The sequence below is a fragment of the Durio zibethinus genome, chromosome 23 (assembly GCF_047325235.1).
Source record: "Durio zibethinus cultivar Kanyao isolate XHJ-2024 chromosome 23, ASM4732523v1, whole genome shotgun sequence".
Lineage (NCBI taxonomy): Eukaryota > Viridiplantae > Streptophyta > Magnoliopsida > Malvales > Malvaceae > Durio > Durio zibethinus.
The window spans coordinates 8,116,844-8,257,255 of record NC_143184.1 but is presented as its reverse complement, the minus strand read 5'-3'; the positions used below and the strand labels follow the sequence as shown (position 1 = coordinate 8,257,255).

At 32.5% G+C, this 140,412-nt stretch overlaps 12 protein-coding genes and 3 pseudogenes across 35 annotated transcripts; 7 read left to right on the top strand and 8 right to left on the bottom strand.

The window, feature by feature from the left end:
- The first annotated feature begins 31,322 nt into the window (after positions 1-31,322).
- Positions 31,323-45,696, top strand: LOC111314502 (protein ACTIVITY OF BC1 COMPLEX KINASE 7, chloroplastic-like). 3 transcript variants are annotated; one of them, XM_022915924.2, is made up of 18 exons: positions 31,323-31,547; positions 31,663-32,133; positions 32,205-32,348; positions 32,445-32,570; positions 33,407-33,494; positions 33,888-33,975; positions 42,609-42,702; positions 42,818-42,872; positions 42,972-43,063; positions 43,197-43,367; positions 43,457-43,513; positions 43,628-43,711; positions 43,966-44,050; positions 44,211-44,272; positions 44,381-44,455; positions 44,585-44,689; positions 45,203-45,344; positions 45,467-45,696. In XM_022915924.2, the coding sequence occupies exons 2-18, from the start codon at positions 31,732-31,734 to the stop codon at positions 45,541-45,543; spliced, it is 1,947 nt and encodes a 648-aa protein (XP_022771659.2). In that variant the 5' UTR covers positions 31,323-31,547; positions 31,663-31,731; the 3' UTR covers positions 45,544-45,696. The 3 variants fall into 3 exon arrangements, with proteins under 3 accessions (XP_022771659.2, XP_089609131.1, XP_022771660.2); XM_022915925.2 differs by having other exon boundaries at positions 31,444-31,561; XM_089753005.1 differs by lacking the exon at positions 33,407-33,494 and having other exon boundaries at positions 32,445-32,574.
- A 4,499-nt stretch (positions 45,697-50,195) lies between these two features.
- Positions 50,196-56,522, top strand: LOC111314501 (acetyl-CoA acetyltransferase 2-like). Of its 5 annotated transcripts, XM_089752995.1 has the most exons (13): positions 50,196-50,811; positions 51,218-51,316; positions 51,425-51,597; positions 51,704-51,810; positions 51,889-52,027; positions 52,117-52,194; positions 52,273-52,338; positions 52,498-52,580; positions 52,908-53,007; positions 53,134-53,244; positions 53,329-53,370; positions 53,579-53,774; positions 56,349-56,522. In XM_089752995.1, exons 4-12 carry the CDS (start codon positions 51,743-51,745, stop codon positions 53,753-53,755), a joined length of 864 nt encoding a protein of 287 aa, XP_089609121.1. In that variant the 5' UTR covers positions 50,196-50,811; positions 51,218-51,316; positions 51,425-51,597; positions 51,704-51,742; the 3' UTR covers positions 53,756-53,774; positions 56,349-56,522. The 5 variants fall into 5 exon arrangements, with proteins under 5 accessions (XP_089609121.1, XP_089609120.1, XP_089609122.1 ...); XM_089752994.1 differs by lacking the exons at positions 50,196-50,811; positions 51,218-51,316 and having other exon boundaries at positions 51,696-51,810; XM_089752996.1 differs by lacking the exons at positions 50,196-50,811; positions 51,218-51,316; positions 51,425-51,597 and having other exon boundaries at positions 51,613-51,810.
- Positions 54,617-57,727, top strand: LOC111314499 (RPM1-interacting protein 4 (RIN4) family protein). Its single transcript, XM_022915923.2, has 3 exons — positions 54,617-54,816; positions 56,349-56,522; positions 57,356-57,727. The coding sequence occupies exons 1-3, from the start codon at positions 54,811-54,813 to the stop codon at positions 57,395-57,397; spliced, it is 222 nt and encodes a 73-aa protein (XP_022771658.1). The 5' UTR covers positions 54,617-54,810; the 3' UTR covers positions 57,398-57,727.
- Positions 57,728-58,337: 610 nt separating this feature from the next.
- Positions 58,338-59,706, bottom strand: LOC111313120 (transmembrane emp24 domain-containing protein p24beta2-like). Of its 4 annotated transcripts, XM_089753004.1 has the most exons (4): positions 59,573-59,706; positions 59,131-59,409; positions 58,941-59,048; positions 58,338-58,724 (listed from the first exon to the last, which is right to left on the bottom strand). In XM_089753004.1, the coding sequence occupies exons 3-4, from the start codon at positions 59,029-59,031 to the stop codon at positions 58,504-58,506; spliced, it is 312 nt and encodes a 103-aa protein (XP_089609130.1). In that variant the 5' UTR covers positions 59,032-59,048; positions 59,131-59,409; positions 59,573-59,706; the 3' UTR covers positions 58,338-58,503. The 4 variants fall into 4 exon arrangements, with proteins under 4 accessions (XP_089609130.1, XP_089609127.1, XP_089609129.1 ...); XM_089753001.1 differs by having other exon boundaries at positions 58,941-59,409; XM_089753003.1 differs by having other exon boundaries at positions 58,941-59,325; positions 59,573-59,671.
- LOC111314497 (uncharacterized) lies at positions 59,668-63,965 on the bottom strand. Of its 6 annotated transcripts, none has more exons than XR_016332803.1 (7): positions 63,451-63,965; positions 62,452-62,697; positions 62,315-62,360; positions 61,937-62,222; positions 61,406-61,469; positions 60,995-61,233; positions 59,668-59,796 (listed from the first exon to the last, which is right to left on the bottom strand). XR_016332803.1 is itself a non-coding variant. In XM_022915922.2 (6 exons), the coding sequence occupies exons 1-6, from the start codon at positions 63,823-63,825 to the stop codon at positions 61,060-61,062; spliced, it is 1,191 nt and encodes a 396-aa protein (XP_022771657.2). In that variant the 5' UTR covers positions 63,826-63,965; the 3' UTR covers positions 60,790-61,059. The 6 variants fall into 6 exon arrangements, 3 of the variants coding, with proteins under 3 accessions (XP_022771657.2, XP_089609124.1, XP_089609125.1); XR_016332802.1 differs by lacking the exon at positions 59,668-59,796 and adding an exon at positions 60,371-60,621; XR_016332804.1 differs by lacking the exon at positions 59,668-59,796 and adding an exon at positions 60,371-60,568.
- Positions 63,966-64,282: 317 nt separating this feature from the next.
- Positions 64,283-67,674, bottom strand: LOC111314500 (indole-3-glycerol phosphate synthase, chloroplastic-like). Of its 2 annotated transcripts, none has more exons than XR_016332806.1 (10): positions 67,431-67,674; positions 67,112-67,354; positions 66,850-67,026; positions 66,108-66,182; positions 65,968-66,012; positions 65,700-65,864; positions 65,326-65,404; positions 65,060-65,182; positions 64,867-64,935; positions 64,283-64,534 (listed from the first exon to the last, which is right to left on the bottom strand). XR_016332806.1 is itself a non-coding variant. In XM_089753000.1 (10 exons), the coding sequence occupies exons 1-10, from the start codon at positions 67,283-67,285 to the stop codon at positions 64,451-64,453; spliced, it is 951 nt and encodes a 316-aa protein (XP_089609126.1). In that variant the 5' UTR covers positions 67,286-67,354; the 3' UTR covers positions 64,283-64,450. The 2 variants fall into 2 exon arrangements, 1 of the variants encoding a protein (XP_089609126.1); XM_089753000.1 differs by lacking the exon at positions 67,431-67,674 and having other exon boundaries at positions 65,060-65,131; positions 65,172-65,182.
- A 605-nt stretch (positions 67,675-68,279) lies between these two features.
- LOC111314496 (Rubisco methyltransferase family protein) lies at positions 68,280-73,039 on the bottom strand. 2 transcript variants are annotated; one of them, XM_089752992.1, is made up of 12 exons: positions 72,551-73,039; positions 72,154-72,335; positions 71,952-72,035; positions 71,744-71,801; positions 71,239-71,292; positions 70,632-70,703; positions 70,467-70,547; positions 69,673-69,845; positions 69,293-69,395; positions 69,089-69,220; positions 68,803-68,925; positions 68,280-68,693 (listed from the first exon to the last, which is right to left on the bottom strand). In XM_089752992.1, exons 1-12 carry the CDS (start codon positions 72,926-72,928, stop codon positions 68,607-68,609), a joined length of 1,527 nt encoding a protein of 508 aa, XP_089609118.1. In that variant the 5' UTR covers positions 72,929-73,039; the 3' UTR covers positions 68,280-68,606. The 2 variants fall into 2 exon arrangements, with proteins under 2 accessions (XP_089609118.1, XP_022771655.2); XM_022915920.2 differs by having other exon boundaries at positions 72,154-72,317; positions 72,551-73,037.
- A 4,730-nt stretch (positions 73,040-77,769) lies between these two features.
- On the top strand, positions 77,770-80,867 carry LOC111314494 (uncharacterized). The gene is made up of 6 exons (XM_022915919.2): positions 77,770-78,277; positions 78,440-78,585; positions 79,044-79,212; positions 80,029-80,127; positions 80,229-80,311; positions 80,425-80,867. Exons 1-6 carry the CDS (start codon positions 77,900-77,902, stop codon positions 80,555-80,557), a joined length of 1,008 nt encoding a protein of 335 aa, XP_022771654.2. The 5' UTR covers positions 77,770-77,899; the 3' UTR covers positions 80,558-80,867.
- Positions 80,868-81,117: 250 nt separating this feature from the next.
- Positions 81,118-87,231, bottom strand: LOC111314495 (long chain acyl-CoA synthetase 8-like; annotated as a pseudogene). The gene is made up of 11 exons (XR_016332799.1): positions 85,853-87,231; positions 85,671-85,751; positions 85,224-85,496; positions 84,706-84,837; positions 84,442-84,615; positions 84,095-84,324; positions 82,826-82,943; positions 82,455-82,586; positions 82,197-82,330; positions 81,910-82,116; positions 81,118-81,472 (listed from the first exon to the last, which is right to left on the bottom strand). The product of XR_016332799.1 is annotated as a long chain acyl-CoA synthetase 8-like (transcript).
- A 2,303-nt stretch (positions 87,232-89,534) lies between these two features.
- On the bottom strand, positions 89,535-92,198 carry LOC111314492 (uncharacterized). The gene is made up of 6 exons (XM_022915918.2): positions 91,937-92,198; positions 91,812-91,852; positions 91,528-91,691; positions 91,058-91,157; positions 90,751-90,920; positions 89,535-90,438 (listed from the first exon to the last, which is right to left on the bottom strand). The coding sequence occupies exons 1-6, from the start codon at positions 91,978-91,980 to the stop codon at positions 89,929-89,931; spliced, it is 1,029 nt and encodes a 342-aa protein (XP_022771653.1). The 5' UTR covers positions 91,981-92,198; the 3' UTR covers positions 89,535-89,928.
- A 4,322-nt stretch (positions 92,199-96,520) lies between these two features.
- LOC111314491 (GBF-interacting protein 1-like) lies at positions 96,521-111,126 on the top strand. Of its 2 annotated transcripts, none has more exons than XM_022915917.2 (11): positions 96,521-96,827; positions 98,086-98,129; positions 98,539-98,644; positions 99,082-99,211; positions 99,336-99,736; positions 99,828-100,007; positions 100,820-101,210; positions 101,387-101,669; positions 101,944-102,096; positions 104,565-105,065; positions 110,250-111,126. In XM_022915917.2, the coding sequence occupies exons 1-11, from the start codon at positions 96,665-96,667 to the stop codon at positions 110,541-110,543; spliced, it is 2,646 nt and encodes an 881-aa protein (XP_022771652.2). In that variant the 5' UTR covers positions 96,521-96,664; the 3' UTR covers positions 110,544-111,126. The 2 variants fall into 2 exon arrangements, with proteins under 2 accessions (XP_022771652.2, XP_022771651.2); XM_022915916.2 differs by having other exon boundaries at positions 99,825-100,007.
- A 2,240-nt stretch (positions 111,127-113,366) lies between these two features.
- On the top strand, positions 113,367-116,011 carry LOC111313516 (U-box domain-containing protein 17-like). The gene is made up of 2 exons (XM_022914202.2): positions 113,367-113,926; positions 114,911-116,011. The coding sequence occupies exons 1-2, from the start codon at positions 113,598-113,600 to the stop codon at positions 115,731-115,733; spliced, it is 1,152 nt and encodes a 383-aa protein (XP_022769937.1). The 5' UTR covers positions 113,367-113,597; the 3' UTR covers positions 115,734-116,011.
- Positions 116,012-118,166: 2,155 nt separating this feature from the next.
- Positions 118,167-120,464, top strand: LOC111314489 (uncharacterized; annotated as a pseudogene).
- A 527-nt stretch (positions 120,465-120,991) lies between these two features.
- RNEE/G (RNAse E/G-like protein) lies at positions 120,992-129,810 on the bottom strand. Of its 5 annotated transcripts, none has more exons than XM_022915904.2 (14): positions 129,383-129,757; positions 128,443-128,546; positions 127,806-127,987; positions 126,990-127,242; positions 125,808-126,901; positions 125,395-125,712; positions 125,213-125,254; positions 124,802-124,926; positions 123,993-124,140; positions 123,295-123,367; positions 122,692-122,804; positions 122,369-122,488; positions 122,048-122,203; positions 120,992-121,588 (listed from the first exon to the last, which is right to left on the bottom strand). In XM_022915904.2, exons 1-14 carry the CDS (start codon positions 129,562-129,564, stop codon positions 121,409-121,411), a joined length of 3,090 nt encoding a protein of 1,029 aa, XP_022771639.2. In that variant the 5' UTR covers positions 129,565-129,757; the 3' UTR covers positions 120,992-121,408. The 5 variants fall into 5 exon arrangements, 4 of the variants coding, with proteins under 4 accessions (XP_022771639.2, XP_089608272.1, XP_022771642.2 ...); XM_089752146.1 differs by having other exon boundaries at positions 129,414-129,505; XM_022915907.2 differs by lacking the exon at positions 129,383-129,757 and having other exon boundaries at positions 127,806-128,039.
- Positions 129,811-130,163: 353 nt separating this feature from the next.
- LOC111314490 (putative E3 ubiquitin-protein ligase XERICO pseudogene) lies at positions 130,164-132,269 on the bottom strand (annotated as a pseudogene). Its single transcript, XR_016332326.1, has 3 exons — positions 132,208-132,269; positions 131,461-131,526; positions 130,164-130,835 (listed from the first exon to the last, which is right to left on the bottom strand). The product of XR_016332326.1 is annotated as a putative E3 ubiquitin-protein ligase XERICO pseudogene (transcript).
- Positions 132,270-140,412: the final 8,143 nt, after the last annotated feature.

The following is a 140,412-nucleotide window of genomic DNA, read 5'->3' as shown; positions in this document are numbered from 1 at the left end:
AATCAAACTCCCAAACCCCATTCTGGTTGATAAACCCGAACCTATTCTTTTAGGGACCCTTAGTCAAGTTTAGGTGTTCTTTGAAATGATAGATTCCTTAGGTGGTCAATCGCACATAAACAAAAAAGATTGATGGCGACTCTTTAAGTCAATGTCTAGCGATAAATCCTTAGATCTAAACGTTATGATAGTTTGGTGACTCCACTGGCAAAAAGTCGAGAGTCAGGCCAGCAAATAAATTTATGTTATCCAAAAGCCTAATAAATTTAAACCTTTTGTATAGATTTTTTATTCATTTATATTTGTTTACTTTGTTAATTATGTCATTTATATGCATGTGCATAACATGAGCTTTATACCCAAGCTCTGTCCCTCTAGAAGGGAGTAAAGTACCTATTGCTTTCATGAGGTTTTAATGCCTCCATAGTGGCTAAAGAAATACCCCCACTCAAATTGAACATTTTTCGCTTGTAGCTTGTAATGGGTGAGGATTGAGGTGCCTTACTAGTCTGTAATGAACGATGATGTAAGAAGTAATTTGGAAACCTTTAGACTTTAATCTCAAACCACATATAGTGGACCTTAGAAGTGCTTAACCTATAGATAGAGCCATCTCTTTCTTTTTAGAATTGATTAAAAACATAGGATTCATTCCTCTTATTGTGTGTGACGTTTTATTTTTTTTTATTTCTTCTTATGTGATGTACTAACCTCTTCTCTTATTCATGTTTGCATGGTTCATGCTCATATCATAGAGTTGCATAAAGAACATTTGCTTGAAATATGATCTTCAACAAAGAGTTTTTCATGGATTCCACAGAACGACTACTTTGCTCTTCGTCTGTATTAGCTCATTGTGAGTCACCCAACGAAGTAAATGTTCAGTCATAAAAGATTTAACTAAAAAAGGGGGATTGTCTACCGATTGACTATGATTCCACTTTGACTAAAGAAACATCCATCATCCTTAAACAAAATAAACTAAATGATTTGGTTGATATATGAAAGAAGATGAGTCCAGTTAGATAAGAGGAGTTCTGCTAGAGGCATGGACATATAGCACACCTCTTTGCAGTGAATGTCGACAATCAATTAATTAGAGTTGCAATGCAATTTTGGAATCCTGCATACAAGTGTTTCATCTTTAATGAAGTTGATATGACACCCACTATTGAAGAATATTCAACTTTGTTGGGTTTGCACCTCAAGGCTCCTGACAAGATATATGTCAAAAACATAAATAGAGATTTCGTAAGAATTTGGCCAATCTTATGGGGATAGATAAAGAGATCGTGGATTCTCAAACGAAGAAGAAACAAGAATAGGTTTGCCTCATTTGAAAGTTTTTTCATGATTTTCTAGTGCAACATGCCGACGAAGAACGAGGGTTAAATGTATTTGCTTAGCTATATATGGACTGGTGATATTTTCAAAGGTTTTGGGTTATATTGAAATAACAGTGATTGACTTCTTTGAAAGTGTGATCAATGGTTGTAACCTTTCAATGGTAATATTAGCAGAGACTGTTAGATCTTTGAGTTACTATCGTCAAAATGGTAGGCATTTTATAGGCTGTATACAGTTATTGTACTTATGGATGAAAAGCCATTTCGAGTGAAAAAAAAAGGTGCTCTCTCGAAGCTTTATGTTCGCAGTCAAGCTTCGATCAAGGAATTTTACGAAAGTGGATGGTCAGAATAGAAGTCTAAGAAAGAGTGGGTAGCTTTCTTATAAAAACTGACAAGCATTGAAGTAAGATGGTTGGTCCCATGGATGAATCGTGAACCTATGCTATATCAGTGTGAAGATAATACTGTGGTTCCATTACTGGGTTTATGGAAAGCAACAAGTTATGCATCACTTCTGTGAGAAGGCAGTTTGGGGTAGAACAGTTCATTCCCATGACGCATGAGCTTCATCAATCAAAATTTTCTTATAATGAGCCAAAAGTATTTCAGAGGATGAATGATGTGATTAAGGCATGAAAAAACCCTCGTAGAGTGAGTTTTGGATTGTTCATTGATAAAGTCACTCATAGGTACTTGATTTGGAGAGCAAGATGAAAATAGAAAATGGTATTCACTTATGAAAGCTTTCAACCCCTAATAGGAGAAATGCTCGAAGAAACACCATCAGAATTAGAACTTGCAAGGAAAGAATTCAAGGCCGAAAATGATAGGTTAAAGCAAGAGATCAGAAGCTTCGAGAGGAGAAGGATCAATGGAAAGATAGAGCTGAAAAGCATGAAGTCAAAGTTTATAAGATTGCTAGGGAATGTGACACAGCTGTCTAAGACTTATCGGAGTTACACCACGAACATAAGAGGTTATATGTGAGGGTACAAGCCAAAGAGATAGCAATTATTGAGCTAACTGAAGAAAATACGTGATTGAAGCAAGAATATACTGAATTGGAAGAAGAAAGCACTCAAGTACAGACAGAGAATAATATGTTGAATAGCTACCTAAGCAGGTTGAGACAGAAGTTGAATGAAAAATAAAACTACATTATTGCATTAGTTAGAGAGCATAAAAAGTTATCATACCAAGTCTGGTGTGATAAAAGAAAAAACTTAGGAAAACGAAAGTACATTGAGTACCTAACGACCCAAATTTATAAAGGGGTATGTAAGGCATGAGAGATGGTAGAAGAGGCAGAGGCATTGAAATAAGTGGTGGCCCCAGTAAAAGAACATGGGTAGCGCTTGCTAAACTTCATCGAAGAAGCAAAAGACCAGCATGAGCAAATCAAACAATTTTATGGTTATAACTATAGGATGATAAATTATATGTAAATGAAAGTTCTTTGGAATAAATGAAATCTTTTGGTTGAACATTGTCTCAAAGCAAATGTTCTTCGCATACATGCATTTTCATTCATTGCATTCTCATTCAACATATTTAAAATAACCATGATATAGTCATATAAACATGCTAATCTTAAAATATGGTATTCAAGGTTTAAAGATAGCTCCATCCAATAAAAATCCCACCAACCGATATAACACAAGAGCTAAAACCAGATAAATAGAGTAAGAAAACCCTCACTAATTTAAAAAAATTAAAAAAAGCACAGGAAAAGATTGAGAATGAGTTTAGTAGGATTTTTTATGCTCTCAACAAGCTAAATAAAGGAAAAGGTATAAAAAAAAACACAAGCCAACAGGGCTCTTCATCACAAGAAATGGTCGACCCTTTATATCCTTCAAGTTTTGGTCCACAACAAACTCAGTCCACACAGGATATACTGCCACAACAGTTCACATATCCTGTATACCCTGAAATGCCATCAGTTTCAAATCCTGAGTATTATCATAGTTATGTGAATCCTATCTTTACAAAAAAGATAGTAGAATCAATCCAAGTTTCTAATTTTGATGACTTGAAAGAGAAAGAGAAAAAAAATGCAAAGGTGGTGGAATCTCATGAAGATTCAAAGATTAGTATGCTTGAACAAAAGTTAAGACCTATAGAAGGAATTGGGTTTTATGGTTCTGTTGATGCTGCTGGGTTGTGCTTAGTCCCAGATGTGGTTATTTCACCTAAGTTCAAAGTACTAGAATTTGAGAAATATGATGGTATAAAATGTCTAAAAACTCATATTACCATGTACTGTTTAAAAGATGACAGCCCATGCTGATAATGAAAAACTATTAATGCAAGTTTCTCAAGATAGCTTTACAGGCTCCACTGCTAGGTGGTATGTCCAGCTAGACAGAACTCGCATCCGTTCTTGGAGTGACATGACCCATGACTTTATTAGTCAAATCGACATATCATGGATTTAGCTCCTAATCATTTATCTATGTAGAACATGGAGAAAAAAGAAAATGAGTCCTTTAAAGAATATACCCAGAGGTGGAGAGATATGTAGCTTCTCAAGTACAACCACCTCTAACTGAAAAAAAAACTACAGTGCTATTCGTCAGCACTTTGAAATCTCTCCATTATGAAAAGATGATAGGGAATGCAACCAAGAATTTCATTGACATAATGATTTCAGGAGAAATTATTGAGAGTGTCATCAATAATAACAAGTTAGAAGGAGGAGAGGCATCAAGTAAGAGAGCCCCAAAGAAAAAAAGACTGAAGCTCAAGTTGTGAGCTTTGATAGGCAACAATTTAGAGATTATCAACCCTACCCACCACAAGGATATCCTCCATATTATTTTATTGTAAATAACATTTTCTCTTACTCATACCAACTAATCCCACAATCATCTTAACCCCAAACCTATCAACTTTTTTTTAGACCTCAAAATATCGCATACAGCCCTAACACTCAACCTACCCTAAGACCTTAAACTCGTGCAACCAGTTCAATCGGTGGTTTACAGAAGCAACGAACTACTGACGAAAAGCTTGTATTTGACCCAATTCTTATGACCTATACAGAGTTATATCGTGAGCTTTACAATAGTCATTTGATTACTCTTAGCAAATTAGAGCCACTCAAGTCACCTTACCCTAAGTGGTATGATCTCACAGCCCGTTATGACTATCACTACAGGATTGCTGGTCATTTCACTAAAAATTACACTGTCTTGAAACACAAAGTGCAACGACTGATCAAGGATGGAATGATTAACTTCGATACAGAAGGGATAACTGTACCAAATGTTAGTGGCAATCTTTTACCCAATCACGATGTGAATGCTTTGAGTAAAGAACATGAATGTCATTCGAAGAGAAAAGTGATAGATATTAAGACATCTCTTAGTTAGCTGTTTGATGCTTTATGAAAAGCTGACATGATATAACCAGTAAGTTTGCACAGTTATCATAGAGCATATATAGCAGGCACTAGTTGTAAATATCATAATAGGATAATTGGTCATTTATCGAAACTTGTGAGTAGTTTCAGCAAGAGGTGCAAAAGCTTTTGGAGTCATACTAGATGAAAGTCTATGAAGAGGAAAAAGACTTAAAAAGTGTTGAAGTATCCATGACTGATAAGCTTGTAAAATTTTTTCTAAAACCGATGATGATTCGTTGTAGGAACAAGCCAAAGTCAGTCATAGATAAACTCATTCCCAAACTGATAAATTTTAAAGTTTCGACTCCATTTCCATATAAAGATGATAAAGCTATACCCTGAAAATATGGTTGTGATACAGTAGTTCAAGGGTAAGAGGAAAATGCCTCTAAGACTAACGCCTCCAATATAATTGGTGTAAGAGGCATTACCCGAAGTGAAAGATGCTACACTCCAAAAATATTAGAAAAGGCTAGAAGAAAGAAAGTCAAGGTGAGAAAATAGTGAAATAATCCCGAAATGGAACCTAAAGAGGATCATCCGAAGTTGGTGTCAGAAAAAAAAAGCTTGTGAATTTCTAAAGCTGGTAAAACATAGTGAATATTCAGTTGTTGAATAGTTAAATAAAATACCAGCACAAATCTCATTATTATCATTATTGTTAAACTCAGAACCACACCAAAATGCTCTATTGAAGGTGTTAAACTAGGCACATGTGGCACATAATATGTCTGTTGAATATGTGAACCACCTGGCTAAAAATTTAGTCATGCTGAATTATATTTCATTTAGTGATGATGAGATTCCCTCGAAGGGAAAGAGAGGTGCCAAGGCTCTGCATATCACAGTCAAGTGTAAGAGCCATATCATAGTCAAGGTCTTTATTGATAATGGCTCCGTTATTAATGTCATGCCTATGTCAACTTTGGCAATACTACCTATCGATTACTCCCATATAAAGAATAGTCAAATGGTCGTGCGAGCTTTTGATGAGACTAAAAAGGAAGTATTGAGAGATATCAAAATGCTTTTACAAATTAGGTCATGCACTTTTAATGTAAAGTTTCAAGTGATGGATATCTTTCTATGTTATAGTTGTTTGTTAGGAAGGCTATAGATTCACATGATAGGTTTTGTACCTTTTACCCTACACCAAAAGATCAAGTTTAATGTAGAAGATTAATTGATAGTGGTATTTAGGGAAGAAGACATATTGGTGACTCAACCCTTGAATACTCTATATATGAAAGCTGCTGAGGAAGTAATGGAATGCTCCTATCGATCCTTCGAGTTAGTCAGTGGGTGAAGCATATAAAAATCAACCCTTTTCAAAGATAGTAATGTGTCAAGTCATCAATAAAAGTTGGTATCCAAGAGTAGGGCTGGGTAAAAACTTACAGGGAATAAGAGAACCCCCAACAGTGGTGGACAACAGTGAAATGCTAGGCCTAGGTTATGAAACAGAAGGATAGAAGACCAAGAGGAGAGCAGCAGGTAAAATAGCAAGACTAATACACTTGTACGAGACTTTTAGGCCTGAAGGATTCATGTACCCAAATGAAAAAGAAAATTGTGAACAAAGTATGGAAGAGGCATTCGCCCAGTTAACCATCCATGCTATTAAAGATGAAAAGAGGTTTGAACAAGAATGGTGGGTTCGCCCTTGTCCGCCAGATTACGAGTTGAACAATTAGAATATCATTGAAACACCTTTTACCCTTGAGACTAATTCGATGTAATTATACATCCCAATAGCTATTGCCCAGAGCATTGGGGGTGCCTTTGGGAACGTGGACACAAGTGGTGCATGGTTGTCGTCAGCTTGTGCCGTAAGGTGTTGGGTTAAGTCACGCAACAAGTGCAACCCTCGTCTTTAGTTGCCACTATTGAGTTTGGAACCCTAAGCAGACTGCCGGTGATAAGTCGGAGAAAGGTGAGGATGACATCAAGTTATCATGCCTCTTATGCCCTAGGCGACACACGTGCTTAGGTCATTTATTTTTTATTATTTTAATAAAGATTAAGAATGATGCATTTTCATTCATTTCTTCTTGTGCCTTCATTATTGCCATTTTTCTATTTTCAAAACACATCTTGCCAACATATCCCATTTTATTCAATTTCAGGTCTTTAAATGAACAAGAAGATAATTATGATAACAATCAAGAGGATAATTTTGAGAATTCAATTAACACTTATGAATTTGACAATGAAGATGATTCTGAAGAATATGTTGTGGACATCAAATTTATCTGATAAAAAATAATAATAGTAAAATAATATTATTAAATACAATAATAAAAATTAAACAAAAATATAAAAATATATATAAAAAAATAAAACAAAAAAAAGGGAAGGATGGTAGTGGTGCATTCTTCGACACCATTACCACCACGCCCTACCCACCATACTTTACCCTACCACCCATACTCTGATCACCCTATCTCGCTGGTTCCTAGCCTTACCACTGTTAGATCAGATAAAAATAATAAAAAGGGCATGGGGCTCATGCTTGCACCTTATATTGAGCCCTATGCTACGCATAGTCGGAGCTCTATAAATAGAGCTTTTGGTCGAACATAGGGAAACGAAGAAGGAAACCCTACGAAAAAAAAAACATATTTTACCAAAAAATGTAAAAAAAAAAAAAACAAAAGCTTAGTCCTTCCCGCATAGAGGAACCCAGCCTCGAGAGCCCCTGCACAAAGAAAAACAATCAAGTCAAAATACGTAAAAAAAAAGAGAGAAAAGGTTTTAACCAAAACTTTAAGAGCATATCTAGGTCGTTTGGTTTGCTTTTTGGTAAAACGGAGGCCATATTTAGGTTCAAGAAGTTGAGAAGAATATTTTGACAGTTCTTAAAAGTTTTTGGCGATCGACGATCGACGGTCGAAGCGACGGTTAGTGACCAGTCGATCATCTTTGAGAGAGAGGCTTTGAGAGTGTAGAGAAAGAAGAGAAGATAAAATGAGAAAAAAAAATTTTTTGGCTTTTATAGAAACTGTCATGGCCAAAACGACACCGTTTTAAACCCTAAGATCTGTGCGTCAACCCGCCAACATGACTCGGGATCCGTACAATCGACCTGCGACTCGACTCACCTTTAGACCCAGATCGATCCAGTCGAACCGACCCAGACTAAGTCGAACCGCACTCAAACAATCGAACCAACTAGACCGCACCTGAATAGACCGAACCTGCATTGATCGGTCTAGTTTAGGTAAAAAAAAATTTTTTTCTTTTCTTTTCTTTATGAAATTTTTTATTTTATATATATTATTTTACTAATATTTTACATATTAAAACATTTATATTTTTTAAATTAAATGATGAAATATGTAGTTAAAATTTTTATAATTTTGTTAATTTTTAAAATAAACTTTAAAAAAAAAAATAATAATAATAAATTTAATAATAATAAATTAATAAATAAGAAAAAAAAAATTTTTTTTATCCGACGATGAGATTTAAAAGTATTCCGAGTAGTGATATCTACGAAATCTCTAAGTGAGAAGATTTTTTAAAATACTACCAATGTATTGAAGTATTTATAAAAATTTTTTCAATACAATAAAAAAAATTTTTTTCTTATAAAATAATAATAAAATTAACTAATAAATTAAAAATAAGTAATAAAAAATGAGAAAAAAAGAAATTTTATCCGATGATGGGATTCCAAAAGTATTTCGAGTAGAGATGCTTTAAGAAATTCCTAGGTGAGAAGATTTTTTCTTAAATATTACCAGTGTATTGAAATATTTACAGTAAATTTTTAATATAATAAAAATTTCTCTGTTCTTTATTTCTTTTAAATAAGAATAATAATAAAAATTAATAAATTTTTAAAAATAAAAAAATAAAATGTGTGCATCATGTTATTATTTGCATTGCATGCATGATATAATTTTTACGAAAAGTAAATTTAGACCTCAAAGAATGAGATTCTTAGATATTCCGAGAAGCGATGCCTAAGAAATCTCTAGGTGAGAAAGAGTTCTTCTAATATTACCAACGTACTGGAGTATTTTGAGAATTATTTCAATAAAAAGATTCTAATTTATTTTTCTCGAATAAAATTTAAATAATAATTTTTTTAAAATAAAACCAAACAAACCAATTTCCAAAAAAAATCAAGAAACTTATTTTTTCAAACACCAAGAATGAGACTATTTTTAATCAAAATCAAAGGATAATATGTAGTTAAGTGGTACCATTTTTAAACGGGCGTCGTAAGGGTGCTAATCATGCCTCACGCGTAACCGACTCTTGAACTCAGATTGTTTCGTAGACCGTAAAATTATCTTTTTAATAAATTTTAATTAATTTTAAAATCTTATTAGAAAGATAAATTTTAATAGGTGACCAATCGTACCTAGCCAAAAAAGATTGGTGGCGACTCCATTTTTTGTTCATTTCTTTTCGTTTTCAAATTCGTCGGACGGCTCCAAAATCGTTACGACAGCTTGGCGACTCCACTGGGGACTGCCTTTTATTTTCGAGAGTCAGGCCAAAATTAAGTACTTGTTATTCTCAAATTTTGATTTAAACAGTCTTAATCAATTTCTTAGATTTTTATTTTTCATTTTCAATAAAAAAGGTAAAAAAAATAAATCAAAAATAAAAAGCAAAAAATTCATAATCATTTCTTTTACTATGCCTCTTATGTTTTATTTTTCTGTATATATTACTCTCAATAAATTAGGATATATTTGCACACAATAGCACGATGCATCTCATGCATGAGCTTTATACCCAGGCTCCATCTTTTATAAGAGAAAGTAAAGTACCTATACCCTCATGAGGTGATAACCTCCGTAATGACAAGTGAAATACTTTCACTCGAATTGAACCTTTTTCGTTCGTAGCTTGTAATGGGTGAGGATCGGGGTACCTTACTAGTCCAACATGGACGACAATGAAGAACAATTTGGGAATCTTTAGACACTGTCAATCCAAACTCAGTATATAATAAGCCTAAGAAACCAGCCTTATGTAGAGCTTTATCCACCTTCTTGTAAAAAATACCTAAGAATAAAAGTTGTGTATAATACAAAATAAAATAAAATAAAAAATCTCAAAACTAAAAAATAAAAAATGTTTTTTTTTCTTAAACCACATCCTCACACTAACTCAATTTTATTTCATTTTTTTTCTTTTTTGCATTAATCATATCATACAGTTCTGCATCGAGATATTTGCTCTAGGACATATTTCTTTCAAGAAGTTTTCATGGATCTCGTAGAACTACAAATTTGCTCATCCTCAGACATGTGCCATGTGAGCCGTATAATGAAGTACATGTTTGGTCGAAAAAAGCTCAACAAAAAAATAGAGATTGTTGGCCTACCGATTATATGTTTGAATTACCAGAGAAAGTGCATTTAGATCTCACACAGAATGATTTAAAAGAGTTAACTGCTGTCTGGGGTCAGTTAAATGAAAAAAAAAGCTTTTGTAAAAAGTACAGATAGATTACATCTCTCATTTCAATACTGATCGATAAACAGCTGGTTAAGGTAGCTATACAATTTTGGAATCCATCCTATAGATGCTTCACTTTTAATCAGGAAGATTTGGTGCCAACTATAAAAGAGTATTCAATTTTTTTTGGAATAAAACTACAATGTCCAGATAAAGTATTTACTCGAAAGTCAAAATCAGGTTATCGTAAAAAGTTAGCCAAGCTTATGGGGGTTAAAGTAGAAACCATTGATTCCTTTGTAAAGCCTAAAGGTGAACATCTTGGCGTTTGTTGGGATTTTCTTCAAAACTTCATTCAAAGGCATTTAAATAATGATCAAGGTATGGCTGTATTTGCTCTAGCATTGTATGGCATGGTAATCTTTTCGAAAACTTTAGGTTACATTAAGATAACTGTGATAGATTTTTTTGAGCAAATTAAAACCCAAGTAATTAATCTCGCTTCAGCAATCCTAGTTGAAACCATCAGGTCATTGAATTTCTGTCGATGAAATGGAAAAAGACGATTCATAGGATATGTATCTCTATTATATGTATGGGTTAAAAGTGATTTCAAGTATGAAAAGAGTGTATTTTTGATGCCATATCTACAAAATAAAGCATCAATTGAAGAGTTTTGCAAAAGTCAAAGGCCAACATTGAAGACTAAAGAAGAATGGGTCTTTTTCTTACGAAGGCTTACCGGGGATGAAATTGAATGGATGGCGCCTTGGATGCCTCGAGTGCCTTTGTTGTATCGTGGAGAAATTCAGTCGTGGATATTATTGTTAGGATTATGGGGTATTGTAAGTTACACTTCATTGATGGTATTTAGGTAAATTGGTGCAAAGCAATTTGTTCCTGCCATTCATGGTTTGGCCCAAATAAAATTCATTTACGGAGAATCGAATCCACTAAGAACCTCAGAGCAGTTGAATTAAGCATGAAAGAAAACACGAATAATGAGATTGGGGCCTCTCATCGATAAAGTCACTTTTGATTACCAGATTTAAAAAGCAAAGTGGCTTAGAGACATAATACTCAATCTTGATGACAGCTCATATCAATTGGTTAAGGTATGGGAGGTCATTACAAAAAGCTAACTTTAAAGTAAAAAATTTACAAAGTTAAAAAATAAAAATTACAAAATTAATTCACCAGCAGTAGTAGCGATGGAGAAAGCACTCTTATCAGTAAGAGTAGGAGGGATGACCTCACTTTCGATGACTTTCACTTTTTTTTTGTGCCCATGATAGCCTTTAGCTCATCATTTAGGGCCATCTTTATCCTCTTCTTCCTTTTTCTAATCTTCCTCAGGTTGATTCGCACAAGGCCTCAATCTAATATTGTTGATGTCAATATCAAAGAGGTCAAAGTTTAGAGAGAAAATTTTAAATTATACCTTATTCTTGGCTAGCTAGAAGGCACCAAGTACTTTTTTTCTTGAGAACTCTATTTTTACCCAGAAATACTCATCAGAGGTCTTATACTCTTCTACAGTCTTCACCTACAAATTTTTTTCCCTCTTATTTTGAGCTTTCAGCTTGGACCTCAGCCTTGCGATTTTGGCCTAAGCATCATTAAGCTTCAGCTCGACCTATTATTTCATAGATTCAGCTGAGGCCTTATCAACTCGGATAGCCTCCGGCTTTGCTGTTAGCTTGTCCACCTTTTTTTTAGCTCAGTTTTCTTTTTGTAAGACACGTTAAAGCTTGATCTGACATTATCCAATGCCTCTAAGCTCTTCTTGTGCTCCTTGATAAGGGTGTCATATCTTTTTCAACCTTGAGCATATGTCCCATGACAAGATAAGCATGATGGAGGGCTTGATTATTGTTTTTCATAGGCTGAGATGGAAATTTCTTTTAGACTACATGAAAAACACCTTAGATTTAGAAAAATAAAAATTAAAACAATAATAAAAAATCGAGCTAAGCTCATGAGATACTCACCAAGAAGAGAAACTATGACCTTACAAAATCTACTAGCAATGTCAAAATTGAAGATGGGGTCATCTGTTAGAGCATACTCAACCTCATAGATATTTTTTTTTAACTAGGCCTTAGCATCCTAGCTTTAGGGTTCTCAGGAGCAAAGGACAAGATCTTCACCAAAAGTTTTTTGGTTGGAAGTGGTGGTGTAGACACCAATGTGAAGGATAGGTCCTGATCTGTCTTAGCTTTTGACTTCGACTTGGGAGAGTACAGGGCATAAAGGTGCTGACCACTTTGTCTCCCCCATGAGACAGGGCCCTGAGTTGGATCTTTTTTTTTTTTACCTCAAGACATGTTGGTATAACGAGACGTTGAAGTCATTGCTATCATTTACCTCTACAAAATTTAGTTAACAGTTAGATAAAAAATTAACTTAAAACAAAATCTTATGATGTTGCCTCAAACTTACCTTAATACTTTATCTTGTTTATCATCTTCGAAGAGGTTCGCTCATGAGTATCGATGATGAGTTCCCTTTTACATGTAAAATCCAAAATTCTATCTCAATCTAATAGATCAGAGATGGAGAGGGCCACCAGTACGTCTACAAAAGAGTCGAGTGTATTCTTTATTTCTTATGCCTCAACCTCAAGCTCACCATCTTTATTTGCCTTTTATTTTTTAAGGCATAGAAATAATAATTTTCAATTTTTTATTGAGCTCGAATAATCAATGAGAAGTTTTTTATTTAACCAAGCTACGATATAGAACCACCTACTGTCATTAGGAATTTTTTAAAACAGAAAAACTTCTTAAATAGAGGGAGAGAAGAAAGAATATTTAGTTGTCAACAAATAATAATAAAAGTAACTATGTATCAAACAGAATTTTGTGTGAGCTGATGAAATGAAAACCTCAGACCAGCCACTAATAAATCCCAATATAAGTAGAGTCGATGTGACTCTAGTCTATCAGTGACCCGATCTGAGGAGTTTAGCATTATTATATTATACTTTTTTTTAAAAAAAAAATGTGGTACCCAAAGCACGAGCATAATAAGTCGAGCATATTTTAGAATAGTCTTCTGGATTTACTTTGCCCTTTAGCTCATTTATCACATATTTGAAAATCACATCGAGGTTACGCGAAGTATATATAGAGACCACGGTGAGTTCATCTAGCTCTACAAAATTTTTTCTCTCATCATCACTTTTTTTGGTCGAAGTGCTCCTTCTTCTTGTTCCTCCTTGAAACCTTTTTTATTAGAAAAATTTGATTGTTGGGTGGAAGACAAATCTTAAGAAAGAGTAATGGATGAAAGTAGCTCAATCTCGAAGAAAGAATGACAAGGTAAAGATCCCTTAGGAGAGGATGAGATGTTTAAAAAAAATTGATTGAGAGAAGATAGTAGAAATAACAGGAGGTGGAAAAGTTCGAACCCCAGAAAGATCAATAACTGAAGAGGAAGAAAGGTCAGCCATAGAAGATGGATTAACCTGAGAGATGAAAAAAGCAAGTAGATTTTGAAGTTCAAAGTCGATCTGATTATATAGCTCTTATGTGTTCAAAACTTGCTCACTTCTTGCTCGAGCATTCTCTTTATTACACTGCTATATTTCTCAGACATTGAGTTAAACCAATTAGTCGTCTTGGCATAGTTACGGCCCCTAATAATATGGAGATCAGGACGTCATCCTGCTATTTTTGTTGACCTCCCATTGGCTTTACCCTATAACTCTCAGCTTCTCTAAAACCCACACTAGAGAACATGGTTAAAAATATGTACTGAAATGGGTGTAGAAAAAACTTTGAAGGCTGAAAAGGTATTGAGATCATAAATTTTAGGTTAGATTGAGAGCAAAGAAAGCAAAAAGTGAAAAGCTGAAGCCTTACCAGTCTTTTATATAGATGCATTGTAGATCAAATTGATGACACGTTTCATACTATGTGTCAGAGCACGGGTGGGTAGATATTTTTTCATCTTTTTGCTTTAAACTTTCCCCTCAAACCTTCTCTCTTTTTATTTAATATTGTTAAACCAACCTAATTGGATGAATTTCAGATCGGACCAATTGAACCGAACAACTATCAAGAATAAACCAAGAGCTTAATTCACTTCTAAGGTCCAAAATAAAGGCTTAAATTTAATTTTTCAAAAAAAAAAATACAAATCTCACCATGGCCAGACGAACTCCAGCACTAATTTCAAATTACCTCAGACAATTATTACCCCGGTAACCTTTAAATTGATTATGCACTCAATCCAAAATCCATGCACAAGATCAATTAACCGTCAGGTCAAACTATTTCTTAAAACTAGTCGTCGTCCAAAATCGACCTCCTCTTGCAACATCGGCCTTCGACAAACCATGCAGTCAATCCGTCCCACACCAAGAATGTTGGTAATAAATTTGGCAATCTGATGCTCAAATCGCTTGATGGGGAGACAGAGTGTTAGAGGCATTTGATGGTCAAAGGGTATAGTGATATTTTTCCCTCTCAAAGCTTTCAGCAGACAACTAGAAGTATCTTTGTAATTTGTACCAACCTAACATGATCAGTACCATCTCAGCTCAATCTTGTCCTAATTATTCCCTTATAATCTCTCTCAGTTTACATATAAATATGAAAACTCAAGCACAATGAAGCCCGATTCATCCCACTTACTTCTTTCTCTCATTCCTACATTCCTATTTTCTTACTTTCTTTTCGATCTAATCTTTAATGAGTTACACTTTAGAGTGCAAACGCAAGGAATAACCCCTGCATTTGCTTTAATCATCCTTTTCTTCTACATTGATAGGAATATCCTTATATCGAAGCTCGACACCATTAACTTTCATTTGTGATTTTTTTAAAAGATGCCCTTCATATTAAGATATTTGATGAATCACTCATTAGCGAAGTATTGGTTGTATTAATTCTAAAGATTGACCATCATAACTCACAAGTGGGTTTTTCATTTCCGCCCCATTAGCGTCTGCAATGTAATAGTCAATTTGATTTCTAAGATTATTGTTGTTACTCAACTTCGTCCTTTTCTAAAGGATGTAATTGCACCTACTCAGTGTATTGTGGTGGTATTGGAAGCAATTCATTCATTTTCTAGGATGCGTGATTATGAAAATTAATTTGGAGAAAGCATATAAACGCATCAGTTGGGACTTTTTGAGGTGGGTTTTGGGCGATTTAGGCTTGCCATCTACGCTCGTTTCCCTCATCATGTTCATATGAAGTCCACTAACACGAGATTTTTGTGAAATGGTGAAACCACTTTTTACTTAAACCCTTCACGACGGCTAAGACAAAAAAAATTCGTAGTCGCCATATCTCTGTGTTATGCTAACAGAAACCATAAGGTATGATTGATGGTGCAGTGATTGATATTATATAATAAAATCTGATTGATGGTGCAGTGAGTGGCGGTTTTTAGAAGCCTTATCATTTTGTGGTGTGGGGTGTCTCTCTCTCGTATATTTTTTTGTGGACGATTTGATGGCGTATTTAAATAATTTTTGTTATTTTTTCATTCACAAAGTGAACTTCTAGAAACCCAAATTCTTCACTTCAAACAGAGAAAAGTGCAAACATACTGCCGACTATTTTTGTGCGAAGGAAAATAATGCGAAAATCACATCAAATGGAGATTACATCGTACTATTCTATCATGGAAACAAGAAGCCATTGAAGAGGACATGTGGGTTGATCCTGAATGCAGCTCAATTATGGTCAATCATTTATTGTAGTAATAAATAAAAACCTTACAACATTGAAACTAGCTATAGTGACAAAAGTCTTGGGATTAAAAGTCTGTAATATTAAATTTCTACCACATTGCCAAGTCATAGTTGGTTGAACTAATACTCAATATTTGAAAAGTATATTTTTTGTATTATTAATATATAAATTTTATATTAAATTATATAATATTACTTTATTAATAAAAAAATTAAAAAAATTAATTTTTTTGTGTATTTAATTTAAAAGTTTGTAAAATTTTATATTTACTTATTAATAAGGTGATATCATATGATTTATCAATAATTTATAAAATTTATATACTTATAATATATTCAATATAAACTTATATTTATAATAAAATTTTAAAATTAGAGATATGGTGATCACCCAAATTTCTATTCTATGCCTTCATTTTTCTAACACTCCGATATAAATAATTACATGTATGCTTTTAATTTGGCTACTTTATTAATTATATCTCTTTATTATTTATTATTTATTATTTTTTAACTTATTAATGCCCTTTTTTAATTCTTTTTTATTTTTAATTAATATTAATTTTTTTATATTTATCACCACCATCAACATTTTATTTTTTATTTAACGTCAAAAGGTTTTTAAACTTTACCTAATATATTTACTCTCTTTATCGATTAAAATAAATTTATTTACATTAAATTGAATAAATTCATAACAAATTCGAACATAAATAACATTTTCAAAATTTGTACCGGTATCAATTCGACCTTTAATGTGGATGTAATTTTTTTAATAAGATTTTATATTATTATATATTACTCTTTTCTTTGTTACGTTTGGCGAAAGAGATTTGTCGTCGTCATATGCTTGCAGAAATCATAAGATATGGTTGATGATGATGCAATGAGTGGTGGTTTTTGGAAGCCGATCATTTTGCGACGCGAGTGTCCTCTCTCTCACATGATTTTCTGGATGGCTTGATTTTTAATTTTTTTTTAGTAAAACGCGAAGTTTTATAGTTTGTTCACTTCAAGTAGAGAGAGAGGATACAATAATGCGTTCCATTTTTGTTCGGACAAAGGAAAAACAATAACGTGACATCCAATGCACCCAAAGACATGAAAATAGTAAAAATAACAGCTGCCATGAAAGAGAATTATAAGCTAGGCATCCAAAAAAGAGCTCCCAACCTCCAAAACTATGATAGCAATGGAGAAAATCAAGAAAACCAAGTGAAACGATCCAATAATATTTCATTATACTAATTAAATTGTTAATGTCATACTTGAATTTTAAAATTTTTTACTTTGATATCTCATTTATGAATTTATTAACTAGTTTGATATTTAAAGTATTATTTGTATGTCTCGTGTTATTATTCGAAATTATTATATTAAAAATATCTTATTAGTTAATAAACTTGTAATTTAAATATTATATTAAAAATTTTTTAAATTTAATCATCACATTAATATTTTATTTATTTTCTTATTTTTTACATTTTTAAAAAACATATTTTATTTTCATTAACCAAATACATTTTTAAAAATAAAAAAAATAAAAATAAAAACAAAAAACGTTTTTTCGAACCAAATCGTAATCTAATTTCTTGAAATAAGATACTTTTGGCATGTAAGCATTTAATTGACTTCTCTCCTGACTTTGTTTTTCCTTCTATCCTCTTCTTCTTTGCTCGCCTGCTTCTTTGCTGGATGAAGCCCAAAAAATGCAGTCCTTCGATTGCATTGCCAAATCCTTCGCAAAGCCAACCATCAAATCAATTCACTGAAAAGTGGTTAAATCCTTAGAATGATGGTTGGGAAACAGCTTGGCTCTGTCATATTTCTCCTAAGAACAAAGCTCCTCGGGAAGCTGATGTTAAATTCCTTTCTAAAATGGTGCTTTCATCGGACGTTGATGCAAAAACCAAGTCGTTCGACATGAACGAGAATTAAAACAAGAAAGGAAAATCACCTAAATAGAAGTAAAAAGAGGAAGCAAAAAGGAGAGGAAAAAAGAGGGTGGTGGTTTGTATAGTTTGAAGAAATTGAAGAAAGAATATAAGTTGAAAAAACAGACTAAGCTTTGGTTTAGTCTGTAAACACTTACCAGTATTTGTAAATGAGATCAAAGTTTAATAGATAAGGCCATCGGGAAGAAACTCTTAATTATAGATATGATTGATGAGGATGTAGTGTCTGATGGCTTTTGGAAGTCTTACCATTTTGAGACATGAGGGTCCTTTCTTTTGGATGATTTGATGGCTTATTTAAACATTTTTTGTTCTTTTTTTTCTTTCGGGAACTTTTGGAAATCTAAATTATTCATTCCAAACAGGGAAAAAAGGATACAATAATGTGGGATCTAACTTTATGTTTGGACGAATGAAAACAATGGAACATCACATCACATAGAGATTACCTAATACTCTTCTATCATGCAAACGACAAGCCATTGAAGAGGAAACGAGGGACTTTGATCCTGAATGCGACAGTGACTCACCATTTTGAAGAGCCTCACCTTATTGTCAACACTTTTAAGAGTCACCCCACATTGATGATTTATACTTTGGTTTAGATTAGTGGTTAGATACATAATTTTGATTATAATCCCATTTAGGTGAACATTAGGATTTTTTTTTTCTGACATAACAATTTGAATATCTACATGTATAAATGCTTTTAGTTTGACTACTTTGTTTGATTATCTTTTTTTTTTCTTAATTTCTTCTACCCTTTTGGCTTATTAATGCCCATTTTGATTCTTTATTATTTTTATTTAATATTAATTTTTATATTTACCACCATTGTCAACATTTTCAAGATTTATACTAGTAAATATTCATGATTTGATGTGGATGTAAATTTTTTTTAATAAGGTTAGATATATGTTACTCTTTTATCACATTATACAAAGGAGTTATAATTTTTGTGAAGAATATTAAAAAAAAAAAGTAAATTCATTGACCAAAAATAAATCTATATTCTTTTTTTTCTTTTATGTTTTATAAAAATAATAATTTATTTAAATAATTAAAAAAGAAAAGAAAAAAAATAAAGGTTAGAGGAAAATGAGAAAAAAGGAAAAATCAATGCAAATCTTGCTTTTGCTGGAATTTTCCTTTTACCTTCAAGACAATATTTTTAGTTTTTACTTTTTGTTGTCCATTTTATATTTTTTTTTCTTTCTCCTACAGCCATCTTTCTATAGCTATTCTCTCTTCTGTCTCCTCATTTATCTCTCTTCATTTTTCAAGTAAAGAAAATTATAGAATGAATCATATATATAATTTTTTTTAGTAATTTACGAAAATTACATAAAAAGTGAGAAAAAAACTTGTTAAAGCCTAATTTTCTTTTACTAATTTATCAAAAATTTTATAATCGATACATGTATAAATTATATATTATTAGTTAATTATATATATGATGTCACTTTTACTAATAAACAAATATAAATTTTTAACATAAATAAAATAAATGCATAAAAATTTAATTTTTAAAAATTTTTATTAATGACATATCATCATTTAATTTATTAATTATAAATAAAATTTATACATTAATACTAAATTAAAGATAAATTCTTTATTGAATGAAAAAACACGAGGCTTTGTCTTTGCTTTTGTAAATTTATGAATTGTGGATCACGAGCATACACGTTAAAAAGCAATGACCGTGAATTAATTCACTTTCACGCGTCGAACTACCGCACGGAATCTACCCAAGTATTCCAATATGTTTTTGTCTTATTCAATTATGTCTCCGGCTATTTAATTTGCAGTTACCTAGGAACCCATGAAACTATGAATATAATTATTTTTAAAAAGATATTTAATAAATTTAAATTTTAAAATTGAATATTTTTAATTTTTTTAAAAAAATAAAAATATTTTTTTCCTTCTAAATAGCACATAAATTCCACCTCATAATCCAAACAAAGAAATTCAAATTTACCCTTTTAATAGAGGATTTGTAAAATTCATCAATGATAAAGATGAAGAGTGACATACCATGTATAATTAAACAGGAAATACAAATAAATGAAAACCACATATATAATACGCAAAATTGTCGTCAACCATGATGCATGTTCAGTAGAGAGTGAAAAAGTTGGGGAACCATTATTCTTCTTGAAAATGATTTTTCACTTGTCATTCATGGAAATAATAAACAATTTTTTGTGAAGGTAAACCAATGAAGTCAATTGATGCAGCTAATTAGATCGATTTTCAGCATGAAACCATGAGTTATTAAAAAATAACGGCTTCACATTTTTAATCAGTGGTGTAAAAGTCTAAATTTGAAGTATATGTCTACACATCATAGAAAAAAAAAAAAAAAAAAACCTAAATATTTCAATTGGAGTAGAAAAAAAAAAAAAACTCATTCAAAGACTACTATTCATATTCTTATGTCACTTGTGATTTCAGAAAATGATAATTGCACTTCTGAAAATACAAAGAAAGCAAGATGATAATGTCAGTAATTAGTAGTTTATGACTACCATTTGGAGCTTTGTCGAATTTTTTGGTGCTTTGAATTGCAGCAATTATATTCTAATAACTAGATTGTTGTTAGTAGTATTCTCGTTAAGGGTGGCCATGAAATTGATCATTGTTTCTTTGCTATCGTTCCCTTGGTACATTTGATTTTAGAATATAGTATCTAGCTGTTATGGGTTCGTACTTTATCTTTTATTTAGGTGAATTGTTCTTTTATTTTCAAGTAGGTGTTTCGTATTGCTTCTATTAGTTGTACCGAAACTTTGTTCGCTAGATTTATAATCTTTTGATTTCTTTAATAAAGTTGACTTAACAAAATATATATATGTACATATTTATGTATATATTACTTAAATTTATAAAAAAAATAATCATGCAAAACACAAGTCAATATTGATGAGTAACAGCTTTTAATGCCAAAACATGTACTCACTTTGGAAAAAACTAAGAAGAAGATGAGATTTCATCATATTGAATAAAATTTCAAAGTTGTGACCAATCAAAGAATACTAACGTGGTCAAACTCTCTACCAGACAGGTTTATAGCTGTGTAATTTCTTAAGTTTTTCCAATGCAAAGTTATTTTTCCTGAAAAATATTTATTTTATTTTATAATTTAATTATATCTAATTCAAGAAAAGATAACATATTAAATAAAAAATTGTTTGTATAAATTCACTTATTGGTACTAATTAATAGTATTTTTTGTTTGTGTTGAGTTTCGATCTCAGGATATTCTTTAAAAAATAAAAAAAAAAACAAAAAAATAGAGAAAAGTAATTAGAGGCAAAGACAAGAAGTTTTCCTTGCATTTACATTTCGATGCATAAGTTAGAAAGAATAAAGTCAAAAGGAGAGTAATAGGGAAAAGATGAAGTAGTGTGTGTTACCTTCATAGTGCCTGACCTTCATATTTATAAAAAAGTGATAAGAGATCATTATAGGATAATAAGGACATTGTCGAGCTAACGTGGCACCAAGAATGTCAGATCAACCTAACTTGTCAGGTCGACACAAATGTCAAAATTATCCTTAGTTGTCAGCTAAAGACTTTTAACATGAAAAAAAGGCTGCTATGCCCTTTTGACCACTAAATGCTCCAAACATTCTGTCCCCTAATCAAGCAATCTAAGTGTCAGACTACTTGACGTATGATCAGTATGTTCTACATAGATCAAGTAGGTAAAGGAAGATGACGTGAAACATGGTTCTTCGGAGCTGACATTATAGAAGAGATCGGTATTATGGGATAAATAGCCTAGAGTCGTGGTCCAATCTAGTGAGGGTATGATCTTGTGCATAGTCTTGAGTTGAGTGCATGGCCGACTTAAAGGTCACTTAAGTGTTAATCATTCAAAATGATCCAAGGTTAGTAATGGAGTTCGTTTAGTCGATGTGAAACTTGTATTTTATTCCAGAAGTTTGAATTTAAATCTTTACTTTGAACTATGATGATGAGCTTGGCATTTGATCCATTCGAGAGAGTTGTCCGATTTGGCCAGTTTGAGTTAGGGTACTTTTGGTCTAATCGGTCTGACTTGAGATTTGTCTAGTTTGATCGATCTAACAGCATTAAATGAGAAAAAAAGTAGTTTGAGCAGGAAAATTTAGACAGAGAAGATGAAAGATGTTTGTTTGTCTTTAATTTGACGCATGATCTATACCGTTCATCTTATCTGTCATACAACTATATAAAAGGTTGTTGAGGCTTCGATTTTCTACCTTTTTCTTTTTTTGCTTTCAATCCAATATAAATTTTTTGACCTTAAAAGCTTTCCAGCCTTTAAGTTTTTCTACACTTTTTTTGGTATGTATTTTTAACTATATCTTTTAGTATAAGTTCTGGGGAGGCCAAGAATTATAAGATAGAACCTAAAGGGTCAACTTGAGCAAGATCATGATCTGATCCACTAGTTATCATGGGGCATAATTATAAAAAGATGTCCTACTGGTTTAACCTGATATCCAAGGAAAATTAGAGATAAAATGAAAAAAAATGCTCAGGTAAAGAGAAAATGGATTCTGAGCACAGAGAAATTATGTGCTAAATAATTTTGACTTACAGAATCCACCACTTTTCCTTATCTCTCAGATCGATCTATCTTCTATGGTCGACCTTTTTTCATCTTCAGTTGTTCCCTCTTCTGGGGTTCAGTCTTATCAATTTTATTCTACTTCTATTATTTCCCCTATTGATGCTTTCGTTGTCACTTTCATTCCATGTTGGTCAATTCTTGTTAAGATCTCTTTCTCTTCTGAAGGGTTTCCACCTTATTCTTCTTCCTTTAAATTTGAGTTTCTCTTAACCATAGTTTGACCTCAGAATCCTAGTTCTTTTCACTAGTCAGAGTCTTCTGACGATGAAGATTCTGATGAGAAAAATTTTGATGAGGAATAAAAACAAGAGAGTACCTTAACTGGAAAAAGTGACAACGATGAGGAAAATCCTATTGAGCAAGATAAACTAATTGAGGTCCTTGTATATACTCCATGTGACCTTGGCATGATCTCCAAAGACATGATGAACAAACTAAAAGGTAAGGTAAATCTTAAAGACTGTCCTAACATGTATTCAGCTCATCACGTCTATGCTTTGGCAATGACTTTTCTTTTTTTCAGAGAGGGATACGTATAATAATATTGAACTCCTTAGACCAGGTCACTGATAAATTGGAGCCACATTAGCTTTATGTGTATTGGGATTTCTTTATGGTCGATATGAGGCTTTCATTTAATTTTTTATTTATTTTAATTTTAATTATTACAATTTAACTATCACCCAATTCACCCATAACTCTATATGATACGTAGTTATTTTCGTCATTCTTTGTCAATATTTGTACATCTTTCATTCTCTCTCTATTTAGAAAGGTTTTTTTTTCATTAAAACATACTCCAGTGATAGAGGGTGGTATTATGTAACAGCTTGACCCAATAAAAAAACTATTTGTTGATTGTTTAAGCTTAATAAAAAATTGAAAGTTAATTTTTTTCATCTTCAAAAATAAAAAATAAATAAAGATGGCCAACTCGAGGTCGAAGTCAGTGTTGACATTAAGGCCTAGGAAATAAAAAGTGTGTTCGATGCTTTTGTGGATTTATTGGTGGTTCTCTTTGTTTTAGATCTATTAGATCACCTCGACTTTGATTTCAACCTGTACTAGTACACCCCGAGGCCTAAGAAAAGTCAAAAGAAAATTCAACTTGCAGCTTTATTTTGCAAGGGGACAAGGTTGTCAACCCCCATTGCACCATTATCCCATAACCCTTAAGACAAAGGCTAAGGCTAGTCGAGATCTCTCATCAACATAGTAATAGCACCAGTACCTTTTCTTGCCAAAAAATTAATGGTGGATATCTCCTCTTCTACTCTAGAGAATCTCGAGATTATGATGTTAAGGCCCAACTTCGAGAAGATCTGTACAAGCTTGAAGTACACTCTCATTGATTATCTTACCACCAATCTGGTAAGGAGGTTTTACAAAATCGTGACCACTTCTTTTAGTATGCACTAATTGATTTTAGCTTGATTTTCTTATTGTTTTTCATTTTGCTAAGTCTAAGCTTGTTCTAAGTAGTTCAATAAAAATTTCCACCTCAATCCCTAGAGAACACTAGATAGGCCCTCCACCATGCCTATCTTGCTATGACCTATCTGCTTAAAATCGAGAAAGATATGGTTATTTTGGTTGAAGAGCATAAGAAAAGCTCAGACACTCTGGGTAAAGTTAGGTCCAGCCTCAGTACATTTTAAAAAAAAAGAGGTCGAGCTAAAAAAAAAGAATGATGAGCTAACAATAAAGCTGAAGGCCATCATGGTTAATAAAGCCTTAGCTGAGTTAATAAGGGAGTAAGCTTAGCATAAGCTTAACGATGTTTAGGCCAAGATAACAAGGCAGAAGTCTAAGTTGAAGGCCAAGGAGAAAAAAAAAAGAATATCTAAAAAAGAAGGCTATGGAAGAGTTCAAGGCCTCCAACGAATGCCTTCAGATGAAAGTAGAGTTTTCCCAAAAAAATATGTTGGGTGCCTTTTAATTAGCCAAACATAAAGTACAATTTAAAATTTTCACCCTCAATCTCGACCTTTCTGATATTAATATTAATAATATCAAATTGAGATCTCTTATAAATTAACCTAAAAGAGAGAAAAAAGAGGAAAAAATAATGATAAGGCCATCGACTCTAAGCTCAAGGCCATTTTGGGTACTGACCATGAGATGAAAGAGGCTGCGAAAAGTAAGGTTGTTACTATTATTTCTACTGAAGAGGGTGATATTATTGTCAATGTCACTAACATGTGATTTTTTTTTGTAACTTTCGTAAATTTTTAATTGATGTATGAGGTTGATTTTTGTAACGACCTCAGATTTTACTAACTTGCTTGACAAACAACTTTTGTACTTGATAGAAAATGAAATAGAAATTTTTATTCGGTTTAGTCTAAGCTTTAGCTTAGTTTTATTATAATTTTTTTCCTTTATTTATACAAGTTTAAACAAAGATAATTAAAAAAATTTGAGCCTGGTTAACTGAATTGAAGATTTACAAATCATTTGGATTAAATTAAATTAATAATCTATCTAAGTTCTAAGTTAGATTTTGTTAGATCGATTAGGCATAAGCTCATTGAGCATAATTTGATTTCTGTATAATTTAAAGGTCTACTTTCAATAGCTTGGTCGAGGGAAAGATACTGCACGTGAGTAAATCTCTAACATTTATCATATTTCTTTACTAATGCAGTTATGTCCCTTCTGATAGTGGGTTAATAATAATCTTACCTAAGCACTTTGTAAGCTAATAGTCGAGGTCTAAGGTGAGTTTCTTATATTTCTTCATGGATTTCTTGTAAGACGTACTATATTTCTTCTTTATCAATACATCTTAAATAAAGCAGACTAAATGATCTTTTATATATTTTTTTCTTAATCATCATGTATCGAAGAGCTTTCCTCATCAATGCTTTAGCTCGAATTCCTTTTTCGGGTAGTGTTCCCACAGTTAGGTATGCCTTAATTGGCTTCATCTAAGTTTTTTTTTCTGTAATATGTCCTATCAGTTTATCTTCGGTGCTTTTGTGTGTCAGCTTTTCTACCAAGACTTGGTTTAAACTTTCTATTGTTATTCTTAAAGTCAACTTAAATAAAGAGTTTTTTAGTAAATTTTTTTACTTTAATATTTTCTTTACCTTAGCTTTTTTAAAGCCAGCCATTAAGGCCAGTATTTTATCCAAATATTTTTAAATTCTATCTTCTTAAGCTCTGAATTCTTCATTTATTTGATCGATCATTAGCTGAAAATCACTATATATAGTTATATATTGATGTTGAGCTTGGTTGCCAATTTCAAGTCAGCTATTAGTGTCTCATATTTCACTTCATTATTGGATGCCTTGAACATAAATTTCAAAGCATATGGGTATTACAATCTTTTTAAGCTGATCAAAATAAATCCAGTCTATTCACTATAGTTTGTGGTCGGACCATTAACATAAAGCTTCTAATTTTTGAATTTTGGGATTTTTTTTCTTGGGTTATCTTTTAGTTTATATTGAGGTGAGCTTTACGATGAAATATACTAGCACTTGAAATTTTAAAGTCAACCTAGGTAGAATGTACAGGTTGAATTCATTAAGCTTTACTATCCATTTGATTAATCTCTTTGACATTTTTAACTTCTATAAGACCTATCTCAATGATTGGTCAGTCAATACATGGATCACATGGGCTTAGAAATATGGCCCAAGTTTTTTTATCTAAGTGATAACTATGTAAGCTAACTTTTCTATACTGTTGTAGTTAACTTTTGGCCTTGTTAATACTTTACTCACAAAATACATTGATTTTTGCTTTTTCTCCTTCTCTCAAACCAAAACTGAGTTGATAGCTTAGTATGTGATGACCAAGTATAGGTATAAGGTTTTATCGGTTCTTGACTTAGACAAAATAGGTAGAAAGGATAAGAACACTTTGAGTATATCAAAAGCTTTTTGACATTAAAGGGTCTACCTAAAGTCAAAGATATTTTGAAAATTTTGAAAAATGACAGACATCATTCTGTCGACCTGGATATGAATTAAATCAGGGTGGCTATTCTATCAGTTAACCTTTGTACTTTTTTTATTAAAGTCAGTGCCTTCATGTTTAAGATTAGTTAAATTTTTTTAGGTTTGTCACTATCCCCCTTTTGTTGATCATGTAATCGAAAAACTTATCTGATGCGACCACAAAGGCACATTTGCTCAGGTTGAGCCTCATATTATATTTTTTCAAGGTGCTGAACATCTCTTTAAGGTTTTTCATGTGCTCAATCAAGCTTTTACTTTTGACTATCATGTTGTTCATATATACTTCAATAATATGATTGATCTGATTTTTAAACAACTTATTTACTAACCTTTGAAGGTCGCTTCTGCATTCTTTAGTCCAAAAAGTATCACTTTGTAACAATAAAAGCTTTTTTCAGTAAAGAAAGTAATCTTTTCCTTGTTGTTTTTTGGCATTTTGATTTGGTTGTAACCAGAATAGGCATCCATAAAATTGAAGAGGCCATGCTCAGCACTGTTATCCACTAGTTGATCTGTGTTAGAAAGAGAAAAGTTATCTTTTGGACATGCTTTATTCAAGTCAGTAAAGTTTATGCACATTTTTTATTTTTTACTGTGCTTTTTAACCATGACCATGTTGGCTATCCATTTAAAATAGTAGACTTTCCTGATAAAATCGACATGCAGTAATATATCGACCTCTTTCTAAATGGCCCTTTGTCTTTCTATGGTAAAGATTCTTTTTTTTTTACCGAACTGATTTTATGTTGGAGTTAGTATACAGCCTATGGACCATCATTTTGATATCAATACCAGGCATATTGGACAATGTTCAAGCGAATAGGTCGTATTATCTTTTAATAATTGAATTAACTAATCTTTATGTTAAAGTTTAGTTTCGATTTGCATCATTTTTCAGAGATGTTATCCTAAAATGAAATTGTTATAAAATCTTAGGGCAGCTTAGGTCACCTTTTATCTGAGTTCGATCTTTAATCAATTATCTCTTTTTGTTCAATTAGGTCAAGATCATTTTTTACGAAAACAGATTCCTATGTAATAATTAGTGTATTATGGATAACTTGCTAAATATGTATGTAGTGAAATTGGTATGTATTTTTCATTTCAAAATGTATTTTGACTTACTTGTTAGCTCAATCTAAATGACATATAATTATTCACGTCGACTTAAAAACTCGATTATCTTTAGAGTTACCTCAATAAATTTAAAAAATAAAACAAAAGTTTTTTTTGTTAGAACTTAAGAGCTCGAAACGACTTAAGAACACGCTTCTGTCAGGTTGGTCTTATGTTCTTTGTTCTTGCTTATGGTTTATTGCTTCTTGTCAATTTCTGTTGTTTATCTTTCTTTAGTGCTTTTATTCTTAACCAAACCGCCAATCAGCTTTCTAGTCTTTCTTTTCATTATTATGACATAACACTGATGTGTCATAGATTGGTCTCCCTTAACCTCTCTAACCCCATTGGGTGTTAAAAATTTTACTTTCAGATAGGGAGCTGAGCCTATAAGCTACATAACAAATTGACTAGGTCGACCCAATATCATATTGTAGGCTGATGGGATGTCCACCATCATAAATTTTATAACCAAAGTGGTTGTCCTTAGTTCTATCTCCAAAGAGATTGGTAGTTTGATTGCTTTTTTTTCAAGCATCTGTTCATTCTTAAATCCTACTAATGTTGTGGTAATCGACTGTAATTGATCTTCACCAATTCTCATTTTGTTTATCGTGCTATAGTTCATGACATCGATCGAGCTCTTATTCTCAAACAAGGTTCTCTTGACTATATAACTATACACTACGATCGTGATCACTATGGCATCATCATTTGATACTGGATTCTTTCAAAAAATTTTAAGCTGAATTAGATTGACTCATCTTTTTAATTTTTTTTTTTTAGTCAAGGTGCCTATTACCATAACCATGCTTAGATTGAATTTCTTTTTGGCCAAGGTGGAATGATTTCAAGTGATCATATCAATCACTCTGATGATCGACTTATTATTATCAGTTCAACCTTCTTATTGCCTCGGCTCATCTTTATAATTTTTTCTTCTTCTATTTTTTTACCTTATTTCTCTACCTCGAGTGGGCTTTTTTCGATACTGTCTATAGTTCGCTCTAGATTGGCCTTATCTTCATTGTTCTACAAACTTCTTCAATTGACTTTTCTTTATCAGAGCTTCAATTTCATTTTTTAGGTTAATGTAGTCTTCGATATTATAACCTATATCTCTATAAAAGGTAAATCTTTTAGTCAGATCCCTTTTCATGTTCTGTCTCAATGGCTTCGGTAATTAAAGGTAAAAATTTTGCTCAATTTATATTAGAATCCTCTCTCAAAAGGTATTTAATATAGTGTGGTTCCTTTCTCCACTAAAGCTTCTAACCTTATATCATATCTCTTTTGGGGGAGACTCATAGAAATCATTGCTTTTCTTATGACCGATGAGGAGAGATGAGCCTCTATCACCTCAGCAGCCTATTAGAGAACATAAACATCTCTCACATAGATTGTTTTTCATTGTAGCTTTAGCATTTATATATTTTTTAGCATCAACAAAATGTCAGCAAGAGTTTAAAGTGGTTTTAGAGATAATGTTAGCTTCATGTGGTACTATTTGTTATTGAGTCCACTTATTAGGGAGGCTACAATGGTCGTTTGTTCCAAGTCTTTAACCTATAAAGCTTTCGCATTAAAACGAATGACATAACTCTTCAAAGTTTCATTCCGACCTTGGTGGATTGACATCAAACGTAGAGTCATATTATTCACTCTTCAGCTACTTACAAACCTAGATAAGAAAAAGTGGCTGAGCTATTTGAATGTCATAATTAACCTTAGTTCTAAGCTATTGTACTAGAATCGAACTGCGCCCTTTAGTATAGTAGCCAAGCATTTGCACATTAGAGCCTCATTTGCCTCTTACATCATCATGTTAGTTCTATAAAGTTCTAAATGATCGAAAGGGTCAAAAGTACCATAATAGGTTTCCAAGGTTGCATTTTGAACCCCTTGAGGGGCATGGCCCTATCGATTTCTTTGGTTAAGGGTAAGGTCTCCAATAACTTAAGTCATCTTCAAATGCCACTGTTTTCATTTTTAGCTCTTTTTTCATAGCTTGCATCCGAGCTTCTAGGTCTTTATTTGGTTGTCAAGATTTGTTTGTTTGGATTTTTAGGTAGTAACATGTGTTGAATTGTGGTTGGGATGTTGTGCTCTTCTTTTCTGAAGGCGAAGGAGGCTTTCACCTTTTCATAGCTTGATTGTTTGATAGCGCCTCTTTGGCCAAAGGTGATTAAGTTAGGCACTTTTGAAACTTGTGGTGGGTTTATGATTTGTAACATCTGCTTAAAAGCCTGTATCTATTCAATCAATGCTTGGAATTGTTCCATGGTGATCCACCTGTGGTTGGACAAGTCGGACAAAATGTTGGCTATAATAGGTTTCTATGCCAACCAAGACAATCGTCTCTCTTTCCTCTGAGGTTCTTTTTCTTGATAGCATTGCTTTGTACTCGACTAATGAATGAAAAAAAAGACCCTTACTTGGCATGCCAAAATATTTGTGCCAAGCTTCTGTCTTAAGGTATTACTAGAAAGACAAAAAAGAAAGGCGATTAGAGGTAAAAGCAAGGAATGTTTCTAGTGTTTGCACTCCAACCTGTAAGCCAAAAAAAATGAGGTCAGAAAGAAGTAATAAGGAAAAGATTGAGTGATGTGTGTTACTTTCATGGTGCCTAGACCTTCATATTTATAGATACATGATGGGGGACCATTAGAGGACAATAAAGACACTATCGAACTAACATGACACTGAGAATGTCAGACTGACCTGACATGTCAAATTGACACAAATGTTAAAATTACCTTTGGTTATCTACTGAAGGCTTTTAACATAGAAAAAATATTAGTATGCCCTCTTGATCACTAAATGCCCCCAACATTTCCTTCCAATGTTTATATTGTTTGAATAAAAAAATTGACTCCAGCCTAAGTTGTCCACAATGAAGGCAAAAAAATAATGCAGCTGGAATTCTCTTATTAACAAAAGAAGAAAAAATTAACTCGAAAATATATAAAAGTAAATCACTATAGCAATTAAACTCTAGACATGATAATTCATATATTTTTTATATTTATTTAGTATAAAACATACGCAAAATACAAAAAATTTTATATTATAATTTATGTTAATATACCAAATACAATTCTTTTTATTTTTATTATATTTATATATTATTTTTATTAATATTTAAACTATATCAATTTAAAATTTTAAAATATAAAATCTCATCGCTAAAACCTCTTGAAAACCATGTTTTATTTTTATTTTGTTTTTTTTAAATTAAGAAAGAGTTCTCTCTACTGCTTAAAAAAGTAAAAGTTCTCACAACTTTATCCAATAATAATAAAAAATTTTTTTGCAACTAAATTTAAAATTAAAACCTAATGATTTGAAATTAAATATAAAAATAAATAGATAAATTAAAAAACAAAATTAATTTGAATAAATTTTAACTTTAAATTTAATTAAAAATGTATATATTGCTTTAAATAAAACAATAAAAATTTTCGTTATTTTTTAAGCAACCAACAGATCCTCTCTCGAATTGAATTCTCTATTTTCTTCGCTTTTCTCGTCGGTTGTTGAATCCGTCATAAAAATCTGATGTTGACATAACGATTTTTTTTCCTTACCAACTGCACACGTTTTAAAGACGCGAGTTGGAATAAAGAGCCCGAGTTTTTAGTTTTTCTTTTTTTTTTGGTTAGAATAAAACATATTTTTATGTGAAAAAATGTTATGAGATTCGGAGAAAAGTCAAAAAATAATAATAATAATAATAATAATGAATGATGAAATCTTTCAAAGCGTCGGGGGACGGTAAATGCAATTTTTTAAGCTACGAACGAAGATAAATATTAATAAAGGTCGTGAATGAAAATAATATATTAGCAAAGATAGTAATGCTAAATATAAATTTTAAAGATTAAAAATGAAAATAAAACATTAAAAAAAATCACGATTGTTAATTTTACACAACCCCTATATATTGATCTCTTTGTTCTTCCTTCTTCCTCAGTCGGTCAGCCTGATCTCAGTATGTTAATTTCGGTTGTCTCTGCAATTGATTGTTTTTTTCTTATTAAAAAGTCTATTAATTTGTTAGAAATTCGTGGTCTGTTCACTAATTCTTTGTAAGTTTTATTTTACAGGTGTTTCTGTCCTCTGCTATTCTGGATGCAACAGTAGATTTTCGAGTAGCTGAATAAAGGAAGAGAGCCATGAATTTATCAAGCTCAATTTCAAGTCCATTTGCAAAGTTTGAGAGGCAAACTTCTTGTCTGCCTGTGGTAGGTAAAGATAAAGCAATCAGGCTTCAAGTGAAAATGCAGCAGCAGAACAAGTCACCCTCAGGGTTAGCTACAAAACGACAAGCTATTCAAATGGTACCTGTGAGTGAGGTACTGACAAAAACTAAACTCAGACAGCGTAAAGAACATCCACTTTCAGAAAAAGAGCTTAAGGTTCTGGGTTCAGATGAAAATTTCAGTTGGGCCAATGATAATTATAACATTTGGCTAAGGACTATAGATGTTTGGTTTTTTGTTATTTCCCTGCGTACTCGAATTCTCTTTGACAACGCAAAATGGACTTACTTAGGAGGTTTCTCAGAAGATGAACAGGTGAGTTTTTCAGCTGTCTGATCACATATCATCTTGCTGTCTGATCACATATATACATGATTTGTTAACAGAAAAAGAGAAGGAAAAGAACTGGCTCATGGCTACGGGAGCAAGTCTTACAACTTGGTCCAACTTTCATTAAAATTGGACAATTGTTTTCGACAAGATCAGATTTATTTCCCCGTGAGTTTGTCAATGAGCTTGCCAAATTGCAGGTAACCCTTTGTCTGTCTGTGCTGGTTGTGAACAATGTTTTTACATATAATTTCTCGTTTATAAAAACTTTATGCAATTTTTTTTCCTGAATGTAGGATAGGGTCCCTGCATTCTCACCAGAGAAAGCACGACGATTCATTGAGAGCGAACTAGGAGCTCCCATCGAAGAGCTATTCAAGGAGTTTGACGACCAACCAATTGCTGCAGCTAGTCTTGGTCAGGCAAGTACGTCGGATCTCTATGCTTGAGGGAAAGTTGGGATCCAAATTGCCCCAACTCAAACTCCTCAAATAAGTTTGAGATCATTGAGAAAATATTAAAGCTCAAGAAATAATTAAAACATACAGAGCTGGGTTCAAATTAATTTGATAGAAAAAAAAAAAAAAGAAGATTTTTTCTCTTAAAGTTGCAATGGTTGAACAAAAATATCCGTATCATTCAACCTTTACTTTTTTTTTTCATTCTTTTTTTCATTGAAATTTTTTTATTTAAAAATTTTAAGGTGATTTTTTAATTGAATATAATAAATAAAATTTATCATTATATAATAAACTAATAAATAAATAAATTTTATTATTATATAATAAATTAATCAATAATATGTATTAATATTTTGATTGAATAAAAATTTTAAGATTTTAAATGTCATAAATAATATTAAAATATATATAAATAATTTACCAATACATTTTTAAAATAAATAAAGTTTTAGATGGTTATTTTTCATTCTCTCTTTAACAAAAAAATTTTAAACTAAAATTAAATAATTATTTCAGTTTCCATTATTTTATTGCAATTAATTAAACTTTAATCTAATTAACCCATAAATTGAATGAAAATTAATCAATTTTTATCTAATATGAATTTAATTAAATAAAAATAAATATTTAAAAATATAATTAATTATAATAAAATGATAAAAATCAAATGTTGATTTAAATTTAATTAAAAGATTTTCTCTACGTCAGCCTAAAATTTTTTTTTTTTAAAGAATTTTCTAGTCAACAATAGACAATATCTGTAAATTTATTATGCCAAACTTCGCCTAATTTGATAGGTACATCGAGCTATACTGCACAATGGGGAGAAAGCTGTTGTAAAAGTTCAAAGGCCTGGGCTGCAGAAGCTTTTTGATATTGATTTCAGTACGTAACGCCTTTTTTCTTTTAGTGTGCACGTAATTTAATAAGATTAGATAAGATTGATGACTCAACTATCTATCTTTAATATTTTATTTAATAATAATAATAATAATAATAATAATAGAGAGCGTTGTGTTGTCTCAAAACAAACAAAAAGTCTGGTCATCAAGTTTGGTTCGACTACTATATTCGTTTGTGATTTTTTTTTATATATTTATTTGAATAATTATTGTTATTATATAAAAGAGTTGAGCCGGCCTTTTTCTATTTAATACAACAAGTGGTTGTGGTTGTCGACTCGACAATTCTTCATTTGACTCTGGAAAGTTTTATATTGCTAGTGGCTGTTAAATAGTTTCCTTGTCTTAATCAAGTAACTTCCTTTTCCTTCCGCAGGAAATTTAAAGCTAATTGCGGAGTATTTTCAGAGGAATGAGACTTTTGGCACAAGGGATTGGATTGGTATATACAAAGAGTGTGAAAAGTAAGTGGGTAATTAATAAATTTAAAGATACTCTTCCTTCATTTAATGATATTAATTACTACAATTTATAAGGCCTTGATTAATCATAAAACTTAGTGCTAATATTTTTTATTCAGATTTAACATATTAAGTTTTGTTAGGTTGTTAAATTTATTATTTTTAGTTTAAATTTTAAATTTTATTGATTGATCATTTTTTGGGGGTCGATTTATGCTAGAGATACTCGTATTCTGTTAAAATTCAAATTTTAGTTTATTTATTATAATTTATATAAATTTAAAGTTCATACTATTTTGATTTAATAAATTTAATCTAATCATAAATTTTATCAATTTTTTTATAATTAAAAATGTTGATATGACCATTGACTTGATAATTGGGTATTAACTTTGTTAATATGATATTGTCTTTGTTGATGTGATAATTTGAATTTATAAAATCAATTGTTAAATTCTTTAAATGATTTTTATACGCATATGAAATTAAAATTTAATCTTTCTAATATAATTTCATAAAAATTTTATTTTTGTACAAAATAAATTTAATAATATTGGTCTAATTACTAATAAAAGTCCTTTTTTTTTACTTTTTTTAAAATAGGTTTTATTTTTAAATAAAATTCATATTTCTATTTTTTTTAGAAACTATTTGTATTTTTAAAATATTAAATTTACACATTTATTAAATACTTAATTTTTAAAAATCATAATTTTTGAATTTTTGTAAAATCAGATTTTATTTTCTAAAACATTTAATATTTTAAATTTTTTAGATATTTTTAAAATATTAAGTTTACTTTTTTCAATATTATAATTTTTTTAAAATAAAATTCATTTTTTGAAAATTTAACATTTTATTTCATCAATATATTTAAATATTTTGGAATTTTTATTAAATTTTTATGTTTTCTAAATATATTAATATTTAAATGAATAAATAAATAAATTACAAAGAAGGCATGAGATTTTAGAATTTGTTCTATTTTGATTTATTTGAGCTGAAAAAGTATAAAAATCTAAAGTAAAATAAAGTAATGTCAAAGTAGGAAGAGTTTTTTTATTTCAATTTATTCTTCATTGAAAAACATAAAAAAAAACGTGTAAAAAATTTTTAAAACTTATAAACTTCTTTTAGAAACACCAAAAATTTAAAAAATATATATAAATATTTATAAAAAATATATAATTTTTTAAAATTTTCAAAAAAAATAAAAAAATTAAAATTAAATATTTTTAAAATAAAATGTTAAAATTTGAAAAATATAAAAAAATTTAAAAAATTAAATATTGCAAATTTTATATAATTAATTTCAAAAAATAAGAAAATTTTTAAAAATTTAATTTAATTTTTAAGAAAAAAAATTCCGATTTTTTAAAATTAAAAAAAATATGATTTAAAAATTAAAACATTTTTAAATATTAAATTTAATATTTTAAAATTTTGAAAAAATTTCTAAAAAATTAAAATATGATTTAAAAAAAAAGGTAAAAAAATATATCTTTTTTTTTATTAATAATTGAACCAATATTATCAAATTCATCTTGTACAAGAATGAAATTTTTATAAAATTATACTAGATAGACTAAAGTTTAAATTTCATGTAAATACATGAATTATTTGCATAAATTGATAACTAATTTTACTTATCTAAATTACCACATCAATAAAGTCATCATGTCAGTAAAAAGAACATTCATGTCAGTCAACGGTATGTCAGCATTTTTAACAATAAAAAATTAATGAAATTAATTATTGAATTAAAATTATCAAATTAAAATAATATAAAAAAAATAAATTTATATGAATTTTAATAGAATAACTAACTTTCAAATTTTGACAAAATGTAGAGATTTTTGGCGTAATTTCACTTTTGTTTTAAGGTTTGGGTGACTCCTATAATAAAATACGGGCTCCATTAATTAATAAAAAATATTTTAATCAAAATAGAATAATGTTAAATATTGATGAAATTTAATCTAAAATAAAAGGTAATATATACAATATTTGAAAAAAAGTTTCACGTCCTGAATTACAAGTGAGCTGATGTAGGATGGATTTGGTTTCAATCTCACCTCTAGTTAGATGTGTTGCGCCAGAAGCAATAATCACAACAATACATAAGCAATAGACAACAATCAATAATCAAATGCACAGGAAAAATAAAGCACACCAAGATTTACGTGGAAAACCCTCCAGTGTAGAGGGAAAAAACCACGGGTCACCAGAAAAATCTTCACTATCAAATAATAATTATACAAAGTTCTTCTCTAGCTAAAACTAGAGCTAATCAACAACTAGAGAAACAATTGGAGAAATCTCACCAAATAAGTGACTCAACAAATACACCCTGGATTTGTTCCTAGAGAGCTTCAAACCCGATCTTCACCGTTCAGAATGTATAACTATGAATCATAAACCTCCTGACAAGGTTCCAACTCAATCGGACCACGGATCGACTTCCGTTTAACCAACTCTCCCTTCTCCTTTTTCTCTCTCTGCTTTTCCTGGCTTTTCTTCTTTCTCTGCTTGGTTGTCGACACACACCTTAAACAACCCCACCTCTTTTTTATTAAGTAGCTAGGGCTCTGTGTAAAATAAAAGATCAAGGCCCATTGCCTTTACTTGGTCCAAAACCATTTACATGGGACTGGACCCCATTTTCCTAACAATCTCCCCCTCCAGCCCCATTAGGAGGAGATTCATCACTATAGCAGTTTCATTTGGAACTTACCTTGGCCAGAGAACTCATTCCGGCCAAGTTACTGCAAAGCTCAAGCTTTTTCTTGGGAAGTATCTTAGTCAACATATCTGGCACATTTTTATCAGTATGGACTTTCTTCAATAGCATCTGCTGTTCTTCAATCACTGAACGTAACCAATGATATCTAACATCAATGTGCTTTGTTCTAGCATGGTACATGGTATTCTTACTCAAATCTAAAGCACTCTGGCTATCACAAAATACCACATACTCTTTCTGATTCAACCCTAATTCAAGAAGAAAACGTTTCATCCAAAGCATTTCTTTACATGCTTCAGTTGCTGCAATATACTCAGCCTCTGTAGTTGACAAAGCAACACACTTCTGTAACTTAGACTGCCAAGATACAGCTCCTCCTGTAAAAGTGAACAAATACCCTGAAGTAGATTTCCTACCATCAAGATCGCCTGTCATGTCAGCATCAGTAAACCCTTCTAGAACTGGTTGTGAAACTCCATAAGTCAAGCACATTTTTGAGGTACCCCTCAAATATCTAAAAATCTATTTCACTGCTTCCCAGTGAACCTTTCCTGGATTAGAAAGAAATCTGCTCACTACACCAACTGCATGAGCAATGTCAGGCCTTGTACAAACCATAAGATACATTAAAGAACCGACTGCAGAAGAATAAGGAATACTAGACATAGTTAGTTGCTCTTCCTTAGACACTGGACAAGATTTCTTACTTAGATGAAAATGGTTGGCAAGTGAACTGCTAACTGATTTAGCATGTTGTATGTTGAATCTACCAAGCACTCGTTCAACATACTTTTCCTGTGACAACCACAGCTTTCCAGCTCTCCTATCTCGGATAATGTCCATACCAAGAATCTGTTTTGCTGGACCTAAATCCTTCATATCAAAGGACTTAGACAATTGTTCTTTCAACCTGCAAACCATACTAGCATCTTGTCCTACAATCAACATATCATCAACATATAATAATAGGATAATGAAGTTACCATTAGGGAATTGTTTAATATACACACAAGAATCTGCTGCTATTCTTTTATAGCTATGACTCACCATAAAAGAATCAAACTTTGTGTACCACTGTCGCGGAGCTTGTTTCAAGCCATACAAGCTTTTCTTCAATTTGCAAACTAAGTGCTCTTTCCCTTTCACTTCAAAACCCTCAGGCTGATTCATATAAATGTCCTCCTACAAATCACCATGCAAAAATGCAGTTTTAACATCAAGTTGCTCAAGCTCAAGATTCAAACTAGCTGCCAATCCCAGTACCACTCGAATAGAACTCATTTTTACAACTGGAGCAAAAATCTCATCAAAATCGATGTCTGGTTTCTGAGAAAAACCTTTTACTACCAATCGAGCTTTGTACTTCACTAGTTTGTCACCATCTTTTTTCAACTTAAACACCCATTTATTCTTTAATGGCCTCTTTCCTGTTGGAAGTTTAACAAGATCATAAGTACCATTCTTTCGCAATGACTCCATCTCTTCTTTCATTGCTTTTAACCAATGCTCTCTATCCGGAGTAGCCTGCACATCTTGAAAGTTTTCTGGCTCCCCTTTACTGGTAACTAAAATAAAATCTGAACTTGGATACCTGGTAGATGGCCTGCGCTCTCTAGTAGATCTCCTAGGCTGAGACTCTACATCACTTGATGCCGAAGGTAACTCTCCCTGCTCAACACTCTCAGGTAGAAAGGATTGCTCCCCCTGCTCAAAACTAATAGCATCTGGCTCATCACCAACTGTAGCTGGCTCATCCATATCCCCAAGTTCTGTTTCTGGCTCATTTTCACCATCTGTGGCTCTTTCCTGTGAAATTCCTATCGGTGTTGAAACATCACACTCAATAGTAACTCGTGTAGTCTTCTCATTTTTCTCAAGGTCTGCTATGGTTTCTTTTTCATGAAAGATCACATCTCTGCTTCTGACTGTCTTTCTCTTTACTGGATCCCATACCCTGTAGCCAAATTCCTCATCACCATATCCTACAAACACACACTGTGTAGCTTTACTGTCAAGCTTTGATCTCTGCTTTTTCGGCACATGCATGAATGCTTTACACCCAAAAATTTTCAAGTGAGAGTATGAAGCATCTTTTCCTGTCCACACTCTTTCTGGAATGTCAAAGCCCAAAGGAACTGATGGTGACCTGTTAAGTAAATAACAAGCTGTGTTGACTGCTTCACCCTAGAATGGCTTTGGTAATTTTGCCATCCTCAACATACATCTGACTTTTTCCACAATGGTGCGATTCATTCTTTCAGCTATACCATTATGCTGCGGTGTTCCAGGTTCTGTCCTCTCATGCCTGATCCCATGCTTTGAGCAATACTCTTCAAAGCTTTTATATGTGTATTCCCCACCATTATCAGTTCGAATACACTTCAAGGGTAACCCTGTCATCCTTTCAACCATGGCATGAAATTTTTGAAAATACTGCAGTACCTGACTTTTATATTTCAACATATACACCCAAGTCTTACGTGAAGCATCATCAATAAAAGTAACAAAATATCTGCTACCACCTAATGACTCAACCTCAATAGGACCACATACGTCAGAATAAATTAATTCCAATCTATTTTCTTTTCTCTGAGAACTTTTACGAAAAGAAACTCTATGATGCTTACCAAACAAACAATAATCACATGAATCGAGATACATACCTTTGGTCAAGGGAATGAGAGAGTGCCTTGCCAAAACCTGTAACCCTTTTTCACTCATGTGTGCCAGCCTCCTGTGCCACAAGTTTGCTGAAGCATCATTTTCAACGGTATTTACCTGGTTACCGTTCAATTGCATCCATGTCTTATACATTGTGCAGCATAGTTTTCCCCTTGCAACTACCATAGATCCTTTGAGAAGCTTCCACTGTCCATTCTTTTGTCGGCTTTCATATCCCTCCTTATCAAGGACATTAATAGCAAGCAAGTTCATTCTCATATCTGAAATGTGTCTGACATCCCTCAAAGTCAACATGCAGCCTGTACTAGTTTGTACAACAATATCACCAATCCCAACAATCTGTGACACACTCTTGTTTCCCATCTTGGTACAACCAAAGTCTCCTGCTTTGTAAGTTGTAAACAACTCTCTCTTAGGAACACAATGATATGCCGCTCCTGTGTCAACTATCCACTCAATGCCGGGATCACTAACATGATTACAATCACCATGTGTACAAATCAAAGTAACTGAATCACTATCTGAATTCACTGCTGCAACATTGCCATTATCTGAACTCTTGTCTTTCTCATCTTTTCGCTCTTGCTTTAAGATTCTACAGTTTCGTTTTATATGACCCGTCTTACCACAATAGAAACACTTCACTTTACCTCTAGACTTGGATTTATGTTTAGATTTATCACGACCTTTTGAGTCTTGACCTCTGTCGATGTTTCTACCCCTGTTCTCTGTGACCAGAGCTTGATTCTCAGGGTCTACATCTTTTCGCCTCGCTTCTTCATTAAGCATACTGTCATTTACCATCTCCAATGTCACCTTATAATCAGGAGCTGAATTAAGAACAGTCACAACTAGAGTATTTCAGCTGTCTGATAATGAACCCAAAAGAAATAATGCCTTCATTTTATCATCCATCTTAAGTTCCATAGTAGTCATCCGATTAAATATATCTTGAAAATTACTCAAGTGCTCTGTAACAGATCGTCCATCCCTGTACTGTAAAGTTGCAATCTTCTTAACAAGCATAACTTTATTCATACCTGTTTTTCTCTCATACAATGCTGCCAATTTTTCTCAAACAATGTGAGCATCTGACTCCTGCGCTACATGATGAAACACGCTGATATCAACCCATTTTCTGATTGTAGCCAGCGTCTTTCTACCTAGCTTCTTCCAGCTTTCATCTTTCATATCTGCTGGTTTAGCCGAATCACCCAATACTGGCTCATACAAATCTTTGCAGTATAGATGATCCTCCATCATAGGCTTCCAAATTGAATAATTTGATGCTGTCAATTTTAGCATGGAACCTGTATCACCTTTCATGATCTCAAACAGAATTTACTTCTATCCTGGGTTACTTCTGTATCGATGTCTCAAAATAACTCTCGCTCTGATACCACTTGTTGCGCCTGAAGCAATAATCACAACAATACAGAAGCAATAGACAACAATCAATAATCAAATGCGCAGGAAAAATAAAGCACACCAAGATTTACGTGAAAAACCCTCCAGTGTAGAGGAAAAAAACCACGGGCCACCAGAAAAATCTTCACTATCAAATAATAGTTATACAAAGTTCTTCTCTAGCTAAAACTAGAGCTAATCAACAACTAGAGAAACAATTGGAGAAATCTCACCAAATAAGTGACTCAACAAATACACCCTGGATTTGTTCCTAGATAGCTTCAAACCCGATCTTCACCGTTCAGAATGTATAACTCTAAATCATAAACCTCCTGACAAGGTTTCAACTCAATCGGACCACGGATCGACTTCCGTTTAACCAACTCTCCCTTCTCTTTTTTCTCTCTCTGCTTTTCCTGGCTTTTCTTCTTTCTCTGCTTGGTTGTCGACACACACCTTAAACAACCCCACCTCTTTTTTATTAAGTAGCTAGGGCTCTGTGTAAAATAAAAGATCAAGGCCCATGGCCTTTACTTGGTCCAAAACCACTTACATGGGACTGGACCCCATTTTCCTAACAAGATGCAATATAACCCAAAAGTCACCGTCTAGGTTCAAATGAATGTTCAGTGAGGCACGATTAGTCGTAGTTTTATTTTTTCATTCTAAAAGGTCAGATCGATTGGTTTGAGAAAATATTTTTTGTTTTTATTTTTTATTTTTTAAAAATGTATTTGAAAAATAAAAATAAAAATTATTTTTTTAAAATACAAAAAAAAAGCAAATAAATAAAATATTTAATGATATTATTATTAATGTCATCTAATAATAAATATAATATATATTTAGTAATTAATGATATTAAAAAGTGTTCAAATATGATAACTTTTAAAATATATATAAAAAAGCAATGTATATCCCTTATTTTCATAATTAAAAATATTTTTTTATTTTAATATTTCAATCTATTTTCATTTTTATTTTTTAAAAATTTATTTTCATTTTCAATTATTAAACACATTTTCAGTCATATTTTTTATTTTTTAAGAAAATGAAAACAAAAAATGACTTTATTTTTTAAAACCAAACACTATTTTATTTTTCTAAACGCGGTTATTTCTTTCAAGTTTGTCAATTTTTTTTTTTGGACCTTTGAAGATATAAAGTAGGGATAAAAATATCCCTATGTTCAATCTTTTTCTTTTTCTCTTTGCATTTTACTTTTTTATTTAAAAAAATTAAATAACTTTACCAATTCAATGTAATCAATAAATTTTGTTATAACAAAATAACAAATAAATAAACATCTTCATAATTAAATAAATAACTATATAAATTATAAAGTAAATAAACATTTTTAATTTAATATGAATAAATAACTTTAATCTAATAATCACTAAAGATATTAATCTAATGTATTTAAAAGTATTTTTTATTACAAATGATTTTATCATCACCATTGGTTTTACATCTAAACAAATATTTCACAACTAATTTTAATTTTACCATTATAATAATCAATTTCACTTTCATCATTATTTTAATTTCATTAAAATCAATCTTATTATCCATCTAAATGGATTTTTAGATGTTAAAATATGGATTACACGGCTTGCATTATGAATAGATATTCATCAAATTTTTTGTGGAATTTTTAACATCTCCAATTGTTTGGCCAAAAAAAAAATCTCCCATTTAGTTTGACGGTTTTTTTTTTTTTTTGTGTACACGTAAATACAAAAAAAAAGAAAAAAGAAGTGTACAATAAAAGAGCATGACGGCACTTAATTTTGTTTGATTTCAGGATTGTGTATGAAGAACTCGATTATATAAACGAAGGAAAAAATGCTGATTGGTTTCGTCGAGACTTTCGGAATGTAAAATGGGTTCGAGTTCCTGTATGTTTCTTGCCTTATATATCTTTCACTAACTTCGAATCCTGTACGTTTTAGTTACTTTCTTGTTTTCTTCAATCACATTTTTACTTGGAAGGAAATTCCTCCCTCTCTGTAGATGGTGTTTTGGGATTACACTGCCACAAAGGTGTTGACGTTGGAGTATATTCCAGGTTAACTTCCTTGTAATTTAACTATATAATTTAATTTCTTTCGTTCATTGACAGGATGAAAGTGTTCGCAATAAGTTCAATTATGCTGGTTAATTGCAGGCATTAAGATAAATGAGTTGGATGCATTGGATTCAAGGGGATTTAATCGTTCTCGGATTTCTTCGCTTGCCATTCAAGCATACTTGATTCAGGTCATCAAGTAGATTTTTGCCTCTCACAGTACAATCCCAAATGCAACAGGAATTATAATTTGCCTTTTTTTCTTTTTTTTTTTTTTTTGGGGGGGGGGGGGGGGGGGTGGTTTGTCTGGTTGATATTTTACAGATACTGAAAAATGGCTTCTTTCATGCTGACCCGCATCCTGGAAATCTTGCTATTGATGACAATGAAGCACTCATTTATTACGATTTTGGTATGATGGGGGAGATCAAATCTCTTACACGTGACAAACTTGTTCAACTTTTTTATAGGGTGTATGAGAAGGACACAAGAAAGGTTTGGTTTCTATAATTGATACTACTGCATGTAACATTCCCGATCTCATATTGAGAATTCGTGATGCATCCCCGATAACAACCATGCAGGTTATCCACAGCCTCATAGATCTTGGTGTACTTGAGCCCAAAGGAGATATGTCATCGGTACATTTCCGATCAATACATACAATTATCAAATGCAAGTAAAAAATGGGTCAAAGGGATACTCTTGTTTTATCCTTCTTTAACTAATTTGTCCAATTAATTCTACTCCTGTAGGTGAGAAGATCGGTACAATTCGTTTTGGATAATTTAATGAACCAGAAGCCTGATCAAGAGACTACTGTGGCAGCTATCGGAGAGGTGGGGGTGGAAAACTGTACATAAATTGGTCATTTTTTAACATTCTATACCAGAAAAGTGTCCAGTCAATTAAGCATCTAGAAATAACAACCTATACAAAATAAAAGTAACTTGCCAACAGCTGTATGATCTGTTGATAAAATATTGGAATCATAATTTCGGTGATCAAGCTTCAAATTTTATTAACCTCAATTATCAAAAAAAAACCAATAGAAGTAGATTTATTTTCAACTAATTGCTTGGATCTCCTGCAGGATTTGTTTGCAATAGCTCAGGATCAACCAGTGCGGTTACCATCCACCCTTATCTTTGTTTTGAAGGCATTTTCTACACTAGAAGGTTCTGTCCAACTCGAATCTGTCTCTCCCCAAATTCATCCAGAATTATATTTGAAGTTGGTCAACTAGGCAAATCAAACTTTGCTGTAGATATACATAAATCAAAATTTTCATTTTGGTCATTGCTTTGCAGCTTTGAGCATGTCATAATTCCCTTGCAGGAATAGGATACATGCTGGATCCAGATTTTTCCATTGCAAGGATTGCTGCACCATACGCACAGGTTCTCAACTATATCCCCCTGGATGATCAGGATTTTCTCCCCCGTTCATGATGACTTTTTGAGATGTTAAATCCACAACATTAATTGTTTATGCTTTGATTTAAACAGGAGCTTCTAGATATCAGACAAGAGCAGCAAACTGGGACGGATTTCGTGGACCAAATCAGGAAACAAGCTAATGATGTAATGTCCATGTTCGATCCAATTGCTTCAGCTTTTTGTTCTTCGTTCTAGATATTCTATACCAACTAGTAGAAATTTTATATGTTTGATCTGACAATATTGTTATGTTGAGATTGATTTATATTTCAGGCTAGGTTTTACACCATGTCAATGCCATACAGAATTCAAAGAATAGAAGAAATTGTGGAACAACTTGAATCAGGAGATTTAAAACTCCATGTCCGGGTACCAGAGGTATATATTGTATGTTATGTTTATTTGAAAATTACATTCCATTTCTGCTAGGAATTAATGCAAGATCGATCTGTTTGAGTTTCTGATTTTTAGTATAAAAAGGAAAAATTGCAATTGAAGTAGCATTAAAATGTTTTATAAAAGTTTTTAAAGTTAATTACTTGAAAACTCGATTAGTTGCTTCTTGATTGCATGGATAAAGAAATGATATATATATATATATATATATATTTAAAAGATTAAAAAATTGATTTTCCAGTTTCTTAATTTTTGGGGAGGAAATGAAAGATTTGAATCCAATTCTTTGAGCAGATATACATGCACTGAGCCAAATGTTCAGGTGCATGATTTTTCAATTCTTAATTGCATTATTCTAATGTTTTTAGAAGAAAATCTATTTCAAATTAATTTAGGTCAATCAAACAAAAAGTTTGAGCATACTATATGACATCTAACCAATTGAATTCATTTTATTTGTGCTAAGTTCTGATATGAAATTACTTAATTTACCAGTCAGAGAGAGCAGCAAGAAAAGCAAGAATACTGCAAATGGCAGCCATGTTCACAGTACTGGGAGGTTCTTTACTAAACCTAGGGGCCATTCTTAGTATCGAAGGATGCCAACTTATTGCAGAAGTATCATTCATTGGAGCAGGTGAGCATGACATGCATGTTCCCTCCTTCCCCTGTAACCTTGAAATCAATATATGTTATTTATTTCATCTCCCTCCCTCCAGGCTGATACTTGGTTTATCTTTAATTGGTGAAAAATTGCAGGGGTTTTCATGACTCTGGTTCTTATGTCAATGCAAAGGGTGAAGGGACTCGATCAATTTGAGAAGATGTTAGGTTGACTTTTAACCCCACAAGCAAATTTAATTAGCACTCTTCTACATGCACGAAACATGATTTATTCTTTTTTACAGTTGAGATTGCTAGAATTTGAACCATAATTATTAAAATTAAAATTCGAATATTTTATTTATAAATCACATGATTATTGCCTACCCTATTTAATTATACAAAATTTTTTCTCAACCATTAGCAGATAATTTCATTATGTTGGAAATGACTATTCAATGTGGAACAAACAAGAAGATATTTTTTGCCCGTTGAATATAATTTCAAAATCTCGATCATTGGAAAAAAAAATTGAGCAGAGAAAAAGTAAATTCCAATTGGCAGTAATGTAAGCACGTAAATAAAATTAAAAAACCCTTTAATTATTATTAATTGATTCTAAGTTGAATATTTATCTTAAATTTTAATAAAAATAAACTAAAATTTAACAAAAAATACTTACTTTAGACATTTTTCTCATGAATATAGATAATTATATAGTCGAACCAATCATTCATGATTTAACTAAATTTATTCGTTCCATCATTCACTATTAAAAATTCGTATTCGTGCCATTGAAGTGGCAAATTTCATAATATTTTAATAATAATAAACGAAAATAAATGAATTTAAAATATTTTTTAAAAATCATGAATTTAAAATTGAATTATAAAGATTTTACATAAAAACAAAATAATGCACAAAAATCATAAACGTACGCGTGATATAGTTTGCTTCTTATCTTTGTCACATCTGTATTTTACTTTTCCTTCTGTTACAGCCAAATAAAGCAATATGTTGCCCTACTTTCTCTAGGGTTCTGCCCTTGTATATATACGATTAAATACAACTGTATTAATCCACCTGGGGTTCTAAGCAGTGACTAATATGGTATTTATCTAATTACATCCTGCTAATAAATAGATTATTTTTTGAAAGTTTTAATTTATTTTTAAATTCTCTAATTATCTTTATATTTGTTTAATTAAAAAAATAATATGTACATAAACATTTTTAAATTTATAACCTTCAAACGTCATTTTTAAATTTATTTTTAACTATAATGTCATTTTAGACTAGATATATGGCTTGGATGAAAAAAATCAAATAGCTAGAGAGTGTGTATCCACTGGAGTTAGGATTATTAATCAATTATTAAATTTATAAATAATTAGATTCATTTAATTTGGATTTGATTCATAATTACTTAATTAAATTATACAAAACATTAAGTACATTCATTCATAATTAAATGAGTTTAGGAATACCATAAATCCATAAATGCCTAAATTCATAAATAATTAAATAATTAAATTACATTCATTCAAAGTTAATTAGATTCATTGATACCATAAATTAATAAATGATTAAGTTCATGAATAATTAAATATAATATATATGAATGGAATCTTTTTCCAAACCAAGGTACTTTTTAATCTTAATTTCTTAACTAGAACACTTGTAAATTTTATTTCAAAATATAAATATTTTCACTCAATTGAATTTCATGTCAGTATTTTATTACATGTAAGCTTCTCCTTCTTTTACTTCTCTATCCTGTCTCTCCTTACAAGGTCGTGCTTGCAAGCTAAAATATTCAGAAAATACCTGAATCAAATTGAAATACAACTTTCATGAAATGTTCAAAATGTAAATTGTTAATTCTTCTAAATCCATCAAATCTCTGCTCCATATCTCAACTCCAAAATGCAACTTAAAAATCTTTTAAAAAATCAAATTTTGTAGAGCTTTTTTAAACTCGAAGAAGCCTAAACAAATGGATATAAGAAATGGCACACGTTACTTCCCTTTTCAAATCCTTCTCTTTATCTTTTCCACGACCTACAACCCTAACCAAAACCCATTTCAGAAACCCTAAACACTGCCCCAAATCCGTCATGAATGACAAGCACCTTATCGTCTTATCTCATTTCAACCAAAACCCATACAAGTTTAGAACTTTAATAGTAACTTTCTGTTCATATTCCCATTACCACCAAAGTCACTGCCACCAATAAAGTTTGAAAGTGTTTTAGTTAAGGAATTAAGATTAAAAAGTATTAGGGCATGAGAAAAACCTCAATACGAATTAGTCTTGAAATTTAAATGACAGGAAATATAAAATTTATTCTTTCACAATTAATTTAATTCATTAATATTATAGATTTATTAATGTCTAAACTCATGAATAAATAGATTTATGTAATTTAAAATTAAAAAATTTAATGAAAAATTTTTAAATTTTTTTTTTAAAAGTCACGTGTCACTAATATTAAAGTTTATAGAGAAAAATTGTTTCATGTTAGATTTTAAAACATGGATTTAAGCTCAAAAGTTCTAATAAATTTGCATAATAATCTATTTATTATCTTGTCTTTACTATTTTTCATAAGTTAAAAAATATTTAATTAAATGAAAAATCTAAAGATTTAAAATAAGGATTGTTATACCTATAAATAAATTATGGATGAGGATGATTTCTTAAAATAAATAAAATCATATATATATATATATATATATTACAATATACAAAGTTATCAAATAGCAATTACTAACGTGGACGCTTATGTGGATATTTTATTTTTTTGACACATAAGATAATTTCTAAAATTTTTTATTATGATGATATATAAGATATTTATTAATTTTAAATTATATAAAAAATATATTTTAAAAATTATTAAATTATCTAAAATTTTAAATTTTAATCAAAAACCAATTTAAATTTTAATGAAATTTCTTTTTCCTATACATCACTTCATCTCAATTTAAAATCAGTTTTAAAGTTATTTATCTTTTCTAATTTATTTAATGTTAACATGAGTATTTACATTTATTACAACTTTTAAAAATATTATTTAATATCTTTAATATTTTTTATAAATAAATCTTGTATTATTTTCAGCTTTTAAATATATTTCACCCAAAAAAATGAAAAAAATATAAACACTATAACAACTTCAGGAAAGTTTCTCCTATACATTACCTCGTCTTAATTTATAATCAGTTTTAAAGTAATTTATTTTTTTTAATTTATCTATAATTAACATGAGTATTTAAATTTATCACAACTTTTAAAAATATTATTTAATAGCTTTAATATTTTTTATAAATAATCTTTACATTATCTTCAATGTTTAAATATATTTCACAAAGGAAATATAAAAAATATATATATAAATACTAAAACAACTTCATAAAATTTTTTCCTGTACATCAAGTTTCTCTTAGTACATAATATCATCTCAATTTAAAATTAATTTTAAAGTAATTACTTATCTTTTCTAATTTATCTGTAATTAATATGAGTATTTAAATTTATCATAACTTTTAAATTTATTATTTAACATCTTTAATATATTTTATAAATAATTATTATATTATCTTCGATTTTTAAATTATATTTCACAAAAACAAATATGAAATATATATATATATAAATATCACAACAACTTCAAAAAAGTCCTTATTATTGGTAATTCTTAGTTATATAGTTTTCCTAATATCTCATTGAGCTAAACAAATTTTCTCTACTATTAATTTAGTCTCTCTTTTTATTAGTCTATTCTTGTTATAGGAACTAACATGTTTTTTCTTATGATAAGTATTATTTCGCTAAACATACCATTTATTTCCTCGAGTAAGAGGTATTATTTCACTAAACATACTATTCGCTTCATCATGTAAGATTTTTTTTTTTTCAAATTAACTATAATATTTAAAAAAAAACTACAAAAACATATATTTTTATATTTTTATTGGTATTATTTGCAGATCTTTTATTTTTTTGTGTATTTTTCACTCAATTAGGTAATATATTTTATATTTTAACTAATTATTTATTCAATATTCTCCATTCGTATAAAATAAAAATGATGCTCTGATTAATTGATATGATAAAGTTATATACCTTAAACAAAAACTTATATGCCAATTATACATTCAAATAGTAAATAATTTCTCAACTCATATTCTCGTTGTGAAACATGTAACATAATTTCAAATCATAAGATTATTTTTCATAAAAAAATAAAATTGAAAAAAATAATTCAAAGATAATATCATTAGTAGTATTAATTTTAAGTTCATTTATATCTTAGTTTAAAAAAATTTAGAACCTTAAAAGATTTTATCAAGATTTTTGAAAAAAAATATATAAATCTTATAAGAACTCTACAATTATAGAACAAAAAATTCTTTATAGCGTTCAATAGAATTTAAAATAAAAAACTTTATTTTTATTAGGATTTAATATTTTAATTATATTACTTATATGTTATATATATTTTAAATATATAAATAATTTAATTATTTTTATTTTTATTTTTATTCAAATTTAAATAAAATAAAAATAATCCGTGCATAGCTGATGCAAGTTGGTAAAGTAATAACTTGAAAGGATAATGGACACAATTGTCAATAAATAGTTTGTATTAGGTTGATTCGTAAATGAACATTCTTTCGTGAGGCACGTGCTCGGGTCGTGCTTCTCCCTTCTATAAATACGTTAACTTCAAGGATATTACTCTCTCGTTTTTCTGCATCATCTTCTAACGAAAGTCCCCACAGGTATTTTTCCAATTTTCTATTTTCTCCTAATAATTTTCGGTTACACTTCTTTTGTGTGTGTGTGTGTGTGTGTGTGTGTTTTTTTTTTCTCTATTTAAAACACGATTTCCCGCACATTCTTCCCCGTTTTTCCGGCGCATTTTCTTGCTCCACGCAAAACGTTTTATTCCTTTGATTCTGCTTTTTTTTTTCTTACTCGGGAACTTTGATCTTTTCAATCTTTAATCGAATTTCTTGCTCAAATCAGATCTGTTTCTATCTTGCGATTTTCTTGTTTATACTTTTTTTAAAAAAATTTTCTCGTGTTTTCAAGTTTATCCAGTCAAGTAGTACAGTGGAATTTTCGCCTTTTGTTTTTTTTTTAAATTGAACGTATCTAAGAAGCGAAAACAAGTTCTTTTAGATCAACTTTTTGGGTTGCTAGAAAGAAAGTGACAAAGGTTTTTTTTTTCTTTCATTTTAATGCAAAGTTACTTCATGCTTTTGCCGTGAAGTTTGATAAGAAGAAAAGAGCAAAATTTTCTCTAATGATGCCCCACATAAAGTTTGTGGTTTGATTCACAAGGATTATGACTATCCCTTTAACTATAATTGCTAGTATTATGTTTCTGTTAAGCAATAGCTTATACTAATTTGTACTTGCTGCAGATCCATTTTAGATTCACCTATGGCTCCACTAGCTGCAACAGCTTCGGATTCAATAAAGCCTAGAGGTGTTAAATTCTCTATGTTTTGATGCATGATCTAGAAAGTTTTGCATAGTTGATAACTCTTACCTTTGGATTATTACTTTATATATTGGAGGTTGAGTTTAAAAACTCCACAAGCAGATTTATACACTTTATATATATCAATTATCAACTTAACTAACTATGTTATAGTAGTAATTGAATAATGATTTCTTTATTTATAGGTAGAGAGATGTGTGCCAAGTGCATAAATCAGCTTTTTTGTCAACTTGCACAGATAATAATCCTTTACCATAAACGCTTTAGCATATAAAACTATAGAGATTATTTGAGGACAATAGATTGGTTTTTTCATTTCCCTTAAGATAACTAAAACTTCAAATTTGGGCTGCTGATGGTTTGTTCAATCATTGTTGTATATTTTGCACAGATGTTTGTGTTGTTGGTGTTGCACGTACTCCAATGGGTGGATTCCTTGGCTCCCTGTCATCTTTATCTGCCACCAAGCTTGGATCAATAGCTATAGAAGGTTTGATTGTAAAAACCTTGGTTGACCTGTCTGATAATTGGGCTCATTTCTATACTCTTAGGATGCTCTTCCAATTTTCTTAATTTCTATATATAAATCAACTTGCAGCGGCTCTTAAGAGGGTAAATGTTGATCCATCACTTGTGCAAGAAGTTTTCTTTGGAAATGTAGTCAGTCAAATCTGGGGCAGGCTCCAGCTAGACAGGCTGCATTAGGTGCAGGAATTCCTAACTCAGTTATCTGTAACACTGTGAACAAAGTTTGTGCATCTGGGATGAAAGGTGTGAACTTTATAATTTAGAAGTTATTGTTTTAAAAACCTTAAAAGGAGATTTTTTAAATGAATTTTCTTTTCTTTTCTCTTCTTTTTGGTTGGGAGTATTGCAGCAACAATGCTTGCAGCACAGAGCATTCAGTTGGGCATCAATGATGTTGTTGTGGCTGGTGGCATGGAGAGCATGTCTAATGCACCTAAATATTTGGCAGAAGCAAAGGTTAATACCTTTCTCTCATTCACGGTTCCCTTGTTGTTGTATTCAAGTTGTGATTTCTGATTCAATATTAGCATGCAGGAAAGGATCTCGGCTTGGGCATGATACTCTTGTCGATGGAATGATGAAAGATGGACTATGGGATGTTTATAATGATTGTGGAATGGGCAGCTGTGCTGAATTATGTGCTGAGAAACATCTTATTACAAGGGAGGACCAGGTACGGTGTTCTCTACAAGGGTCACTTGCCGAAACAAAATTTCTTGCCTGGCTAGGAATTTGTACTTAATATCTTCACGATTTCTGCAGGATAATTTTTCTATTCAGAGCTTTGAGCGTGGTATTGCTGCCCAACAGGGTGGAGCCTTTGCATGGGAAATTATTCCGGTTAGACATGTTCTTCATATTAAGTTTCTGCATTGTTATGTATATACTTCTATATAAAACTAAATTGGTACTGTGCAGGTTGAAGTTTCTGTGGGGAGAGGAAAGCCATCCACCATAGTTGACAAGGATGAAGGTTTAGGAAAGGTAAACATACTTTAGAACTGTATGCCATTTTTCACATTTCACTGCTTCTTGTTCTTTTCTTCTTTCTTTTCATCTCATAAATTGCCTAAATAAATCACATAGAATCATTGATATTAGATCTGCTAGTAATGGGCATTTTAAATATTGCTTTCTTTTTAGTTTGATGCTGCAAAATTGAGGAAGCTACGACCAAGTTTCAAGGAGAATGGCAGTGTTACTGCCGGCAACGCCTCCAGCAAAAGGTCAATTACTTAACATCTTTATTCACTTATATACATAGGCCAGAATTTCGTTTATGTTAAACCATTACCAAATTGGAATGCTTAAGTAAAAGGCTCACCTTTTGACTGGTTTCTTCAGTAAACCAATTTGGTTGTCCTATATCTATAACTTATATTCCACTTTGACAAATGTTTTTCTATAGGCCTCTTATTGAGTGTTGTGCAATCATGCAGTTGCCTGTTTGGTCATGGGTTTAAAATTAAGGAATGATTTCAATTTGACCTCATAAGTCTTTTAAGGACATGATCTGGAGTTTGTAATTAAAGTGAAGTTGGTCTTATTGACAGTGATGGTGCTGCAGCTTTAGTCCTAGTGAGTGGAGAACAGGCACTTAAGCTAGGACTGCAGGTGATTGCAAAGATTACAGGATATGCAGATGCTGCTCAGGTACTTTGCGCAACTATGTTTAAATATGATGAAATGTGTTAGAGAAACTTCCAAATCAGAAACCTCAAACTTTACTTTTGACATTAATTGTCATACAACTTGATACTTATGCGAGAATGATTCTAGGCACCAGAGTTTTTCACAACAGCTCCAGCCCTTGCAATACCAAAAGCCATCTCCAATGCTGGCTTGGATGCTTCTCAAATTGATTACTATGAAATCAATGAAGCATTTGCTGTTAGATTCCGTTCCTTTTTCTAAATGTATTATTTTCTTATTGATGAAGTCGGCAGTTTTGAAATAATGCACCATTCTCTGCAGGTTGTGGCTCTTGCAAACCAGAAACTGCTGGAGCTTAATCCAGTGAGTTCTCTTTCTCTTTCAAAAGCATCTGCTTTTGCATTTCAAGTTTTAAACATGTGAATTGATAGGATGAACTGCTACAAGGGAGTTACATAAGTATGTCATATTGTGAAGTAGTTCTCTTTTTCCCTTTCCCCAGTCAGGCTTTGTCAGCAAGAATATTACCTATTTCATTCTTGTTAATCTCTTCCTCCTTAAATGGTTACAGGAGAAGGTGAATGTGAATGGTGGAGCCCTATCGTTGGGACATCCTTTGGGTTGCAGTGGAGCCCGTATCTTGGTCACACTTTTGGGGGTATTGAAGCAGAGAAATGGGAAATACGGAGTAGGTGGTGTTTGCAATGGAGGTGGAGGTGCATCTGCACTTGTTGTAGAGCTTCTGTAAGCATTTTTTTTAATGTTTGGTAAGTCTCATACATATCAAACTTTTATTGATTTTCCATTTAAAGCAGTAACAATGCAACATTATTATTGGATTAGACGCTCTTAATTGACATTGTGGGATGTAATGTATATCACTAAGGATTCAATTTTATCTTATTAAATAAATAAATGTAATGAATTTAAAATATACTAATATCAACAATAATAAGAACTCAATAAACAAGCTGTCAATAATATTATTATGATCCTCTACACTGCAACGACCTCATCAAAACCAGCATCAAGTATCTGCAGACAACAAAACAAGGCTGAAAGGTGACTCTCATCATGTCAGAAATTGTTAATAAGAAAGACAAAGTGCATGAAACGAAAACAACAAATGATTATGAATTAGAGTGTACCTGGCCCTAATACTTGGGAATCTTGTCATACTTTTTTCGAAGATTATTTGAGGCATTGATGAATGCCATGCATAAGATCTCAATACAGCAGTTGTAAAATTCGCGTATCCGAATTTTATTTTATTAAGATCTTAGTATGGTAAATATATGATTCATGTATTCTTATTTTATTTTATGATATATATTATGTAAATGAATACGTTCAATATAAAATATTTTTTTATTTTATTAAATTTATATAAATTTTCAATAATATTTATTTTCATATTTTTATATCACATTAAAGTGTTGTATTTAAAATTATACTGTCTATTGTACAAATGATTTTTTAGAAAAAAAAAAAAAGGAATAACCCTATCTTATCTAATCTAATTGGTGGGCGTGCCTGCAATTGCGTAGCTGCCAGCCAAAATAGTAATTAAATACTATTTGAAGTTAATAAAACACGAACGCCCAAAAGAGTTGTGGGTCCCCACCGATCCCAGTCCCTATTCATATCTCTCTTTCCGTTCCATTTGCTCCACCTTCCTTCTCTCTCCTTTGTCCGAAATCCAAAAACAATCAAAATTATCAAACAAAACAAAGCGGAGAGCAGAGGAGAAGGCAAAAATACTAGAGCGACTCTCTGCATTCCAATCTGTCCCCTAACAAAATCATGGCGGTAACTTTCCTCTTTCCTTTTTCCCTTTAATATTCCATTTTTTATATCATTTTTTTTAAAATTTTTTTACGTTTCACTTAAGGTTTTGATTAATCTTTCGTTTTTTTTTTCTTTTCTATGTCTTCTCTTGGATTCTGCTTCTTGTAATTAATATTTTCCGATTATTTATTCATTTTTTAAATGAATTCGTCAGCCTTCTTGTTATATTCTTTGTTTTCCTTAATTAAATTCTCTGTTTTATTTCCCTTTTTGAGATATACCTGTGAATTTGATTTTTTATTTCGATAATATTAAATAAAGATTATTATTTCCTTTCTCAGCTGTTAATTTTACGGATTTCGCTTCAAATTTATCTATAATTTTTTTTTTAATTTATAAATACGAATTCGTTTTCGAATTCTCAAATCGCAGACATTCAGTGGTATTTCATAGATCATGTTATCAAATTTTCTTGTTTGATCTTTTTCGCCAATCTGCAACAAATTTGGTTTCACTCATTGCGCGTAATTTAGATTATGCTATCTAGTTTCACCTAAACAAAAGGATGCAACTTGTTGCAATGTGCAAATACAATTTTATAAGAATCGAAATTCATGGAATGGGTGTGGTGCTAGTGCCTTTATGGTTTTTTGGTATGGCAGATTGTTGTCTGTCTAAATATTGTTAATTACAATGTCTTTTTCAGATTTAGTAACTTTTTTTTTTATTAAGCAATGATTATTCAGACTTGGGTAAATTTATTATTATTCCTTACGTTATTGACAAATTATTGCATTTAGATATGAAAGTTATGCTTATTGGTTTGTTGTCATCATTTTTCCTTTTCATTTGTCTAGGTATTTCCTAAAAATCCTAATAATGTTGGAGGTTTAGCTAAGGGCAAACCTGAAATGGTAGTCAGTGAGGGCTTTGATTTTATTTATTTATGTTGCATATATAGACTCATTGAGTTTTGGAACATAACAGAGAGTAGCTCTATTCAACCCCATTTGTCAGATCCCCTTATTTTCGGGATTCAAATCTGGGACCTCTCAGTTGGAGTCTTAAGCTCTAACCACCCAATGTCCTCTTACAGACATCAGTAGGGACTTTGATATGTTTATTTAAAAGTGTAAATTTAAGGATGTTCTGTTTTTCACTCTGTATGCCTGTATTAGGACTATAAAGAATAGTTATATGCGGGGATAAAATAATAGATAATAACTGTTGTTGAAAAATATTAAACTATATTGGATAAAGGATATTATGTCTGTTTATCCGGGATTCATTTCTACAATGCGGTTTTGATTATAGGAATAAGTGGTATGTTCATTGCTTGCAATAGTTATTTGAAATTTTATGTCTATTTTGTTACATGTCAAGTTCATCTTCATGAACCAGCCTATTTTATCATATTCCTTTCCTGAATGGACAAACATCATGATCTGGGGTTCTAGCATTTAAGATGGTTGAATCATTTTCATGAATGCATCAATTTGTGACAAATTTCTTTGAGATGATGGATCCCTTAACTGAGCTGTTATGGCATACAGGATAAGGGTCGACCATTGCCAAAGTTTGGTGAATGGGATGTCAATGACCCTTCATCAGCTGAGGGATTTACTGTTATCTTCAACAAAGCTAGAAATGAGAAAAAGACAGGTGGCAAGGTTGAGTCGCCAGGGAAAAATGAACAGCAAGGGGCTGTTCTTGAAAAGCCCCAATCTGTAAGTAGTAATCCTGCTTATGCCTTATTTTTATTCCATTCATATGGAAATTCCTCTATTTTTTTTTTGGCTTTGAGCACTTTGTTCACCCCTAAAACACAATTAAATTTATTGTTTTGATTTTTTTTTATTCTAACCTTTTTATGTTTGTTATTTGGCAATACATAGAAATTCTTTTTTAGTCATTCAAAACAAAAAGGGGATTTTTTTTAAGTTTTATTTTTTTTTAGTACCATGAACATGTCCCCATTAGACACTTCCTTTTCCCATTTATCAAACAGACAAGGGTCCTACTAGGAGTGGATTAGTAATGGTTCTATCATCTAGCACTTTGCATAGATTAGCTGCTCTTATAACTTGGATCTGCTTACTTGTCCTTGTCAGTTTTGGTATATGTCAAACATTGTAAAAGAAATGGAAATAGAAGGATGGAAAGCAAACATCTCCTTTAATGGTGCATTCATTTGTTTTGTATGGCCATCTATAGTTGACTTTTGCTCCATTGATGTCATTTCCTGATTCGGACAAATGCCATCATGTGACAGTCCGTCCTTTTTTCATGTATGTTTTCATTTAGTGAAAAGAAAAGAAAGTTAGCACCTTGAAGGCTAACATACTTTGATTGTTCTTTGATCATTTCTTTGAGGCTGATTAGAAGTATCTAGCTTGTTACTCCAATAATGTATTGTTTTGGCAACTTATTGTTCTCAATTCCTGGAACCCCTTGAGCAAGGGTTTGAATTTTATCTCTTTCAGTGGGGCTGCTATTGTTTCACGATATTTTGGGATTCAAAATATTGATTTTTATTTTTTGATGGTCTGAAATGGAGCAGAAAAAATGGTTTTGCTGTATAAAAGCTGCTGATGCAGAGTAAAGAGTTGGCTCTTACAGTATTTAAGAGCTTCCAAAAGAAAGCATTAGTTATCTAAACCGAGCCCTTACGAATGATCCAGATGACTGGAGCTGTGTCAGAAGCTATGATAGGTCGTGCTGGAATCTGTTTGTTTGCTAGTTTGAGCTTCGGTGATGATCTGGGCTTGGGATGAGAGAACAATGTTAGTTTTATGTTTATGTTCACTCGTGGGTTGTTACTGCATTTTTTGCTCCCCTTCCTTTATTCAAATATGTTATGGGTTGACACTATTGTTTGTGTATGACATTTGTATTCTGTATTGCTTTTAAGTTAATGTGATTTTCTTGTGTATACCTTCATATGTATAATAATGTATACGAAATGAAGCTCACTCGTATCTTCAGTCAGTTCCGATCTTAGCTCGTAAGACCAGTTAAAGATTTTATTCCACCTCTCCCAATACTTGTTGCAAAAGTTGCTAAACTGGCATACAAACTATTCTGATGCAATTCATTCTACTGCAAATTTCAAGCATAAGCTAGACTTCAAGCTTCTCAGACAGATGCTAATAAGATCGTGCATTAACATATTCAAAACACTGTGAATCTCATGACAACCGTGAGTGTTCATTTTTCCATTTAGTGATAAGGGGCCTTTGGGTTTTATACAATACATTCTTTTTGGAGCCGATTTAAACAGATTTATTTATGTTGGGTTTAATTAATGAATTCAGGAAAATTATCTTCCCGTACTTTCAATATATTATTTATGTCGGGTTTAACACATTCATTATATTATTGATTCTCTCTGCTGCAGTTGTGAAATAAGTGTGTTAGAGAAGGCCTTGGCAACGCATTCGTGCAGCATTCCTAGATTCCATTTAGCAGATAAAGCCGCTGTGGATTTTACATTTGTAAAGGAAAGATAATGAACAAATTAATGGAACGAATGAGCATAACTATGCTGAAAAATCAATACTGAATTATTGATGTTTACACAAAGAATGAATACAATAGTTTATCATTCAGGAACAACTTTTGCCTCTAATGCCAGATCCTTGAATTACTCTCTGTAAACCATTTCTACACAACATCATAGTCGCAGTAAAGTTAGGTACAAAACAACTGCTAGTTAAACCACAGATGCGATAAACTTGGAGCTTTGTGTTCCAAAATCAACAAACACCACATGGGAGCTATTAGGTCTAAACAGTTTAAACTCTGGATGTTCCAAAGTTTCCGTTCGAATAAGCGTTTCAAAAGGTAAACCTGAAGGCTGCTAGCCTCAATAAGTGCTGCTGATTCAAACATTGCCTCGTGAATTGCTCGTCGGCCCATGCTATCAGTCACTGGAAGCAAATTATACCAAAAGTTGAATAAGTTTTGCATGGTTTCTTACTTGGGACAAGATAAAACAACTAAATGTATGGCCATTTAAAAGAAAAAAAAAGAAAGGAAAAGAAAAGCAAAAATAATGGCCATGGAAAAGAGGTCCAAGTTCTTCACTGGTGCAAGAAGTACAAAAAAATTTGAAACAGAGAGAAAAATAAGTTCTTCAAAGCTACCTGTTGCCTGTCGATCAGTCTGAGCCTCTATCCAATGCTGTTCGAATTGGATGTTGTAAAGCGCTTCCTCCAAATTTGATACCTGCTCCATCAAGGGACCAAAATGCTCTGCATACATCATTGGAAAGGAAGTAATCATATTTCCCCTTTTAAAAGGGAACAAAGGGAAGCAACGGAACATTTAACTCACCATCTTTTGCATGCTGATTGTTGTATGCAAAATGCCCAACTTGTATATCAAAGTCAAGGGTTTCATGATAAGGGGATTTGTTGTAGAAGCAGAAATGGTAAATCCCTTTCTTGTGGACAACAAACTCGTATTTTTCACTTATCTTGTCACGGAAATCATGAATCTGATCTCCGAAAGGTCCCTTAATCCGACACTCTCAACATAGTTGACAAATTAGTACTTAATCTGATCGCTGGAAGAAGGTCCCTTATTCTGATAACATTGTCTATTTTTAACTTCCTACAGATAGTTGCACTTTCATTTGATATTTCAACACAATGAACATTGAACAACAGACACTAAAACCAATCTATCTGATAAAACAAATGTCAAATCCCATAGTTTCAAAACTGATAAAAGCTCACAATTTGACAAGGCAAAAAGTAAAAAAAAGAAACGTTACCACAAGATCGACGCCTTCGTCCCTAAAATGCCAAGGAGAATCAGCCTTAATGACGACGAAAGAGACATGAACAGTGTCCCCTTCGAACTTGACGTCATGAGATAAGCATTCTTCTCTGTCAATCACGAATCTCATGCCTTCTGCTTCTTTTAAACTCCATAGAAACAAACACATTGCTATGCATGCAATCACAACGCTTCTCTTCCACCCGTTTTCCCCCATCTCTAAGAAATAAAAAAAAGAACCCACGGTTTAGATCCATGCAGGTTCTTTATAACAAACAAGATCAAACCATAAGAGTAAGAAAATTTTAATAAAATGAATTATACATAGGAGTTCTTTTCTGTTAAAAATGTGATATAGTTTTAACAAATTTGAACAAAAATAAATGTAATTAAATCGAAGAGTTCTGTTTAGTTTTATTTTTATTATTTATTTATTTATTTTTGTTGCTGTTTTAGAAATTGGAAGAACAGAACAGAAGAGATCAACTCTCACCAACGTTAAAAAGGGTGTTTTGGAGGAAAATAAAAAAGTCTGTCCGGGGATATCGTGTCACTTCTCATTGGTTGAGGCTTTTTCCATTTTTATAAAACTTAATTATTCAAATTTATTGATCTTTTAATTGCATCATTTCAAAAGAATCGAAATATCCATTGAAGGAAACCGAAATTTTGCTATTGTCCACCGATACCATGAAAATTACTGATTTACTATCTCAAATTAAAGGCTAGATGAGAAAACAATAAATAAAGCTAAGATACTACACGATGTAATAGCTTGTGGTAGAAAAAAAAATTATAAATATTAAAATTTAAACTTTAAATTTATTGAATATCTCCTGATTACATGAATCAAATAAATTAAAACTTATATATCGAGTTTAAAGCTTAAATAAATTTAACATATATACAAGATGATTAAATTCAAATTAGCTAGTAAATAAGTTTGAACCACCCTGGCTCATGATCTGAAAGCGTTGTGCTTGAGTGTCAACTGCAGGAATTGGGTTTGATCATAACAAAATTTCAGTGGTGTTGTGATTGTACCTAATGAATTTGCCAAGTGAGAAAGGAACAAAAACAGGGACATGAAAAGATAAAGAAAAAGAGCAAAGTAATCCATCCTGCTTAGAAGAGACTCAACTGTTCTTTGTGAAATTGCCCAAAGAAAACTTTTGTATGATGACCGATGCCCAACTTTAAAACTAGACAGAATAGCTACAAAAGCAACTGCCATTAAATTCATAGGTTTCAGCTTTCCAAATGAAATCGGTTTAAGTGTAGTCAGCCGCACAACTTGAATGACCCAAGGATGGCTATAAAACCAATATTTTCTTTGTTCAGTCACATTTAGTGCTAATTGACTATGTTTTCTTCTTTCCTATACAACATATGAACATTGTATGACAGAGTTAATGACCTTCATGCGGAGATACTCAATATGCACAGTATCTTAAGGCTGCAGTAGTTGACTGCTAGACAAGGCTATGAGATACTTCTCTCTTCCATGCGTAGCTTCATGTAAAGCCCCTTTACATGATCAATAAACTGCAAAAATAAATCCCTTAGCTCCTTGGCTTTCTTGTATTCCTCAGTCCCAGAACAAACAACCTTCAATTCATTGCTAAATCCACCACCTCTTCTGTTGAGTAATTTGTTCTGTAAAATGTAAATATGCTTGAATCAAATATTCGTACGTTTGAAACTGGATAGTTTGAAAGGCATTGAGGTTTAAATGCTAGTAAGATTCCAGTTTTATGGGGCATGCATGACTGTCTTTGAACCTTTCATTCTGATAAAAATAGAATTAATACACATGTATAGGACTTACAGGAGATTCAAGCATTGAGGTCCAATGATCATTCATTGACATTTTTTCAGTCGCTACCCATGGCCTGCAGTGATATGAAGGGATGATCTGAGAAAAATCTAAAGTATAACAATTCAGAAAAACTGAAACAGAGTTTGGCTTAATGTAAAGCTAAATTGACATTATTGTATCACTTCCCAAGGCATGCAACTAAAAAGAGATCTTGACAAAAAACCAACTTGAGTAAAATTATTTCCGAAGAAGACAAACTTGGAAAAAAGGTAGCCAGAGAATGAAAAAAAAGAAAAAAAAAAGTCAATAAGCTAATTACCATCAGAATGGATTATGCAAATCCAATTTAGGAAAATTAGAAAAGAGAAAATGAAAGTGCAAGCTCAATAAATGTGCCAATAACCAACAAGAAAATGTTGATGAGTTTAATAATAGCACAAACAAGATGATAGAATCACTGGTTAATGAAACTATATTTCTGTCTAGTATAAAGTCATAATGCTACAAAGGCAACACAACCATACATATGTTATCACTTACCTCCCATTCAAGGATACAATCAAATGATTAGGATTATGCAAAAAACCAAACAACTGTTCGAGATCTTTTTTGCAATCCAACATAATGACACCATTGGTGTATGGCTCCCATGGTAAACTTGGGAAAATATATACTTGCACTGCAATGGAAGTTTGTTTATGGATGAACTCAGAAACTGCTGCTGAGGACAATTCCTTTTCAAGATTCTGAACTAATATTATGTAAAAGTTTTTATCCCCTCCTACATCAGTATCCTGTCTATTTTCACAATGAACTTCTGTCCCTCCTATAACAGTCGCAAGCAAAACCCGCAATTACAACAAAGAATATTTATTGATTTAAATTGAATATTTGTTGCAATATAAAATAAGGACAAACCTTCAGATGGCCACAGTTTACTTATAGACTGCCAAGCACACTTTCCCTACAAAAAGGCAGACACAGCAGCAGTTATCTCCTACTGCAATAGGCTTAGATAAAAGAAACTCTAAAAGATCACAAACAAAAGAAGTTACCTGTCTCAATCCCCCAGTAAAACTAGTGCCAGAAACAGATTTATGTGAGGCTTTCTCTATTTTCTGCAATGCTATCTCCATGAAAGATGCAAGTATTGGTTGTAACTTTGAATCCTGGAGAAGGCATATATTTGCAACCCCCTTGTTTGTTACATTCCCAACATTAGGACCATGTAGCCAAAAGAGTAGGAAGGGGCACTCACACTCTTCTTGTCCATTTACAATAGAATGCTTCTTATGCAGCACCTGAAAATATAGCCCACTTTCTCAATAAAAATAAGCACTCAGCATAGATCTTTATACATAATAAAGTATATGAGCATGAACCTACTCTTCAATGCATCGAGAAGGGAGTCTGCCAAATGCCAAAACAAAAGCAACAAGATTTCCAAGAATAAACAATAACAAATTTAACCTCTTTCAACAGTAAAATGAATGATTTTACTCTTTTAACATTGAATAACTAAATTTTACTCTTTTAACTAATTTCTGCTAAATGCCAATAAAAAAGCAACAACATTTCCAAGAATAAACAATAACAAATTTAACCTTTATCAACAGAAAAATGAATGATTTTACTCTTTTAATATTAAATAACTAAATTTCCTACTTTATAGGAGTAAAAAGCAAATAAATAAGTAAAAAAAAAAAAAAAACCAAAAAAAAAAAATGAAGCCTTTTAATAGTTTCATCACAATGAAGTAATATCAGAGGCAAAAATGCAACCATGCAAGATCTTTATTTCAAATCACAACTTAGAACAACTAAAATGTGTTACATAATAGTTTTTACGGTTTTACCTGTTAATAATGAAAATTAAATAAACTCTAACTATCTTAGTTACCTTTATTTCCCATCAAATCTAAGAACAAAATACAAGATAATAATAACAATGTAGCAGAATTTTTTATAAGAATAAAAACAAAAAAAAAAAAAAAATGAAAACCCATATCAATAAACGCATGAGAAGTTTGAAAAGGTCTAAGCAATGAGTTGTACGGGCAAATGAGGTGTACGGACATCATCGACAATGCCGTCGTAAAAGAGAGTTTCGTCGTTGCCGAAAGAATCGGAAGCACAAACGCGCATGCCTTTGACGACCTTGTGGCATTCCGCATCCTGGAGCTGGTCCGAGACCTTACGAAACCTTCCTATGAAGTCGTAAAGCTCGTCCTCGGACTTGAAGCTTTCGGCGAGGAAAACGTTGTCGTGGTCGTCGGGGAAATTGTCGTACTTGACTCTCAGCTTGTCACCAAACTCTCCCTCTAACAACACTCGAACACTATACCAGGCGTCGTCTGGGTACGATCGGAACTCCATGTCGTAGCCTTTCTCCGCCTCGTCCGAAGAGTTGTCGTAGCCGGAACGCGACATTGGTGTACAGAAAACGCTTCTGTTTTTCCTTTCCCTTTTTGTCGTCGTGGGCCTCCCCCTTTTGTTGGGTTTTTGAATTCTTGCAGGAAAAGGATTCCAAAGGTTTCTTATTTGAGATTTGGAGCCTTAAAAAACCAAGTTTTTAATATCTGTCTCAAAACCGAAAAACAGCCTCGATTTAGTAAAAGAGATTTATTGATTCAGACTCTAGAATCTTCCTCAAATTTATATAAAATAGAAGGGTATCCCTCTTTTTTTATTTATTTATTTAAAAAAAATGCTTTTGCTTTCAATTTTTAGGAAGCAAAACAAAAAAATAAAAAAATAAAAAGTAAATATGCTTAGAATTACATTTTAAATTTTGATAGTTAAATTTTGAAGTACAGATATGCTGCATATGGGTGCTTGTTAAATGTACGTATCTCCGATTCAAATAATTTTTCTATTCAAAATCGAATTACAAAAATGTATTATAAATTTTCCATTGATGAGTATGTAAATGCCTTAAAGTGCATGTTAAATCTCGTTTCCAAATCATATCTTACATAATAATAATAATAAGGGAATGATGCCGGAAAGTAAATGATACAACACCAGCATGAATGCATCCGTCCCCAGAGTCTACTTAGGAAGAAATGTCTTTACCAAAAAGTCCAGTTATTCCTTTTCCTGCGTCGCTTTGCTTCACTATCGACTCCCCAACCAAAACCTGTCATGGAACAACAGTGCTCTCTATAAGTGTCCAATATGCACAGAGGATGCATTTCATAGACGTTGATACAATTCTTCAACTTCCTTTGGATGACATATTGTCTTCACCTGGTTGGTTATACTTCTATTTGTAAAAAGTAACTCAGTATTACTCCCAAGTCCCACCCCATACCAAAAGGATCTTATATGTAATTACTTCTACACTTATCTAACATAACATACAACAGAAAAAAAAATTACTCTCTTGCTGTATTAAAACTCGCCAAGAAAGAAAAACAGCCTTTAATATCAAACAAAGAATGCAATATGCTCAGAACTTGTGTAACTTACTGCTTTAACACCAGCTTCTTGCACATAAGCAACATCATCTGGAGTAAACAGCCCAGATTCCCCGAAAACCTGATGTGTTAAAGTTAACAATAGAGTATTTGAACAATTTATTATGATATATATATATAAGTTGCATGGACATGCACACTGACTTTATCTTACATAGAAATGAATATCGTGAAGGCTCACTTACAATTATATATTTCTGATGGATCATTTGGCCACGCTTTCCTTCAAAAAGCTTCTTTGTGCTATTGATATCTACCTCATCCTTCGAGAAGCTTCTTTGTGTTACTGATATCTACCTCAAACGTTTCTGAAAACAAGCAAAGGGGGAAATTATTAATGCCTCATACATATTGAATGCAGTCTATAAGGTGGAGATAAGGTTACCTACAAGGATCAGAAATTTCATGGAGGCAACTCAATTAGCAATTGCAAAAACATGCAAAACCTTACCAAGGTTACGATTATTGATACCAATAAGTTCAATCCCCTCTATACCAAGAACACGATCCATTTCCCTCTCATCATGCACCTAAAGAAATTGGAAGCAACAATAAAGCATATGAATATTGGAAAGAAATATCCACATATGAAAATTTAATAATACCAATTGATAGAAGATTGTTATGAAGCCATGGATTCAATTATATAACTCATAAAAGACTCAAATATGCTCTCCCAATTGAAACAAAAAAAAAATGGCATCAAAATGCTCAATAATCATGGAAATTCTACTCCCAAGTGAAATAAGTTTCATGATCCTAAAAACACCTCGACAATTCAAGAGTAATGGAACAATAATAATAACGAAGAAGGCTCTGTCTAGCCTCTACAAGTGCTGCCAAACCAAGCATCTTGCAGATTTTAATCATGTATCTGATGTCAAGATCAGGCAAAACAGCAGCAATTAAAAGTATTGCATCTGCTCCTTTGATTTGAACATAATAGATCTGCCATGCATCTATCACAAATTCTTTGCACGGTAGAGGGCACTGCATTCATTATGAAGGCAAGATTTGTACCGATTTACCATGTATATATACAAGAGTAAAATCAAGATTATAGATGAGTAACAAAATGAATTATATAACTGACCTTTACTCCAGCATTTCTTATTGCCTCCAAATTTTCAAAGCTTCCCTGGGAGGATAAAAAGCAAGTCAGAGCATTAATATACAGACCAAAAAATTGAACACAAAATCTTCAAAAACAAAAGTAAAAACGATCATGTTTACCATAAAATACTTTTCATCAGTCAAAACACTGAGACAAGCGGCTCCACCCTTCTCATAAGCTTTTGCAACCTCAACCTATCGTGAGTTATTTTTATATGACAAATTACTTAGTAATAAATAAATAAAAATTATAGATAAAAAAGACATTGTTCTTTTAGTTCACTCTTTCTTGAAGGTTTTACCTGGATAGAAACATAATCTAAAATTTGAAATTTTCCTCCTTGCCATAATTTTAAGAAGAAAATCTTAATCTTTTAGGATATATTACTTGAATTACTATTCTATGAAAGGCGGTGGAGGTAGAAAGTTAACACATGTTAATTTAATAATTTATTTATTTATTAATTTTCATAAACATACGTAATGGGGCATTAAGCAATCCTCTTACCTTGCTTGTGGATCTTCATAATGATACCTAATGGGACATTTATCAACCCTATAACTTTATTTGTGGAAGAATCTCAATTTCATGACAAATCCAGTCCGACTTTTTGTATTAAAATTTTTTGTGAGAATTTCATCAGTTAGAGAATTGATATCGTCTTATTGGATATATTTATGAAAATTAATAAATAAATAAATTATTAAATAAATACATGTTAACGTTCTAACTACGTAACTGTTTATAGAACAAAAAGGAAGCTAACTTTTTAACACTCATAATAGGATAATTTCCTTTCAATCATGAGTAAAATAATTGCTTTTCAATTCTTATTTACTAAAAGAAAAAAAAATCCTTAACTGGATAAAAATTCTCTCTGAGAATTCCTCTGCTAGGCGAAGCCTTCTTAACTTCAGCAATTAAACCAGGCAATCCAGTTCGCGAATGCGCCGCCTTAAGAGCCCCAACGAAATCTCTAGCCGGGGGCGCATTCTCGATAACCTTCTTCAACGCAGCCAAAGGCTTCTTATCCTTCATCTGCAAAACCAAAAAATCATTATCATCAAATAGTCATATAAGAAAAAAAAGGAAAAAAGGAAATAAATTAAAATTGTAAAATTACTTGGGAAACTTCCATATCTTTGTGCCAAATGATTTCTTTAAGAATGTTACGAGAAGTGTTACCCTCGCTCTGCAAACGGAACTCGAAGGGACCCACGTTATGCAACGGCGTACCCGTCGGTGGCCGTCGCCGTATTCTAATCCCTTGACTCGCTGCGACTTCGTTTTGGAACATTCCAACTTCCCATTCCTTTACTTTCAAGGCATCTTCCTTCTCTTCCTTTTTCGGAGATATAGTTTCCGACTACACAAAATTTTGAAAAAAAAATCAATTAAAAATATAAAATTTAATATCTGTTATTTATATGATTATTGACAACCTGCTGGGCTCCAATGGCCGGAAAATTGGAGCGAGGGAGAGGAAGGTCCAATAAGGAGTGTCTGAGGAAGAAATTAGGTCAGTTATTAAAGGAAGGAATTGATCGAAAGGAAATTCTTGGGGTTGTTTTCAGAGAAACCAATCCCTCTATTTTCGTAAATGGAAAAGCCTTAGCTTTGCCTTTCGGCCTAGTATTTTTAAACGGTAGGTTTTGGACTTGGGAAGTGGCGGTGATATGGTGCGGTGGATTGTAGTGTGAGAAAATTGGAATTTTTTTCCTTGTTCTATTTTTTTTTTTATGGATTTTTTTTACTAATTTTGAAATTTTTGAATTTTTTATATAGGCAAAGAGAGTGAAAACCCGACGCCTTGCTCAATTAATTGGAATGATGTGAATATATAATAATAAAAAATTTGTTAATCCAATAATTAAGTTTCAATAATTAATTTCTGTAATTTAACCAACAAATTAACAAAATTTTTAATATGTAAATAATAAAATTAGTGAAAGTATTCAATTGTAATGTATTATTATAATGGATGATGGATTTTTTAATGATTCATTTTGAGATTTCGATTTGAAAGATTTTTATCATATCAGAAGAAATGCTTTATGATTAGATGTTTACTTCTGAGTCAGCAAAAGATGAAATTTTTTATTAGTTCATATAAGTTATCTGATTATATAGGAGAGATAATTCTTTCTTATCTCATAAATCTTAATTCTCTATTCCCAAAAATTCGATCCTGTCATTTTCTTAACTGTTATAGATACTCTCTGCTTGACTCGACACCAACTTTGATTAAACAGATTGGCTACACATTTTCGGTCCTATGAAACACTTAGAAGTCACAAACAAAGGCCCTTTTACTGTGGTAATAGGCTTTACCTAATCAACCAGTGAAATTGAGGATCAAGCTGTAATGCACCATGCTGCTGCTGTGTTTTCATACATAGTAAACGTTACAAGGAAAATTTGCTGATAAAATAAGTAACTCAAGAATAGTTGCCTAAATGGGCTTTTTTTTCTTTTTTTTTACATTGAACATGACAGAATTTCTGTTAAGTACCTAGGCTCACTGGAATTTCTCAAGGGTTGACTTTAGAAACAACTCCACCAGAAATATACTCAGTGCATCCCAAAAACCAAGAACAGGAGGCCACATGAAGAAAATTTTATTTAAAAATGTTTCGCAATCCATTGAAGATTCTTAAAGCTCTCAATTCACCACTCCTCATATCCCTCAATCTCCTCCTCAGTATCTGGAACCATTCACATATGCAGAATGAAGCAGAAGCATTAGGTCGATTGGGAAGCCTAGGTAAACACCTTAAAAAGAAATTTGAAAAAGCAACGGAGGTGTAGTCTTACATATTGAGAGCGGAATAGAATTCTCTGCTCACTCGTACATAAATCTACTGCTAGCTGTTTCAGAAACACTCTTCGATTCAGTTGCTTTGGAGATGTCACGTCCAAATCCATGGAGCCACTTACCTATAAGAAAAATTAAAAAGATTTACACACTGACTTGGAAGTTTTTTAAAGACCAGGCCTAATTCAGACTTCAGTCCTATCTAATAAAGAGTTTTTCGGTGTTATCGTAATTTCTTCCAATTACAGTTTTTCAAGGTGTCAAAAAATATGGTTCCTTCTTCACCTGCAAGAATTTGGAGTACTTTGATATGCTTGATTCACAACTATCGAGAATAAATTGCAGTGTTTTTTCTTCAATTTCAGGGTATCTTAAGTCCTTCTTGGTAGCAGAGTTATTTGATGCTGCAGCAGCCATCTGAAGAAGCAACCTTTAAGAATTCAATAATGCAAATTTTAGTCTGTGATTTAGAAGGTAAAGTTCTCAAACCTCTTCAAACTGCCGGCTCATGCTTGGAGGGCTGACTGCCAAGTAAGCATATGCCATTAACTCCAATGGCCAACCAGTGATTTGTATAGGATAACATTGAGAACTGCCAGAAAAGATTCACATGTTGAAAAATAAGAAATTAAAATGTAAGAAAAAAAATTAAATATAGATAACGAAGGAAGCACAAATCATAACTAATGTTTGGGCATTAAGCTTCTTCAGAAGATAAACATATGATTACCAAGATATTTAACTATTTAGATAAGACATGGAATAATATTAACTCCTCAATGAATCAAACCCAAAAATCTAGGACAATTAAATCAAAACAAAATAAAATAAAATAAAAAGATGAGGTAAAAAACATTTATCCAGCTTACGCAGACAATCCATGCTTCCTCAAAGCTTCCAATTTCTCCTTATAACATTTGTCAGATTTTTTAAGGGTTAGAGGTAGCTCTACTGAATCACTAGGATTTGTACCCTCCTTTGGAACAAATCCATAAGATAACAACAGCTCTCCATTAGATTTTTTTCCATATGATATGAAAACCTGCATAAAATGATATAAGCCATCTGTAAGACATTTCAAACTTTGCAATTAACATGATATTGTTAGTCCAAACTCCAAATTTGAAGTTGTCAATGCTTACAACAGGTTAGAACTGACAGTCTGATCATTAAGAAGCTGATTTATATAATTTATAAAGTATCCAAGTATAGACGAATATAGGTATGGATACACATATATTGTGCGTTCGTGCAAACCATCATGTGCATGTGCACAGAAGTGGCTACATGCATTTATGCTTATACATAACAGGAACATATATCATGCATATGCATTTATAGGCAAGTATTTTCTTCCTGTTAAAGACATTAATTGTACATTCCCCTGAATAAATCTCATGAAGCTCCAAATCTGAAATACTTTAGCAGCCTGCTTTCTTGGAAAAAATGATTAATCTTTTAAAGAAAATCATTAGTCACAAAAGCAAATAAGAATCTAAGTTCCATGTACTGGGTACATTTCTCTCCCTTCACCTATATAGTCATAGAAGAAAAGCTTTAAACATAAAAGCTTTCAGCGATTTATTATTGCTCCAATCCTCTATGATCTTTGTGATCAAAGAATATATAATATATTTATATATTATAGCAGAATCTCATTTACCTGCTCACCTGGCTGATATGCACGATCTGTTGTAAAGAAAACCCCCTGTGATGATTTGTCATAATCCAAAAATGTTTCCACCTTAACCAGAGAAAGAGAAGTGAAGGTAATTAGATTAATTACATATCTTGTATGCATCCTTAATAGAGAAAGATCTCTCTATACCTCACAGCTATGGTTAAGCATATCAGCCCAAGGAACCAAGGCAACCTTTCCATCCATTGAAGGTAGCCTTACCTGTGTTTAACAGCAAAATGAAGATTTTAACTTTTCCATTCTTCTAAATCAACCATCCTCTTTTGTACTTAGTGCTAAACCTTACAGAACATTTACTACACAAAATTGTACAAAATAAAGTCACATATATAAGTGGTATCAAAGGAAACTTGAAAAGTACAGCAATTTATTTCCCTCTTTGGTTAAATTTCGTGGGAGAGATATATAATTTCATGTAATTTATTCTATTCAAAAATTCGAGGCCACTCAATCTTTTTAACATTGCTACTTGCATAAGTAATTATTTTCCAAGTGACCAGATCAAGGATTTATAAAAGTTGAGAGTGATAAGAAAAACACAAAATAAAAAATAAAAAACTTTCTTACTTTGAGAAATGACTTAATTCCTAGAATGCATTGTGGGATCAATTTATACTTCAAACAAATTATTGAAATTTTCTGGAAAATAACTTGTCCAAAAACCCAGCTATGTTTTGAATTGATAAACACAGTCAATCAGGTCAACATCCATTATAAAATTTCTAGGTAAGCTTACCAATCGAGAGAAAAGAATGCCAAAGGACCATCTGAATGTCTCGATATTAAATACCTGCAAATCATTTATAGTGCAAAATAAGAAGAAGGCCCTTTCATGATCTAACAGCCACAGGATGTAAACACAATATTGGAAATTCAGATGCAATGCATCAGAGTTGAATGCCAACATCTTTCCTTCTTGGTCTAAAATCTAAATTTAAAGAATGCAGGATATTTGCAAAGAAAGGTTCGTAATACTATATAAATACAAATAAATTTGAAACTTACTGAAAACATACGTTTCCCTTACTAATTTTGATTGTGTACAAAATGTTGGATAATGCAAACTAATATTTCCCTACTGGTCGAACTTAAAACAAATGCTATCATCTACACATAAAGATGTTCCATGTGTCTTATTACGGAAGCTTTATAGGGTGGTAGCATCAGAAGCAGATCATTAGATGAATGCTTCAAACTACGCTAACATAGCAGAAAAGTACTTATGCATTAAAGAAAAGTACCTTTTCAGGGAATAAATTAGGATACTTGGAAAATATCCTGAGTCTTAAATCATTGTATCTACATGGAACATGACAACAAATGATCAAATGCAAATTAAAACATTGTATAGTCAAAAATATGTCAGCAGTAATATGAGAATATAAACCAATAACCTAATATGAAACAGGAATTAAGCTTGGAAACAAGAGTAATGGTAGAGAGCCATACGTTCCAATAACGTCAGTAACTCTTTCAATAGCCCGCTGCCTTATCTGTGATGCTTCTAGATACCTGTCTAGTTCTGCACGTGTCCTGAAACGATACAGAGAGGCTGTAGAGGGAAAATTTGAGAGTAGACCCCTTTCTGCGACAAGGTAAAATTCTTAAGAGCTCTACCATGTGAAAAAGTAACGAAGGAACACCAACTCACCAGTACAAAAGTGAATAGGGCTGTTGGGGAAGGGCGGATATGTAATTGCTCCATCTCGAAGATTTCTGGAGACTTGCTTCACTAATAAGATAGGTCGCTAGCAATGGCCAATCTGGGACAGAATACTGTTTTAATACTTGACCAGCCTCAGGGGAACTCCACTCCTGCATACACAGCAGCACCTAGTAGCTAAAATTAAAGAAGAATTATAATGTTCAAACCAATTAAAGTGCTCCTATGTTTAAATTTAAACCAATTGAAGTCCTTATCAAACGATCCATGTTTCAAACTTCAAAGCATAGATCTTGATTGCATATTTAACTCAAAAACTACCAAACCCAGATATAATAACATTAAAAATGATCAGGGAAAAACAACAATAGTACTAATAACTTACTGAATCTGCAGTGATGAAAAGCGAGGGAGGCACAAAGAGAAGCTTCTCACCCTTCCTGATATTCTTCAAAGCAACCAATCCTCTCTCCCCTACTTCTACTTTGTCTATCGCCATCTTCTGCGGAGGCAAGCCTGAATCCGACAGCCATTTTTGAAGAGCCTCAGCGTTCTCCAAGGAATCGATATCGCAACCCCAAGGCACTTCCTGGGTCGCATTCGACGACGTGGGTTTGGTTTCGCTCGTAGAAACTGAGCATTGAATTGGACGTACTTTCTTTAGACAAAGTGAAGGGTAACTGTGAGAGTAAGGTGGCTTGCTGAGTTGTGGAGAGAACGTTGGGAGGAACGTAGCGTGGAAGATTCTAAAAGCTTCCGCCATGGCTAGGAACTGAGAAGGAGATTACCTTATCTGATAAAAGAAGGCGAAGGAAAGAAGAGAATCCCAAGCGAGAGGCTATGATTGGACTTTGCCCGTTTTTGACAGTTGATCAATTTTAGGGCGGTTTTAAGTTTTAACTTTCTCCAAACGATGACGTTTCCCTAGTTTTTGCACTTTAATTTTCTTTATTTTCCTTTGCTTTCCTTCCAAATTCCACTTGTCTAAAGTGTCAAACATCCTTTGCTACTCTTTACAGAAACTCTTTTTCTGGTTTTCAAACAAACTGTAAAACCAGTACTCAAATTCCTATTTTTTCATGAGATAATCGATCACAATCATCAAATTATCAAACTGCTAATTCTGTTCTGAATTCTGTAACTTCTTCTAAAAAAACTAGAATAAAAGAAACAAAATCTTTAGTCTTGAAAATTGATTTTATCAGTTTCAGCGATAAAAAAGCAACCAGCTTTTTCACTTTAATTGATGGAAATTTTTTATTTCAAAACTATAAACCATATTCTCTTTATATTCTATTAGACATAAGAGCAACAATCTCCAATTACCAAGCAATGCATTACCATTAAACAAATGAAAACCAATGAAACATCCAATCATAGTAGTTGGAATAAAGGATAAAGAAACCTTATAGGTTACAAGGCAAAAACTACTCTAGTTTATTTTAACAATATTAAATTTATTATTCCCAATATATTATATTTTGCATGTTATTAAAAAATAACTTTTTTATAAAATATTTATCTTTTTATATTTATCCTGATAATATTTTTCTTACAATGAATGATCAGTCCATTAAAATAGATTTGTTAAAAGAACCACAAAATATTTGTGATAAAAATTTTTAACCAGAATCTTTACAATCACAAATCAAAGTAATCAATGAAAAACACTAGTTATATACTATTTTAAAAGAAAATTTTTCAAAAGAACCTTTAAAACTATAGGAAAAAAGTCCTCGTTTTTATTCTCTTAAACTTATTGATCTTTTAAAGGTTAAGAGAACAAAAACGAGGGCTTTTTTCCCATAATTTTAAAGGTTTTTCTGAGAATTTTTTTTTTTAAATAGTGTATAACCAGTGTTTTCATTGATTATTTTGATTTGTGATTGTAAAGATTTTGGTTGAAAATTTTTATCACAAATATTTTGTGGTTCTTTTACCAAATCTATTTTAATAGATTGATTATCCATTGTAAGAAAATAATATCAAGATAAATATAGAAAGGTAAATATTTTACAAAAAAGTTGTTTCCTAATAACATATCTTCATGCATATGGGGAAAGCATAATATTTTAGGAATAATAAATTTAGTATTGTTGAAATAAATTGGAATATTTTTTGCTTTGTAACCTATAAGAGTTTTTTTACCCTCTATTCCAACTACTATAATTGGATGTTTCATTGGTTCCCATTTATTTTATGGTAGCGCATTGCTTTGGCAACTAGAGATTGTTGCTCTTGCTTCTAATGGGATATGAAGGGAATATGGTTTTATAGTTTTGAAATCGAAAATTTCCTTCAATAAAAGTAAAAAAGCTTGTTGTTTTTTTATTGCTGAAACTGATAAAATCAATTTTCAAGATTAAAGATTTTATTTCTTCTATTCTAGTTTTTCTAGAAGAAGTTACAGAATTAACGGTTTGATAATTTGATGGTTAAGATTGATTATCTCTTAAACAAATAAGAATTTGAGTACTGATTGTACAATTTGTTTGAAAACTAAAAAAAGAGTTTCTGTAAGAAGTAGCAAAGGATGTCTGACTATTTAGACTTTTTATATCATTTTCTTCATTATAAGATAATGATGGAGGTAATACTAATCCATGATTTGGATTGTAACTGCTGGTGTTTTTAAAATATAGATTTTTGCCTAATGAAAATAATTTTATAGAACTAGATTGGTTTTTAATTTCTTCATCATCTTTCAGGTTGGGTAATAAGCAGCTAGTAGGGATGGATAAGTCTTATATATCCATAAATTTTGGTTTGATTTTGGATTCGAATTTTTGTGGTTTAAAAATTTTGATCAGTTTTAGATCTATCTTTTTGATAGATACAGAAGTGGTATTTGTAAATTCATATATTACTGTCCAATTTATGGAAAGCTCATGAGATCTATCATTTATATCAAAATTTTGTGTTTTGATATGTAGACAAAGACTCTGCTCTATTAAAGGATAAAAAATTGATAAAAAATAATTTGGTTTTACTTTAAAAGCAACTATACTATATGCTAAATTGGATTGGATTCTTCCAATTACTGTATTGACTGGATTTGAAAATCTTTAATCCATTAAAACTGCAAAATGGATATATCCTTGCCAGAAATATGAAGAGGTTTTATTGTAATCATAATAAGTCCAAGATGAACATATTTGATTTTGAGATATTTTTGTGAAAAATGATTTATTTTTTGTTGAGAAAACAAAGATTTTTATTGATCCTTATTTAGAATCATTAGCAATTGTATCATCAGATATTTTTTCACTATATATCTAATGTGCATGTTGTATAATATATTACGAGATCTTGTGTAACTTAAGTGTAAGTTTCTCTGAACTCTACTTTATTTCCTACATTTCTTTCATATTTTAAAGCTCATACTTTGGATTTTGTGATTTTGTTGCTGATATTTATAGGCTTTGTTTACCTTTGGTTAATTGGCTTTAAAGAAACCTTTAAAAGTCTAAACCCAAGTTTTAAGTACCTAAAATATGGAAAAACATGAAGAAAATACTTGTATTGTTTTAGAAAAACCTTATAATCACGTCTTACATATAGACCCATCTTATGAATCTCATAATATAGCTATAAGTAGAACTTTAAATGGTTTAGTTGATCTTTCTACCTCATTTTTTAAAATTATTACTAAAAGTTGAAAATATTGAAGAAAAATTAGAAAAAATAGATTTGGAAGCCTAAATAGTTCATACAAACAACTCATATCATGAGTTAGGACTTTTGTATTATCGAAATACCATAATGACATTGCAAAACAAACCCTTATCTTCAAGGACCTCTGTAAAAAGCAAAATGGACTTCAAATCTTATAAATATTTTATTGAAAATTTCAAAATGAAGATGAATGACCCAAAATAAAGGACAAAATATTTACAAGAAATAGAAAAATTTTATGAAGAACATAAATTTCTTTTTTAATAATATAATTATCATTACATGCTTAACTATGATACAATTAGTGAAAGAAGTGAAAAAGAAGCTGTAGTTGATAACTTGAAAATTTAGCTACTAACTCAATAACTGAAATTTCTTCATATTCATCTAATAAGGAAACATCTTATGAAGAAACAAAACCTTTACCATAACCAATGGATAGAGGAAAAAGAAAACTAAGAAAAATTTCTAACCCAAAAACTGATGATCTTTTAAGATTCCCTAATTTTACAAAAAACCTAGAAAAATATCAACCAATTGAAACACATCCGGTTGATCCCAATTATTTCCCTAAAAAAAAGGAAATAAAACAAACTTCAACAGTTGAACAAGGTCAAACAAGCCAAACTCAACAACAACCTTCTTCCACAAATATAAATTTGTTAAATAAACGAACTGTAGCCTAATGAAGAACTTATTTAGATCTGTCAACAATCCCACTTTTCAGAATATGAAAAAACCATTAATGAATGGGCACAATCAATATCTATTGTAGTAACCGACTATAAAGACATATGGAATAAAGAAAGATTTTTAAACTATTTTTATGGTACTTGGCAAGGTGATGCTATTAAGTTTTTCAAAAAATAGGAAACTACAAAATTAGAAAAATCTTAAAAAGCAAAACTTTTTAATTCTACTACTATTTCAGGTCATTTAAAACTTCTTACACAAATCATAAAAAATGAAATGTGTGGGATGATGGAAGAAATTGATGCTATAGACGAAGCTCAATATATTCTTTCAAAACTCAAACTTTGTAATATCCTAAACCTAGATGAATTTTTTAAAAAATATCTTTCTGAATACCAACAATTGGATAAAGAACATTTAAAGTTTTGGTTAGAATAATATTTTCATAAACTTCCCTCACCATAGGATGAATTATATGCTCAAAATTATTATATTTTTCTAAAATCAAAGCTTAATAAATCTTCTCTTACAAATCCTAGCATACAACTATATGATACTCTAAGAAGTAGAATGATGAATTAAATTTTGGTTGTAATCAACAATCAAAATTTAGGAAATGTTTTAAAAAAAAATGTTATTTCATGAGAAAATGGAGACCATATAAACAACATATTCAACCAAAAAGGAAATATGTTGTAAAAATGAAAAAAGGCCAAAATAAATGACAGCAAAAAGACAAAACAAAATATAAATGCTTCATTTGTGATAAAAAAGGCCGTGTAGCACCTAATTGTTTTAATAGAAGACGAATGCTAAAAATATGATCAAAACTCTTGAACAACAAGAGCTTTGTGTAGTCTATGCAGAAGAATTATTAAATCTTGAATATATCCTTTATGAAATCTTTTCAGAAATTGATTCAAATATTTTTGATAATGAATATATTTTTATGATTAATGAAGCTTCATCTAATTAAGATTAAGCTTCTATAAAATCTGAATTTTATTCAACAAAACTTGTTCTAAAAGAAATGATTTTTCTTAAAAATATTATGAGAAAAACTTATATTATTTAAAAAAAAAAGCTCAAACAACTTCGACTCATAGAACATGATGAAATTTATAAAACTAGCTATTTTAAAATTTTTAAACCTTGGTTTAAACGCCACATAAAAAACGCCAAACGCAGTCTAAACCGCAACGTTTTTGATCCACTTGTCTTTTTCTAAGCCGCATCAAAGTGCTAGCCTGAGACAGTTCCCGTCTGCTCTTTATTCCATGTGATTTGACATGTCCAAGCTCACTTTTTAAGGCTTGTAAAAGCATCATCTTTCAGTTTTATGTAATATCCTTAAAAGAATTTCACGATGTTGGCAAGCACCAATCTCATCTGTTGCAACTTCTCTTACTTGCGTCAAAACTCTTCAACAAAGTTCAGAACTTCAATCCAGGCTAGAAACCTTAGCCAACAAAGTCTTTTACTTTCCAAAAGAACCTCTAAATGCTCAGTATTCCTTACACCCCACAATCAAAACGCCTTAACTTTCTCATTTCAGCAAAAGGGCGTTCTTCAAATATGTCAAAGTACCTTAAACACCCAGAATTCGGAGGAAGAAACAGGTCAGAATAAGGAGTCTTCTGTTAAGGGTAAAGAAGGAAGAGACTGGACAACCTCGATTTTGCTTTTCGTGTTGTGGAGTGCTCTCATGTACTATGTTTTCAATCTCGCACCTAACCAGACCCCGGTAATTTCTAAATCCAACTTTGGTTTTTCCCTTTTTTTTTTTTTTGAATGCCTTTGTTGGTTTTTTTTTTTTTTTTTGGTTAATTTGATTTCAAATTAGAAATTCTTAATCAATTTAACATCGGAATTATGTAACTTAATATGGATTATGAACTATTTGCAGTCAAGAGACTTGTATTTTTTAAAAAAGCTCCTGAATTTCAAGGGAGATGATGGCTTTAGGATGAATGACGTTCTTGTATCCCTTTGGTATATAATGGGATTGTGGCCTTTGGTGTACAGCATGCTACTTCTTCCAACAGGCAGAAGGTACCTTGCATTTCTCTTATTGAGTTCTTTAAACCCTGAACCTCTGATCTTCATCATGTTCTTTTCTTTTCCTCTTTCTCCTTACGAACACAAAGATTGTTGAAATGGATGTAACTGATTACACCTTGAAAAGGGAACATGCAAAAGGACTGAGGGACTTGGTAGGATAATTATAATGGACGATGATTTAGTTTTCTTGCATTTATTTCTTAAGCAAATGCAATGGGTGGAGGTGTTACAGTTTGAAGTAGCACACTATCTTCTATGCCTAAACCTTTATGCTACTAGTAGGGAGCGTATGTACAGGGATGTACGCTGCCTTACACTTTTTTTTTCCCAAAAGAGGCTGTTAGTAAGACTTGAACCCATGACCTCTAGGTCGCAAGAGAACATTCTTATGGTTGTGTCAAGACATACAGGTTAGAGTTAATTAGTTCAGTCTTATATATTATCTGCAGCTCAAAAAAAAGCATTCCCACCTGGCCATTTCTGGTACTTTCATGCTTTCTGGGTGCATATGCTCTTTTACCTTATTTTGTCCTTTGGAGCCCTCCACCACCGCCTGTTGAAGAAAATGAGCTCAAAAAATGGCCTTTGAATTTTCTGGAATCAAAATTAACTGCCGGGGTAAGTAACTTCCATTTCTCCCTTCAATACAATATCCTCTTATTATTACTTTTGTTCAAATTTATATAAACTGCTGAATATTGACAAGACTATGGTGTTGTTGTATAAGACTGACATGACCACATCAATATCTGATTTAAAAATCCACAACCAAGTTGCTTATTTCCATAAAATCTTCTGGTAAATCCTAATATTTGTTGGCATGTGAAATCTTTTGTTCTCCAGTCAGTGTCTGGTACCAAACTTATAATTCATGCACTGCATCAACCATATAGCAGTTCTTTGGTTTTAGTCCCTGATAAGTGATATGCCCTAGCATTTTATCATCTCCTTGGATGAGAGCATAGGTGGACATTATTCATCCTGTTTAAAAGTCCCAAGTAGAGAAAGGTTTAACATGGTAGTCTGATTTCAACTGATTTACCATCTCACATCTAGCTGATCAGTTATTTATTTACTGATGAGCGATGATTGCTTTGAGGAAGACTCAATGTTATTTGAGATCAAGAACAGGACATTCTATGGAACCTACACACCCTGACGCTGTGTTTCTTTGGTTTACCCACCCTTCCTTTTATCAATAAAAGAGAAAAATTATCGACTATCCAAACTCATCCTAGTTGTATTCAGAACCTATTTTTCGGCTTTCCTATAAAAAAGAAAGCTATTTTTCTGCATGAAATGAGTACCTTGGCTAGCAACTTTACAAACAATCTCTTTGTCAGTCCTTGAACAACTTTCCTTTCATTGATGGAATTAGAAAATTTTGTGTGTTCCTTTGTGCAAAAACTGCAAATTAACTTCATTATACTTCAGATATCACTTGCTGCAGGAATAGGTTTAATCATTTACGCAGGTTTAGCAAACGGTGATGTTTGGACGGAGTTTTACCGGTACTTCAGGGAAAGCAAGTTTGTAAGATTGTCAATCTTTTGAGCTTGATTACCAGTTTGTTGTTATAATCTCATGGAGCTTAAATTATATTCATGTTGCGGGTCAAATCTCATGTGTTGCAGATTCACATCACAAGCCTTGATTTTACTCTACTATCTGCCTTTGCCCCTTTTTGGGTTTATAATGATATGACTGCCCGCAAATGGTAAGACAATAGTGAAACTACATTGCTCTTGTGTGAATTTAAGCTTCAAAACCTTTATAAGAAGAGTTTATGTGGCACAACATAAGTTATTGGAATGGTTTTCCTATTTGCAGGTATGACAAGGGTTTTTGGCTTCTTCCTTTGTCATTAGTGCCATTCTTAGGTCCTGCTCTATATCTCTTCTTGCGGCCATCACTATCAGATTTGCCTGTTGCAGTTAGCCCAACTACATCCGAGCAAAAGTAGAATTTCAGCTCCTTTCTTCTGTTGAACATATTTATTGCACGACCAGAGAAAGGGGAAAGCTCAGAGTCCTAGAAGAAGACTTAATTAGATAATGAATACTAGCATCCCACTGAGAAATGCAACCAGTGCCACATGATGTAGAGTTTATTCATCTTGCAGATGCATCAGAAAATCATCACCCATTTTCTTCTTTACAGTCAGATTCAGTTCATGTATGGTGTACTGGTGTATTAACTATTGATGATGAGTGTTGCTTGCTTATTTCTTCTTTGCTCCTTGCAATCTATAAGAACTTGATTTTACTGCTGTCTGTACTGTGAGTTTATTATTATTATCTTTCATGGCTTACTCGAAGAACAATTAACATAGTCACTGCGTCATGTAGACGCCTTACTTTTCATCTGAAACAGTCTGCATCAACAATAGAGCTTCACTTATAGGCGCTACAGCCACAATCATGGCTATGAAAACCCTCCAACAAATGGTACTGAAATACATTGATTTCGTAGTTGGGGGACAAGCATTTTAGTTTTGAGATTAAAGTATTGTACCTTCTCGTGTCAATGCCAAGCAGATTTTCTTTAGACAACCAGGTTAACTATAAATTTCAGATACAATAATTTATATGAAACTCAATTAAAATCTTGTTTTGTCTGAAAATATAGAAAACTTGATAGAGTAGCAGACTACAGATGTCACAAAGAATAATAGCAGATGATTGTGAAATGCCGTTTATCATGCATTATGTTCTTACTCGTACAACTTTTGGAGTTCATCTTTGAACCTGGCCTTCAGATGTTCCCTCTTTATTTTGAGAGCTGCAGTGACTAGTCCAGACTCAGGTGTCCATGGATCTGGTAGCAATTTAATCTTTGCAGGTATTTCAAATTTGTCCAGTTTTGCATCCTTTGCCACCTGCACATGCAAAACACTATTTAGTAATCACCATTCTGATTTCCCTTTTTTCCCTTACGCATGAGTCCAATAGCATCAATGGAGCTTGGTACACTCAAGCATATGTGAAATATTTATTAACTGTTTTATATGCTGCAGAAAGGAAAAATAAAGAAATCCTCCAATGCATGCTAACTCAAATACGCTTATAAATTGCATCCAATTTTCCTTTTCCTTATAACAAGCAGAAATTACACCTGTGCAACAATGTTACAAAGTAGTGATGAAATCATCATTTGTAGATTAGGATAGTTGTGTATAATGATAATGACTTCTACAACAACAACAAAAAACTAAGCCCTATATCCCATGACTTCTAAACGTGTTTAATTTCTGATTGGAAACTTATCTCAGTTGCTCCGATAAAGGTCACAGTATGTAAAAAGAAATAAACCAACCTTGGAAAGAAACCTTTGGACCTCACTAACAGTTTCAGCTTTGCCACACAGCTCGGGAAAATCTTTGTACTTTATGCCAGCTTCTTGGGCCCACTTCTCAAGAACCTGGTGTGATGGAACAATCAAAGCTACACAATAGTTATGAAATGGATCTGCATATACCATCAAATTGTCAACAACATTACTCGATATTAGTGCTGCCTCAACCTGCAATCAGCATTTAAACGAAATGGGCATCCCATCCAGCATTTGCAAAGAGGTATTGGACAAAGCTTCTTTATAAACACCTTTCCAAGAGATATATACTCTCTATGTTGAAGTTTGACAATATCCTTTTTCCTATCAATAATCTCAAGGCATCCATCAGGATGAAATCGTCAATGTCTCCAGTGTAAAACCAGCGTATGCCCCTCTCATCAACCTGCAGGCGCAGGAGGAGAAAAGTTCATATTAGCTGGTGCTCACATGCTATGAGACCTACTTGCAAATACATTTAAAACCACTTACACATTACAAATACAATGCATGGACTCTTTAGTCTTTACCTTGTACACCTCATTAGTTTTCCCAGGATTGTTGAAATAGCCAGTAGTTATACTAAATCCCCCAACAACAACCTCTCCTCGAGGCATCGTTTTGTCAGATGTTGTATACCCACCTTCTTCCCAAGTGACAAGCTGCAAAATTAACCCGATTCTTAAATATTTTACATTATGCACCTTGAACAATTACCAGTCAATTTAAAAGTCATTGAAGTGTTTTCATCATTATTGTTCATTAAAAATACTCCCAAGGACCCAAGGGCATAAGCCACAAGCTGAAATGTGCCAGCAGAAATAAAAACTTACATAACCTTTCTTCAGAGAGCAAACAAATCTGTAATTCAAAACTAACTTGATTCTTTTATGTAGAATACCTTAATGTAACAACAAGGAAGAGGCAGCCCAACTCGGCCCACAGTTGTGTCATCCCACTCAGTAGAAGTGGTTCCAGCACATGTTTCCGTCAAGCCATATGCTTGACCTATGGAAGCCCTGACGAAGAAAATTGGGTATGGAAATTCAATTTTTTCTGAGAAAACTAACCATGATATTATTTAAGCAATTTACAAGAGCAACGTTGTCATTATATTAGTAAATATTAATCCAGGGCAGAACTGAAGTTGAACTTCCTAGGATGCTTCAATCCTCATAGCCCTATTGATTCATGTCTTTCTTTGATATACCAACATTTCACCTTTCTTTGATATACCAACATTTCACTTACTTTAACTTTGATACCAACTCATAACCAGAGTAATACTTGAAACTCTCTTTCAGAGCAATTGATTATATATTACAACATGTTTCCAGTAACTTTTGCAATCCAAAAGTGCTCGATGCATAACATGTCTGAAGCCAAGAATGTGGCAATCCACTTTTAACATTAATCACATAACTTTTCACTAGGTAAACCAATGTGAAAGAAAGCAATGTTTTCTTCTTGTCATTGCTAATTCAAAGGCTTCATTATTTTTGGTCCTAAAGGCAAAACACATATACAGAGAAGAAAAGAAGAGATTTGTTTGCCTGGTTCAAAAAGGTAAATTGCATATAATGATCAGCAAAAGGAAAAAGAAATGAAATATTATAAAAACATATTTCCATGAAAATAAGAATTTCAAAACAGCATAATTCACGATTGTCTACTTTATTTTCACCACCTCATAATAAGAACTTGACATGCACTGATCTGTAGGTAAACTTCTCCAACCATCTGGTCATTCAATGCAAATAATTCCTCCAAAACTTGGTCATGTTATTCATGACCCACTTAAACGCAAGCAATGCTATGACTGGAAAGGCAATTCCTACAAACCTATAACTAACTAGAGACACTCTTACAGGCCAGTTAACAACTAGCAATAGGTCTAAAATGATATGTGGTAAATACAAACACAGAAAAATAGTTGATGTAATGATACCTATATGGTTATATCTAAGCAACAAAATGAACACTACACTTCCAGATTGTCACACTAGCACTCTAAGAATCTACTGTTACATAAATGATTTGACTGGAAAGGTGAAACTGATACCCATTAATATTTACAAGCCAACCATTTAGCATCAATTTTGATATAAATAAGAGAAACAAATTTTTCATGGAACTATATTTTGGTATCTCAGGATGAGAAAATCATTACCCCATGCAAATGTTGACGAAGCATTGGGAATTCCCAGATAAAGGAGCCCCACCACAGATCATAAATCGGATGCGACCTCCTAGTGCAGCACGTACCCTTTCAAAAACAATAACATCCCACAACCATCTCTCCAGTCCCCAAGCACCAAACCAGCTTCCTTCTATAGCTGCCAGTCAGCGTTTATAAGCAATATCAAAAAGTTTCTTTGCTAATCCTCCCTTTTCCTCAACCTACATTAAATAGAATTAATTAGTAAAGAGAGCAGCTTGTCATTACCCCATATATTAAAACTCATCGTAGTGCAAATGCCTGCTCCATATATACAAGAGAGTCAAACCAGTTCACACCTTTTTCAGAACTCCTTCTCGAACACGATCTAGTATAGCTGGAACGGCTGCCATGAGAGTGGGTTTCAATGCAGAAGCATCTCCTTTGGTTCCTTTCATAATTTTATTAGAAGTATCTGTTAATGTCAAAGGTGAACCATAGCCAATTGCACAACCTGCACACAGCATCAGCGACTGGAGAACAAACAATTGTGAGAATCACACAATTGTAAGAATAATCTCGATGGCATTGATAGGCAACAAAAAAACTGGATATGAACTTACCTCAGCTGCCAGTTCAAAAACATGAGCTAAGGGCAAATATGCCAAGTATACATCATTTCTTCCCAGTCTTGGGATCACAGTCATAACTGCTGCAGCAGTGGCTACAATGTTTCCATGAGTTATCATTACTCCCTAACTCATTAAAAAGTACATCATGTTAGCATATATAAACAAATAGAACTCTGAAATTGAGGAAATAGCAATCAGGGCACAAGTAGTTGCTTGGTTGCATGAACGATTTATCATGAAAATATAATTTATCAGTCTTCAATTCAATTAATAGTATGCAGACATGTACACTACATCTTGAAATTTTGAATTTGACTTAGAACAAGGTATACCGTATACAGAACCTACATTGTTTTTCAGCATGTAATCAGTAAAGATAAATCCACCAGTTCCTGCCATTCCACTAAGGCTAATTGACAATGCAAGCATTGTTCTAGGTGGGTCCCTAAGCTTGCACATATACAAATATACTTAAGGTGAAACATAAGGAACTAAATTCAGTAGCAAACCTTTAGCAGACCAGTGCTGCCGCTTGTATACATTATAACTGCTACATCATCCTTGGAGGGCAGATTAGGAGGAACAGGAGCTTTTTCTCCAAGCTTCTCAACTTCAAGAAAAGAAGAAACCTTCCAGTCACTCATACCTCCAGATAAGCCAGAAACATTTGCAGTCTCATCATCTCCAAAGTAAATGATATTCGTGATAGTTTTCAGGCTTGAGCTTATTGCAGCCAACTTTTTTAACTGATTGGAATCGCAGATCAAGGTTGATACCTGTGTCTGTCATAATTTTAAAACTTTGAATGAGGACAACAAGTATTGGGAAATGAGAAACGAGAAGTAAGGAAGATAAACAATATTATTTAACAATAGAATCACACAATACATTCAATAAGCCATTTATGTCCTGACTATTTCAGCCTCAGAAAATAAACATACGCAATAAATTCTCACCTCATTGAGAGAATGAATCAAGGCATCTTCACCTAGGGAAGCATAAATAGTGACAACTGTTAAATTCTGCCTAAAGCATCCCTGGAAATCAAAAAGAAAGATATCTGTACATTAAAACTTGAATTGGAAAAATAGTTAAAATTAACAAAAAAAAGTGTTAAACTAAAGGATCATAGCAATACCTGAAAGGCAATTTGCCACTCTGCTCGAGTTTCAGAAAAAATTGCGGCACGAGTATCGACATTATAACCAAAATTAATAAGCCCAGATGCAAAGTTGCAAACACGGTGATAAACCTGTCCATAAGTTTGCCATTCATAATCCCCTAGGTGTAGCTTCTCGAATTTCCTGCCATCACTAGAAGTAACAAAGTCCTTCTTAATTAGTTGTCTTGTTCCAATAAATCGATCTCGTGAATACTTTTTGCAACATTGCTCAAAATGTGCAGCCATTGTTGTGGCCCCTGCCCAAGGAACCTGAATCAACTCAGTAATTCGAGCATTGCGCACAGCATAACCTGCTTCACCACCCACTTCTACAGGAACTCCTCTTTTTTTCCCTTTTTTCTTTCCCATGAAAATGGAGGAAAGCAATAGGGGCATAATCATGGCAATAATAGCAGCATCCACAACCCCATATGTTCCATAGCTTTTCCCAAATGATGACAAGTAATCATTGACATCTAATGTTTCTGTCACGGGTGTGTTAAAAGTCGTTGTTCCTTCAGTATTGTCCATTCTGAATGTTTATATCGAAAACCTACACCATTCTTTACAAGGGAGAATTATTAATGAGCTAAAATACATGGAAAAGGTAAGCAACTAGATCAACATTCAACTGGCAGTGAATTAAATTTTAGAAACAGAAGTTCGGGCCAAAATAAAAGGTCTTGGGTATTCAACTAATCATGACTAAGTTAAAGGTATAATGTTCTTGACAGTCCTCTAAAGACCTTAATACCTGATTATAATTTGCCAAAGTAAACAGAAAAATTAGCTTATACTTCTACAGTTAGAATAACTAGTGAAGAAGACATACAGCTCATCCACACTTGACAGGAAATTTTAGAACTTTTTTTTTCTTTCTTTTACTTCTTTTGTTGCTTATAATTTGACCACGGTTAAAAAAACAACAAACATGCATGTATACCTGTACAAAACAATGTGCCTCAAGCCGAGAACATACAAACATACATGGTAAAATAAAGAGAGAGATTACAGAAACGATAAGGCATAATATAGAGAAGAATTGAACTTCTTTTTATTTTCCACTAAAATTTTGAATGTATTAACTATCATGCATGATGAGACAATAAGAAAAAAAACTGGTTAACAAAACCCAAATATGCAAAAGAACAAATCATGATCATATGATCTTTCTAATAATTGCCTGATCAACAAGTGAAATTTCATAAATCCAAAATAAATAAACAAATAAATAAAAGACAAAAACCAAGACAGAAGCAAACCAACTTGGCTCTATATTGAAACAGAAGTTTAAGATAAAGCCTTGATAAAATCACAGCTTGTTAAATTAGCAAACCACAAATATGATTGAAACAATCAAGCAAATCAAAACCCACATTCAGAAATCATCCAAAAGAAAAAGTTGTCACATTGCTATGACTAACAGCAAACCAAATCAATCCCAAAAAATTTATAGCAAAAAGACTAGAAATGACACTACAAAAAGAGAATATTGATGAACAAAACATATAGCTTGAGATTTACCTTAGTGCTTTAAGATGCTTTAGAGAAGTTGTGATAACTGAGAAGCATATGGCAGTGTCAATGCATTTTAGCTTTTGTAAGAATGAAGATTGAAGGGTATAAATACTTACAAGAATAAATATTAAAAATAATATATATATATATATATGTGGTTCCGATAAGGGCATTAAAATTGACAACTCAGGTTTTAATGCACTTTGAAATGGTGACCCGGATTGCGTTGGAGGGCAGTTTTGGTAGTCAAAGAGTAACGACGTCTGGGTAGTAGAGTGTATTTCCGCCACGTACACTGCAGCCCAATTGGTTAACACGTGGCGCAAGGGTGACGTCCTATAAATTGCCGCGTGTATTTTTTAATTTTTTAATTTCCTTGTATTTATATATTTATTATTTTATTATTATACTCTTTTCGTTTCATATTATTTGTGATATATTAATTTTCACAGAATTTTTAAAAAATTATAATTTTAATATATTTAACATTAAAATTTAAATTTTTTTGTAAAATTAAAATTTTATAATTTTTAATGTCAAATATATAAATAATTTTAAATATAAAAAAATAAAAATTTTAGATATTTAAAAAATAAAATATAATTTTTAGACATCTTTTAAAAAATAAAAAATTATTGAAATAGAGGGAGTAGTTATCGAAATTGTGAGATGGTTGATACTTCACATTCTAAGCTTAAGCTCACCTCTTAATAGTTTGTAAATAAATGCGGAATTTTTTTTTAAGTTGTAATAAATGATTTTTGGATGTTATGCTGAATTGATTAAGATCAAATTGAAAATAACAATACTAGCGACATTAAAATTTATTAAATACCTCAAAAAAAATCAAAATATCTTATATTATAATTTTATAATATTGCCTAAAATCCAGTAGCCCAATCGTACCGCAGAATGCTATCCAAATATACCTTACCAGCTTGCAGGGCTGATGAAATCGAAATGAATCCTTAATAAAGATAAAACATTCTATTGTATTAACTAGATATTTAATTTAGTTAATTAAATAATTGCTTATCTATATCTATAATAATTTATACTTTATATGATATGTATGACTGTGAATGTGAAAAAATTAAAAAAAAAAAAAGACATTAATCAAATATAAATAATGACTTTGTTCATTAAAATTTTAAATTAATTTTTAGTTATTAATTATTTCAAATTTTGATAATAAGTTTAATAATAAGGTTTAAAAACTCTTGCTACAAAAATATAAATGGAAACATTAAATGAATCAATAAAGAAGGTAAGGACGTTTCGTTAGATTTAAATAAAAGCCTAATAAAATAAGAATATAACGTTAAGATTTAGACATGTAAAGGAGAAAAAAATGTGTTTGTGATAATATAAGACATCACAAGATTAGTGTCCAGATATATATTAAAAGCTACAGTCATCCTCATGAGAGCTTTTATCCAATTTTAAATAAATATATTGTTGTTAATTAGATTAACAAGATTTAATCCCCCAAATAACACTTAGTTTTAGTACGTTATGCTACCTTGATATCAAAACTCATACCATCAAAGCTTAGGCAACACTTTCCTTGAAACAATAAACAAGAAATTCACAACTTGTATCCATGAATGATCTTTATATTATATTCATTCATTGGAAAACCCATCGTATCTGCAACAGCAACAACAATACCAACAGTATATAATTTGCATTTCAAGCACATCCACCACCTTTGATTAGCACAAGGAAACTTGGTACATGGAAAACTCGTTTCATCTCCCCCCCCCCCCGGGGTGGTGCTTTACAATTCTTTCATTTTTATCTCCCTACTTCCTCGAAATGGTAAATGCTCAACAAACATTACCAAATCCTTGAGCTGAAGAAATGCACCACACCATGCAAGTTCGAAACATTTTACATGCACTACTGTATGCATCCCCAAGATATGTACCCACACTATTAAAAGCCATCTCACTAGTTAATTAATATCTACAAGCATTTCAAACTGTCTAAGCCGAATCGCTGTTTAGTTCAACATAAACTAGAAACTTAAATTGAATAGTGCTCTTACCTGTGTAGCTACAGAACCACATAAATGCATATGCTACCTGTGAAAAGTTACCTAGGCCTTGAGATTTGCATACCAGGAAAAACTAGAAAGTTAAAAAGCAACAAGCTCTCTATGTCAACAACAATCCAGTGTGTAATTACTAATTACCTAAATGTTACATCCACACCTCAAAAGTGGTTCTAACTAAGCTCAAAACAGGATAGAAGTCTTTAACCACAATAAACTGACAATAATAAACTTAGAGAAAAAGATAGCAGCTCAACTAAAATTCAAGTTTGCTCTTTGATGAGAAGATCTAGGTTGATGCTGATCTAACTTGGGTTCTCTAAGCAATAGACTGAAGACGGGCAAATCTAATAGTTCCTCTGATCTTCTAGATAGTGCCCACTTGCAAAAGTGCACAGTGCCTACCGAACCATGTGGTGACAAATGCTGAGATTTTGAAAACCTGGGGCAACTTCTATGGAAGATCTTAAACACACCTCTACCTTGCGTAAGGATGATAGCGACTACTGCCTCCATATCCTGTTCTACTACCATATAATCCACCTGATCCACCAAAACCAGCACCTGGGCCTGAATCATAACTACCACTTGAGCCTGAACCACCATAACTTCCATAGCCACCACCTCCACGTCCATATGCACCTATACCACTCCCACTAAGCCCACCAGCATAGGAACCGAATCGGCTAGAATAACCAAATGATGAATCTCCACGATAACCAGAAAAACCACCACCACCACCAAACCCCCCATAACTACCACCAAAATCAGCAGCAGCACCACCATAACCACCATAATCTCCAAATCTGCTGCCAAAACCTCCAAAAGACCTATAAGGAGCAGGACCAAAACCACCACCACCAAAACCACCATAGTCACCAAATCCACCAAAACCATCATTGTATGAGCGTGCCCTAGATTCACTACCATATGCAGGACCAGGTGCTGGGTTTGAGGCTTTCTTTGGTTCAGCCTTCTTGATTTCAACCTACAACAAAGAAGTAAGTTAACCTAGGTTTCCTTCACCAGTAAATTATCTTGACAGCCTGCCTTGAGAAGAAAAGAATCATAATAACAAAAATAAACCTGCAATGAGCTCAGCTAAATTGAAAGTTGAAAAATACAACTTTGAAAACCAAAAGAAGCACATGATGATATTTAACTCAAAAGAATAACAATAATGGTTATTTCCATCACTGGAAGTGTTTGACATGCCTCTTCGCACTGTTTCTATGCAAAGAGAATATACATATCTGTCTACATCAGATTGTATAGGGTACCATTGAACAAAAGTACTCACCTGAGTGCCCTCCATATCTATCATGTTTCCATCAGCCAGCAAATTGTCAACAACTTTATCACTGTCAAACACAATAAAACCAAAACCCCGAGAGCGCTTGGTTGCATGGTCACGTATTATCTCATGTTCCACCACCTTTCCATACTTTGAGAAGAAATTCTTGAACTCATCTAAGGTTCAAACAGCAACGAAAAGGAAAAATAATAAATAAACAATATCCTCCAGTTAAAAGAATCAACAGTAACAATTAGTACAATATAATATAGCACTCAATGTTATAAAAAACTGTATATATCAAATATCACACCTTCGGTAACTGATGTTGGAATCCCACCAACAAAAATTTTCTTTGTCTTAAAGTCATTTGACTGTGAAGAACCTTTTGGAATAGTTCTTTTAATCTCAACCTGTGCCAATCAATTCATCATACAAGATCACTTAATAAATCTCACAACAAAATCAATCCAACTTTTCCATACAACACAAAAACCACATTACAGCTAAATCCACCCCAACAACATGATGCTCATTTGTTAAGCATCACATTACAAAGGACAAAGTGTTTTTTTTTTTTTGCTCCTTTAATTAATCCAACATTAACACTAAGAAGCTTAGCTCTGCACAACTCAAATGCAAAGAAAGTGACTAAACACTGAGAAAACCAAAAACCAAGTTCTAAAATTAATCAGACCCAACACGGTTAAAGCTAAATTTTTTTCCAACTAGTAACCAAGAGCAGAATCTTCAAATACAAAAAAGGCTGAAACTTTAACTTACCTGTTTACCATTAATAATATGATCCTCTTGCATAACAGTGTCAACAACAGAAGGATCCGCAAAGGTAATAAACCCGAAACCACGGGGCCGACCCGTATGTCGATCTTTCATTATCACAAAATCTGTTATCTCCCCATACTTTTCAAAGTATTTGGTAAAAGTCTCTGAAAAAACCCACCAAATATACCAAAACCCAAAAAAAAGTTTAAAAAGTCAGTACTTCGAAGAATATCCATCGAAGAAAAACACATGGAAACTTCAAAGAGAAAAAAAGCTCAAGTCACCTAGAGTTGTGTCCTTAGCTAATCCTCCAATAAAGATTTTCCTGCACAGAAGAATGAAAAAAAAATTAAATATTGAGAATGTTTGGAAATAGAAAGAAAGCGCAAAAGGGTATAAATCTATGTACCCAGGGCTAGCACCATCATTGTCGCTACCCTTTCTGGAACCCATGAAAGCTTGGGTTTTGAAATCTATGGAGGTCGAAGAAAGAGATTGGGGCGGAGGCTAGGGTTTGAAGATATGCTGGACTTCAGGTAGCGTTAGAAATAGAAGGTACAAATTAGAATAACTGGAAAATCAGAAAAAAAAAAATTTTCGTGATTTCTTTTCTTTTTAATAATAATAATAAAAAAAAAAACTGTAAATAAAGTGAAGTTTCTGGCTGCCTTGATTCCTTTCCTTCAAAGTGGGGATGAGTCGAGGAGGTAAATTTTTTTTATGGGGGAAATATCTAATGGCAAAATCTTCGTTTAATTTATGTTTTATTTAATTTTTTTATTTTTCATTTTTATTAAAAACAACAAATAAATAACAGAATCTAAATAACATGGTAAATTTAAATTTTATTTATTTTTAATTAAAATCAATCTAATTTTATAAAACAAAAAGGCTTAGATTTAGCAATTTTGCTAAACTTTTTTCTTCAATTATTTCCCTAATTTATTAATATTCTAATAAACTCATTATTCATTATCAAAAAGGTTAATCAATCCTATGGAATATGGATTACAAATCACTCTTTAACTTTTTTTTAATAAAATCACTTTTATTAACTTTTAATCACATGCTTAAAAAATTTATGATGAAAAAGTAGCAAAAAATCAATATTAAATCATTAAAGCATTGGGCCAAAATAAATATTCCCTCCTTTGTAAATTATTTGGGCGGCGGTAGTAATTTTTATGAAATTTAAGAAAAAATTTTTAATTTTAAAGTTTTAACATTAAAATTAAAATTTTGTGATTTTTAATGTTAAAAATTAAAAAAAAATCATTAAAAAATAAATTTTAAATGTTCAAAAAATGAAAATTGACATAATTTTAGGATAAAAAATAAATAAATGAATAAATGAGATAGAAGGACCATTGTTTAATTAATTAATCATCAACTAGTAATTTTTAAAAAGTAAGAATATTTGGATAATTGGTTTTGAAATTATCAAATTTATCTCAAATGTGATACTTAAATTTTTGGTTTTGTATATAAAAGTTATGCATTTTTTTATAAATAAGATCGTAATATGAGAATCTCATATTATATTGTAAATTTTAAATTTTAAATTTTAAATATGTAAATTTTTATTTTTTTAAAATGATTATATAAATTAATTAAATTTTTAAAAAAATTTAAGTTAAGTTTGAATACTTTAAAAAATAATAATAGTTTATTAAAATGTTTGTATCATGAAATATTTGGCTGATTATATTTTTAAAAAGTTTTCATAAACTCATACAAATTGAGTGATAAAATAATTTGCATTTTAAAGGTTTTATTGCAAGGTTTTGTTTGCTCACACACTCTTTGGGCAAATGATACATGGCTTTGTTGTAGCATATTTCTTGTTAATGATAAATAATGATTTATCTGATTGGCTTGTGAGTTTTTCTCTTATGATAAAATGACAAAATATGAATGAATAACTAAAAACTCGCAATATTTATTTTAATTAATAACAATTAATTAATTAAATTAATGAAAAATTTTTCAAAATCAAACTTATATTTAAATCATAACTTTTCTCAAATGCCAAAATAAAATTCAAATTAAATCCTCACGTTATTTTTTATTATATATAAGCTATCTATATAATTATAAAACATATAAATTTTATAATTTATAAATGTGATTGCAAATATAATTTTATAAACCTTTTATTTAATTTTTGTGATTACATAATTGTTATATTTGAATGGAGATATTAGTAGAGTATGGGGAGGATAAGACATTTTTCATCATTGTCATCAGATTTTTATATTATACCTATATCATATTTATATCTAACTAATATTTTAAATTTATCTCAATTTTTATATTTACGGGTATTTAATGAGTATGGGTAATCTCTATACTCATAATTAAAAAAATAAAAATAAATAATTTTTTTATTTTTTTATTTTATATATTTAGATAATTTTTTATAATTATATTGATATATAATTTTTAATAAAAATATATTAATTATAATTAATCTAAAATAATAATTTATATTATTTAATAAAAATATATATTGCTAAATATATATATGTAGGGTATGAGTTTATGTGCATGACAAGTGCCATATTATCCATCTCTCTTTATGCCTAATAAAAATTTTAAAACAATACATCCCTATATCTAATAATGTAAATAATACACTTATACTCGTAAGTTATTTGGGTTCAGTTAAAAAAAAAAACTTAAATTTGACCTATCATTATTGAGTTAAACTTGAATAACTCAATTTATCGAATGAGTTGAGTTTAAATATTTTAATACTTTATTAAGTATTTGTGAAATTATTCAAGTTTTTTTATTTTAATATATATTTTATTAGTTTAATTATAATTTTACCCTTAAAATATAAAAACCTAAAACTAAAAGCCTTAGATCTATTATTTTCCTCGTTCACTCTCACACTCTCCCTTCATTCAAAAACAGCATTACCTCTTTCATACATTCTCCCTCCCCAAACAATGCTGCCTCTTTCACTATTTCTCTTGCTCCCATTTCTCTAAATCTACTTTATCATATTTCAACTCCAATTATTGTAAGAAAGGCCCTCCCTATTACAAACTATGCTTGAAAATGTTGGTGATAATTTATAAAAGGTAAAGACATAAAATAATCACATGCTAAGTCAAAATCCTATCCTGACAAAAGCAACCATAATTTCCAGCATTTTTACTATTTGTTATTTTTGTTCATAGCTTTTTGAAAAATTTTCTAGGTATTTGTGGTATTTTTAGTTTTTTTTTTTTGGATATTTATAGATTTGAATCTATTTTTGTGTCAAATTATGTAAAAAAGAGTGTTAAATTATTGATATCATAGTTGTGATTGTGATTGGTGGGTTATTTAAAAATATGGCATGTAATTTGATTTTTTTATTTGATTATATTATTTTTTAAATTTATTTTTATATTATGTTTCAACTCTAATTCTTACAAGAAAGGCCCTCCTGATTACAAACTATGCTAAAAAAAAGTTAGTGATAATTTGCAAAAAATGAAGACACAAATCAATCGGATATACTAAGTTAAAATCCTATCCTGATAGGAACAGCCATTCCTTCCGGCATTTCTACTATTTGTTATTTTTTTCTAGGTATTTGTGGTATTTTTAGTTTTTTTTTTTTATATATATTTGTAATATTTGAATATATTGTGTTAAAACACGTAAAAAAATTATTAAATTATTGATATCATCGTATGATTTGTTAGTTATTTAAAAAGATGGCATGTAATTTGAATTTTATTTTATTTTATTTTTTTAAATTGTTTTTATTTTTTTAAAATTTATATATATTTTTTATATATTCAAAATGATTCACATAAGATTTTACGGTTCTTATTTTATTATTTTGATTTTTGTTTCATGGATAACGAATATGAATTATAAATTTTTTATTAGAATTCGAGCTGAGTGAGTTTAAGGTCGACTCGAGTTTTACCTTGAGTCGAATTCGATCTTGAAAAATATAATTTAAGTAATTTTGAATCGAGTTTCGAGTTTTAATTTTTAAATCAAACTCAAATATTTTAATATATTGATTTAGTTCGATTCGATTATATTTATATCAATATTTGTATTTATAATATAATATTTATTTATATTTTCATTAAAATAAAAAATAAAAATAATACTCCTATATTTTAGTAGTTACATTAATAATATTATGACTCTAAAGTTATCATCGTCCGATTTCAAGACACGTAAACCATTTGTCTTGTAAAAAAAAAAATCATCAGACGTACAATTGTCTCAACTCTTAACACTTTCTCTGTGCTCTTTTGGAGCATTCTTTTCTCATTTTCTTTTTTTTTTTTTAAAATTTGACTGACTTGAGTCTTTAATTACATTTCGGAATATTACCCTTATTGCCCATTGATTATAGATGTTTTACAACTCAATCTCTAAATTACACAAAAATAGTAGATCATACGCTTTTTTTTTTTCTTAAAATATATTTATTATTAAAATTTGTTGAAATTGCCGAAGGAAAATTGAGTCTCGAAAGTTAGAAAATAAAGTCACGTGGTTTGTGGTTTAGAGGAAAAAGAAACCCCAAAACACACGCGCACAAAAAGAAATCAAAGCAAGAATTGAGCATGAATTTCCCACGGACCACGTGGCTTCTACTCAGCCAATAACAATGACTCACTCAAACAATCGGAACGCATTACATCTTCTTCGACATGCAAAGTAAAAGAAAACAAAAAAATTTTGTTACCAAAATGTTATACACATCACCACCCAACTCACCAACGTTAAAAAGTAAACCCAAAAATAAAAAGAAAAAGCCATACACTATACATTTTGCTCCCTCCTTAAACTTTCCTCTTGCCTTTCATTTTTAGATCAAATAAAAAAAAAAAAAAAAACCCATAAAAAGCAATTCACAATTTCATTTTCCAAGTTCAGATTTCTTTCTTGCATTAATCAAGTAGCTCTGTTCAGTCTCCAGCTCTCCATTTCTCTCCTCTCTGTGTACACTAAAAATAGCAAAAAAAAAGAAAATATTATTATATTTATTATATTATATACTAATAATATAGAAAAATATAGTTGATAGTGGTAAACAAGGGAGAAAGGAGGAGAGAGGGTTTTGTTTGAAGGGAAGTGGGAAAAAAGGGGAAAAATCGATTTTTGAGAGAAGATGAGCGGTGGGGGGTTTAGGGTTTCAATCCCAAGCAGCGTGAGCAAAACGGTCCAAAACATAAAAGAGATCACGGGTAATCATAGTGAAGATGAGATTTATGCAATGCTTAAAGAATGTTCTATGGATCCCAATGAAACCGCTCAGAGGCTCCTCCTTCAGGGTACTTTTTTCTCTCTCTTCTCCTTTAAGTCTCTTTCTAGCTAAGTTTCCAATTTCTTCTTGGATATTTTGGATGGGGTAGTTTTTTTCTTTGAGGAGGGGGTTGCTGAAATGGGGTTGATCTTATTGTTTTTGGGGTTTTGATGTTTTCTTGTGATCTGTCGAATTTGTCTTTGATCTTAATTACATTTTGGTGATTTGGATTTTGTTGCTGGCGACTGTAGTAGGTTATTTTTGGGTGTGATGACTTTGCGCTGTTCATGGATTTATTAGATTTTAATTTGATGTGTATTTCTTTTTTTCTTTTCAAAATTTTTTGATATCTTTAAATATATCTGTAAATGTCAAGCTTTGGTTTTTGATTTTTTCTTTGCAATTTACGTAATTGTTGGTATTCAGATTTTTTTTTGTATTTTTTTTCTGAGAGTTAGCTAAGGATTTAATCTGTCTATGTTATATTTACAAGGAAACGAACTTAGCTCTTCAAATGGGCTTTTGATTAAATTGCTTCTTCAATGGTCGTGTATCTCTTGAAGCTCATTGTTTACTTATTCCCACCTTCAGTTCATTAGTAAGGACATTATGATTCTGTTGGGTTTTTAAAAAGCTACCTTATTTTATTAGATTAGAAAAGGTTTTCATTTTTAATATTCTCGTTTTCTTGTTTTCCTTCACATATTTTTTCTTAGGCACATAGCTACTAAATGTGCCATTTACTGTTATAACACTAATTCACATTCTAATGAATTGTGAAATTGTATGCCTGTTAAGTGAAGCTTTTGGTTAGCATTCAATGCCACATTAAGCGTTTTGAGGAAGTTTAATGTGGTGATAGGCATCTGCTAAAGACTGTGGCTTATTAGCCCTGAGGAATTTTACTGTTTTGTTTGTTGGTTAATTTTTCCCTTGTTTTTGTTATTGTCTGTTATTTATTCCAATCTTGTCGATATTTTGATGTTTGTAGTTGCTTCTGTTTGATATCAAGTTGAGCATTGATATCATGCTATGGCCTTTAATGTGCTGTAAGCTTATCAGTTTTCCTTACTTCATATGAGTTATGGCATGGTTTGGAGCAAACAGCTGTCAGATATATGTGTTCTTAGCCTATGTTACTCTCTTGTTTATATCTGACTGCTTGCTTCTGATACATTACCATTTTAATTGGTGCATTCTTTGTAAACACTGTACTATCATGTGTTTATCAGGGTTTAATTCATTTTGCTTCCAAATATATGACAAATTTGTATGTTATCTCTCAGGTCCTTTTCATGAAGTCAAAAGAAAGCGTGACAGGAAAAAAGAGGTAAGAGATTCTACTGCAAAATTTGCAAGTGTTTACCTTTTGTTTTTTTTTGAATTTCGGTAAGTTTTACATTTTCCTGTTTTGGCAATGTTGAAACTTTTTAGTGATATTGGTTCGAAAAGTTGCAATGGTATTACATGATGAGTAAGCAAAGCATAAATTTGAGTAGGTCATAGAGGGGAGGAGGCTTAGGTAACTGGCACCTAGTTTTGTTTTACCCATAGCCAATTGCTTGTTTTTTCATTTTGAGATGGGGGTGTTGGGGGCAGAGGCTACTTGGTAGTAGTTTGCCAAGCATTCCTTATATTTCACATAGAGAGTTTGATAAAGAATTTGTTTTCCTTTTTGCTTGCTTCAGACTTGGATTTATCCTTTGTGGTTAATGTTTGTTTATTACTCATTGTTGCAGAGTTTGAACAACAAAGAGTCTGCAGAGCCTCGGTGGAGATCTGGTCCACAGGGAAGGGGGACTAGGGGTGGCCGGGGGAATTTCTCTCCTCCTTATATGGCACATGGTAAACAGAAATTTCAGAACAAAAATGTGTTTAAGATTATTGTTTGTTGTGTACCGTCAGTCTTCTGAAATAATGAGTTATTTTTGCTGCATGAACTTGTGTTTGTTTCATCCATGTGACTGGTTTACTTCCAGGTCAATGAACAAATTGTTAAGTTTTGTATTGAACATGTTTTATTTTGTTGAATTTTGTGTCAGATGTGGTTTCTATTACTAACCTGTGTGGTGCTGATGCGGTGGTTGCTGACTTGCCGTTGTTATTATATCTTTGCAATTGTTTCAGTTTGATATATGAAATGACCATGAATCTGAATTAGATTTGAATATAAATATTTAATGAATGAAATTTCCATGAATCTTGTTCTAGATTTTAATATAAATTTTGAATCATTGTCAGCAATTTTGCTTACTGTAATTGTCGTCTGCTTATCTTATTAGAGGCTGGTGGTTCCAAGAGTTCTGGTCCTGGGAGAGATAATGGAACGAATCAAGTTGCAGAGAAAGGCAGTGGCCAATCCTTGTTAACCTTGCAGGAGGCAAAAACTAAAGAATATACTCTCATTGCCAGGTGGCTACAATTTACTTATCTGCTATCTTTTCTAATTTTCAAATTTTTTTTGTCTATTGATGAAAATATGCCTTCATTTCAGTACAGTTTGTTTGAATTACGCTTTTATTATTATGTTTTATAGCCCTTTACCTGTCATGGCCAATGGTCCTACTGGTGTAGTGGCTGAAACCTCTTCTGCACCTCCAAGAAATGTTGCCAATCAACCTCAAGAAAATTCAACTATTGGTAACAATGAGTTTGTGAGTGCACCATCCCCTGTTGATGCAATAAACATACCAACCATTGCATTCGGAAGAGGGAACATGAATGGGCAACCTGCAGCAAGCTCTAGTGACTGCTTCATGTCAAGTGCTCCAGCATCTTCATCAGCAATCTGCTTCTCATCTTCAGACCCTGTACTAGTTCCATCCAATGATTCTCGGCTCCTCGGGACTTTGGGCACAATCAAACGTGAAGTGGGAAGCAACCGGGCTTCTACAGAACCAAATGCAGTTATTCCTACTGAAAACAAATCCGCTTCTGGTCAGGATTTTGAAAAACTTAATCAGTTTTGGATAACTTTTATTCTGTGTTGTGATCAATCTGATTCGGTTCTTTCTATGACTTATAGCAGCTACCGAAATTAGTAGCTCTTTCTTGCAAGAAAATATGCCAAGCAAATCCTCCGGAGTAGTGAAAAATCCGCTGAGTGAGTCTGCCCAACCTTTGTCTACAGCAACCCATGGTTCCTCTACGAGTAAGCCTTCATCCAATTATGGTGGCCGCCCACAACAAATAATTTTTCCTCAGAAAGGTAATTGGAATATTCTATTGATCAATGCTGTTTTGGAACTTTTTTATGTAGTGATCATAGTTGATGAAGTTGAGGTGAGCTTCTCTTTGATTTATGAAACTTAATTGGATAAAAACAGAGAAATATTGCAGATTTTGTGCTGTCATCCTTCCTCACTATATAAAGAGAAAAAGAGAAAGAAGTTACTGATTTAACTCAAGTGTTTTTACTAGATTCTACATGGATGCCTGTGTTTTCTAGATCTAGCCTAGGTATCAAGATATATTGGTTTGCCCTGGAGTTGGCATTTATGTAACTTCATTTATACTTGGAAAACTTACTTGAATGTAGCCTCAAGTTTGCTTAAAAAATGATGTTCAGACTTGCTATGTTGGCCCTTATTATGGTTGGAATCTATAACTATCTTTGAATTTGGTAAATGGGTATCAGCATACTTTTTTCCTTTGAGTAAGACTGAATTTGGTTGTATGTTGTAATTTTTGCATAAAATTTATCATTATAATTCGGAAGGATATGTAAAGAGTTCTTATGTAAACAACAGTAGCCCCTTAAATAACAGTGTAACTGTGAGGAGGGAAGAAAAGGAAAGCATTTTAAGCTTAAGATAGTATCTTTAACACGAGTTTGCTTGGTTTTTCATTGTTTTCATATTAGTTACGGTTGGTTGACTTTCAATGAAATGTTTGCACTTGGAACATATTTTGGCTGATACTGACAAGTGTTTGGGCCACTTTATGTTCTTACCCAAAGATAGTTGAAAGGCTTGCTAAAGATATGCAAATAAGTATTAATTCCCTGTATGTCATTAACAGTTGGTTCTAACAAGGAGTGGAAACCAAAGCCAACCATCTCTAATGTTGGGCAAGGTTCTGGAGCAGCTGGTGCATCTGAAGTTCCTACTGTTTCACTTGATGCCAATGCTCAGTTGCAGCCTGTTTCAAGTGTTCTTGACTCAGAAAAAGCAACTTCAAAATTGCAGAAGAAGCTGGAGGAGTTACGTCTCCCTCAATGTCAACATGTTATAATTCCAAAACATATCCATGTCCCTGAATCTGAAAGAACCAAGCTGAGTTTTGGAAGTTTTGATGCTAGTTTTGGAGTAACATTGAGCTATGTTGGTGATCAGGAGAGTGATAAGAGTTCTACACCTTTGTCTGAGTCTTCTCAGGGTGTTGATGAAACTGCAGAGGAACAGGCTTCGAGGTTTGTTAAGAGTTTCCAATGGATGTAACTTTTGACTTCTCTTCTAAGCAATGTTGCCCTCTTTTTTTCTACAGAAAAAGCAATGCTAACGTTTGTAGGGATCATAATCTTGCTGCTATTTGGTGTGTTTTGTGTGTTTGGCTCATGTTATTTTCTTGTTATGTTACTGATTCCAGCAATAAAAATGCATTGGCAACTGCCGAGGAAGGTGATTACATTGATCATCCACAATCACCTGCACATGCACCTGAAAATTTGTCTGGTGATGGTGATGTCTCTAGTTCCATTCCCGAGTATAATGAAAACAAGCAGGAGACTGCATTACTCTCTGGAGGCCAGCAATACTCTGTGGTCCATACATCTCCTAACTACAGTTTTGGATTTGTGCCTCCTATGTTAGTGCCATTTGAAAACACCGAATCTCAAGCACATGAAGTTTCTCGCCTTTCAAGCTTTGTCGTAAGCATCCACTTCCACCCCTTCTTGTCTTTAATATATGCTTCTCTATTGATGTCTACGTCTTATTCAAACTTAAGTTTCTTTTAGCATGGTTTTTATGTAAAAAGTAGTAGAAAATTGTATATGTTATATTCTCAGTTTGAGTTTGGCTTATGGTCATTCTGCTGATTGCTATAATCTAAAGTATTGTTTCAATAAAGTGAATTGCAGTTGTGCAATCTTTTGCTCTAATACTACTTCTGTTATTGAATGCTTCAATCTTTTGGTTTAACAGCCATTGGATCCAGCAACTTATTATGGCCAATTCTACCGTTCAAGTTCTGATAATGATGGTCGTGTTTCTCCCTTTCCTTCTTCTGGAGTTGCCACAAAATATAATGGGAATGTTGCAGTACTTCCTCCACAGACTTCTCAGTCTCCTCAAGAGGTTTGCAGAGATTAAGATTAATCACCTTGCATAATTTTAGATTGAAAAATGACTATTTTGCTAGAGAAATATTTACTTGTTGAATATGTTATGGAATTTGTTATCAGTTGAATTAGCATGTTGCTTTTCCTTCTCTAATCTACTAATTTGTTTGAGGTATGCAAATTATATGATACTATATACCGAAGTTCTGTTGTTGTCACTATTCTGGTAACATTGTCTACAACACTTATTTTCTTTGCTTTAGACATTTGGCTGCTTCCAGTTGGTCCTGGGATACTTCTTGAAACTTTCATGGTTAATGAGTAGGATTAGACTCATTAGATGGATAATTTGGGGGAAAATACTCGGTAAAAGGATAAAACAACTGAAGCGACCCTGATTTTGTGTGGGGAAAAGTAGGATTGAGTGACAAAAACTACTTGAAACTATACCTTTATAATGAGCATAATTTGACCTTTACCTTATTGTTGATCTTTAAACCAAGTAGTATGGTTCATTTCCAAGCACTTAATTAAGTTATATTTAGTATGAAAATAAACCAAATATATATAAATTTATTTTTCATAAACCAAAATTAAAAATGTATCCAGACACATAGAATTTAAAATACAAAAACGATTTATTCAAATTTAAATTCATCTGTGCTAATTTCCATTAACCACATAAATTAGGAGATTGCCTGCACCTCTTGCAAGGGAAATAAAAGTGTAAATTTGTAACTTCAAACAAAAACAAACCATTTCTTTACAATGATTCTCTTTAGAGTCATAAAAAAATTGATTATCTGCCTCTAATTTTATTTATATTTTAATTTTTGGTATTAATGATATTCTAAGTTGTTTTCCATCATCACAACATCACAGCAGCAAGTGGGGTAATACTGCTCGTGTTACTCTACTGTTGCAGAAAATATTGTCTGGTCTAATTGAATATTGCTTGAATTTTTTAACCATTTCGCTGGCTGGACAAGGACTAAGTCCTTCACAAAATAATATGGTAAATGGGACCATAGGTTGGCTGCATTTCTGTTGGACTGTGATCTGTTGCCTAGAATTTTTAGTTGCTGTAAGTATATGGTTACTCAACCTGTGAACATTCTAGATGGATGAATCTGTGCTCTCCTACTTGGCTAGCAGAAAAATAAGAATCCATGTTTAGGTGTTTGTTATTGAGAAGGTAGATAGTTTGCCTAGAACAACAATAACCTGCTACATGTTTATTTTTTGGAACTCCCTTGGGAGAGTTGAAGTAGGACTTAGTGAAACCTATTATTGGTGTCAAGACATGATTGTCAGACAAGGCAGTTGATTACTTACATACTTCATCTTGCTTTGTGGCATTACGTGCTTTTATGGAATTTGGAGCTGCCTTTTCCACTTGACACATCCAAACTCTTATCACATGCATAGGGCATATATTTTAATTTATTTTTTTCTTCTTGTTTCTTTCCCTCATTTATTTTAATAAATTTCTTTATCACTAAAACTTTTTTTAAGTAATGTTAATTAATTTATTTAAATAAGGATAATTTAATAAATTCATTTCAAAGTAAATATATAATTGAATTAAAGATAAATTTAAAACATTTACATCTACTAGAATTAGAATATAATTTGATAGAAATTAAATATAGTTTTAAAACTAATTAAATTATCATTATTTTGTAGTTAAAAATTCTTGAGTAAAAGAAAGAATGAAAAAAAATTAATAGAGAAATAAATGATTAATAATTAATCATTAATAAAGGGTATATTTTCCTTTTCATTTAAAATTAACTTAGAAAATTATATCTCAGTGGGGTTAGTGTATATTTTACGAAACCTTTAGGGGTAAGAGGGTGTTTTTTAACTAAAAGGGTTATCAAACCTCAAGGGGTTAAATATGCTTTTTCCTTTATTTTTTTCTTCTCCTTTATTTTTTTCCTTTTTTTTAAAATTTCGTTTGTTTTAGTCAATTTTTTTATCACTAAATTTGTTTTATAATAGTAATTAACTTATTTAAATAAGGATAATTTAATAAATTCATCTCAAAGTTGATATATAATTGAATTAAAGATAAGTTTAAAATATTTAACAGATAGTAGAATTAGACTATAGCTTAATTAAAATTTAATTTGATAGTAATTAAAGATAATTTTAAAATTAATTAAATTCTCATTATTTTACAGTTAAAAAAAAGTCTTAAGTAAAAGAAAGCCTGAAAAGGAAAAAAAAACTAAATTAAATAAAGATATAAATGATTAATAAATATTAATTAATAAAGGGTACATTTTTCTTTTCATTTAAAATTAACTTGGTAAATTACATCTCAGGGGGGTTTGTGTATTTTTTTTACCAAATCTTAAGGATGTAAGAGGGTGTTTTTTAAACTAAAGGGGATGTGTATTTTCTACCAAACCTCAAGGGGTAAATATTCTTTTCCCTTTATACCGTTGGAAGTTGGAGCTGATTTGCATCTGTTGGCAGGGTGGAAACTCTTTGGTACTGACTACAGCAAGTCCAACTCCGCTAGTGACTCAAGCTGCTGGGCTGATGCAAAGTTCAATAGCTGTGACCCAGCAACCAGTCCCCGTCTACCGCTCAGCGGCTGGGGTGCATTTACCGCATTATCCTCCAAACTACATTCAATATGCACCCTTTTACTCTCCTTTCTATGTTCCTTCTCCTGCAATCCACCAATTTATAAACAATGGAGTGTTTCCTCAACAACCACAAGCTGGTACTGTTTATCCTTCAGCACCAGCAGCGCCTACTACAGGAGTCAAATTTCCACTTCCTCAATTTAAACCTGGAACTAATACAGCGACTTCTACTCATATTGGAATGCCAAGTGGTTATGGGCCATATGGCTCCTCCCCAGCTGGTTATAATCTAAGTTCTGCTGCGACAACTGGGAACTCAACCACAAATGAGGATCTCGGTGCATCTCAGTTCAAGGAAAGCAATGTCTACATCACTGGGCAGCAGGTTGTTACAACATATTCCCATTTATATCTCTTGCTATGATTTGATTTATCTTTTTATTTCTTACAGAGGTGTTTATGACATAAGATGAGAATGTATGAAACAGCAATTTTGATGGTGTCCCAATTTCTTCTAGTTTACTTTTATTAGTAATTGTGGAAAAACTAAGAAATAAATCAGTGTGGAAACTGAATGTATGTTGGAAAACTGCTTATTAAGAATTGTACAAGAATCTTAGGTTTATATACAACTAATTAGGGGTTAAACTAGGAAATTAAATCTTCCTAAAAAACTAATCCTATAATTGAGGGATTGTCTATCCTAATTTTAGGGATACAAATACTTAATTCTAGAGATACAAATATAAATATACAGATTACAAGATTACAACCAGTTGTAAATAAGTGTTTTCCCACACTCTCCCTCAAGTTGATGAATAGGTGTTTTCCATTCCCAGCTTGGAAATAATTTCTTGAAATGTTGTACTGCTGAGACCTTTAGTCAACACATCTGCAAGTTGACCCTTGGTTGATACATAAGGTGTACAAATTAACCCACTATCTAGTTTCTCCTTTATGAAATGCCGGTCTACTTCAATGTGTTTTGTTCTGTCATGTTGCACAGGATTGTGTGCAATGCTTATTGCAGACTTGTTATCACAGTAGAGTCTCATTGGTCCATCCCACTTGATCTTCAAGTCTTCTAGGATAATCTTTAACCATAGTAGTTCACAAATTCCTTGAGCCATTGCTCTGAACTCTGCTTCAGCACTTGTTCTTGCCACCACATTCTGTTTTTTACCACTCCAAGTCACAAGATTACCACCTAAGAAAGTGCAGTAGCCTGAGGTGGATCTTCTATAAGTTATTGAACTTGCATAATCAGCATCTATATATGCTTCTAGAACTAACCCCGAATTTCTTTTGAATAAGATACCTCTCCCAGGATTGACCTTCAAATAGTGCAATATACGGTAGACAGCCTGTAGGTGCACTTCTTTATCACACTCACAGCATATGCTATATTAGGTCTAGTATGTGAGAGATAAATGAGTCTTCCAACTAATCTTTGGTACATCTCTCTATTTACAGCAGTATCTTCATTAGCTTCTCCAATTTTATGATTAGGATCTATAGGGGTATTTGCAGGTTTACATGCAAGCTTCCCAGTTTCCTTCAAAAGATCTATCACATATTTCTGTTGTGAGATGAAAATACCATGCCGTGAGTGAGCTACTTCAATTCCTAGGAAGTACTTCAATCTCCCTAGCTCTTTTATCTCAAATTCTCTAGCCAAACACTGTTTTAGAGATTCTCTCTCTTTTTCATCATCTCCAGTTACAATTATATCATCAACATACACTAATAGAACTGTGACTCTCCCTGAATCAGAGTTCTTGATAAACAATGTGTGATCTCTTTGACTCTGTTTATATCCCATTGCTAGCATCACTTTGGCAAATCTCCCGAATCAAGCTCTAGGAGACTGTTTAAGGCCATATAAAGCTTTTTCAGCCTGCATACTTTGTTTGCTTCTAGATGACCTCCAAATCCCGGTGGAACCTTCATATATATTTCTTCTTCCAAATCACCATGTAGAAAAGCATTATTTACATCAAATTGTTGAAGTTGCCAATTGTAATTTGCAGCCATTGATAACAAAATCCTAACTGTATTCATCTTGGCAACGGGAGCAAAGGTTTCCTGGTAATCCATTCCATAGGTTTGAGTGTAGCCTTTAGCCACTAACCTGGCTTTATACCTTTCAACAGTACCATCTGCCTTTTATTTTACAGTGAAAATCCATTTACACCCCACTGGATTTTTTCCTTTAAACAACTCTACCAGTTCCCATGTCTGATTTTTCTCTAAGGCCTTCATTTTTCACTGGATAATGCCTTGGATAATGTTGTTGGAACAGAAATAGTGTTTAGGCTCACAAGAAAATTTTTGTGGGATGGTGAGAATTTTTCAAATGACACAAAATTAAAGATTGGGTATAGTGGATGCTTGGTACATTCTCTGGTTCCTTTCCTAATGGCAATAGGTAGATCATAATCACTAGTTATAGTTTTAGGAAATTCATGCTCATTTTGAGAAACAGAGTCAAAAATTGTAGTTACCTCATTTCCAGAGTTAGGATCAGGTTTTTGGACTGGCACTGGTTCAGGATCTGCAACTTTCCTTCTTGAGTACACCTGTAATTCCTTCATAGAATCAAGAACAATATTATCCTTTGTCACATATTCCGTATTTGGAATGGGTTCAGACTCAAATTCAGTGTTTGACTTGGGCTCAGCAGAAACAGGTTTCGACTCAAAAGAATTAATGGGTGTAAATGTTGAAGAAAGGGGCAAATCAAGCAAAAAGAAGTCTTTATCTTTATCTTCCATGAATGAAGTCTCCCCCTGAAGATAAGGTTGAGTAAAAAATGGTTTATTTTCTTCAAAAGTGACATCTGCAGACACATAAAATTTTTTGGTAAGAGGATGATAGCACTTATATCCTTTTTGAGTTGAAGAATACCCCACAAAAATACACTTAATCGCTCTTGGATCCAACTTTTTCCTGTTATGACTGTGAACATGAACAAATGATGTACAACCAAATATCCTAGGTGTGAGATTGTTTATGGTATTGAGGTCGGGATAAAATTGTGAGAGTAGTTCCATAGGAGTTTTAAATCCCAAAACCCTTGAAGGTAACCTATTTATAATATGTGTGGCAGTGAGAACAGCTTCCCCCCAGTAAAATTTAGGTATATTTGCTTGAAAAAGAAAGGCTCGGGTTGTGGCTAGTAAATGACTATTTTTCCTCTCTGCCACTCCATTTTGCTGTGGAGTATTAACACAAGATGGCTCATGGATAATCCCCTCTTTTTGGAAATAGGTAGATAGATTCTGGTTGAAGTAGTCTCTTGCATTATCAGACCTAAATCTCTTAATTCTCACTCCAAATTGATTTTGGATCATGTTTTGGAAGCTTAAAAACACATTATTCACATCTGATTTGGATTTAAGTAAAAAAACCCAAGAGACCCTGGTACAATCATCTATGAATGAAACAAACCATCTCGCACCAGAAATATTAGGAATTGTAGAGGGATCCCAAATGTCACTATGAATCAAGTAAAAGGGAGTAGAACTTCTTTTGTTACTGATTGGAAAAGACACACGTCTATGCTTTGCAAGTTCGCAAACATCACAATAAAAATCTTCGACATTTAATCCTTTGAACAAAGAAGGAAACATGTTTCTCAAGGTTCCAAAAGAAGGATGTCCAAGATGAAAATGATAAAGCCAGATTTTGTCTTTATTGGAAGATTTTTCAGAAAGAAATGACAAAGGTAAACTATTCTTGATACTACTTGTGTTATTTAATGTCTCAAGATAGTATAGTCCATCCTTCTCCTTAGCAAGTCCAATCATCTTTCCCGAACTCTGGTCTTGAAATTCACAATAAGAGGGATAAAAAGTTACTTTGCAATTCATATCTCTGGTAAGTTTTTGTATAGATATCAGATTAGTAGACAATCCAGGAACATGAAGAATATTTTTTAGAACAAACGAGGGATTAACTTGAACATCTCCTAATCCTGCCACTGTAGTAAGTGAACCATCTGCAACAACAATTTTCTTATTACTAGGACACAGGTTATATGTACTAAACTTTTATGAGGATGTGTCATATGGTATGTGGCTCTTGAGTCAATGACTCAAGAACTCGTAATAGGCTTAGCCGAGACATTTAATCCATGAGAACCGGAAGCTTTACTTGAACTAGAAACCTTACCCAAAGAACATACCACAATAGGCTTTTCAAGGATTTTCAATAAGTTTCTCAGCTTTTCAATCTCTTCCCTGTCGAACTCTCCTTGTTTCTGAGACATCTGTAGTACTCCAATGATTTTCCCAGTTAACATTTCTTCAAATTGGGTGGTAGTGATATCTTTCTTTGAAATGGTTCGGCAATGAAGGCCTAAACAGGATTCGGCAATGAAGGCCTAGAAAAGTCAGCAATGAAGGCTGAAAATTTTGCTTCCCAAGAAGAGCCTAAAGTTCTGATACCATGTGAAAAAATTAAGAAATAAATCAGTGTGGAAACTGAATGTATGTTGGAAAACTGCTTATTAAGAATTATACAAGAATCTTAGGTTTATATACAACTAATTAGGGGTTAATCTAGGAAACTAAATCTTCCTAAAAAACTAATCCTATAATTGAGGGATTGTCTGTCCTAATTTTAGGGATACAAATACTTAATTCTATAGATACAAATATAAATATACAGATTACAATATTACAACCAGCTGTAAATAAGTGTTTTCTCACAGTAATGAATCTAATGATTACATGTATCTTGAAACACAATCTTTATATTATAGGATATACTGGCAAACTAGCCTTAGAGTATGGACTAAATTTATAAAATAAGACAAGAATGTAAGACAGTAGCTTTGATCTTGGCTTGTAGGTTACTGTCTCAATTCCTTGTTGTGTTTATTTTTATTTTTTGTTAATATAATCTAGTTTCTTTTCCCTAGTAATGGTTATATGTATCTTAAAAGGCTATCTTTTATATTCTGCAAGTATTTACTGGCAAACTAGCTTTTGTATAAGTGTTTGTCAACGCAGACAGAGGATGGCTTTTATTTTAGTGTTGGGATTTTTAGGGGCCAGTTGTTCTTTGCAATGGGGAAATGTCGTTGGTGTTTGAATTGTGCCGATGTCATTGATTGACTTTTCTTCCCTTTTTCCATCTCCTTGCATTTGAGTTTTGAGAAGCCTGCAAATGTCAATGGACTTCTTGTTTTTCTGTTTGTTCAAGCATAGGAGATCTCTGTGGAGAAGTGGATACTTAGTTTCTGCTTCATAATCAAGATAAATCCCTATCCTTTTTTGACCAAAGACAATGCCACATTGATGCACTGAATTCATTTTAATTGAATGCCTTACGATGGTGATCATGTTCTCATCATTTGATTTGATTGTTTGTTATGGTTCTACACAATACAGTTGCCTGCTTCTTTCTTCTTTAAGCATTCTCTGTTCTGATATGAATAAACATAGGTTTCGGAAAGAATGTTGTCGAGCATTTACCAGTCTTGACTAGTTTGTTAGGTGTCTTCTTTTTTATTAATTTTCTTTTCCTTCTAGGATGATTGTTTTACATATTTACTTTCTTGCAGAGTGAAGGTTCAGCTGTATGGATTGCTCCTCCTGGTAGAGACATATCCAGCCTGCCAGCAAGTTCGTTCTATAACCTTCACCCTCAGGGTCAGAATGTAACTTTTGCTCCAACACAGGTTGCTCCTGGCTCTTTTGCTGGTATCTATCATCCACAAGCAGTAACAGCAGCAGCTGTTCATCCTCTTCTACAACAGGCTCAGACTATGGCTGGAGCTGTTGATATGGGGGGACCTGCTGCCAGTGTTTATCAGCAGCCTCAACATGCACAGATGAACTGGCCCAGTAACTACTGAAACAGGGATAGATTTGTTCTTTTTTGTAAACCATCGAAACAAGATATTCAATGTCCAATATTGGGGTATTTTTGGGAACTCCAACAGGTTTGAATGGAGGGGAGCATCAATAAGATACATCAATGGCCAGAGTTGAGAATGTAAATCTGTTTGAGGAGGCCGGGAAAAAATTTACCAATAGTATCCTCTGTTTACTTGGGTTGAGGGCATAAAAGATCCGGCTCGCCTGTAACTGATATCGACTGTTAAAAGTTAGTGAAGGTAGGCATGTGCAGGTCTCTTGCTATATGGTGTTACCAATTTTCCTTTTCATAGTTTAAAGCTTTTGCCCCTCATTTTTCCTTGTCAAGTTTTTGAACTCTTAGAATTTACTATTGAGTGGTGATAATCTTTTCCATTCTTTTTTCCCTTTATTTGAGGTTTTGGGGGTTTTGGAAGGTAAGATTAGGTTGGTGGAGAATTCTTTCCATTCCTTTCTTATCTTTCCTCTGTCTTACCTGTAAAGTGAATTTTGATAGCACGAAAGGGATGTACTGAACTGTTGTAATTGGTATAAGCAAAGGCCAACATTTTCATTGTTTCACTTGAGACCTTTACTAGTTTGTCCTATATGCTTCTTTTCTTTAGTTATAAGCTCTGAGTGAAAGGCATATGCAAGTTGATTTATCTGTTTTCTTGGCTTGTGCAATTCCAAAAGTATTTGTTGTCAAAAAGGTGGTCTTTTCTGCAATTTCCTTGCTGTTTATCTGTGGAAGGGAATTGTTGTTTAATCTCAAGCTTCACTTGTATACACTCCTAAGCTCTAACTATTGACTCACAAGTTTCTCTTATTCGTGCCTAGTGATTATATTATTAGTTATTTGTGCCCTCTTCTTTTTGTTATGGAAATTTCCCCTTTGTATTTTATTGATAGTAATATTTGAAACATCAACCATTCGCAATATATGAACATTGATAATGGATATATTTTTAATCTAGTATCGGATGATGCTACAAAGCAGATTGATGTTATCTTTTTAAGAGTAAGCTGGTAGGATATCTCAAGCATCTTTAAATGTCTCGATGATGCAAGCTAAACAAGAAAATAGCTGGCCATGGACTCTTCATGGTGATTATGCATGGTTGTTATCTTTCCATTGTTAGAATCCCCCATTAAACTTAAAGAAATGAAATTTGTATTCTTGTACTTGTCATTGTTTTAAGAGATTTAAGGAAGTGCAAGTGTTTCTGTACAAGCTTTACTCTAGCAGAAATTACATTATTATAACTGCTATTGTGGCTGGCGTGCTCAACAAGTTCCTTAATGTCCATAGACTTGCCCTTTCTCTAGCCGTGGTCGGACTAAACCAGTGGGTTGACCCCAACAGGAGCCAGTGGAGACCTCAGCTCTGAAGATTGTCCAGGCTGATGGGATTGTCGAGCACTACTACATGGCAATACCAGCAGTTAATATCATGAAGAAGTATCCCTCTTCCGTATTGGCTAGGCCAGAAGGTTTTCAGGAGGCCATGGGATTCAATGGTCAGATGAGATCCTCACCCCAGGTGAAAAATTCTATGTTGTCTATGTTGTCCCACGCCGTATTGTAAGAAAGCTTCGGCGCTGATCAAAAAACCCAATGGAGAAGTTTCTGTAAACTATTTTGTATCACAGTCTAATTCCATTGATGTCTCTAAGGATAATTTATCAGGCAAGTCCTTTCTCCGAGGCAATGAAGTTAGTGATTCGAGTGAGGTAAGTGGCTCGTTTAGTGCTAGCAGAAAGAAAAATGGAACAAAGAAACATATCAGATTTGTAGGCATTGATGCCAAGCAAAAGCCTGGTTTGCCTGCCACTGAAAAGAGCAAGGATGAAGGCATTGCAGAGAGTTCCAAGGAGAAATCCAAACTTCAAACCCGGGGAAAAAGGAAGTCGAGAAATGGTGTTTTGTGGCAGCCAAGTCTTACAGCGATTAGTGAAAGTCATGGGCCTGGCGAATGATATGATACGTTTCTCTTTAATTCATTCAGAAAAGTTGAAGATTATTCTAATAATAATAATAATAATATCTCACCTAAGTTTACATGAAAATTCCATCTGATTTTAAAATTTCAGTTTGCCGATTAATCTAACCAAGGCAACCTTGTTTCAATGTGTTTGGCAGCATAAGCTACTTTTGTTCTTCGATGTATTGTAAACAGCACATGATGCCTTGTTCAATTAAAATATTATTATTACTTCATTTCAATTTCTATATCTTTATAGTTATATATATATATATATCTTTTTAAATAAAGTTTTTTTCTTGTGTTAAACAGAAATATTTTTTTTAGATACAAATGAAATTGTAATTTAAAAAAGAAGAAAAAAATTATTAATATTAAAATTTAAATCTCAATTCTATTGAATATGATATCTTAAAAATAATTATATAAATAATAAATTAATTAAATTAAAATTTGAATGTAACCTAATAGTATTTCGGATAAAAAAATTAGCTGAAACCCTAACTTTCACTATGGGATAGGATAATTATTGAACTCAAAGGGAATGATTAGTAAATGACAAATAACAAAAAAGAAACCACAAGGCAAGAAAAAGGATTGTAATCAGTCATAAAATTTTTGTTGAAAATAATTTAATTTTAATTTTTTGTTCAATTCACCATCGGGTAGAAAAATACAATAGTTTCTATTTTATCATAATTAGAAAAAAAAAAGGAAAAAAGGCGAGTTTATTTCTTTTTCCTCTTTCTTTCCTTAAAGAAAACAACAATCAAATCTCTTCTCCTAACTTTCAAACTCTTTCTCCCAAGTTAAGTAATTAACTAATTATGAAAAAGACAGAAAAACAAAAACAAAAAAACATACAAATATGTAATTAGTGGTATATACTTCTGGTTTTATGTTTCGATTTTTGTTTTTGGAGTTTTGCTTTTGTCTTTGTTGGGTTTTAGGACAGAGACCCAAAAACGCAATCCAAAGATAAAAGGGCAGAAAACCACTGACAGGAAACACTCTATTAAGAACAGCAGCTGCAGCTTTACAGCTTTGAGAAAGAACTCAAAAAGAAGAAATGGGTCATGACCAGGAGGAGGAGGAGACACCACCAGCAACCCCAACGACCAGCGCCGGCAAAGACCAAGAAGAAGAGACTTGGAACCACCAGAAACAGACCGTTATACTCGAGCTTTCTGAGAAGCTGATAAATGGAGATCTTCAGGCCAAGATTGAAGCTGCTAGAGATATAAGAAAAGTTGTTAGAAAATCATCTGTTAAGACACGTTCAAAGTTTGCTGCTGCTGGTGTTATTGAGCCTCTTGTCCTTATGCTCTTGTCCCCTAATCTTGATGCACGTGAAGCTTCTCTTCTTGCTCTTCTCAACCTTGCTGTTAGAAATGAAAGGTCTCTAATTTTTCCTTCTTTTTTTTTTAATGTTTTCTGAGCATAGATCCATGTTTGGGTTTATTTTAAAGTTTCAGTTTTTTTATGGATTTTTGCTTTTTCAAGAAATTGGTTGAGTTATTTTCATTGTTTGTTTGGTTGCTGGAAAACTAGGGGAGAAATGATTCGAGGGAAAAAGGATAAAAGTTAATGACAAGATATAGGCTTGGATTATTTAGTTCTTTGAGTAAATTATCTAGTCAATAAACTCACTTAGTTTTCTATCAAGGTGGGAAACTTTTCTATTTTCTTTTTCTTCCTTTTATTTGGGTGTGAAATGTTGAGAATATTGGAGTATGGGGTGTTGTTGTGATGATTGTTTTTGGTTCCATTATGAGCTTGGTTGGTTTTTGTTTGAGTTTATTGCATCTCTATTTGGTCTTTGTCCAAACAAAATAGTTAATTGAGTGGATATATTCAGGTGGAGTTTAGCTCTTTTTAATCTGATTGTTTTGATTCTAATGTCAAAATGGATATTTTGGGTGAGAAGCTTTTGGAAAGGTGGTTTCTTGATGCAATTTGAATCTCTGTGTTCTGATGCTTAACTTTAGCATAAATACATGCCCTAGCTGTTAACTGTTCTCTCTGAACGCTATATTCCTAGTTAATAGTCTGCAAAAGCTCAACTAGATGTGAGATAGTCATTCTAGTTTCAGCAACACAATTTCAATTTTCTTTCCCCATGTTAATGAATCTGTCTAGTCCAAGAAATTTAATTCATTTATGTGATGGATGGATGGTTCATAACCATGAGATATGTCATTTATAATGATGCTAATTTCCTGGGTTTCTTACTTGAATCATTTTCTTTCATGTAGTTGTTATGCAACTCAGTACTTTTTACTCTTGCCACTATCCTCTTCTTTCATTGGTTAATTGAATTGTTAATGTATGATTCCGATGTTGACAACTTATCTGTTTGTCGTTGTCACTTTTTGTTATCAGAAACAAGGTCATTATAGTGACAGCAGGGGCTGTCCCTCCTCTTGTAGAGCTTCTCAAATTGCAAGACAGTGCTTTGAGAGAATTAGCCACAGCTGCAATATTAACACTATCAGCTGCTGCACCTAACAAGCCCACAATTGCTGCCTCTGGAGCTGCACCCCTTCTGGTTCAAATCCTTAGCTCTGGAAGTGTTCAAGGAAAAGTTGATGCTGTCACTGCCTTACACAACCTATCGACCTGCAAAGAGAATTCGATTCCTATTCTTGATGGCAAAGCAGTTTCTCCACTTATCAACCTCCTCAAAGAATGCAAGAAATATTCCAAGTTTGCTGAAAAAGCAACAGCCCTACTCGAAATCCTTTCTAAATCTGAAGAAGGGCGAGCTGCAATCACCAATTCAGATGGTGGGATTTTAACCTTGGTAGAGACTGTTGAAGATGGCTCTCTTTTCAGCATGCAGCATGCTGTTGGAGCTTTGCTTTCTTTGTGCCAGAGCTGTCGAGAAAAATATAGGGAACTTATTCTTAACGAAGGTGCAATCCCGGGGCTTCTGCGACTGACCGTAGAGGGCACAAGTATAGCTCAAGAAAGAGCTCGTACTCTCTTGGATTTGCTCAGAGATACTCAGGAAAAGAAATTGGCTTCCTCAGTCCTGGAAAAAATTGTGTATGATATTGCAACCCGTGTAGACGGAGCAGATAAAGCCGCGGAAACTGCCAAGAGGTTACTGGAAGATATGGTTCAAAGAAGTATGGAACTCAGCATGAACCGCATCCAACATAGGGCTGCATCTTGCACACCTGCCAAAGTTCCATCTGCGTGATGCATGCTTTCTGCCCAGGAAGCAAGTACACCAGTTAAAATTTATATCCATTCTAGATCACCATCCAAGAGAGTGGTATCAATAGAGTAAAATATCATGGATTGAGTTTCACTACGAGTTTTTACCTTTTGGAGGTGCTATTTACTACCTCAAGGCTGTGTTGTCCTCGTGTATATATAAAAAACTTCTCTGTATAATACGTGTACATTTCCACTGATGAAATCATAAGAGAGGCTGCACTGAATTAAGGTTGTGATCTTTGACAAAAGTTGTCTAAATCTTCCATGTTCCTGAAAGACTACTCTTCATTTTCCCCTGATTATAAACTTATTTCACTCTTTTCTCCTGTAGACCCCATATCAGTCGTTATTAGTGCTGCAAGAGAGTGGTATGCAAAATTTGGGAAGATATGTTGCTCAGCTTTTCAGGTTAGAGCAAGATGTGTTGTATCTAGCATGAGTTTCAGCATTAAAAAATTATCACCAACATAAGTTCATGGTGGTTCAAACCCAAGACCACTTATGTCAAGGTTTAACAACCCTAACTATTGAGGCAATCCCTTGTTGGTATCTTGGTTATCTTCTTTGGTTCAATGGATAGGTTATTCGGTTAGGTTAATGGGAATCCCTTGATGTTCTTGATGAATATTTGAATCTAAGATATTAGTATATTTCCATTGCTGAAAAGGAAGTAATTTAAACCCTCAGATTCAACTACGACATTCAACAGTGCTCAACTTGTGTTGGCAAACGGATCGTATCGATTTTAGTGGGTCGCAATGCTCCCAGAAGGAGATCAGATGAGCAGCCCCAACACAGAATTTGGTGTGTTGATTGACCATTTGTTGAGATATAGGATCTTAAGACTTTTGCAGCCAAATGTTGTAAGTGATGTTCCTGTCAGGGGACATGATTATATCCTCCACCCACATGCGGATCACAAATACCAGAAAATCTGGGGTCCTCTCTTCCCTATTCGTAACACTTACAATTGAAAAGGCTGGGGGGTAAAAACTTAAAGCTCTCCAAAGGGTTGATCCAAAAAGCAAAGCAAGTGGCAACAAAAATCAGTCTGCCCCAGTTGGATTACAGTTTTGACATAAAGAAAACCTTCCAACATTGTGACTTTGAAAAGCTACTAGGGAAAAGCAACTTCCACGTCTAATCCTATAATGGCAGAGAGTTACTGAAAAATTAAAATCCACTGTAAAAAATGAGAAAAAAAAAAGCTGTTGATTTAGACGTTGATGGTCTGAGTATGATTGTGATTGTGATGGTGATGGTGATAGAGACAATGGACAAATATCAACTAACCAATTTTAATTGACAAATGACAAGAGAAAAAGCCTCCTTCGGAAAGTTAAAATCAGGAAAACAGAAAAAGGATTTTCTCTTTCTCGTAAAAAATATTAAAGTCGGTGTCTTTAGGAAGATGGGCTGATGATGTTGGTAACCGACAATTCAACCCGAATTATGTTTGGTACGAGGGAAAAAGTAGGACAGGCAAAATCAACAAATTTCATTGATATGTAATGAAGGAAATGAGAATGAAGAAGGAAAAAGAATGGAATAAATACTCCTTTCACTCCATTCTCATATGTTCAACTCCATCCCAAACATGCTGCCAGTTTCAATTTTAGTTACATTAGGTTTTTCATCATACTAAATTTTAGAAAGAATTTTACAAAAGAAGTTATAATTCAGAAATAAAAGAAAGGGTTTTAATTAATAAATTTTAAAATTTTAAAATATTAGCTCAATTAAACTTTAAATTTTGATACTTTTCCTTTATATCTTATATAACAGTATTGACATCATGAAGACTTTATTTACAAATTTGATAAGGATAAGAAAAGGAAAAATATTTATCACATATAGAAACCCCCAATTGAACTTTCCTCCCAAGCAAGCAAAGGAAAGCACTTCTTTTAACATTTTTTTTTATCCACCAATTTCCTGCCACTATCTCTACACCACCCTCTCCTTTTCCTTCATATCAAAGTATCCATCTCTCACTATAATCTTTTCCTATGTCTTTGCTTGTAAAGTAGATTTGGGATAATTTTGTCCAATATAGAACTTTTTAAAAACTATTAGAATGCTTAATTAATTATAAATTAAAAAAAATTTTAATTTAAAAAAGCAAGATAAATTGATTTATCAAAATATATAGTTCTTTTCCAAGAATAAATGTTGACCCAAATTATATGTTTGGTTTTGTCGGTGTGTTTGTTTCGAGCGTTAATGCAGAGCAGTCGCCTTCTTTAATTCATAACCCAAGAGAAAATAAGTACAATACAAACCAACAAACTGCGTTACCCGCCACAAATCTTATCCGTCCGTCTAACCCTATAATCCACGTGTAACCATCAAAATCAAGGTGCGCATTACGCACTACGTTCGCGCTATCACACTTCGTTGTGGTTTAATGATTCACCCACCCATCTACTCTTTCGACTAAGGCGAAGAAAACTAGAGAAGGAAATAGTGACTGAAATTGAGAGAAAATCTTACTAAACCACAGCTCATACTCTCTCACATTCACTCTTGAGAGAGAGAGAGAGAGTGGAAATTTGGGTTTTCGATTTCTTCACTGTTTTTCTCTTTGCTTTACATCATTTTAGAAAAGGTAAATTAACTTCCCAAATTACTTGGCACATTTTTAGTTTCAAGATCTATGAACCCAGATCTGTAAAGGCTTAATCTTTTTACTGAATTCTTGCATTGTATTAATCTGGGTACTTTTGTTTTGGCCTTAATAAATAGATTTAATTCATTGTAAGGGTTTTTAGTTCGTAAAAGAATGTTGGGCCGTTCTGGGTTATATAGAAGTGGAAGCTTTAGGCCAGAGAATCTGGGACAAAATGCTTTACATATGATTGGCAATCTTTGTTTCACTATCTTTGTAATAGGTGTCCTAGTTTTCACTATTATAGCTGCTACTTATGAGCCAGAGGACCCTCTTTTCCGCCCTTCAACAAAGATCACAACTTTCCTCACTTCCACATCAAATGCCACATTTAAATCGGATAGCACCGTTGTTAGAACCGGAGAGGATTTTATGGCTGCCAATCAGACTGCATTTGCCACTTTTATCAATGTGACGGATGTAGTAGAACTCAAGGAGGCAAGTACGGATGAAACTAGTTCAACTGGATGTGAGGGTGATTCGAAAGGACCACTGGATTGTAAGGACCCGGAAGTGTTCCATTTGATGATGAAAGTGGCAATTGAGCATTTTAAGGATATACATTTTTATCGGTTCGGGAAGCCTGCTTCTGGCCCTGAGGAGAATACTTGTGATATGGCATGGCGGTTTAGGCCTAAGGAAGGGAAGACAGCTGCTTTTTATAAGGATTATAGGCGGTTTGTGATTAATAGATCAGAGAACTGTACACTTAGCGTGGTAAGCATTGGGGATTATCATTCAGGTGTGAATGCGAGGAAGAAGAAGAATAAGAATCAAAAGCCTGGATTTGAGAAGACGTCTAGGAGGCAGGAGCAAGGTGGTGTGTCTTTGCCTGTTGTTGGCGAAACAGTAAACGATTCACTTCCAGTGGTTGAGTCTGAAAATGCTTTTAGAAATGGGAAGTACTTGATTTATGTGGGTGGTGGAGATAGGTGCAAGAGCATGAACCATTATTTGTGGAGTTTCTTGTGTGCATTGGGTGAAGCGCAGTACTTGAATCGAACGCTGGTTATGGATTTGACACTTTGTTTGTCTTCAATTTACACTTCGTCAAATCAGGAGGAGGAAGGGAAGGACTTTAGGCTTTACTTTGATTTTGAGCATCTGAAGGAGGCAGCATCAGTGTTGGATCAGGGGCAGTTTTGGCTAGATTGGAACAAATGGCAAAGAAAAGATCGATTGAGTCTTTATCTTGTTGAGGATTTTAGGGTGACGCCAATGAAGCTTTCTGAGGTGAAGGATTCGTTGATTATGAGAAAGTTTGGATCTGTGGAGCCAGATAATTACTGGTACAGGGTTTGTGAAGGAGAGACAGAATCTGTTGTTCAAAGGCCATGGCATCAGATATGGAAATCAAGAAGGTTGATGGATATAGTGTCAGCAATTGCTTCAAGGTTGAACTGGGATTATGACTCTGTTCACATTGTGAGAGGGGAGAAGGCGAGGAACAGGGACGTCTGGCCTAATCTTGCGCAAGATATGTCACTTGATGCCCTTATCTCAGCCTTGCAGGATAAGATTGAAGATGGGAGGAATGTGTATATTGCAACGAATGAAACTGACACATCTTTCTTTGAACCTTTGAAAGACAAATATTCCATTCATTTTCTTAATGACTATAAGGATCTTTGGGATGAGAATAGTGAGTGGTATTCAGAGACAACAAAGCTTAACAATGGAGTTCCAGTTGAATTTGACGGCTACATGAGGGTTTCTGTTGATACAGAAGTTCTCTTTAGAGGGAAGAAGCAGATTGAGAGTTGAAACTTTCAATGATCTGACTAACGATTGCAAAGACAGTGTTAACACCTGCAATACTGCCACCGGTTAATCCCCAAATATGAGGTCTGAGACCTGGTTGCGACAATTGGGTACATCCACGTGTATTTTTAGCTATTGTCTTTGTTACCTTCAATAAACTTTATTATGCCTTACCTGGTAGTTGTGTCGTTGAGTGGTATTTCTTGAATTTTGTACTTATAGAATATTGACTATCAATGTTTCATGTCTTGGCATCATTTTGAGGCTCTAGACTAAGTTGAACTTGATTGTCAACTATTTTGATCTTCCGTGCTATATTGTTGTCTTGTGATGGAATTTGCCTTTTAAAATGCCTTTTTCAAATTGGTCTTTGCTTTGTCAAAGTCCCTAGACATTGATCTGTGGATATATTATGCTTTTGCCAATTAAGCCTGGCGTGGTTAGTTTGTCAATCAGAATCAAGATGTAAGATCTAAAAGAAGAAAAGAGCTTGTATTAAAGATTGAAAGGAAAATAGCAATTCAACTTTGCTAATTGCTATAAAGGAATGCTTTAGCATGCCATTTCTTGAATCGTAAGTTGATCATGATCATATCTGGTGGTTGAGCTTTTTTCTTTTTGACAAAAAAAAAATCGAAGTTTAGGAGATAAAAGAATAAGAATTACAAGTGCCGAAAATTAAATTTTAGCTTTGTGGGAATACATTTCTTAATGGAGATCGGCGAACCATTTGAGCTAAATCTAAGACCAAAATTTGAACCAGGGCTGTTCTACCTTGTGCATTCTTAAACTAGAATTGAAATGGTTGATTTAGTAGAGGACTCTAAACTGATTTAAACTTTATAAATATAAAACTTTAATTCTCAGCAAATGATAGTAGACCACTACAACGCATAGCACCTGGACCTTACATTACATTTGAGGGTGAAAATTTAACTACCTTTTCAAACTGATACCATTGAACATTGCTGTCAAGAAAGATGTCCTCAGGATCAAAATTCGCTTGCCAAGCAAAGTAACTAGACACAAAATGAATGGAAAAAAAAAATGTAGTAGGACCTAGCCCGCCTTGACTGGCATGAACAGCTAGAAAGCCCTGGAAAAACAACTTAATGCTAAACCACCTCTTCCTGGTAACCTCTTTGTTTTTCCCCTGATCCTTTTCCTCTTCTGCATATAAGACCCAGGGGAGGAAGCCCAATATATAGAAAACAAATCCCTCTCTCTTATTTCCTATTAGCTTTGGCCCTTTCAACAGGAACAAGAGTCAGTTTCTTGCCAGATTTGCTAGTTCCACCTTCTGCTCTTCGTAACATTGAAATAGCAACTTGATGCTGATTTTTGTCTGCTGTCTCATCTGTAAATGGTTTCAACTCAAATGCTCCCCGGGTGAAACCTCTAGCAACCTGTGTATTAAAATTCTGGCGATCAGTGAAAACTTTGCAAATAATATAACCAGTGTAGAATATAAACAAATCATTCAGATAATTTTACTTACAGGCAATGTCCACATACAAGAATTACTCATGTTCAGTCAAATTTTTGCAGAAACGCAAATTATATTTAGTGGCCAAGGATGCCAAGGTTGAAGATGGATAAATTGTTCAAATGAAGCATGATCCTGAACTAGATGTGTTTCCGCCTAAAATAGACTTAAACAATGTTCAAGTAAATTGAGGGATGATGAGAAGCTGAACACACATGTTTACAGGCAAGTAACGCCAAGCACCCAGCAAACAGCAGTTGAATATTTGAACGCCAAGTTAAAAAAAAGAATGCAATGGAATTATACTATTTATATTATACTAAATTGTGTTAACAATGCAAAAATGAAATAAGAAAATAACTTAATGAACACCGTGCACCTTCAAAAGAATCCAAACTTTCAGGGAACTGCTCAAGATTGTAAGTCTTGTCCTTTTCCCTGAAGTTAAGTAATTACACATGTGTTGGTCAACCCTCAATACAAATCTTGGCCAAGATTTTGGGTTTTCCGGGTTTGCCTTCTGTTTCATCACTGCCTGATGCCAAAAAAGAAAAAGGTATAAATATTATTTTGTTGCCATTCCCGTCAAAATAAGAGGAAAAACAAGAGTTTGTTATAATCACAAATAGAACAGAACTTCACCCAACTCTTACCATGCAGTTGCAAAGTAAGTTATATTCTGAAAACACATATTACTTACAAGTAATCGACAAATTTCTTGTTCAATTTTTGAGAAGGAGGTTTCTAGAGCTTCAACCCTCCCAGTACCATGGCAGCAACTGCATGGTTCACTAATCATAAATGTCACGCTAGGCCGAACCTGTTTCAAGATTATCACTACTCATAAGTTAAAAAGAAATAATTCAGTTGAAATTGAAAAGCAAATGTTGTCATTTGAAAATATGGTTTTATTTAAGTTCAAAATTAGATATAAATTGGGACCAGGTTTAGTATACATCATCCATTGTCACTCGAAAGTTCCCCGAAAAATTAGAAGCAAAAAGAATTCAGGAACCATCATACCCTCTTTCTTGTTATTTCCATGATACCATGTTTTGACAATTCAGAGACTTTCACCATTGATCGGTCTCTCTCAACTGCTTTCTTAACTTCTTGATATACTAGTCTCTTATTTGCTGAAAATTAGAAAGCCAAGTAAACATCAGTGAGATATTTCCTGACTCCTTAGAAGTTAGAAGTAAAACCACTTCAACCCTAACTTGTTTAACTAATTCAAGCTTGCAGCATTTACAAGGTATACTTGAGTAGTTTAATAATGAGATGATAGGAAAAAGGAGAGAGATAGAAAGTAAGTTATATAGCATCTTCAAGGTTTACTAGTGCAATTCCCCTAACAAGATGAATAGAAAAAATTCATAGGAACTGTAATATACTTTTGACAGTAGTTTAAGCAAAATATATAGCATTCAGATGTGAAATTGAGATAGTTCTAATAAACATAGATAACAAAGATTCATAGAAAACATAATATAAGCGTCTCCAGGGATACTTGAGCAGTTCCAATAGGCAGACGGATAGATAAGAAAAACATACAATAAGAGAGAGAGAGAGAGAGAGAGAGAGAGAGAGAGAGAGAGAGAGAGAGAGAGAGAGAGAGAGACTCACAGTCATCTTCCATATCAATGAAATCAACTACAATAATGCCACCAATATCCCTAAGCCGTAACTCCCTTGCAATCTGAAAAGTAGCATTTTCTGTTTAATAACTAACAAATCCTTTAGTGTAATGGTCAGCATGGTTGGATATTTTATTGAAAACAACACATAGAAAGAAGGAAGATTAAAAACAAACAAAATAGAAGTATTTATCAACAGATTCTCACACCCATAACCTTTCTCCCTTCTACCTCCTCCCTCTTTACACTTACTGAAGTCGAAGCTTTCTTCATTTGAATGTTAAGTAGCATTATTGGGTTTATATCCAGGGAAATAATTATTGGGATACACGAGTCCAATTTTTTACATCTTAATATAAATTTTAAGTAGCATGATTGTGTTTATATCAGTTGAATTGATTACTGACATACACAAGGGTCTTAGCTCCGCCGTCTGCAGCCACTATGAGAAAAAGTGATTACCCATCTCACATGCAATAAAAAAACATTTATAGTTGTAGAAAGAAATTGAGAAACAATACCTAATATAGTTGTAGAAAGAAATTGAGAAACAATACCTAAGCAATAAAAACTTTAGGATCCATGATCCAGTGGCATATTTCCTCTCACATTGACACACACCAACTTATAATCATGGAATGTACATACAAAGTGATAATAATAATAATAATAATGTGTTTAACATACTTGTTTTACAGCTGAAAGGTTGACATCTAAAGTGGCTTTTTCCTGTGATGTTCCATAACCAAACATCCCATGTCCTCCATTCACATCAATGGAGACTAAGGCCTCCGTTTGTTCAATCACCAGGGAACCTCCATTAGGGAGTGGAACCCTGTTGGCAAGAGTTGTAGTCAACATCAGATAGGAAACAGAGAAGGTAAAGAAATTTCCCCAATAACACAGAGGCAACCTTACATAATTGTTAAGTATTTGAGGAAAAAAAATTGGCAATGATTAGTTTGGCTCCTTTGATTGGAATGAGTTACAACAATTCAACTTATTTATTTACTTTTTCGGATCATTTCTATAATTGTAGCTCATGTCTACATTTTGGTGTCAATGGAACATTTAAGTTCAAGAAAAGGACCAAACAGTCCAACAGATGCCTGCATAATTCTGAAGCCAATTAATGGAACAGATAACTGACTGTCAGTTTTAGGGTCTCAGCATCCCAATTCAGGTAAGTGGCTTTAAAGATAGCTAAATCCCTTCTTCCTGACCCAAAAGATTGAATGAAAACCATCTTTTGAACCCTTGTCATGGTCCCACTATTGGAGTTTGAAGCCCTTCCTATTTAGCTCCCAAATACTTTATTTTTGTAACTCTAACCCAGGAAAGCAAGATCAGCCGGTTACAAGGAATCAAATATATCAGGAGATCAGGGAACCTTATTATAAGAAATACAAATATCTTAAATTCCCATCTTCACAGCTCCATGTAACAAAAAAAATTACGAGCATTTTCAGAAAAAAAAAAAAAAAAGTGATCCTCACCTTTTGCTAAGTATATTATTGATCTCTTCCTCAATGTTGAATTCATCAAAAAGGGGAATTCTTTTATCATATAACTCTACTCGATCGCAAAGATCAGGAGCTATATCCTGAAGATAGTTGGTAACCTGAAATCAAAAAGAAAAGTTGATATCTTCCTATTTCATAGCAAATAATTAATAGAGAGACAGTAAGATGTACAAATAACAATGTAGAATAAAAAATACCGGGTAAAAAGATATAAGTCACTTTTTGCTTTATAAACAAAACCAATTCAGTATCTTTAACTATGGTTAAAATTTCATGAAAAAAAAGAGGGGGAGGATGCACTATCAATGGAAACAAAAAAGCATATGCAAGCCTGCATGCACAAAGAGATGCATCCTTTGCCTATCAGTCCCAATAAGGCAATACCTCATGATATGTTCTTGGCGAGTCAACTACCATTTTGTTAACCTGAAGTTACATAAAAGAAGAGGTGATATTAAAGGATGTAATTATTGAGAGATTATCATAAGCTTCTGATGTAAAATAAAGCATTGGAAAGGTATAAGTGGATGGAAGAATGGGAGACAAAATAAATGACAGAGACATGCCTTATCATTAAAATAATCCTGGACAACTGAGAGTGTTTGACCCATTGCTCTATGCAGCAAAACAGGTGTTGCCCCTTCTACACCTTCATCTGCTGCAAGAGCTGCAGATTTAGCATGTTCTACTATATTTTTCCAAGTTGAAAGCAAACCTGCCAAGTCCTTCTGGAGCTCCTCCAATGAATGTCCGATAGCAACAGTCCTTACAGTTAGACCAAAGCCCTGAGGCTGCAAAGTTTTTGCTATGACTCTCAGACGTGTACGCTCAACACCAGTGATCTTTTTTGAGACTCCAATTCTGTCGCAACGAGTGAGTAATATCTGCAACCCAGGAGAATTAGATGAGAAAAACAAGCAACTTAATGAATCGTGATTTAGAGAGAAGGCAGAGAAGGAGTTAAAGGAGGGGAAAATACCCAGAACCTGCTTCTTAATTTTGGGTAAGCAGTCAATGTTGGACCTTTTGTACCCAATCCTTCTTTCACAACTTGCACAATTATTTTGGTGCCCTTTCGGACATGGTCCCACTTTTTTTCATCAGCATCCTCTACGTCCTCTACATCTTGGGAATGTGACCCTGAAGAGCCATTAGATATTTCTAAAGAAGAGGAACCAAGAAGACTTCCTTCTCTTAGGTGGTATTCTCCGTCTAACAAATCCTCAAAACCAGCATTTGGCTCATCATAATCAACTGCACTACCATTCACACTCTCCTTAAGAACTTCTAAAACATCAAAATCCCCATAGTTATGATGCATAACTTGCACCTCATCATCCTCAGAGTCATCATCTTCTGCATCCTCTACATCTTCCGAAGAAGGTTCAATTTCATTTGTAGCTGAATGCTCACCAGGGGCTCCAGAAACTAAACCTTTAGTTTGTTTCTTTGTCCTCTGACGAAATGGAGGAAATATGAATGGTTCCCTGTTGTGGTTTATGTCCATAAGAGAATGTCGGGAGCTTCCAATATTAACAAATGCACCACCCATATGGGGAACAAATTTTGAAACTACTCCTAAATATACACTATCACACTGCACATGGCTTTTAACTGGTTCAAGTAACAACTCAACCAATTTTCCATCTTCCAGTACAGCAATCCTTTGCATGGTACATATCGAAGAATTAATCAATATAACAATAGATACAGAGTCCTTCTTGGAAATTACAGGACTGCTTTCTTCAGGCAAGAATTTCGCTGTAATTTGGTCATGCTGATTATTTGCCTCCAACCTGGTTATCTCATCTTTGACGGTGTCGTTAATTTTTGACAAATCGGCCTCCATATCATCGCCATATGTGAGAAAGAATAGAGGTGAATGAATAAACCAAGGTTCCTCAAGAGGCTGGTCTCTTTCGGAAAGAAGTGTATTAGAATATAATCCTTCCTCTGCATCACTAATCGCAACCACATGACTTGGTTCTATTTCATTATCTGCTGTAAGGTCATTCAAGAATGGCTCTAACTTGTTTGGATCACTTTCACGATGTTTCATAAACTTATCTTCATCTGTCAAAGCACTGGAAGCATTTGAGTGTTCAGAAACACTTTAAAGAAGTAAGTTGCGCATAAAAAAGTCCCAAAACAGTGATATTACCTTTAGCTTGAACTGAGACTGAAGGTTTTATAGGAATAGGAATTTCCTCAATCCATGACCCCCATGCATGAGGTGGACATGTTTCAGTTTTAGATCTCATCCATAAATCTCTCACCACAATTTTTCTTTCTTTCTTCTCAGGTGGAGGAACTGACAAAGAAAATTGTGGTCCAGGTCTCCAAGTGATGTCAGATAAAGGCGGCATTTCTCCTTTTATGAAATAATTATACTTGAAATTTACACCACAGGCTATCTGTCAAATATAAAAGGTGATTAGTTGGAATATGCAATGAATATAAATTACACAAAGCGCAGGATTCATTTTTGTATGAACAGGTAACAATTATTATCCAGGTACTTTTAATCAAAAGAAAGACCTTAGGAATCAAAATTCCTTTATAAACAATCAAGAGATAGCTAAAAGATATCATTATTCTTTATTATTTCTCAGGATAGTTTCGTTATTGCCAAGGACGGAATAGAATAAAAAGGAGGCTTTAGTACAGAAAGGAGTTCTCAAGACTTTAGACTCACTCGATACCACAGAGCTTGTCTGCTCATGGACTTCCTCTAAAATTCTGTCTTGCTGAAGTGAACTAAGAAAGAATTACAAGTCTCAGTAATCCTTCTATCCAAAATGTATAACCTCAGATGCAAGAAGTGCAAACAAGAAAAATTTTGGATAGAGGGCCAAATATTTAACATGTCATTACAGATGATAGAAACCAATGATATGAGATTATTAGTACATTGTTTTACATTTCATAGTTTATCAACAGAAAAATTGTGCCACTTAACAGTGTTGGATGAGACTACCTTAACTTCAGCCCTCCATATGTTTGCACTTTTGGTAGGAGACATTAAGATTGCCATCTCTGGTTCCCAACAGCCTAAGGCAACAGATTCCCCACTAATGTAGAGAAGTTGGCCTTCTGTCAAATCTGCTTCAACAGTCCAAACTACCTCACATGATCCTTCAAAAGTGGCAGTCGACACACCTGAGAAATTTAGTCCAGTTTGTCAGCCATTCTGAACTTAGGAAAGTATTTCCTGAAAGGGTTACATGAGATGAGAATAATTATAAAGATAAAAATGTCAACTTTACAAATAAAGGAAAAAAAAAAAAGAGATATCTAATGGCTAGGAGATGGTTTTTTCCAATTAATTTAAAGGATACATTTTAGGGCAATTGTGATAATCTTTAAAGGATCTGTATTTCCAAGAACAACATAAAAAGTCTGTATTTCTCTCATTCACATTGTTATCTGTCAGCTGGCAGACCAAGATTCCAAAGTCTGCAACTGGAAAATTCTAGAAAATATATGTCTGTGTATAAATCTAACAATGGGAAGTGTTTGCTGTCATATTAAGTAATCCTACCACATCTACCACATAATAAAGTCAGCTTGAGGTACAAGTCAATACAACATTGCAAAATAGGACTGTCACGTACCTTTTTTCATAGACATTATTGGGGATCTTGCCAGAGAACTATGATTTCCAGCACAAAGAGTAAATCTGAACATATTCCTGAGGGGAATGTGATGGCCTGAAAACCTGCTTCAACAGTTCAATCAATAGTGATTTGGGGAGAGAGAGAGAGAGAGAGAGAGAGAGAGAGAGATAGAGGAAGCAAAGGAGATGAGAATATAAAAAAAGCATCATTTCAATCCAATGACATTTATCTTTATTAACCATGTCCAACTTGTAGTTCTCCATCTTCCTACAGTAATATAAACAAGTAGACTTGGCAGATAACGGAACAGACACTAGAAGTTAAATAAATAAGATACAACAAAAAGCAAAAACATGATTTATCAGCCCAAGTACATTAGGTGTTGTTTTCTCCCTTGAATGTGTGTAACAAAATTCAAATTGCGTCACAGCCAAGAAGAGGTAAATGCATGTTTATTAGAGCAGCATTAATATAAAAAAAATACAACTTGACGGGCTCTGGAATAACATAACACATCATTGCAAGAACGAAGTCGATAATATGGTGATACCCAACAGCATGAGTGCAATAACAAGTAATAACTAAAAACGAGGCTTCTTTCTCGATGACAAGGTGTTGCCCTTAGCAGTGTCATTTAGCACGAAATGCAAATTATCCATTCAAAAACTTTCATAACCAAGGAATGCTAAAGCTCCTATTGATGCATACTGCTTCTATCCAACTAACCCTATTTACAATTGTAATTCAAAGCTATCCAATCAATTCTGAATTAAAACACTATTGAGAAACTCAAGAAAATCAAAAGAACCACAGCAATTGACCAAAAGCTCCCATCTTTCACAACTTTACAAAACAAAACCCATCCATCCTTAACCTTAAAGAAAATCAATAAACATTGAAGAAAATGGAAACCCAGTTGAAGAAAAACGGCACTAACGGTGATAACAACTGAAAGGAACGAAACAGACAAGAGGATGTTCGTGAAGAGAAGAGACCGCAAGGCCTAGGGCAAACTTTTAAGACATCCATGAAAGTGGAGTGCTGAAGCTCAGTGAAGAAGGGCGTGGCGAAGCTCCAAGGTTGGTAAATTTGAGGAGATGATATGGTCAGTTTCGTCATTTGAGAGAGTGTGGAGGTTCACTGCTTGGAGCTTGGGAAGAGGGTAAAAGCATTGGAGTGGATGATAGATGGATAAATGGGTTCATCTTGTGCTAACGGCAGATATACACCGGTTCTTTCTCCTTGTCTTGACGCCTACTATGACACGTCTTTTCATTTTCCACATCTGATTCTAGAAAAGTTAAGCTTTTTTTTTTATTTTTTATTTTTATTATTGTAGTTTTTAGATAAATTTGATAATTTATGTATTTATATTATATTTGTAATATATAATACTGTATAAAACACAAATTTTATTATATTACAATTTGTATGATCATATCAAATAGGAAATATATTTTTTTATCATTACCAAATTCCTAAACATACTTTCTCCTGAAGATAAACCAAGTTAAGATTTCAGTTTCTTTCTTCTCCCATTGGAGAAGAGCTGTAAAGTAATACGAAAATCTCAGTAACACCAGGTGGATGTTGTGGATTAAAATCTCTTCAGACTCTCTCATCCCAATCCACATTGCCCATAATTGGGCATGAATGTTGGATGTCCACAAATGAGTGGCAAAAAGAAACGAAACCTGTCACAAACTTGAAACATGGTCTGAGATAGAAGCCAGATAGATACCATAAAAAAATCAGAAGCCAGATAGATGCCATAAAAAACATCAGAAGCCTGACATCAACATATTACACTAGAACAGCAAGTGCATCACAAGCCAGAATCCTGTCAGCAGATTTTAGTTCCGGTAATTATCTAGTTTGCTTTTCAATCCAACCCATTGCACGAAAGAGTAAAGCAGGAAAGAAGACAAAATCTCCATGAACCTCAAGACAGAAGATTGCATATAACATCAGAAACCCTGACAATATGTATATTCAGTAACACATCACCACATCAAGGTAAACTTGCGGGTAACAACACTGGCCTAACACTAATCCCATGCTGATACCATTCCTTTAGATACATGCCCCATAAATATGCTGTACATGTAAATTTCCTCAACTCCGCATCCTTTTGACATTCTTACAATAAGCAGGAAGCCTCCTCTTCAGGCAGCAGAGGAGTCCTGCAAAGAGGGCATGTAAAATTCCAATAATTCAACCACTTTTCCAGGCACACCTTGTGAAAGAGATGGCCACAGGACAAGCGTTTAATCTCTGATTCAGGCTCAAACCGACTCAGGCAAACTGAACAGTCATGCTCAGGCCGCTTGCAGCTACATACAGTATCAAACCGAATTGCTGGGGTCCTACTCCGGAACTCCTCAATGTAACTATCACAAGTATTAAGGCCGAAGTCAAAAGATACTGAGGGATTTTCAACAGAATCTGAGAATGAAGATGAGGACGAGAGATGAACACCGACAATGTGAAGGATTGATCGGATTATGCCTTTAACTATAGATATAGAAAAAGCTGTGTTTACCAAGAGTACACATAACACTCCTTCTGATGGAGGTGGGAGACTTGAGATACCCATATTTTGTATCAAAGTCGGCGTTTTTTTGTGGGATCCAGAACACATAAGAGATGTGCAATTCGAGAAATTCAAGATAAAGCCAAGTTTAGCTGAATAAATGGTTATATAACGGAAAGGTATATGCAAGAAGATAATTTGATTCAGTCACCAAGGAACAAATTAAGGAAAGAATAGAAATGATGCTACTCTCTTGCTGATATATATGACCTGGAATACATTAAAAACATCCATTACAATACCATATAAAGATACAAATCAATATAAAAGATCAGATCATGTAAGCAAAAGAAAGCAGATCATCAAGCTTTTAATTCCAAAACACGCATGCAGATAACCTCAAAGATAAACAAATCACTGAGCAAGGCACAAACACCAAAGAAAAAGAGAAAGAAGATCACTAAATTAAATTTGAAAATTACCTTAAAATCAGAGGGGGAAAACCTTCACATGACAAGTGATGACTGATGAGTGCAAACAGTGGTAACCTGCAAATGAACCAGCATTCAATTGGGAAAGTGATATCACTGAAACATTTGAGGAGAAAAATCATCAAAGAATTCTGATTTTTCAATGAATAAAAAATAACAAGTAGTACAACATTGATGAGGATGGGTTAAAAATGGCCTCTTGTTACTGGCCTCATGGCACAAGGATAGGATAGGCTTTAAATAAAAGAGTCTGATCTCACCTATATTCATAAAGTAAAAGCTCAAAAGAAATTGAAAGATGAAACATTTTCTAATGAAACGAACCCAACAGAAGAATTGAGAGCATTCAAAACTGTCTATAGTTAATAACAATAAGCTTTTCTATCACCAAGATCTAGCCATGCTCAAACCTTGATGGTAATAAACTTGGTCAAAATAGATGATCACAGTTATAACAAAAAGAGGAAAGCAAAAGATATCATACTTCCAATTTTGAAAAAACAATTAAATAAACACCAGAGCGCACCCCAACTAGATAACAAAAAAAATTGCATCACGAAGGTGATATGAGATCTAACATTTTCATGCATAATAAAAAAACCCATTAAGTTACCCTTAATGGTTAATGTCCTTCATTTGCTTCATTATAAAAAAAAATTCTTTAAAGACGCTCCAGAAGTAGAATAGCAAGCTTTAAAAAAGTAAAAGATTTGATTTTGTTCATGCAAAGAAACTTACACAAAAGTGGTCAACTTTGCTCTGTAGAAGGTACCAAAAACAAGAACTAAACAGGATCTTTTTTCATGGGATCAATGAAACATAGAGAAAGGAAAACTGGGTTTTAACAGAAAAGATATATGTTAGCTTTTTGAAGCCCGGTAATGGTTGTTGTGCCATCCTTCTCTCCTTATATAGCAACCCCCACCCCAACTCTAAAACAAACTGTGGTTAGTCTCCCGGGTTTTCAGGACTCTATACCCCTTTAACCGTGGTTACTTATATATCATCGATCTGTCTTTACTTCAGTCTAGCGTCTTTAAGCTTAACTAAATTGAACTTTTACATTAGTAGTTTAGATAAGATTCTCAGCAGTTACAATCTTAGACTTACAGCAGCTATATGAGGATAAGTAAAAGACACCGTCTGTCTCATTTTTAGCTACAAGTTCCCACTTTTAGTATCGAAATCATTGTAAAAAGTGTTTAGCTGGGACTTGCAAGTTGCAAGTCAAATATTTTGAAAACTGGATATTTAGTATTTTTATCCTTTAATTTTTAATGAGAACTTTTTTAGTTACTCTATCATTTTGTTTTGTTTCACATCAATCTATATATAAAAAAAAAAGGTACCTTTTCCAATTGTATTGAACATCTTGGTTACCAACTAGGCAACTTTACCTCCCAAGGCTCCATCTTTAAAAACCTGATCATATTGGCAAGTTTGGGTTTTCTTCAACTATGCTTAATTTCAAAGCATCAATGTCCAGCTTTGTTCTGTTCTAAGAAACACCATAAATGAGCAATTAGCTCATCGAAATTGAAAGGATGGATAGAGCCCTCAACCAAAATGACAAGCAGTTTCGGCCCTTTTTATATATTTCCTGTTTGTCACACTGAAATGGGGTAGAGCGCCTGCCACCTTTCCCGTCATCATGTCTTACCTGCGCGATGACAAGTGGCCTTCGCTCTGTGATTACTTGTCTCCGACTCAAGACAATGCCTCATTTTTTTCCGAAGTCATTTTCTCACCACTGCCGATGTGTCTGATCAGTTTCTGCTAATTCATGAACCATTTTCACATAAAAAAATAATAATAGAAGGGGAGGGGACCCTATTACATTAATCAGCACTGTCTTGATTGTAAAATTTTGATTGCTACATGTGAAAATCTTAATGGGGGAATTGGAAATATGTCGGCAGATTAAAGGGGTTTGGTCATAATCTTAATTTGTAAGTTCTTGTGCCGTAATATAGATATATGAACTTATAATTAGATATAAATTAAAAAAGTTGTTATCAATATTTTTTATTTAAGTGTGATTAGTTATCTGATCAAATTTGTTCTATTTAAAGAAAAATCTCAAGATTGATTTAGGTATTTTTAAATAATAAATTTTAGTTTACAAAATCAGATTTTAAATTCGAGAGTACGATTACGCTTGAGAAATATTATAATACCCTCATAACACCCATCCAAATGATGGTACCAGATTAATTTTAAATTATCCAAGCTTTAATCATATTTATAATATACTAAAATATTTAATATTAAAAATTAATCTTAAAATTATTCCAATAGTTTGGTAGTAATTTAAGATAATTTTCTCACCTCAAGAATATTCATTTCACAAAGATTAGTATCTCACTCTAAAGAGGTTCCATAGTCGTATTTATTTAAATTTTAGTTAAAGAGAAAATCAATAAAATCTTTTAATAGTTTGGTAAGATTTATTTTGATGCAAATGTCTCAATAGTTTGATGAGATTTTGTTATAAGATTTTTTTTAGAAAATATATTAAATCTTACCAAACTAATCTTCTAATAGTTTGGTAAGATTTAATTTAAAATGCAAATCCTCTAATAATTTGGTAACATAAAATACAAAATATTTTATTAATAGTAGATTTTAAAAAAAAATCAATTTATGAGATTCTCCAATCTATTGGTAATTTTTTTATTTTTATTTTTTTGAAATAAGTAAAATTATAAGGTGTTCCAATAGGTTGGTAAAATCCTATTATAAAAAAAAAAATGATTGTCTTCCAATCTGTTAGTAAGGCATTTATTTAAAATTTTATTTTGTTATATAATTTTTTTTAAAGAATACTAAAAACAATAGACAAATAAATAAATGAATAAAGAAGTAAATAACATAAATATAAAGAAAAACAAAATTACCTGCAATTGGCCTGGCTTAGCGGTTGAAGAAGGCGGTTACAGGCACAAATCAACTTGAACGGCTTGGAACTTGGCTTCCAAGGCAACTAGGCTCAGTGCAGTAGATGAAGGAACGAATCAAAATTAAGTTACACTGAGGGTCGGTCCAAAAAACTAAACCCAGAAATCTCTAGAATGCAAAACCATACAGAAACTCAAACCTAAAAACATTAAATCCCAATTCTAGAAATCTAAACAAATCAAACCCATAACCTAAAATCTCTTGATTGCTAAACAAATTTCTTTCTTTTCTCTCTAGAGTTTCTATAGAATCTTTTTCTCCTTTCTTTCTTTTTTCTCAAGAGTTGTTATATATATCTTTTTTTTTAATGATCCCATTTATACGTGGTTTTTGTTTATTTTAGGGATTGAATCCCTTTAATTTTAAAAAATTAATTAAATTAATTATGATTTTATTACGATTTTGTAATCTGTGATTTGATTTTAAGTTTTTTCTTTTATAGGTTTGCATGAATCAAGCCAAATCACTCATTTTCTGATTTCTCTTTCTTTTTTTTTCTTTGACTTTTTTTGAAAACAAGTAAAATCAAATTAAATTGAAAATTTTACTATTGGGCTCGAAGTTTCATTTTTTGTCCCAAATAAATCTTTGACAAAATAGTGTGTTTACAGTTTCTCTTTTTTGCATAGTTTTTGTGAAACAAGAATTACACAAAGATAAAAGACATCCATTTTATTCGGTTTAACAAATTAAATCAAAATTCAAAGTTAAAATGATTCGGACAAAGTCAAATTAGAATGTGAAAATGATTGAACTGAATCAAAGTTAAAAGTGAATGAGGTGTACCAAAATGAAAATGATCGGGACTAAACTGCGAGTCAAAAAATTACAAGGATCTGGATTGAGTTGAGATCGAAATGAATGACTGGAAAAACCTGCATGTTAAAAAAGTAAAATGATCTGGATCGAGCCAAGATCGAAAATAAGCGACCGGGATAAATTGCAGGTCAAAAAAATAAAAATGATCTAGATTGAGTTGAGTCGAAAACGAGTGAACGGGGTTGAATTATAGGTCAAAAAAATAAAATGATTTAGATTGAGCCGAGATAAAAAAGAGTGACCAAGATTGAACGGTGAGTCTAAAAAATAAAATGATCTAGATTGAGTCGAGATTAAAACAAGTGATCAGGATTGAACCACAAGTCTAAAAAAAATGATCTGGACTAAGTTGAGATAAAAACAAGTGATTGGGTTTGAATTGCGGGTCTGAAAAATAAAATGATATAAATTGAGTCAAGATCAAAATGAGTGACCAAGATTGAAACGCAGGTCAAAAAAATAAAATGATCTAGACGGAGCCAAGATCGAAACTGAACGATCGGGATTAAATCGTAGGTCTGAAAAATAAAAAGATCTAGATTAAGTCGAGATCGAAATGAATGACTGAGATTAAATCGTAGTTCTAAAAAAATAAAATGATTTAAATTCAGTTGAGATCGAAACAAGTGATCGAAATTGAATCGCGAGTCTAAAAAATAAAATGATTTGGACTGAGCCGAGATCGAAACTAAGAGACTGGGATTGAACCGTAAGTTTGAAAAATAAAATTCAAAATTTTTAGTTTGAAATCCAAATATTCACAATTTGAAAATTCAAAAATTTGCACAGTTCCATAATAGAAGTTGAAAGATCCCAATACTTCAAGTTTCGTAAAAAATTCACGAAGATTTCAAAATTTGTAAAAAGTCAAAATTCACAAAGGTTTGCAAAAATTCTAAGTTTTGCAAGAATTTTTGTTTTGCAAGAATTTTCAAGCTTGTAACGATTCGCAAACTATATTTAAAGATTCGCATTCAAAAGATTTAAAGTTTCAAATAAACAAATTCATGAATTCACATAAAAAATTTTAAGGCTCACCTCAAGAATTTAAAGATTCTCATTCAAAAAATTTTGGGATTCACATTTAAAAAAGCTCATTTAAACAAAAGCTCTAAAACTTTAGAAGTTTAAAAAATTTTCCTTGTCCAAAAATGAAAGATTTTCCTCATTTGAGGAATTAAAAGTCAAATATTTTCTTCCAACAAAAACAAATGTCATACTAATAATGCCAATGCCTTATATATGCAACAAGCCATATTCTCACTAAATGATGCAAATGCAAATGTCATACAATGATTCAAACATGCTTTACATGCATGCCCCAATCATGATGCAAATGTGATTTTCATGGATTTAACATTGCATGTAATGCAAATATTACTAAATCAATGCCATGAAATTACAATTATGATAACAAGGTTTTCAAGACTCTACCATCTCATATGTTCCTTTTCAGCTTCTCAATATTAACAATCTCAGAACACATCTCATCTTTTGATTCATGTTATTTTCTTCATTTGGTCCTAGTTTAATAGGTTATGTTGACCAACCTATTATTGTATTCATCACTGAATCATCTCATTTTTCCTTTTCAAATCACCTTTTCATGCTTCTTTCACTTTTTCATTTTAGATTTTTTTTAAAAGAATGAAAAATCTTTATGAACATTGTCATTCATTTATTTACCACCATTCTAATTCATGACAAATATGATATATTTCCTTGATTCATTAAGGGGATGTACATTTGGTAAAGAATACGAAAAAAAAAGGTAAGATAAGAAACAACTCAAAGATAAATGAAAGTAAAATATTGTGACTGTAAATAAGATATTAACATCCAGAATAATGAATGTTTAGACAATTTTAAACTCCAACTCAGAATTTTTTTTCAAAAACACATTCCATCAATATCCTCGATCTTTAAGTCAATCATTATCCTCATTTTTGGGATCCTCACACGAAGTTATTTTTTCAAGTTTCCAACTTTACTTAAATTGCCCTTTTTGGTTTTCAATTTAAGTATTCTTTTTTTCTTATTTTTTGCTTTTTGTTTGTTTTGTTTTGTTTTGTTTTTAATTTTTTGTTTTTTTTTCACACCTTTTTCTCATTTTTTCTTCTTATTTCTTTTTCCTTTAATCCATCAATGGTACTTTGATCAAGACTCCAAGCAATACAATGGCAAATCTATCTTAGTTCAATTAATGATTATCTAATTCAAGTATTTATATTCGATCAAAATGAATTTTTAAAGGACATAACGTAAGTTAGCGTGAGAGGCCATGAAAAAAATAGATTAAATAGGCTCAGATTGTATTTTAAAGGTTATTAAACTAAGAACCATTTATTTTCATGTGAAGTACCTTGATATTTTTCCCTATCAATTTCTTTTTCATTTTTTTTCATTATTTTTCAAAAAATTTTTGAGCATAGTAAAGCTTTGCCCCTGAAATCACTAAAGATATGCAAGCTTTTTAAACTTTTGCCCCCAGTATAAGGGTGATCCTTGGTTAAGAGTCTTTATAAGAAATTTTTAATAGGCTTAAATAGGGTAACAAAGGATAATTTTACTCATTTTGTGAAAGGTAGAAAAAAATGACCATTTATCATTTCAAATATGAATACTCCCAATTGGAAACATTTATTGACTAAGAACAAACTTGTTAATGAATAATTACAATGATCATATATTGCATCATATTTTTCTTTTAATAAGCCAAATTTTCATTGAAGTTATTTTCTTTTATTTAATAGTCTCAATGAATCAATAATATCAATTTATCAATTATAGATCATGAATGATGTTTTTAAAATCGAATCCTGAATTATTGTCTTGATTGCCTAAACATTCATTATTTGAAATCAAAGAATGGATATGAAAAAAGATATGAGAAGGTAAAAGTATATAACAATAATTCACAAAAAAGTAAAAATGTCATGAAAATGCATCAATTCTATCATTTTTATTAAAATAATAAAAAATAAGATGAAATCCAAATACATAAAAGAGATCCATATTCTCAAAAAATCTTAAGATTATAAGCAGTTCTAGACAGTCTCCCCAAAATCATACGCCTGAATGATTAGACAAATAACCTTTGTGGATATTCAGCTCCCTTGATTCATTGAAGCTCATCAAGCCTACTCAAATTAAACTTTGCACCTTATACTTAAAAGTAGGGCAAGTTTCTATGAAGTAACCCATATTCTCATTATGGTAGTCACATGTGGCATTAACATTGTACTATTTGAGATAGAGTAGCTTCAATGGTTCAAAAAAGAATAGGGATACTAGGTTATTCTTGATCAATTCTGAAAATAACTCAGTAAAGTCATAGAGATAAGATTAATGTAAGCTCTCTCTTGATTGTCTTTGGATTTTTTCAAACCACTTGCTTGATTGTTAAACCTTGAAACTAGTATAATAACAAGATTAGGCCCATATGCCTATGCTTGAAAAGCTGGTTGATGAAGACTTAGAGCAATGTCATTCATGGTTAGAAAATAAGGCTGATAAAGAACTTGTGCAACATTATTGATTGTTAGATAGTAAGCAGGATGAACATATGGTGAGTATAGAGCATAACTTCTAAATTGTTGTCTCTTAAAGCTTACCGTTTGGGTTTCAACTTTTTTTTTCTTAGGCATCCCATATTTTTTGGCATTGTTGGTCTCTCCTTCTTGAAGCTTGTCATTCTTGATGGTATTTTCAATAATCTCCCATGAGATCATCATATTAGTAAAATTTTTTGTTATGTTTTCTATCATCTTCTCATAATAGGGTGCCTTCAAGATATTTACAAATAAGATTGTTATTTTTTTTCTTGATTAAAGAAGATTGAACTTGAGCAACTATATATTTTCATCATTGGATATATTCTTTGAAGGACTTTATTGCCTTCTTCTCTATGCTCTATAAAGAAAGGCGATTAGAAGCTATGTTTATAATATGGTGATATTGATTAATGAAAGAATGGGTCAAATCCTTTCATGATTGGATGTGGGTTCTATCCAATTGGACATATCATCTTACAGTAAAACTAGTTAAATTATCTTGAAATTCATGTATAAGTAACTTCTCATTACTAGCATAGGCTATCATTTTTTAACAGTATATAGTGACATGAGTTATTGAATACTTAGTACCATTGTACTTTTCAAATTCTAAAACTTTAAATTTCAAAGGAATCATAATATCTGAAACTAAATAAAGGTCGACAGTATCCATGGAGCCATAAAAATCTATTCTTTCAATAGCTCGTAACCTTTTATCGAGTATGTTTATCTTGTAATCAGCTTTTGAATCTTTCAATGCCTTAACCATTTTTAATTTCTCTTTTGGGATGTCCAAATTAGGAACTTAGACCGATTCAACTACTTTTTTAGTAAGGCCAAGGTTGTTGTAGCTTTGGACATTCTCTTTACTGGGTATAGGCAACATTTTTATATAATTATAGCCTGTCAAAAGTGCAAATTGTTATGATGGTAGGCTTATAGTGGACTGAGCCTGAAGTGGCCATAACCTGGATGATACAATAGATCAAAAAGTTCATGCAAAACATTTTCTTTATCATCTTTCACTTATTCAACTTACCCAAAGCTTTAAAGATCTTGCTAAGTTCTCATTTAATTTCCTCCTAAGCTTTTTTCAATTTCTCAACATGTCTCGCATTATCTTGTTCCATTATTCTAACTTGAACTCGGGTATTGTACTTGTGATAACTTGGTTGAGCTATCCTTGAACATTAATTTTTCACAATTAGGGTGCAGATTTAGAGTGATGTTTATATAACCATCAAATTATGCATGAGACTGAATGTAAAAATGCATAAATGCAATAAAGATGATTTAATGATGTCAATGCATACATATACAATAAAAGAAAAAGGTTAGTAAAAAATTATATATACAAAGAATAATATATATAAAAAATAACATAAAGGGTTAGTACACAAATACAAAGAAAATATATAAATTTACATGCAAAATAAATGTCCCATTATATGTCTTATTTGAGATTTTCTAATATAAGGGAAGGCATGGTTCTAACCTAGATTTGGACCCTTAACTTAGGGTTTATTTACATGCTATGCTCAAAAATTTGATAATCTAAAGGTTCTAAAATTATTTTTTACATCATTGTCCATTATGGACTAATAACATACCA

Coding starts and splice junctions, on each gene's coding strand:
- LOC111314499 (XM_022915923.2), top strand. Junction 56,523..57,355: donor TTCTTGAAAAGCCCCAATCT/GTAAGTAGTAAT, acceptor GAAATGGAGCAG/AAAAAATGGTTTTGCTGTAT.
- RNEE/G (XM_022915904.2), bottom strand. CDS start 129,564: ATGACGAAACTGACCATATCATCTCCTCAAATTTACCAACCTTGGAGC. Junction 127,243..127,805: donor TATGGAGGGCTGAAGTTAAG/GTAGTCTCATCC, acceptor TATATTTGACAG/ATAGCCTGTGGTGTAAATTT. Junction 125,713..125,807: donor AATTAAGAAGCAGGTTCTGG/GTATTTTCCCCT, acceptor CCTGGGTTGCAG/ATATTACTCACTCGTTGCGA.
- LOC111314502 (XM_022915924.2), top strand. CDS start 31,732: ATGAATTTATCAAGCTCAATTTCAAGTCCATTTGCAAAGTTTGAGAGG. Junction 32,134..32,204: donor GTTTCTCAGAAGATGAACAG/GTGAGTTTTTCA, acceptor ATTTGTTAACAG/AAAAAGAGAAGGAAAAGAAC. Junction 44,273..44,380: donor TTGCTGCACCATACGCACAG/GTTCTCAACTAT, acceptor TGATTTAAACAG/GAGCTTCTAGATATCAGACA.
- LOC111313516 (XM_022914202.2), top strand. CDS start 113,598: ATGGGTCATGACCAGGAGGAGGAGGAGACACCACCAGCAACCCCAACG. Junction 113,927..114,910: donor CTTGCTGTTAGAAATGAAAG/GTCTCTAATTTT, acceptor TTTTGTTATCAG/AAACAAGGTCATTATAGTGA.
- LOC111314492 (XM_022915918.2), bottom strand. CDS start 91,980: ATGGGTTCCAGAAAGGGTAGCGACAATGATGGTGCTAGCCCTGG. Junction 91,853..91,936: donor AATGATGGTGCTAGCCCTGG/GTACATAGATTT, acceptor TCTTCTGTGCAG/GAAAATCTTTATTGGAGGAT. Junction 90,439..90,750: donor TAGATATGGAGGGCACTCAG/GTGAGTACTTTT, acceptor TCTTTGTTGTAG/GTTGAAATCAAGAAGGCTGA.
- LOC111314491 (XM_022915916.2), top strand. CDS start 96,665: ATGAGCGGTGGGGGGTTTAGGGTTTCAATCCCAAGCAGCGTGAGCAAA. Junction 98,645..99,081: donor TCCTCCTTATATGGCACATG/GTAAACAGAAAT, acceptor TTATCTTATTAG/AGGCTGGTGGTTCCAAGAGT. Junction 100,008..100,819: donor AATAATTTTTCCTCAGAAAG/GTAATTGGAATA, acceptor TGTCATTAACAG/TTGGTTCTAACAAGGAGTGG.
- LOC111314501 (XM_089752994.1), top strand. Junction 53,245..53,328: donor AAATCAATGAAGCATTTGCT/GTTAGATTCCGT, acceptor CATTCTCTGCAG/GTTGTGGCTCTTGCAAACCA. Junction 53,371..53,578: donor AACTGCTGGAGCTTAATCCA/GTGAGTTCTCTT, acceptor AAATGGTTACAG/GAGAAGGTGAATGTGAATGG.
- LOC111313120 (XM_089753001.1), bottom strand. CDS start 59,121: ATGTTCCGTTGCTTCCCTTTGTTCCCTTTTAAAAGGGGAAATATGATT. Junction 58,725..58,940: donor GACTGATCGACAGGCAACAG/GTAGCTTTGAAG, acceptor ATTTGCTTCCAG/TGACTGATAGCATGGGCCGA.
- LOC111314494 (XM_022915919.2), top strand. CDS start 77,900: ATGTTGGCAAGCACCAATCTCATCTGTTGCAACTTCTCTTACTTGCGT. Junction 78,586..79,043: donor CTTCTTCCAACAGGCAGAAG/GTACCTTGCATT, acceptor TATTATCTGCAG/CTCAAAAAAAAGCATTCCCA. Junction 80,312..80,424: donor GATATGACTGCCCGCAAATG/GTAAGACAATAG, acceptor TCCTATTTGCAG/GTATGACAAGGGTTTTTGGC.
- LOC111314496 (XM_089752992.1), bottom strand. CDS start 72,928: ATGGCGGAAGCTTTTAGAATCTTCCACGCTACGTTCCTCCCAACGTTC. Junction 71,802..71,951: donor GTTACTGACGTTATTGGAAC/GTATGGCTCTCT, acceptor TGTTCCATGTAG/ATACAATGATTTAAGACTCA. Junction 70,704..71,238: donor GCATTCTTTTCTCTCGATTG/GTAAGCTTACCT, acceptor TGTTAAACACAG/GTAAGGCTACCTTCAATGGA.
- LOC111314497 (XM_022915922.2), bottom strand. CDS start 63,825: ATGTCGCGTTCCGGCTACGACAACTCTTCGGACGAGGCGGAGAAAGGC. Junction 62,698..63,450: donor TCCGTACACCTCATTTGCCC/GTACAACTCATT, acceptor CTATATTTTCAG/GTGCTGCATAAGAAGCATTC. Junction 61,234..61,405: donor CCTCAATGCTTGAATCTCCT/GTAAGTCCTATA, acceptor TACATTTTACAG/AACAAATTACTCAACAGAAG.
- LOC111314500 (XM_089753000.1), bottom strand. CDS start 67,285: ATGTTCCAAAACGAAGTCGCAGCGAGTCAAGGGATTAGAATACGGCGA. Junction 66,013..66,107: donor CTGATGAAAAGTATTTTATG/GTAAACATGATC, acceptor TTATCCTCCCAG/GGAAGCTTTGAAAATTTGGA. Junction 65,865..65,967: donor TAAGAAATGCTGGAGTAAAG/GTCAGTTATATA, acceptor TAATGAATGCAG/TGCCCTCTACCGTGCAAAGA.